This window comes from Eschrichtius robustus, chromosome 17, assembly GCF_028021215.1.
Source record: "Eschrichtius robustus isolate mEscRob2 chromosome 17, mEscRob2.pri, whole genome shotgun sequence".
Taxonomy (NCBI): domain Eukaryota; kingdom Metazoa; phylum Chordata; class Mammalia; order Artiodactyla; family Eschrichtiidae; genus Eschrichtius; species Eschrichtius robustus.
Window position 1 is genome coordinate 69682070 of NC_090840.1, and position 144179 is coordinate 69826248.

Sequence of the window (144179 nt, forward strand, 5' to 3'; positions counted from 1 at the left end):
ATTGAGAGTGTGGAGGCCTAACCACTGGACTGCCAGGGAAGTCCCCAAAAATGGTAGTTTTCATACTAGGGTTTCTGGGAACAAATTTAAAAGATGGTGTTGGTGAAACAGCAGGTCAAATGATTGTTAGAATATTTTTGTAAGGTTCAAATCTGATGAGCACTCAGAAAACTGTAGTCTTTATTGTCATTACCATTTATTCTTTTAGTTTCTCAAGAGAACCTGGTGTGCATTTTATTATTTTAATGGGAAAAGTGTATATGAAACAAATAAGAGTTTGTCTGGAATTCCATAGTTTATCATAAATAGCCTAGAATGTCTATTTCCAATTACATGGCCTTTAAGTCCCTGGTCTGTTTTCTGACATTAGTGTTCCACAACCCAGCCAAAATGATACTCACACACAATCGAAGGAACAAGAGGTATCCTGAGAGGTATATACTCCCTTTGGCTCACACAGGGAACAATCTAGGGATGGAGCACTTTACAGAGTGAAAGAATGAAGACTCTGCTTCTGGCCATGCTGGAGTAACTGCAAAGATACCCTATATCGTTGTCATCAGGGAAGTGCAAATTAAAACTACAACAATATACCACTCCATACCGACTGGAATAGCTAAAATTCAAAAAGGCAAGAATGTAGAGCAACTCACATATTGCTAATGGGAACATAAAATGTTACAGCCACTACATGGTTATTTTTTTTTTTCCTGTGCAACTAATAAGCAGAGGAGAAACACATTAAGACCATGCAAACATGCTGCTTCTTATAAAAATTTCTGCCTAGATTAAACATTCATTGACAATTCTTACCTGAAACAGTCTTTACTCTGATGATTGCAAAATGATAATCAACCCCTGTGGTCTCTATATATTTACCGTTGGGACTCAGCATTCCACTGTGAGAAAGAATTCCTTTCTTCCCCATCCATCCTTCTTTCTTTCTATTTATTTATCTATTTATTATCAGGATGAATACATAGGTTACTATTTTTTCAATATTCTGTCAATTATTTTGCACTCAGATGGTCCGAGATTTGGCCAGTAGGTATCCGTTCAAGTTGGCGCCTGTGTCCTTGGGATATACTCCATTATTTTTTTAATCACTTTCTTACCTTTTGACTATTTAAAACTTTTAGGAGTAAATCCAGCAGGAATGCATCTCTTCTGTTTATAAACTCCTTAATATCCAAATCCTCCTATATCTGTTTTTCATATCTGTTTTAGCCCTCTCTACTAGGTCAACAAAATCCCAAAGAGAGGAAAGATATTATTGCAACTCCATCCTCAGTACCTAGGGCATAATAGCCACTATATATGCCCAAACACACACACACACACACACACACACACACACACACACACACACACTTCGCTCCCTATTCCATTATAAACCTATAAAGTTAGTAATTACCTTTCACATTTATATATTTCTATTTCCCTGGTTCCCAGCACAGTGCTTTTCATATAGCAAGTGCCCAGTAAGCATCTGTTGAAAGAACTGGAAATATTACTCACACAGAGAGAAAAAAAAAAGCAGAGAGAGAGTAAAAACAAATCTCCAAGCAGAAATTCATAAATATGTCTGACAGTGGGCTGGGCAATGAGGTGTAGGGTGTGATGTGAAAAGACCAAAACTCAACATGTGGTGTTTCCAATCAGCTGTCCCTTTGTACTTTTGCATGTGGTAGTGACAGTGATTTCTGTGGCCATTGCCTAACTTTCCTGCGTGACTTGGCCTTGTTGCCTGAATATGTTGCCAAGAGCTAATTGCCTTTCATGCTGCTCTAATAGTAATGACAACCACCAAATACTGAGTGCATGTTACGTGCCAGGTGCTGAAGGGAGTGGTGACCCTCTTCCATCTATTCCCTGGACAGTAAAAGGAGCCAAGGCGCACACTATTACATGGCCCCAAATTATTAGCACTAAATCAAACTCTACAGATAGCCCTCTTCCTAGTCACCTTATATGGAGTCAAGTTGGCTTTTCTAGTTAAAAAGTTGCAGGCAGTGTGGTAACTTGCCAGACGCTGTTGGCTAATAATCAGTACATCTCCATCCTTCTTTGCTCTCTATTGTACCACGGGGGCTGAGAACCTGGAAAATACACACCCCTGATCCCCTTGCCAGGACAAGTTAGTTAGATTCAGATGATGGGAGAACCCCGTGTGAGATTTGAAAGGTGGAAAAGAAGAAAAAGCCATCCCCACCTGCTGACACTGTCAACACACACACATATCACACACCACATACCCTCACCCCCCACACACACCCCACACATACATCCACACGAGGACAAACACACCACACACAATGCACACGCATACATACACACAACAACAACACACAGACTCCACTCCTTAGGAACAAGGCTTTCATTGACTTGATACTTCCTTAAGGCCAGGCAGCAAAGTGGAGTCCTAATGATTACTGGATCAATTGCTTTATTTTACTATCAGTGCAAGTTTTCTAAATCAAACCATTATTCTGGCTGGGATACTTGGACCTACACAGAGTTATGTTTGATCCATGACATATTTTGAGCATAAACATGGTCACTATTTGAATTCTAAACATTTGTATAAACTTTGTACTTTCAAAGGAAAAAAATCACCAAGGGAATTTTCAACACAAATGTTAATGTCCGCTTTATTTTTGTTAAGGTTAGAGAATCACCAAAGTCCCAAATACTTGAGCAATAGGTAGATGAAGACGGAGAATAAGGACATTTTAGGTTGAGAGGCTATCCTGAATAAAAGCATGCAGAACAAGGGAAAGCAAAATAGAAAGAGTTTTCCAGAGGCAGAGAGGATAAGTGTGCATTCAATTTGGAGTTCTAGTCTTTTGACTTACAGCTCAATTGAATATCCCAGTACCGTAAGAAATAGAAAAGAGATTTTTTAATGGTTCCTTGAACTCGATAAACCTCACAGCTTATAAGGCCTGCAGTTAGGGTACCTAGCCATCCAGGTTTGACCAGGATGGAGGGGTTCCCAAGACACAGGATTTTCAGTACTGAAACCAGGTAAGTCCTAGCCAAAACAGGACAAGTTTGTCACCCTACCTGTACGCATGAAATAAAGACCCTGTAATGTCTTACAGGTTTTGTTTTACTTTAATAAAAAGACTAGAAGGAAATTCTTATATTCATCTAACCCTTTTCAGTTTGAGTGTTTTCATACATATTAGTTTAATTACCACCACAGCTCTTAGGTTAGTAATTCTCAACCTTGACTACATATTAGTGATTACTTGAGGAGCTTTTAAAAACCTAGGTGCCTGGGAATTATCCTGCACAAATTAAATCAGGCATCACATTTTGTGAAACTCCCTGCTGAGTCCAATGTGTAGCTGAGATTGAAAACCGCGGACTTTGATTTCATTCTAAAGAGTTCCATTTTATAGAAAAGGAACGTGGAGTTTTAGAGTGACTAAGGTCAACACCATTATTCTGTAACAGCATCGGAACATGAACCCTAATCTTCTATGGCGATGAAGGAGTTGCAGTACTTATTCAAATTCTCTCCCCTGCCAGACCTCTTAGTCTACCTCTAAGAGGTCAAAGGAAAATACAAATAATTGGAATAATAGTAGACTTAAGCAGTGTTGTTTTAGCAGCAGAATGTCTCCTTTGGGAGAGACTTTACTGGACACATAAACTGTACACTTGAGGTGAAAGGATGAGATTTCTACCTCCGTTTTGCTACCAAAGAGCACTTCAGGGAAAACAAGGAGTTACGGTGTGCTTAATGACTAGGTTTCTGGTTTTACTGTGCAAGGTCTGCAAGTTTAATTCCAGGCTGACTCTCCTACACAAGATTGGAGATTTTAGAAGGAGAGACAGCAAGCAGAAGTAGAATCAGAGCTTAGAGCAAGAGCAAAGATCGGTAACGGTCATGGAAGAGGATCAAATTGAGAAATATTGATTGTGGAATCTGATTCTGCTTCCCTGATGTCCCACAAAATCCTCAGTAAAACTTTTCTTTTTTAAAGAGTTGTGGAGTTAAATCAGGTTTGGGGGATGCAGCTATTTGGATAGGAAAATTGTCCCATCTGGGTTATATTATTAGGAATGCTGAACGGCTCTGTATTTATTTAGTAAATATTCATCAAGTATCTACCTTGTATTAGACCCCCGGCTAGTCTGTGGAGATAGAGAGATGAAGAAGTCATGCTCTCTGCCTTAGGAAGGTCATGAACAATTCAAAATTTGCTAGGTGTATCTTCACTTCTTAGTACAAATTTAGTGTCTGATCATTTCATGTGAAACGAAAGACTCTTAGGGACCTTGTCTCAGTTTCTGATAAACCAAATACTCGTACCTCAAAATGAAACATCTTAGGCAGTAGTCTTTCCCAGCCTTACTTCTATGTGCTTACGGTGAAGTATTTGAAAGAACTGTGACCTCAGCCAATCCATCCACTGAAGTATACATTGGCCTATTGAACTTAGGACATACATACTTAACTTGGGAAGCATGTAAGTTACATTCAGCAGGTGAGCAAAATTTAGATCCAAATGCCCTTGCAGGACAGCCATGGAAAGCTGTACAGTCTGTGTACTATTCAAATGCTGCATTGCAGCCAGTCCTCTGCTTGTGAAGCCTGGTGCCCTGGAACAGGACTGTATCTGCCAAAAGCCTGTTTTTGTTGTTGTTGTTGTTTTTCAATCCATCTAATTCACACCAAGGCTACATTTTTTCTAAGAAGTTCCTGGACTTGATATGTTACAGCAAAGATCATCTGAACATCTTCCCTGTAAACATGGAACAACACAGATAGGACACTAAGGAATATATTTGCACATATGTTAGAAAAAACCTGAACTCTAGAAACCATGTTACAGAATTTAAAGGTTATTTAAGAGTAACTCTGAGAAGAACCATTTTCTAAGACTCACAAACATCATTATCAAAAATGAAAATCCTTTTAAAAAAAAAAGATTTCTAACAGTATCTTTTAGCACAGTAACAACTGTCCAAACTATGAAAGCAAGAGCAAATTTAAGAGTTGTGGTCCTTGGGAACTTTCCAAAAGATACAAACCTATTGTTTTTGAAGATTAACTTGCAAACTTTAGGGGACACCTAGAAATGGAATCCTGAACTGGATGCACAGACTTCAGATTTGCTCAGTAGTCAATAAAGCAACCATCCACTTAGACACACTTTTTGACTCAGGAGTTTAGCCAAGATCCTGAACCACTATTATCACATATGTTTTAAAGTCTAACCATAGAGCAAGAAATGGTAGGATTTACCAACCTTAATGAGAATATACCTATGATGGAAAATGTCGTTACACAAAACCAGAACCTTACCAGAAATGACTGCATACAACTGTACATTGGCAGAAGAGTCTTTGGTGGTCAAATTTCATGTTCAAAAAATTCTTTGAGAGAGAGACGGAGACCATAAAGGAAGACGAATCTAGAGGGGGAATGCTTGAAAACCCTTTAAGCGGAAACATATTAAGTCAGAAAATTATTCCAGAAATTGAAAAGTGGAACATCCTCAGCAGGGTACCAAATTTAAAAAAAAAAAAGCATGAGGCAGTGCATCATAGCGGAAAGAGCTTGAGCTTCAAATCAGCTTTATTTTGCTGTGAGACAGAGTGAATTTCACTGGATCTGAATTTCCTCATCTATTAATGTGGGATGAGGTAAGTTATATGTCTCATTCTTTAACTTAGCTCTGGATGAATTTCTAATTGAAATTAGAAGCCATAATCCATCAAAATAATTAGAAGACAGTTGGCTCAGGTGCTAGAGGTGACAAAACAAATTGCAAACAGATAATGAGGGTGAGCAAATATTTACACACAGGTAGATAAAATCTATAGTTGTTCTGTATCTTGTTACCAGAGTCGATGTCCTAGAACACAGAGAAATTTCATAGTTCCAAGGACTTATAAACTTGAGACTAAGAAAAAAATCTATAGGAAACTATTGTTATAATATTCATTGTGGAAAACTATGCTTTGTCACTTAAAGACAGAAGTACTGTCAACAGGTTGACATATCAAATAAACCATGGTTAAGCCATTAACCATGAACTTACTAAGGTCTTATTATTTCAAACAGTATACAGATGATCTTAAAATTAGGAAAAGAGTTAAAGGCATTCTCTTGTAAAAATTTTTTACAAGTAAAATTAAGTGGCCCTAGTAAACAAGATTTAGAGCACAACACAAAGTCTCAATTTGCCACTAGATTTAGCACCATCATTGTAGGCTGTTATAAGGATTAAATAAGATAAAGTATGTGATACTAGGCATTTCGTTTTATGTTACTATAATGTTGACGCCTCAGATAAGATGTATTCTTATATTCCAATATTCCCTAAATCAGCAAATTTTCCTTTCTTTATATCCATCATTCTTTACTATGATGTGTTTAATGACCTAACTAAATTCATGGCTTTATAAAAGTAGTTTTGTTCATTACTACAGGTGCATTTCTTAGAGTCCAGCATGTAGTAGATGTTTTGCATACTTGGGTGGATGAATGAAATACTGAAGTAATTGGACTATAGAACAGAGAATTCATTTCCTCACTACAATAGGAGAGAAGCAGGGTTTGTAATTGGACCAATAAGTCAGGTCTGTACAATTCCACATCTCCTTGTCTGGAATGGGCTGGTCTTCAACTGCCTGACTTTTTTCTTAAGAATCAGTTCCTCAGGTTCTGCTTTCATATTTGAAGATCGGCCTTCTCTCTCTCTATATATATATACATACACACACATACACACACACACAGTCCAGGTCTATGTACTGCCCTGCTTCAGGTTGTGGTAGGAAAAAAAATTCTTGCTCATTCGGTAGCCTTTATAGAGTTTCCTTGGGACTATCTAAGCAGTTATAGCCATCCCTTCAAGAAGTGGATCTATCCCACTATACAGTACATCCATTCATTCATAATTTGCTACTCAAATAAATGTCTCATGGTTGGGTGAGAAAGATCTCGGGTACAATGTCTACCTTTTTCTTACTCTGTAGAAGCCTACACGTACTGAACTCACTCATGTGCTGAATCTGTTTGTTCATTCATTTAGTTATTCTCATTGCTTACTGAATACGTTCCATGCGTAAAACCCATGAAGGCAGGGAATGTTTTTTTTTTTTTAATCTAGTCTTGGATGTGGACAAAAAAGTAAATAGGCAGATACATGATTTAGGATTACAATAAATACTACAAAGAATATAGGGAACACTATGAGAGAATGATGCAAGCTAAGACCTTAAAAATTGAAAAGATGACCTTCATTCAAAGATCTAGGCTGAGATGAAGACATGGGGCAGTGTTCAGGCAGAAAAACAGCTTGGGCAAAGTTCCTGCATCAAGAAGAGGGCTATTTGAGGAACTGGTTGGAACTGAGTGGGCCGGGAAGGGATTAGTAAAAAATGATGTTAGAGAGATCATGTAAGGCTTTGTAGAAGAGGGTAAGGACTTTTTTAAAATTTTAAGTGTAATTGGAAACATTTAATGACTTTAACCAGGAGCACTTTGTAACCAGATTTTTAAAAATCACTCTGGTTGCTGCATGGAAAGTGAGTTGTTAGAATAAGAAAATAATTCTGTTACCGTATAGTAAGTTTGACTGAAAGTCAGTAGGAACAATGGGTTTAACATGTGTTCCCATCATTTACTAGAGAATTTTTAAGTCAGGCCTGAGTTCCAGATGGGAAAGGAACTGACAGAAACATAAACCCATGGGTAGCTCATGTCTATATCAATGTGTGTATTCAAAAACTGTTGAATAAATAAAGGAATTAGAGTTCCTCCTTGTTCCATGAGGCAAAAAGACTCCATTTCCTCTCCATGTTCAGAGAATTGCGGGGGTGTGGACTGCTGCCATATTCTTTTTTTGTATCCCAGAATGAGAATGGACAAGGATTTACAATAGTCACATGTGCCATTATTAAGAGAGATTATGTGTACTTTCCAGGGGAACAATGAGTAGTAACATTGGGTGCAACCAAATAACTTGTTCATTATAATCACCAGAGATGCAGACATGCACATCTCCGGATGGGTATATTTCGTCTCCAAATACTGCAGTTTTCCAGCACATCATAATGACTGTGTTTTCAACTGAGTTAGTTTAACAGTTATAGGAACCGTTACGCATACAACCATGCAAGTTCAGAGCTCCAAATTCAAGGTCCTGCAAACTAAAATATACTCAAGTCTTGAGCACTTCTTTAAAGTGTTTTAAAGTGATTTCATCTTCTGGGTCATAATTTTAGTGAGATTCTTGAGAATCTTCACCTTAGAATCTGCACTTATTTTCGTACTTAAGGAATTAAGGATTCTTTTGTGTTGTATTTTATTGTGATAAATGTACAAATACTGATTACCTAAGTGACACAAGGCAGTGTTTCAACATTAAACTCAACACATGCTTTCTTTCTTCTAGACTTAAATAACTCTTCAAATACTATCACAACTTTCAAAATCTCTCTGTAGTAGGCAAGTCATATATTTCAGATTTTATTAGAAGATTTGAGTTTGAGGTCAGCATAACCAAATTTACACGTATGGCCACGCCAAACAAAAAAACCTCTCTAAATTCTTGTAAATGCCTTGACAATTGATTCCAATGATGAGCTATGGCAAAGTATCATAAAATAGTGTTTCTTCTACAAACTTCCAAGTGTTATCAAGTGTTCAGAAATGACTGATAGACCACAAAAAAAAAAAAAGTACTCAAACAGATTTCAAACTCTTTCCAACAATTCCTGTGTGTAAAGCATGAAATCTAACAAAAAGAGACTAATATAAAAGTTAAAAATATCAGAACTTCATTAGACTGACCTCCTGATTTTCTTTCCTATTTTTTTAATTTTTATTTTTTGACTAATATACTAAGATTATATTTTTCTTCAGGGAAAATTTTACCTTTCCTCTGCTGATTGTATTTAATATAAGCATTCCATCAAACACAAAAAAAAATTTTAGTTGACGGCTATTAACAATATACCCTCTGGGTATATAGAGTCATTTAAATGTTTAGATTCATTCTGAGAATTGACTTGAGAATCCAAATTATTAAGAGAAATGTCTGAGAAGAAGCTCTGATTATTATTTGTTTTTTTTTTTTTAATTCCTTGTATCAGAGATGACAGGGGAAAAAAAGGGTAGAAAAGAAAGTGAAGGTGAGAAGAACAAGAAGGTGAAAGAAAAATTAGGAAGATATACTGAAACTCAGAGGTGAAAAAAGACAAAAGAAGAAGAAAGAGCAACGTTTTAAGGGGATGTAGCTCTCTGGGACTAGCCATAAATATTTTATTTAAAAAATAAATGGCTTTAATAACTATTATACTTAAGAATAAATAAAGCTTTAAAAAAAACTTGGAGGACAAAATTTAAAGTCAATGAAATTATCACAAGTGTTAAAGAACATACTTGCCAAGTTATTAGGTTTCAAATTGACTGACATTCTGAACATTGAGACTTTTTAGAGACAAAATTGAAAAGCCAACTTACTAATAATGCATTAGTAATAATCAATTTAGAGTAAGAACATCTCATATTAACATTCTTACAGCTACAGACCATCATAGGAATGGAGAGTAAGATCAATGCAAATTACTTCCAATTTAGGTGCACCTTGAAAAGACTTGTCACCAGAGGCAATTTTACTGTCTATCATTGATAGTTATTGTTGGCAAATGGTCAGTACTTCCTTCCCAAACAGCCTTAAACCTATATAACAGCTCTCTTGCTCAGAAAGATTAAATCAGTTGTTAGAATCAGGGTTCTATTTTGATTTTTGTAACTAAGTTACTCAAATTAACAAACGTTATTTAGTTTTTGAGGCACTCATCTGATGGATAATTATGAAAATGGGAACTCAGAAAGAAATTCAATATTGGAATGAGGAAAACATACTTTTGTAAAAATTTTGGAATGATCACAGTGTAATTACATTTGGGCTAGAATTTCTTGCCAAGCTTTATATTCAAGATAAACATAGCTGAAATTAGAAGCTAATTAGAAACTAGAAGGGCAGCCTGATATAGAAGATCCTAACCTGAAGGCCAGAGGCTGAGGGCTCAGTCCATGGCTTCTATAATGATTTGATATGTGGCCAGGGCAAATTTCCCATGGAAGCTTTGACACCACCCATAAAAAAGAGATCCAGGAGGAATACCTCTTAGGCTTGTTCAATGTTAGTCATAATCATATCAATCAAGGGCTGGTTCATTTTCTATCAGGTGTGCCATAAGTTTTTTTAAATGGATTTTATTTAGTAAAAATGAAATTTTCCCCTTTTTATAAGGTTTATTCCTCCTTTTGCAATATATTTGTTCTTACTCTAAGACAATCATCATTCCTTTGAGAGCAGAATGGCTTGATTAAAATTAGCCACAGGATTATTTTGATTTTTGACTTTGTCAAAGTTCTTCAGAGATTAACACATCATTTGTGCCATTGGACAATTTCTCTATATTCAAAGACAAGACCTGGAAATTGAAATTGTCAACCTCCTTTTTAAGCTTGTGGTACAGCTATTATTTTATGGGTGTGTTGGGCAAAAGGAGAAATCTCTTCTAACTCAAGGAAATACTTAAACTCTTTGAAATAAGGACTCCTCTGACCCATGTTAGAGACTTTCCTAGTATTTGGAAACAGAGGAAACACCCAGAACTTCAAAGTTTCTTCATTATCATTGTCTCTCACAAGAACTGTAGGAAAGCTGAACAAGGCATCCTAAAGCACTTGCCCATTCTTTGTTGGGAAGACACTAGCCAGAAATTAACTAAACCTTCATTGTGAAGATGGTTGTATAAGTATGGCAGCGTGGGATGCTTTGTAATTTTTTTCATTAGTTCATTTAGTCAGCAACCACTTTTTGAGCTTCTATCATGTGTCAAGCACTGGAATAGGACTTGGAAATACAATCATGGCCAATATAGAAAACTTCCTATTATAGATTACATACTCTCAGGGTAGAGAAATAAATAGGCAATTTTAATACTTGACTATGATAGAGGAAGTTCAAGAGCACAAGTAGGAATATCAAACTCAGTCCAAGGGTGGCAGCTGAGACATGTACAGTTGGTCCTCATTATCAATGGATTCTGTATTTGCAAAATTATCACTCAAATTTATTTGTAACTCCCATATAAATACTTTCAACTCTTCCTGGCTTATTCATAGACATTCACAGAGCAGCAAAAGTTTTCAGTGTCCAGACTCTCATGTTCCCAACAGAGATGGAAGAAGATGATGCTATGCCTCCTCGTTTCAGCTCAGAGATGAGCAGAAGGGGGAGACTGCAAAGGGCTGTGCAGGACAGTGCAAGATGCTCTGACACCAGCCAGTTAGACTGGGTGTGAATCCCAACTCTGGCACCTGTTAGTGGGGCGACCTCACACAAGTCACTTAACACTGCTGAACCTTATTTTCGCTTTTGTAAAATAATAATCCTGGTAGAAAATAGAATCTACCAGGACGAGCTGCTTTTAGGATTTAAGGTTATAATCTATGTGAGGTATGTATATGCATATGCGTGTGTATGTGTGTTTCCCCTAGGAAATAGTTCATTATTTGGTAATGCAGCGTTGCTGGGACTTCATAGAACATAACTACCATGAGAACAAGAATCAGTTTTTATATGACTAGGAGTTTAAAAGTCCAAGAAGGGATTAAAGTACATGCAGAGGGTTTCAAAGACCAGTGATAGCGGCTGCATTTGAAGAACTGAAAAGTTCAGAATGAAAAGTGAGCTTTGTGCCCAAGGAAGAATGTAGTGAAATATAAGGTCTAAAAATTAAACAAGACAAATCATGAAGCATTCTTAAGGTCCTGAAATGAAAAAGTCTGGAATTTATACTGATGGACATTGGGGACCTCAGCTGAACGACTTTAAATATGGGGGTGCTACAATCAGATGTAACCCAAGAAAATTGTGCCCAGGAACATATGCAGTCCTATCATTGATGCGTTTTGAGGTTTAATGCTGCAAGTGGCATCCTTTCAATATGGGGGGAGGAGCTTTTGTCTTAGAATTGGAAAGAGAACAATGAGTCTGCAGAGGACATAATGAAGATTATCAGAAAATGGAAAAATAGTCTTTCCTCTAGGAAATGATTGCGAGATCCAAATGATAAGGTGCAGAAAGTCCCACAGAGATGAAGGAGTCAGCTTCTGGAGAGGCAAGAAAATATTTTAGAAGAGTGAAAGAAAGGACAAATCTGAATAATACTCTATATATGTGAGCCAGGGCAGGAATGCAGCAGTATCTGACCCTTAATGGCCTCAATATATACAAATGGTTTGCTGAAAAATTGACCTGTAGATGAAGCCTATGTGGAAAGGCTCTTCACATCTTCATATACACCAAGCTCACAGAAAGGCATTCATAGGATCCAAGATTTGTGTGCATGTTAAGAAAAGGAAAAGGGGAAAGGAAAATGTTGCCAGTTTCAGAGACCAAAAAGAAAATTAATGTTGCTAATAACTTCTCAATGTTAATTAACCATATATAATGGGGCTCCATAGTAACTATTTTACTCCTTTTTTTAAAAAGTTTTTCCCAGGATTGGAAGAAAGGATGTCAACCTAGCTAGACCAGGTGAAGCAACTGGGGAAATCTGTTCAAAAAAAAACTGAAGCACACTTTATAGTCTTCCTATACAAAACTACAAGTGTCTTGAAGGTAAACACTAAGTATTGTCAATATATTCTAATTTTTACCTAAAAGTTATGCAACCTGAAGAATGTTGTTTGACTTCTGAGCCTGAGTTCCCTCAGTCTAAAATGGAAACACTACCTAAATCATAGGATGGTTGTGAAAATTAACTGAAATAATGGACTAAAATGATTATTAACATAGTTAGTGTTCAATAATCTTAGACATTATGCAACAGTGATGTTGATGATGTACCTTCAATAGTTGACATAATGCTTAATTCACAATGGAAGCACAGCATGTGCTTGATGGAAGGTTGGATAACTGATAATATAATATGTACTCAACTAGGAAGATCCTTAAATAGTGCATTAATATACACTTTGTGAGCATTTTTGAATGAATTAACTAGTCAGTGTTATCAAAATAGCTATCTGACTGGGTATAAATGTCAGACAAACTAGATGTTAGAGAAAACTTCTGGATTTGCTCATTCAAATAATTGGATGTTTGGAGATACATTCAGTCTTACAAGGCAGTAGTTTTCCTTGGGCTCTGGTCTGTAGAGTAAGACGACTGTTACACATTTTATTGTGGGTTTTTTTTTTTTAATTTTACTATTACTTCCTGTCATTATAATCTTTTTATGTGGCAGCATTTAATATTTTTCTAAACGGGAATTAGTTTGATTTCCCCCAAAGTCGCTAGTAAAAAGCAAAGGAAAATGAGCAAAGAATTGGGAAGGTTAAGGTGGTGATGGTGGTAACACTGAAGAGAGTGTGCTGGCAAAGACATAATAAAGAAAGGGAGGTGGCTATACTATCACAGGAACAGTCTTGGTTTTGGAACCAGACCCCTTAGGTGAAAAATCCTACTGTGCCACTTAGTATGCCTGTGATCCTGACCAATGTGGGTTGAACTCTTCCAGGCTGCCATTTTCTTATCCGGAGTGTGGAGTCAATAACATCATGCCTGTCTAACTACTAAGGTGTTTCTAAAGGTTTAAGGAAATAAAAATTATAAAAGTGCTTTGAAATGGAAAAATGTCATAGGAAAAGAGGGATTAATTATCGATACTGGCTGCCTTTTTTTTCTTATGAACCATAAAATAGAAGACAAAGCTTTGTTGATAGCAGTTTCCAAAAAGATGAGGCATGATTACTGAAAATATGACATTTGCAGAAACAACCTGTTGAGGAGACTTGCTATATAGAGGTTTTTTTAGAGATATAAGAGTGCAACAAGATAAACTCATATCATGTTAAAACTGCACACACATAAAACATATTTGATTGGTTACCCGAGCTGTGGAGGAATCATTTTAACAGTTAGGATTCACGGTTTCAAGAAAATACCACTTTTGCTACCTTTGGCTGGCAAAATATAGGATTTATTGGAGGATATAGATGGCCTTATAGAATTAATAGGATGGATGCTTATAAAGGGAAGTGCATGCTTTAAAATGGGCAGGAATACCACAAAAGCTTAAGCACTAGCTCTGCTAGAAAATGCCAGACTTTTCCGCTCCCTACCACCACCACAAGTAAGTCCTAACTATTCAATGAATCTTTGTCAATCTCTCCAGGTTCAAATCCCAGGTGAGTGAATCATAATGGACAAGCCAAGACAGCATGCCCTTTCTTTGCCAGAGTAAGTCTTAGACTGTCTGCCCTCAGGCATTTTTAGTAGTAGGTGGCACTGCGTTCTAGCAATACATTTCAAAATGGCAAATCTCCACAAAGTAGGAAGGGGAATTGGATTTGCATGCCCAAAATGTAACAACAAATGTCTAACGTATCCATAAAATATGAGGAGAGGGAACAAAATACTGAATTACTGATGAAAGCATTCCCTTAGGAGAACTGACAAACCAATAAACTATCTGTTGTCTCCAGAGTCATAAGTCCTAGGAAACCAGACTCTTTGGTCCAAAGATACATAGGTGGAAGTAAGCATATGCTTTATTTATCACCTACTATGTACAGGAAGACACGCCCTAAGACATTTTTACAGCTGTCGCCAATTCATTGACAAAAAGATAAGAAAAACTACCTTTACTTCATTCTTTCTTCCCTAACTCCCATACTTCCCATATTCCTACAACCAACCCCTCTGTCAGAAAATTTACATCTTAAACTACTGTATAATTTGAGCACTTTTAAATCAAGAACTAGATTCGTTAACATTTGTAAAAATGTCAAGCATATTATCTCTAAAATTTAGATCGACCTTCAAAGGAAACATCATGTCCCCCATTTTTTACGGATGGAATGAGATGTTAAGTAACTTGCCCAAGATCACATAACTAACAACTACTAGATATGAATTTCAAATCCAGATCTGCAGATATCCAAAGATATTTATAGTCAACAAATTACAATGCCTTCTCAATTTTTTTCCTTTACCTTCCAAGTAGATCTGAAGAAGCTGATCATTTCTTAGGGCCTGTTTTCTATAAGCTAGATAGGACTTCCATCCCTCAGAGTTCCAAAAAATTTCTAACATACTTATAACTGATTAACAAAGTTGTGAAGTGTTCTACCCCTCCCAGAACTCTCCTCTGCTTTCCCTTGTTTACACTGTTCTAGAGGTGAAGATTTCTTCATTCTTTCATCTGCTTCGCAAAGCAAGTTCCCCTCCAGTCACTATCAGAGGCCAGATTAGTCTTTGCCACTTTCTCCCCATCTCACTGCAGTGAGGAAGCGACCTGTTTCTCACCTGTCTGAGCAGGATAACATGTGTGAAATGGAGGTAATTATCAAAATATTCCATAGCAGAGATCTCCTGAATGAAAGAGTTATATAATTGTTGCCATTCATCTCTGAACTCTGCCGATGGAAACAAAGTCTAAGGCACTATGTTTCCCTCTAACAAGTGGATGCTATTCTGGTTTCTCGAAGATTAGGATTAGAAATAGCAGTTTAATTAAAGAGAAAGTATATAGATTGTACTTGTTTAAAAAGAAAATCACCAAAATGGAATTCCAGAAACTGTATTTCTGATATTTAACAGAATGGGCTTTATTCTTGACTATAAAACATATGCCATTTAACTCTATTTTCTTCTCTATTCTCCTCTCCTCTCTTTTCCTTCCCTTTCCTTAAATTTTGTCTTGCATCTTCTCTCCTTATCACAGCCTTTTCACTATTAACCAACTGGAGGCAAAGAAGTATAGAGTGCATCTGAGCATATCTCAGTGTTAAAAAGATCAATTTGGGAGACAGTACACAGTTGCACAAGAAAAAGCAAAGCCAAATATAGGAGAGATGCTATATGACATCAATTTAAAAAAAGAACTGGGTGTGGAATATCTAAGTAGCATAGACCATTAGTAAAATCCCATTTGTTCTCCTTAATTTCCTATAGAGTACTATTATTCCCTCTTAATAGATGAAGGAATCGAGTCCTGGGGAAAGGAAATGATTGGCTTGACCTTGTACCAGGTGAGTGATAAACTGAGTGGAGCAGACTGGGTGTGAATTGGAAATGGGGTCGGGGTGGCAGGGACAATGATGAACAGGTACGCAATGCCTGGTCTTAGGGCCAGAGCCACCCCTCAGCACCAACTGTTTCCCAGCAGGAATGAGGCTTCTAACTTTCCAAGAGATTCTGGAAATTGCATTTTTAGTGTGAAATAGTCTGATATGTATTCTCTGTCTGTGAGCCAATGCACCTGATCAGTGCAGGATATTTGCTTTCAACAAGTGAATTAGAGCAGATCCAAGCCATGACTCCAGTCTTCCAGTTCTTTATCTGGTGTGGTCTCCGTACACCACTCTCCCCGCCAAAGACTACACCACATGTGTATGTGTGATAGATGAGGATAGGGTAGCCAGATGGTACGAGAGATGGTGGAGGGGCCTAACGGGACAGCTCTACCAAAAAGCAGAGAGAGAACAAAAGAGGCACTTATTGAAAAAGACAGTTTTGACAGGACTGTCATCAGCAATAAGGTTAACGCCTAACATTTTCTCTCAGCAAGATTCCTTCAACTTGATTTATTTTGGAGAAAAAGTACATAAGAGAAAACTTTCTCCTTTCAGTTCATGTCAGTTGAAAGTTTATACCAAAAGGCATTTGTGGACAAAAATAGAACTAAAAAACCAGGTACCTGGGGCCTTTTATTACGGATGTATGGGGTCTTCATTTGTTCATTCCATACCCAATTACTGGGTATTTCCATGAGCCAGCCACTGAACCTGATGTAGGCAGGCCAAAGCTTCTTATATTTAGGAGGCTCACACTTTACAAGACAACAGATTTGGTTATAATACAATGAAAACTGCTATGAAAAATGTTTATGCTACGACCAAGCCTGGAAGTTCACCTCGACTTGAATAAACTTTGGACTGTAGGCCCCTGACCTCTCTTTACTTAGAGCATTTACTTTAGGAATCTTTTCATTGTAAATTCTTTCATGGCTCCTTTGAGATGCAAATCTTCTCCCAGCTTCTTGATAGTTGTGTGGCCCAGCAAAGTCTTTCTCAAGGACTTGGGAGCCATCCTTTTGAAATACAATCATTGAGAAAGATAGTGTCCCTATTTTCCAGTTTCTGTGAGAGGGTAGCAATGTAACTTTAGTTAGCAAAAATTAGGAAACACAGATAGCCTAATGACATTGACCAACTTCCCTGCTAACCTCCTCCAGAACTTTTTCACTAGCTCATCCAGTGCTTAAAAATCCTCCCACCTTTTGTTTCAGTGGAGTTGTGTGCAGTCTCACTCCCCTATTGCAATAGCCTTGAATAAAGTCTTCCTTGCAGATAAGGCAGTATAATTTTTTTTTTTTTTTGACATCTACCAGCTGGTCAGCTTAGAGGAGGGAGAGTTAAGTCATTGGTGCCTGGAGAGGAAGGATGCAAAGTTCACGTAAGAGGCTATTAAATGGAACTTTTGAAAGATGAACAGTGAACTGCGCTCATCAGCCAGAGTAGTATAAGATATTCCAAGCAGTAGGTCTCCCTACACCTTCACAGACGTGTGAGAGCAGCATGTTTGGAAAATGGCTTGAAATGACTGGTAGACTGTGAAAAAACTGAAGCTATTATTGTGAAAGTTTCTGTGGTTTTTACTTGTGCTCCACTTTACAATTCTGGCTTGAAGTTTTCATTTTAATTTAACAGTTATCCTAATAAAAAAACAAAAACAAACACTGAATCTGTGATGGAAGACAGTACCAGCTAGAACCCATGTAATCCAATAATTAAACTAATGTTTACTGAGTGCCTACCATATGCCAAGCAAACAGATACACGTGCCCTTGTTGTAGGAATGTTTGGGTTAAGAGCATGGGCTCTGTGGCCACGCAGCTTGGCTTCAAATCAGCACTCTGCACCAGCCATGTGACTGTGTGTGACCTTGGGCAAGTGACTTGGCCGCTCATGACTCAGTTTCCTCATCTGTAAAACAGTATCCTTGATTTTCTTAGTTGTTATAACAACTAAATGAGTTAAAACAGGAAAAACATTTATAACAATGCCTGTACATACTAGTCGTTTAATAAATGTTAGCTATTATATGACATTTATTTAAACCAAGCTTAAGTCTTATTTACGGCTAGCTAATGGTTATATTTCAAAAAGCATTATTACTAATGATACAGCCTTAGGAGAAATCATGACTTTTTGAAATCGCCTATCATACACCTCCTTTCCAAATATTCTCACTATAGGAGAGGGCGAGTTCCCTGCCAATGGATATCCCCAACTCTCTTGTCTCTTACCACAAACATGCACGGTATAAGATCTTGTGCTTAGCATAACAATTTCACCCCCAACTCTCCTCAGGGTTTTTCTCAGCTTCCACCAAATTGTCATCAGCAATTGCTGCTTGGCCCATCAGAGTTAATTAAGGAAAGACTTGTTTTAGCCTTCCTGTCTCCTTGTGATCTATGAAATGTGCTATAACTTCACCTTCTTTATTTCTTCCTCCATTCTACAGTGGAAGGAGGAGAGAAAATAGGAGAGAAAGAAGCCGAGGGAACAGGGGGAGTGGGGAGCAGGTGAAAGCAAGGCCAATTCTTGGATTAGCCTGGGAGCCAGGCTGCCTGAGTTAAAATCCAACTTCATAAGCCATGTGATCTTGGGCAAAGAATTTACTTCTCTGTTCCTTAGTTTTCTGATCTGTAAATTATAGATGAAACAAGTATCCATATCATGGAGTTGATGCAAAAAATTAAAAAAGTTACTGTATCGTATAAAGCACTTAGAACTGAACCTGACCCATGTCAGCTTTTTTCATGAATCTAATTAGAGTTCCCTAACAACATTTCTTCTCTTCCTCATGCTAAGCTTCCCTAACCCTCTCTGATGAATTCTTCACTTGAAATGAATATTCTGAGTGCTGGGCAATGAACTAAAAACTTTGATCCTCTTACAAACCATCACACAGACCAAAACGAGTGTTCCTTCGTATTCACTCTCTCCCACTAAACCTTAAATTCCTTATTAGTCCTTCTAATCCCACACCTGGCCAAAGGTTGGTGTCCAGTAAATGTGTGTTGGTTTAATTATATAAACTTCTATGAACACAGACTGCTTTCTAAACTTTTATTAGAAATTGCATTGCAAAGACATTTTAAAACATATCACACTCATTAAAAATATAGAGTACCAAAATGTATAACAAAGAAAAAATTCTTAGGATTTAAAATATTTTAACAGAAACTGTATACCTGATGACACTTGTATGTGAATTAAAAATGAAGAATAATACATACTACAAAAATATATAATAATAGTTATTAGTCTATAACATAGTACAGCAAGGGAGAGTTTATATACTGTTATCCCTCCTGTGTTTTGTCAGTTCCAGAATTTTTAGTTATGTTCAGATATTAAGGGAGGCTTTTATCCACCGAAGCTTTGTAAAGGAGAAGGATGAGTTTTGCTCCCCTGAGTCGAGTAGATGACGGACGCTGTTCTCAGAGCTGTTCTAATTCTTGTTGAGCCTGAGGCAAACTCGCAACACCAAAGCAAGATTGTCATGGAGATACACAGTCATCTCATATTAGAGCCACTGCCTTAGCTACGAATTGTCCTATCTAAAGAATGAAGAGCAGCATCTCTAGATAATCTTTTGAAATCAGCAGAAGGGCCAGAAATGTATGTGATTAATTAGAATCAGTTAAATAGTCTCAGTTTGCAGAGCTGAGTGAAAGAGTCACAAAATATAGTGCCTCCTATAGTGCCTTTTTTTTAAAAAAAATAAATTTATTTGTTTATTTGGTTTTGGCTGTGTTGGGTCTTCGTTGCTGTACACGGGCTTTCTCTAGTTGCAGCGAGCGGGGGCTACTCTTCATTGCGGTGCACGGGCTTCTCATTGCGGTGGCTTCTCTGTTGTGGAGCATGGGCTCTAGGCACGCAGGCTTCAGTAGTTGTGGCACATGGGCTCAGTAGCTGTGGCTCTCAGGCTCTAGAACTCAGGCTCAGTAGCTGTGGCACACGGGCTTAGCTGCTCCGCGGCATGTGGGATCTTCCCGGACCAGGGCTCAAACCTGTGTCCCCTGCATTGACAGGCGGATTCTTAACCACTGCACCACCAGGTAAGTCCCCCAATTAGAGTTTGAGGGAAGCAGGAACTCATACAGGGCCAGCCCCTGCTCCTCCCTGTCCCCCTAAGTCACCTATCTTCAAAATACATCCCCAATTCAGCCACTGTCCTCGGCTAGGTCCTCCATTGGCTTTCCACTGAGTTGGGACTTAGGGAAGAATGAGATAATGAGAACAGGAGAAGCTTCAAAATGCAACAATAAGTAGAGGACCAAGAAGATGTGCCTATGAAGAAGGTTTCAAAACAATGACATAGACATAGCACAATCAGCAACAGGGATGAGTCCAAAACATCTGGATGAAAAGTAAAAGTAATCACCTGAAAATTACTAAAGATAAAATTATATTTAAGGAGACACAAGTATTTTTCTGTGTGTGTGTGTGTGTGTAGTTTAAAGGCAGGAAAAATAGATATAATCAAAATCTACTGGACCACTGGATCATACAATTATCTTCTTTGAGATTCACGAGGACAGTAGGTACCACTTTTCACCAACTCTCCCCTATACAAATAATTTTTCCTAGAATAAAATTTTGAGATTCAACCTTGTATACCTATTATCAGCTTTTTGTTCATTTCCTTAAATAAAAGGACAGATAAAAAGTTAAAGTCATGTCATAATGATATAAAATGACCCTATACATTATTCTATTTCTTAATTTTATAGGAAAAAATAATGAGAATCTAGAAAACTTTAACCACCTCTAGGTCATAAAAGTCATTCATGGAAATAATCGAAGTCTCCTAAATTTTAATATCTTTTTAGACCACAACCAATGATTAATTTAAGTAATTTTTTCCACATACTTTTGAATTTCTAAGACAAGCCCTGCACTATCCCAGATATTGTGTCATCTATGAACAGACAAAACTCTTTCTTCATAGTTTACAGTTTCAAAACAATGAAATACACATAGCACAATCAGCAACAGGGATGAGTCCAAAACATCTGGATGAAAAGTAAAACTAAGTAATCACCTGAAAATTACTAAAGAAAGAAAAGTAAAAGGAAAACTAAGTAATCACCTGAAAATTGCTAAAGAAAACCAAGAAAAAGCTACATAATTCAAACTACATAAGTGCTATGTACTTAACACAGTTCTGAAACAGAATGTATATCTATTCAGATGGAATAGTCTGGGAAAGTTGCTATAGTTTAAGCTCTGATGTAAAAAATGAGAGCATAGGTGTATGACATTGTGCGGAAGAATACTCTAGGTAGAAGACAAAGCTTTGGAAAAAGTTCAAAGACAAAAAGAAACATTGCCTCATCTTGTTGGAAAACTAGTAAAAGGTACACGTGGCTAGAATCTACTGAGTTAGAGCTAGTCCATGCAGAGCCTCATGGGCCAAGATAAGGATTTTGGATTTTATTCTATGATCTTGGTGTCAAGTGATTTGAAACGTGGAGGTTGCATGGTCAAATTTACTAATGTAAAGGAACAGTCTGGCACTGTATGAAAAGTAGATTAAAGAGAGGCAAGAATGGAAGTAGGGATGTTTATTAAAAGGTTAGCAGAGATAAAAAAGACTTTAAAATAAAGAATGTTACAAGAGACAAGGAAGCACACTACATAATGATCCAGGGATCAATCCAAGAAGAAGATATAACAATTATAAATATATATGCCCCCAACATAGGAGCACCTCAATACATAAGGCAACTGCTAACAGCTACAAAAGAGGAAATCGACAGTAACACAGCAGTAGTGAGGGACTTTAACCCCCCCTTACACCAATGGACAGATCATCCAGACAGAAAATTAAGAAGGAGACAGAAGCCTTAAAGGACACAATAGACCAGATAGATTTAATTGATATTTATAGGACATTCCATCCAAAAACAGCCGATTACACTTTCTTCTCAAGTGCGCACGGAACATTCTCCAGGATAGATCACATCTTGGGTCACAAATCAAGGCTCAGTAAATTTAAGAAAATTGAAATCATATCAAGCATCTTTTCTGACCACAATGGTATGAGATTAGAAATGAATTACAGGGAAAAAAAATGTAAAAAACACAAACACATGGAGGCTAAACAATACGTTACTAAATAACCAAGAGATCACTGAAGAAATCAAAGAGGAAATCAAAGAATACATAGAGACAAATGACAATGAAAACACGACGATCCAAAACCTATGGGATGCAGCAAAAGCACTTCTAAGAGGGAAGTTTATAGCTATACAAGCCTACCTCAAGGAACAAGAAAAATCTCAAATAAACAATCTAACCTTACACCTAAAGGAAGTAGAGAAAGAAGAACAAACAAAACCCAAAGTTAGCAGAAGGAAAGAAATCATAAAGATCAGAGCAGAAATAAATGAAATAGAAACAAAGAAAACAATAGCAAAGGTCAATAAAACTAAAAGCTGGTTCTTTGAGAAGATAAACAAAATTGATAAACCATTAGCCAGACTCGTCAAGAAAAAGAGGGAGAGGACTCAAATCAATAAAATTAGAAATGAAAAAGGAGAAGTTACAAGAGACACCACAGAAATACAAAGCATCCTAAGAGACTATTACAAGCAACTCTATGCCAATAAAATGGATAACCTGGAATAAGTGGACAAATTCTTAGAAAGGTATAAACTTCCAAGACTAAATGAAGTGGAGAAATAGAAAATATGAACAGACCAATCACAAGTAATGAAATTGAAACTGTGATTAAAAATCTTCCAACAAACAAAAGTCCAGGACCAGATGGCTTCACAGGTGAATTCTATCAAACATTTGGAGAAGAGCTAACATCCAACCTTCTCAAACTCTTCCAAAAATTTGCAGAGGAGGGAACACTCCCAAACTCATTCTATGAGGCCACCATCACCCTGATACCAAAACCAGACAAAGATACTACAAAAAAAGAAAATTACAGACCAATATCACTGATGAATATAGATGCAAAATCCTCAACAAATTACTAGCAAACAGAATCCAACAACACATTAAAAGGATCATACACCATGATCAAGTGGGATTTATCCCAGGGATGCAAGGATTCTTCAATATATGCAAATCAATCAATGTGATACACCATATTAACAAATTCAAGAATAAAAACCATATAGTCATCTCCATAGAGGCAGAAAAAGCTTTTGACAAAATTCAACACCCATTTATGATAAAAACTCTCCAAAAAGTGGGCATAGAGGGATCCTACCTCAACGTAATAAAGGCCATATATGACAAACCCACAGCAAACATCATTCTCAATGGTGAAAAACTGAAAGCACTTCCTCTAAGATCAGGAACAAGACAAGGATGTCCACTCTCACCACTCTTATTCAACATAGTTTTGGAAGTCCTAGTCACGGCAATCAGAGAAGAAAAAGAAATAAAAGGAATACAAATTGGAAAAGAAGAAGTAAAACTGTCACTGTTTGCAGATGACATGATACTATACTTAGAGAATCCTAAAGATGCCACCAGAAAACTACTAAAGCTAATCAATGAATTTGGTAAAGTTGCAGGATACAAAGTTAATGCACAGAAATCTCTTGCATTCCTATATACTAATGATGAAAAATCTGAAAGAGAAATTAAGGAAACACTCCCATTGACCACTGCAACAAAAAGAATACCTAGGAATAAACCTACCTAGGGAGACAAAAGACCTGTGTGCAGAAAACAATAAGACACTGATGAAAGCAATTAAAGATGACACCAAAAAGATGGAGAGATATACCATGTTCTTGGATTGGAAGAATCAATATTGTGAAAATGATTATACTACCCAAAGCAATCTACAGATTCAATGCAATCCCTATCAAATTATCAATGGCATTATTTACAGAACTAGAACAAAAAATCTTAAAATCTGTATGGAGACACGAAAGACCCCAAATAGCCAAAGCAGTCTTGAGGGAAAAAAGCGGAGCTGGAGGAATCAGACTCCCTGACTTCAGACTATACTACAAAGCTACAGTAATCAAGACAATACGGTACTGGCACAAAAACAGACATATAGATCAATGGAACAAGATAGAAAGCCCAGAGATAAACGCACACACTTATGGTCAGCTAATCTATGACAAAGGAGGCAAGGATATACAATGGAGAAAAGACAGTCTCTTCAATAAGTGGTGCTGGGAAAACTGGACAGCTACATGTAAAAGAATGAAATTAGAACACTCCCTAACACCATACACAAAAATAAACTCAAAATGGATTCGAGACCTAAATGTAAGACCGGACAGTATAAAACTCTTAGAGGAAAACACAGGAAGAGCACTCTTTGACATAAATCACAGCAAGATCCTTTTTGACCCACCTCCTAGAGTAATGGAAATAAAAACAAAAATAAACAAATGGGACCTAATGAAACTTCAAAGCTTTTGCACAGCAAAGGAAACCATAAACAAGACGAAAAGACAACCTTCAGAATGGGAGAAAATATTTGCAAACGGATCAACGGACAAAGGATTGATCTCCAAAATATATAAACAGCTCATGCAGCTCAATATTAAAGAAACAAACAACCCAATCCAAAAATGGGCTGAAGACCTAAATAGACATTTCTCCAAAGAAAACATACAGATGGCCAAGAAGCACATGAAAAGCTGCTCAACATCACTAATTATTAGAGAAATGCAAATCAAAACTGCAATGAGGTATCACCTCATACCAGTTAGAATGGGCTTCATCAGAAAATCTACAAACAACAAATGCTGGAGAGGGTGTGGAGAAAAGGGAACCCTCTTGCACTGTTGGTGGGAATGTCAATTGATACAGCCACTATGGAGAACAGTATGGAGGTTCCTTAAAAAACTAAAAAGTAGAATTACCATATGATCCAGCAATCCCACTACTGGGCATATACCCAGAGAAAACCATAATTCAAAAAGACACATGCACCCCAATGTTCATTGCAGCACTATTTACAATAGCCAGGTCATGGAAGCAACCTAAATGCCCATCGACAGATGAATGGATACAGAAGTAGTGGTACATATATACAATGGAATATTACTCAGCCATAAAAAGGAATGAAATTGGGTCATTTGTTGAGAGGTGGATGGATCTAGAGACTGTCATACAGAGTGAAGTATGTCAGAAAGAGAAAAACAAATATCGTATATTAACGCATATATGTGGAACCTAGAAAAATGGTACAGATGAACCAGTTTGCAGGGCAAAAATTGAGACACAGATGTAGAGAACAAACATATGGACACCAAGGGGGGAAAGCGGCGGGGGGCTGGGGGTGTGATGAATTGGGCGATTGGTATTGCCATGTATACACGGATGTGTATAAAATTGATGACTAATAAGAACCTGCTGTATAAAAAAATAAATTAAATAAAATTCAAAAAAAAAAAATGGTTAACAGGAGTCTGGGTGAAAGAAGAAGTTAGCCTGAACTAGGGTGAGTGTAGTAGAGATAAAGGAAATTGGATAGATTCAAGAAAGTTTATGTAGGTGGAATCAAAGGACTTGATAAAATAAAGAACGGGAGTAAAAGAGGGAAGAGTCAAGAATGACTTCTAGTTTCTGTCTTGAGCTGATGAGTGTATGACTGAGTTGAAGATGGGGTAGTAAAAGATTTCAGAGGAAATCAAAAGTTCAGAGGAGTTAAGTTTGAGGTGCTTGCTGTTCACCCAAGAAGAAATGACAAACATACAACTGGATATATGAAGTGTACAAAACTCTGAAGAAAGGTCCAGACTGGAGACCGATTTTGAGATCTATGTTAATATATAAAGTCTTGCAATGGGTGGGATCATCTCATAAGAGTGTAAAGGTAACTGTTACAGAGAGGAGAGGAAACCTGCTTTTGAGCTTAGATGAATAGCAACAATAATTTTTTAACTTTTCAGATATATTGACTTCTTGATAATACAAAGAAGAAATGTTTCTCTAAGTATTCTAAGTCTCTTTTATAATTATTTCTGAACATAAAATAGCATTTGAGGAATTTTGTATCATATACTATACCAAGTGTTTTCCATGAATTTCTTTCTCACAGTAATGTTACCAATAATGTAATGCTATTACCTTGAACATACAGATAAAGAAGTTGACATGCAGAGAGATTAAGAAAAATTACTTATAATTGCTCAACTAATATGAAAGCAACTGGAATTAAATATACGAATTATATAATTCAAGAATTCCACTTCACCACTGAACTAAATCACTTCTATTTAACTAATTTTTCAAAGTAATTTTATATAACCCTTACAACTTCCTGGTAAAGTTGGAAATACTACAGACACAGATTTTAAAACTTTAAAGCTCACAAATGATATGTAATTTGCTAAGTGCATAGTATCAGCGCTGAAGAGAATATTTGCCACAGCGATACAGTTTATCCATACACAATTAGGCAAAGACTTTGGCAGTATTAGAAAATAAGTACTATAGATTGCAGGTACATCCAAGACAGTGTACCTTGGTTCATAATCCAAGGACAATGAATTATGATTAAATAAGTGAGGTTTCATCCTACCTCTTCGTTAGCAGAACATTCAAAGGCCTACTACCTATGTGTCTTAGTGATATAAACAAAGGTTCTTTTATAAACCTAAGTATTTACATATCTCCCTGGTTTACAAAGTACTACTATATTCATATGATTTGAACACAACTTCACTCTTTACTCTCAGCAATGGAAGCAATGAAGGAACAAAGAAAGGGAGGGAGGAAAAAAGGGAGGGATGGAAGGAAGGAAAAAGAAAGGCTTGTGTTTCCTTGATTAAAATCTTCATCCATATCCCTTCCTGGTAATAATAATCCAGCTTCACTTTTAATACAATACAATGTTTCTCAAGGCAACATGAAAAATAGGCATTGTTCAGTAATAAGAAACTCATCAAAAGGGTGGTTTTGTCTGTTGAAAGCCAAATAACCAGCTGATGAATGAATTCTTCAGATCCCCATTATTTACTTAGGCATTGTATAGATGGGTGATCTTATTCCTTTTGAAGTTTCAGCTTCAAACAGCATCATTTTTTTTTCAGTTTCTTAAGAAAATATATTTACCTTAATTTGTAAAAAACCAAGTGGATGAAATTTTGTAACACGCCTGGAAACAAGGGAAACAACAACAGATTGGGAAATCCCTGGTGTAGCTGCAGCCTGAATCACTCAGTTGTTTTTGCTGTTGGGAAGCCATGGCCTTCAGTGCCAGTGATGGATGAGTGATGGAGTCAGCCTGATTCTGTACAAAATCCATGCTTGAAGTGGCAGCCAAGGTCAAAAGACAAAGCTGGCTGGATCTCTGCACCTAGCGTACTGTTCCTGTTTTTTCAGGGGCTCTGGGGAGGCCCTTCAATGTGGGGGGCCAGGCTTATCAACCTATCCTTTTCCTACTCCCCCACTCAACACACATTGTTACCTCATTTCCATAATAAACTCATACTTTCTGATTACCACGTCAAGTATGCCACCCAGGTTCAGTGCCAGGGTAGAAAAAGTAATTTTGTTTGGCTGGGTTAATATGAACCTATTCAAAAAGTCCACAAAACAAATGCAGTCTGATTCTCCCCATTCTTTTTCTTCCCAGTCCTGTTTACCGAGAAGTATACTTTGGCTCAAATGTGTATTAACAAGGAAATCTATGTTTGTAGTGACCTGCTCTGAATGGGTCCCATTCTTACTGAAAGTCTTCTACTATAACAAAGGAAAAAATCCTGATAGGTTGGAGAGAGTAATTCATAGACGAAGATGTGCTGACAGCTCCGAATGAATAGCTTTCCTCCTCTAGGGCTCCAACTCCAACTTCTAGGCCCCCAGGCTCAGGGAACTTATTCACTCACTAGAATCCCAGAACGGCAGTCACATCCAACCAAATCCTGGAAGTGATTAGAGAAGAGACCTCTTCCCTGAAAAAGCAGCCTTTCAATTAGCTACACACAGGGTTTTCTGGGAGTTTTTTTGTTTTTTTTTTTTTAAACTAGGGAGTAGAGAAAGATGAAATTTCAGACTCTGGGTTTTAATAAGTCTCTGATTTTTCTATCTACAATGGCTTCCTGTATTCTGTGCATGATGAGCCAAATGGAGCTGCCATATTGGAATACTTATGAGCTATTCAAGAGCAGACCAAAGGCATGGAGCCTATAATGAACTGGGATCAGATATTACCAAGATGTTGTTTATCATGACAACAAAGCAGAGGGACAGAGGATACATATAAAATATTAAGGTCATTTCCCTGGATGGGGAGAAGTCAGCCCTGGATTCAAGTCCTATATACTGTTGATAAATCTGGTTACACATGACAGTGTGTTAAGATTATCCAAGCCTTAGCACAAGGAAGAAAAACTGAAGGCTCCTTACTGAGTCTAGGCTGCTGGATTTGCATTTATTTTATCATTTTATTTTTGTCTTACATGCTCTTTAAAACATAAATTTGAATGCTCTAATGTAGTAGTATCTTTCCTATCCTCCTCAGGCCCCACCACTTGCTTTTGGATTTCACCCATCCCACTACACATCCATTAAGTAAACTTTTACTGAACATCTACTATGTGTCTGGCACTATTCTAGGCACTGGGCTTTCAGCCATCAATCAAAAAATAGGCAAAATCTCTTCTCTCATGGAGCTCACATTCCAGCAGAGAGAGGTGGGAGGAGGAGAGAAAATAAGTAAAAAAGTAATGTATCTGACAATGAAAGTATTATGGCAGAAAAAGAACAGAATGAACACAGTAGACAAGTGTTGCAAAGAAAGATAGGGTTGTTGTGAGAAACTGACAGACACACACACCCAAACATACATTCACCCTTTCCATAACGAGCCTCAAATCCCTCTATCTACAATGCAAAAGAAAATACCCAAAGCAAATCATCTTCCTGCAAGTCACAGGAACTGAATTTTCATTTCTTACCAGTTTATTTACATAACAAATAATCCAACTAAAGTCCCCTACTTTCCAAGAACTTAGCATGAAAGACATATTTCCACTGGCAGAGAGATGGGAGGAATCAAGGCAAGAGCGAGTATCAGAATAATATACAGTTTTTGCTTTGTTTTTCATCCTTGGGCTTTAACTTAAAGACTTCTCTATTGAAATAACTTTCCTTGTGAAGTCAGATATAAAAATATCATGTTCCCACTTATTCCAACCTCTTATCTAAATGATGCCCATTTATAAAGGGAACCTACCTCAACATAATAAAGGCCATATATGACAAACCCACAGCAAACATCATACTCAATGGTGAAAAACTGAAAGCATTTCCTCTAAGATCAGGAACAAGATATGGATGTCCACCCTCACCACTCTTATTCAACATAGTTTTGGAAGTCCTAGCCACAGCAATCAGAGAAGAAAAAGAAATAAAAGGAATACAAATTGGAAAAGAAGTAAAACTGTCACTGTTTGCAGATGACATGATACTATACATAGGAAATCCTAAAGATGCCACCAGAAAACTACTAGAACTAATCAATGAATTTTGTAAGGCTGCAGGATACAAAATTAGTGCAAAGAAATCTCTGGCACTCCTATATACTAACAATGAAAAATCAGAAAGAAATTAAGGAAACAATCCCATTTAGCATTGCAACAAAAAGAATAAAATACCTAGGAATAAACCTACCTAAGGAGGTGAAAGGCTTGTACTCAGAAAACTATAAAACACTGATGAAAGAAATCAAAGATGACATAAACAGCTGGAGAAATATAACATGTTCTTGGATGAGAAGAATCGATATTGTGAAAATGACTATACTACCCAAAGCAATCTACACATTCAGTGCAATCCCTATCAAACTACCACTGACATTCTTCACAGAATTAAAACAAAAAATTTTACAATTCGTATGGAAACACAGAAGACCGTGAATAGCCAAAGCAATCTTAAGGAAAACGGAGCTGGAGGAATCAAGCTCCCTGACTTCAGACTACACTACAAAGCTACAGTAATCAAGACAGTATGGTACTGGCACAAAAACAGAAATATAGATCAATGGTACAGGATAGAAAGCCCAGAGATAAACCTACGCACATATGGTCACCTTATCTTTGATAAAGGAGGCAAGAACACACAATAGAGAAAGGAAAGCATCTTCATTCAATAAGTGGTGCTGGGAAAACTGGATAGCTACATGTGAAAGAATGAAATTAGAACACTACCTAACACCATACACAAAAATAAACTCCAAATGGATTAATGACCTAAATGTAAGACCAGACACTACAAAATCTTAGAACATAGGAAGAACACTTTTTGACATAAACCACAGCAAGATCTTTTTTGACCCACCTCCTAATGAAAATAAAAACAAAAATAAACAAATGGGAACTAATTAAACTTAAAAGCTTTTGAACAGCAAAGGAAACCATAAACAAGACGAAAAGACAACCCTCAGAATGTGAGAAAATATTTGCAAATGAAACAATGGAAAAAGGATTAATCTCCAAAATATGCAAACAGCTCATGGAGCTCAATATCAAAAAAATAACAACCCAATTAAAAAATGGGTAGAAGACCTAAATAGACATTTCATCAAAGAAGACATACAGATGGCCAAGAGGCACATGAAGAGATGCTCAAAATCACTAATCATTAGAGAAATGCAAATCAAAACTACAATGAGGTATCACCTCATGCCAGTCAGAATGGCCATCATCAAAAAATCTACAAACAATAAATGCTGGAGAGGGTGTGGAGAAAAGGGAACCCTCTTGCACTGTTGGTGGGAACATAAATTGAGACATCCACTATGGAGAACAGTATGGAGGTTCCTTATAAAACTAAAAATAGAACTACCATATGACCCAGCAATCCCACTACTCGGCATATACCCTGAGAAAACCATAATTCAAAAAGAGTCATGTACCACAATGTCCATTGCAGCTCTATTTACAATAGCCAGGACATGAAAGCAACTGAAGTGTCCATTGACAGATGAATGGATAAAGAAGATGTGGCACATATATACAATGGAATATTACTCAGCCATAAAAAAACAAAATTGAGTGATTTGTAGTGATGTGGATGGACCCAGAGTCTGTCATACAGAGTGAAGTAAGTCAGAAAGAGAAAAAACATACCATATGTTAACACATATATATGGAATCTAAAAAAAAAAAAAATTGGTTCTGAAGAACCTAGGGGCAGGACAGGAATAAAGACGCAGACGTAGAGAATGGACTTGAGGACACGGGAAGGGGGAAGGGTAAACTGGGACGAAGTGAGAGAGCAGCATGGACATATATACACTATCAAATATAAAATAGATAACTAGTGGGAAGCAGCCACATAGCACAGGTAGATCAGCTCGGTGCTTTGTGACCACCTAGAGGGGTGGGATAGGGACGGTGGGAGGGAGACGCAAGAGGGAGGAGGTATGGGGATATATCTCTACGTATAGCTGATTCACTTTGTTATAAAGCAGAAACTAACACACAATTGTAAAGCAATTATACTCTAATAAAGATGTTTTTAAAAAAAGTAACTTTATATTCTTTAACCCTGTCCCCGTTGGCATCCTTCTGTCAACACTATCACTTTCCTCATTTCCTAGTGCCTGGACCATAGCAGGTACTCAAATATTTGTTGAATGAATAGAGTGTAAGAGTTTTTAACATCCATACCGGGAAGTGATGCACATCCCTTCTACCCACACTCTATTGGTTAGAACTCAGTCAGAGGGTCACATTAACTGCCAGGGATGTTGAACAGTGTAGTCTAGTTGTATTCCCAGGAGAAAAAATAGATTTGGTGAAGAGCTACCTAGTCTTTGGCCACATTTATAACCCCCTAGTTTCACCTTCAAAAGTCTAACTGAATGTCATTTAACTCTATTTAACCATATCGTTCCGTCTAAAGAGGAGTCATATACATAAAAAATGCCACCTGAGAAATTGAAATTTCCTAAGCCATGTAAGGAAAATGATATGTGGGTCAACCAAACTGGGAAAACAAATCCTCTATTTCCTTGAAAGAAAACTGGTGAAAAATCAACTACGTCTTTGTAAGATGCTAGAAGAAACAAGTAGGTAAACGTAAGTAGCTCTGGACTGAAAATTAATCACAGAATGTAGCTTCAGAAGTTGAAAATAAAGAAATGGCATAAAAGCCGTTAACAACATGCTGTTGCCCTCAGAAGCAGCTACACAAGTATATATTTGTAAGTAAGATCCATATGTTTTGCAAAAACACTCAACAAATCTAGAAAGTAGCATGGACATTATGTAGCTCTCCTAGGCTCTCTCCTGTGTGTGGACCTGAGCAAGGACTGGCATATTTTAAGCATAGAAAATAAGGCAAAATAGGGAACCATCTCATAAAAATAGTCATTGTGAAAAATGCCAAATAAGTGGAAAAGTTAAACTGAGAGTCCAATGATGGGATCATAATGCAGCCTAATTTGACTCCTGTATCCACAGACTTTCTCAGTAGAAAGAAATGGTACAAAAGGCAAAGCATCATGCTTTCAGTGGGGTTTTAAGTTGTGAAATTATCCTGTGGTAAGGATCAGGCTAGAAAGCTCAAGGATGACAGATCATTAAGTAAGAAGGAGCAGAATGGTGTGCAGAGCCCTGGTCCAGGAGTCAAGAGACCCAGATTCTGGTCCCTGCTCCTACTTGCTGTATAATGTTGAGCATATTATACACTCTCTCCTTCCATGATTCCAAGAAAACTTTTCAACCTTTTCTGAGCCCTCTGAATCTTGAGATTACTACCTTAAATGAATAAATGAATCACTGTTGGTTTGTGTGAGGTCGCCGATGTAATCCTCTGTTTAAAAAAAAAAATGCTCTTGTTCAAATGTACTAATTTTTTTTGGCTTTTTTAACAGTTTATTTTTAAAGAATTTTATTCTAGTGGCTTATATTATTTTGTTTAGACTGAAAAATAATTCTAACCTATAAATTGAAAATAACCCTCATCACCCAAAAGAATTTTTTTTTAATTTTTATTGCAGTATAGTTGATTTACAGTGTTGTGTTAATTTCAGGTATACAGCAAAGTGAATCTGTTACACATGTACCTATATCCACTTTTTTTTTTTTTTAGATGTTCAGAACTTTTGAACAGAGCAAAGGGCAATGATCAGTTTAGGAATCTATATAACCTTAAGAAAATAATCTGGAAGAATTTTCTACTTATCCTAATAGGAAAAATAAAATAGGAAAAAATACAAGTCCAAATAAACACCACACACAAAAATATATTAAGTTTGATTCAGAAAGCTGCCTGACTATTGCATGAACTAGTTACATAGCCTAATCCCAGTGTCTTAACATTCTCATTTTCCTTATGCTTAAATTAGTGAAAAGGATCAAGGAAATGAATACAAGCATATCCAGATTAGCCAAGCATCAGAATCACCATGGTATTGGGAACACAATTCTATATAATAATGCTTTTGTGTTTGAAAATCACTGAGCTAAACGAAAGATTAAAAAGAAAGTCCATAGGAAGAAATACTGTTAATTTTCTTAAAGACAGAAAACTTTATCAATTATCAAAAGATATCCAGTAAGGGATAGGGGCTTCTAAATTGTTCCTTCTCTCCTGCAGCGTTTACCCTATTCTTTTCTTTAATAATTGGTCTCTTTAACGCAAATCATCTAATAGATGCGTTATTCAGTGAAGATTAAACAACTCTAGAAACTGTCTCTGTATCAGCTGTGTATATAGTATAATTGTATATGTATAATTGTGGAAGGGGCTCTTGGGAAAGCTAAAGTCAAATGGCGGAAGGCATAACTAACTATTTCATTTGAATTTTTCAGGACGCCTTTGAGGAAACAGACTAAGAGATGTTAAGTAAACAGCCCAAGCACCCACAACCACTAGGTGCAGATCCAGGCTTGGAATTCCAGGTGCCTCGGCCTATGCTTTGACCTTGACAACATTACAGTGGCTCCCATTTTCCAGCTCCTGAAAATTGGCCTGGTTTCAAAAAACAAACTCAGGTAAGGGGGCAGACACAGGTAATCCTGAGGACACCCCTGCTGGCATCTAGAATGGCATCAGCTGCAGGTAAAGTTGATGAATGCTCCTTGGGGAAGCAAAACACGATGATTCAAACGGAATGCTCAAATCCCTTTTGAAACTCCGAGGCAGAAGCTTACCAAAAAATTCCAGAAACTTTTCAGAACACCAGGGAATAGTGTGACTCTATCAAAATACCCTCAAGTCACCTGGTCGTTTATTTCAGGGATTTCTTGATTGCTAAGATAAATAAAAATCACTGCTTGCTAATAGGGTTTATAGAAATGAAGTGTCTCTTCTACTTCCAAAAAACAAGTTTGGGTTTAATGAAATGTAATTTTCTTAGTTAACTACTGAGAGAAAGCTATCTATTCTTGCTGAAGTGGTTAACTATGAGACTGCTGGGAAGTACAGACTCTTAAACACTACAGCACAAGATTGAAAATAACAGTACAACTCAGCATAAAAAAGTATTTGTCCTAATAGGCTTATCGTGGCTGTTCTGAGACATATCTGACAAAAGGAAAATAATTTTTGGTATTATATTTATAATTTTGTTCATAATGACTTTAAGCAAAGAGCCTCCGAGCTGGGAATATGCTGAAATGATAACAAAAAAAGAAAAAACTAGATAGAGGATAATTAATACCCCTGTGAAAATTCTTGTTCACTCCTCAAAGCCAGTTAAATGAAATAGACCAAACCTGAAATGTTGAGATTATTCTTTGTGATTTTGTTCGAGAGACAACACAGGTTACATACAATGCAAAAGCAGAGGAATTAGATGAGCAAGAATGAAATTCCCATAGAACGTCTTAGGATATGAATGAGGACTATTTTCTGCATCAATAATAGAAAGTCTTAGAATATGAACAATAAAGGATCTATGACATGGGAGAGTTTCACTCAAGCCTAGGTGTGTCAACACCTGGGTTCTGGGCCTGCTTTCTTTTCAAAATAGATGTGTCATTTTGGGCCCATCATTTAAACACTGTTCCTCAGTTTCCTCAGTTTTAAAGTTAAGAAAATACCTTCCTATGTTTTAGTTTCTTTGTTAGGACCAAATGTGGACTTAAAAGTACTTTGTAAATTGTAATGCAGGGTTAAATCTGTGTTCTCCTTGATCTGCACAAGTGATTAGAAAAAAGCAATTGCTATTAGTTTAAAAAAGTAATTAATTGCTATCAATTAAAAATCAGGATATTTCACATAAAATTTAGATGTTAGGCTTCTCTTGAAAAATCAAACGTTCTGGCAACGCTGGCCCATATTCCTCTATAACAGAGTTGTCTGGAAATGAGTACTATTCGCTCCCTTGGAACAAGATATTCCTCAGTTTCTTTAGGCCCTACAGTTCCCTGTTGTTTTACTCAGGGGCCTTTTCATACATCCATATGATGTTCTGAAACTCTGACCGCCCCAAAAAAGAAATCAAGAAAGATTAATATTAAAACTAATAGTCACTAGATATCAAGTGAGAATTGTTTAGCACCCAGTTGTGAGTTCATATTTTTTTTTTGAGTTCATATTTTATATTGATCACTTTACTAAGAAGGTTTATTGGCCTTGAATAAAACAACCTGCAACCCAAATCTCTCTGAATCAGTACCATTCCTCCTCCTTTCAAAACTACTGCTGCCATAGAATTATTCCGCATGACTTTGTCCAAATGTCCATAGCCACTATTTTATCTGGAATTCCATTGAGTGGATTAGATTTTAATTCTGAGATCATTAAGAAATTATACATGATCCATGTACCACTCCTTGTGCTATGAAAGAAGTAGAAGTGCCAGTAAAAAAAATGTGCTTTTTCCAGTGTAGTTATTCAGGACACCAAACAATATTAGGAGACGGACGACTTCGCCAATAAGCATTGCAACCACTTTCCTAAATTTAACTGCAATTGTCTTTAGGGATCAAATATCAAAGTCTGAAAAACATATAGTTGGAAAATTATCTTAGGTTCCTATTTAAGAATGCTTAAAGCAACCATTAAATTTCAATCTATAAAAACTTTTAGCTTTGGACTATTTTTAAAAACCACTAGACAGTGTTTGAGGCAATCGAATCCCCAAAGTACAACTTATTTTTTTTTTTAACTGCAAGTAATGTTTTGATCTTGGACACAGAAATTAATTCTTTTTCAGTGCCCAAGTCAAACCTTTTCGACTACTTCAATGGCCAGAGGATGTGAGATTGCTTAGAAACAGACAAGAAGATGCCAGCCACAGATGGATTTCCATTTGGAAGCATTTTAGATACAAAAGCAGAAATTAGCCATCCCCCTTCTTTTCCAGTGGGGAGGACCATGTCAGTTCCACGCCAATAAGAAGAGCTCTTAAGTCACAGGATGAAGAAGGAGATAGAAGACTTGGATGAAGGATGCCCTGGATGAGAAAGTTCCCAGTTTAGGCGGGCAGAGAGGCAAGAATTTCTAGGGAGACATTCATCTAGGACGTGCACGTCCTGTCTGACTACAGGTAAGATAGAGTGCTTCTGGTTGCCCTAGCTTTACCTATAACTATATATGGAACTAACCCATCTTGTGGGATTTCTTTCTTTGTTCTCTGTTGTTTTTAATGCTCGTTTGCAAATACTTGGTTCTCAGGCTTCCAAAGGTCCATCTTTCCATTTGTAGAGTCAGGCTATGGGACAACACAGATGATCTACCTTCTGTGGGAGCCATTCTTCCTCTGACACCACTTACTACCCAGGAAGCTATTGATGAGATGCAGCAGTGAGCAGCCCGGTCCTTTCCCACAACTGTACAGCAGGTTTCTGCTGATTCTTACTCTTTTACAATCTCAAATGATGAACACAAGGCCTCAACCACTTTTCTGTTCTCAATTTTAAAGTCTGTTTGGAAAGATCACTCCGCTTCAGACTCCCTTTACTCAGTCAAACAAGTCAGAAGAGACATTACTACAGACTCCATAATTTCTGCTGGCTTATTTTAGTTAGGTTGATTGTCTGCTAACAACTTTTGTGGCTGTGGGTTGGTTGCTTCATTAATTGGCATTAATAGCTTTTTTTGGCTATTTATAACCTGAAGGTTGTTTTCTCAAGAGAAAAATCCAGAAGAGAATATCAAACCTCTCTCAACACTAATGTGTACTCACCAAAGTGCAGAAAGCGGGTGGGGGTAAGAAGCTTTAGTCTTAGAAAACAAGCAGCTTCGGGTTCATTTGGTACAAAAACACACTAGTAGTTCTTAAAATGTGGGGATCACGGACACCCCTCAAGACACCAAGGAAAATCATAAGAAGCCCTCTTTCTACAATAATGCACAATATTGGTCATTTAAGAATTCTCTAAACCCACTCACAGTCTTAAAAGATTCACAGACCTCAAGTAAAAGCCCAGGGAGGAATGCAAATAAATATTCTTTTGTTTTCAATTCATGGTCTTGGTAGGAACATTAGTTATACAACCTAGTTAACAGATAGTTCATAAGAGAGATCTTTAACTACCCAGTGAAAGGCTGGAAATTCAATACAACTTGAATTCAAACACTGATATGCTGAAGTGATTACTGTTCCCAGTTTATGCATGAGAACACTGAGGTCTAACAACTGTAGCATTCCCAAGTTTACTAGCTAGTAAGTAATAAAGCTAGGGTTCTAACATAACAAGAATCTACGCTAGTGGATGGGCCCACTTATGTGACTTTCACCTGAAAATACACCAATACATACTCAATGCTGTCCATAAGCAGTAAGTTTTTCTTGATGTGGACCATTTTTAAAGTCTTTATTGAACTTGTTACAATATTGCTTCTGTTTTATATGTTGGTTTTTTGGCCACGAGTCATGTGGGGTCTTAGCTCCCCGACCAGGGATCGAACCTGCACTCCCTGCATTGAGAGGCGAAGTCTTAGCCACTGGACTGCCAGGGAAGTCCCTAAGCTTTTCTTTCTGTTTTTTAAGATCACTTAACCTACACATCACATTTCATATCTTGCTTGAAAGTCATGTGACATCAGAGGGAAGTAATAAGTTCTATAGAATGAGACTAGGGAGACTATTTTGTCTTCAATCAAGACATGAGCACCACTAACTTATTTTTTAAACTGCAGCCTAAATATATGATATAACAAAAAAAGCTTGGGTATCTGGATCCCTGAGTTCTTACTAAAATTCTGTTAGCCTGTAGACAAATAATTTGTCTGAGCCTCAGTTTCCTGATCTATTCATTGAAGGTGTGTAAGTAAGTGTTTTCTAAAATGCTATGGGCCTGTCATTCTGTTAGGGGAGACTTTGGAAGGCAACCCAGACTCCGGAGTTCTACTAAAATATCATTCCATGGAGTTGTCTCTGATCAGACAAGTCTGGGTAAAGTGCCTCACACATGTGTCCCTGAAGCCCATTAATTCTAACACAGCACTTACTATACTGTTTTGAAATCATGCACTTATCTACCTCATTAAATAGTAACTTCTCTGAAGACAAAGGCCTGAGTCTTTTTACCATCCAATGAAGAAGCAGAATATGTAGGATAAGATCATAGACTCCAATGCCAGACTGGTTTGCACCTCAGGTTTGTGTCCGTGGGAGAGTTACCCAACCACTCTGTACCTTGGATTCCTCACATATAAAGTGGAGACAAGAATGGCACATAACACATGGAATTATTGTGAGATTTATGTATGTAAGACACGTAAAGCATTTAGCAGGCTCCCTGGCATGTAATGAACATTCGATAAAGTATTAACACCAATGTCTAATATTTCCTGGCATGTAGTAGATGTCCAGATATTTGCTAAATAAGTGAAAGATGTATTGATAAATTATTTCCTCAGCATTCAAGATCTGAACCCTAAAGAGTCCAAATTAATGACAAACTGTGACTTAGGCAGTTTGTCTAATCCAAAATGAGGTACTCTTGAAAAAGGATACATGTATATGTATAACTAAATCACTGTTGTACACCGGAAACTAACAAAACACTGTTAATCAAATATATTCCAATATAAAATAAAAATTAAAAAAAAATAAAATGAGGTGCTTTTGTTATCTAGATTCAATGCTCTGTGCATTATATGAAGTTGTATTTAGGAGTGCTGTTGAATAGGAAGCTAATGTTCTTGTGGCTGGTTTCAAAACTCTGGTGAAACTTCAAACTTCACAGATTAGAGGTTGTACCAAAGAGGGACTTCCCTGGCGGTCCAATGGTTGAGACTCCGTGCTTCCACTGCAGTGAGCATGGGTTCAATCCCTGGCCAGGGAACTAAGATCCCCACATGCCATGGCCCAAAAAAAAAAAAAAAAAAAAAAAAAAAAGAGAGAAGTTGTAACAAAGAGAAGCATTCCCATTGCCAACCATCTACCTTGAAATATATTACATGAGCAAAGACCACAAAGGGATATGTTTACATGAGAGACTTTGAAGCTCTATGAAAAAAAAATTGCTATGCTGTGTGATTTTCACGCTAGAGCATGGGCTCAACTCTTCTTTCTAACTAGATACTGAGCCTTCATTTATAAAAGTTCCTATCTTGGTACTCCCCCCCATTATTCTTCATAGAAAGCTCCTCCATCCTGTTTCCACTTCTGTTCCTGTGTATGTGATAATATTGTTGTGGCTTTCCCAACCTAATGGTGCTAGCTCATTTGTAGCAAACTAATTTAGAATGCATTTGACTTGCAGATTATGTTTTGGTATACTGCATCCTCAGATAGACAGACATATACTCAAAATAACGCTTAGAAATGTGTGTTACAACATCATTAAGATGAATAGCTCCACATTTTAGCTTGTCCATGCTCAGAAAAATATAACCTTCACAGCAAGTTCTTACTAATTCTTTCATGAACAAAGATAGTCCTTTAGGAAGGAGCATTTTTTAAAAGGTATTACAGATATCTGAATCACTGTCTTCATAAGAAATAATTGCTAACTTTATTAGCTATGATTCATAAAGAAAATTCTGTTCCATGTACATTCAAACTATCTTTTTCAATAGCTGTCTGAGTAGAAAGAATAGACAAAACGCCACCCCAGCATTCCACATAGCATAGATTCTTGACTATTCATGCTCCCTAGAATTTCAGTCTGGAATTAGAAGAGATAAAGGAAAAAGATGATACAAAGATAAAGGAAAGAGGAGATAAAAGGAAAAGGATGTGGGGCTAAACAATTTGAGTGTATTGCCCTCTCTGGGCTTCAATTTTCCTCTGGGCTTCAATTTTAACTAGGGGACTACCAAATTACCATTATAATAATCCATAATCCTATAATCTCACCACTCTCTAATGACCATATCCTGGTTGTAAAATGATTTACCTTCTGTTACTCAGTAATTAGCAAACTACACTGACAAAGTGCACTGCATACATTTTAGCTTCGAAATATTTTGCTTCCAACGTGGCTTCTTAAAACAATGATGATGTTATAGCAGCTTAATTTGTCAGTAAGTTGACATTAAATTGTTTTCTCAGCTGTGTTAAGTGACAAGAATCAGTTCCACATGTTTATCACATAGACTATGATTTATGATTCCTGAAGTAAACTTGATGTTTGCTTCCACTGGAATACATTTATTTATTTTAATTCTGAGGCTATTTGGGGCAGGGGAAAGGAATGCATTACTCTCTTAAAAGTTTCCTTTAATGACTATAACAAAGTAGGAGTGAAATCTTCAACTATACTCTCATACTACTTCAAAATGTGTTATTTCCAGTTGTAGAAAATAAGGAAAATAGCATTGAACATATAACCCTACATATATACTCAGCTGACAAAACTGATGAAGCTGTTTAAAAAAAAAAAAAAAAGCTGTTTTAGAAACAGACTCAGACTCAGAGAACAAACTTATGGTTACCAGGGGGGAAGGGGGGGGAGGGGGGTAGGGATAGTTAGGGAGTTTGGGATTGACCAAAAAATAAATAAATAAATAAATGTGTGTGTGTGTGTGTGTGTGTGTGTGTGTGTGTATTTGTAAAGAAAAATAAAAAATAAAAAAATTTTAAATAAATTTTAAAAATAAAAAATAAACTGTTTTAACAATTGGTTCTGTACACTGTCACCAAGACAACACCAATACTGACAGCCAAAAGTACATTGTCTTTCTGTGTGAACATATTTTAGATAACTTTAATTGCAAAGGAAATTAGATCAGAGTCTGATTCTGTGAGAAAATGCAGAACTCTACCCAGCTTTCCCCCATGCAGTGGGATGTGGTCTGTTTTCATAGGCTGAATAATCCCTCAACTTCCCTTCAATAACTCACCATAATGTCCCCCAAGACTTACATTCATCCCAGAGTCATTGCCACCAGCAACTATGGCAATGTATGACTAGTTTGTTAAGAAGTGAAGCAAGAGGCCTGATGAAATCGCATGGCTAGCCTAAAAAGTAGAATATTCCCAGGCTCTATTAAGTAATATACCGTTTTCACTGGATTTTCAGAAGTTTCCCTGGAGCTAAGAGGGAGGACTGTATGATGTTTTCTGTAGAGAGATGTTTGACTCATTTGGCTACTATTGCATGTAGCAGTGGTGACCTAAATGGGAAGGAAATCCAAAAAAGAGGGGATATATGTATACCGTATAGCTGATTCACTTTGCAGTAGAATCAGCAGTAGAAACTAACACAACATTGTAAAGCAACTATACTCCAATAAAAATAAAATAAAAATAAAAGGATGGTAAAGTTTCTAAAACAAAAAGAATAGATAATAGGGAGCAGAGGAGTTTGTACTGTTAAAAAAGAAAACCTTACAATAACCTGTGGAAAATGGCAGGTTCAAACAGGTTTTTGTTTGGGAAGCAAACAGGGTAGAAAGTATTGTTCTTGAAAATAGTTTATACATGTAGCACTTTATAAAGATGTTTTGTCTCCTACAGCATAGTGCTAGTATTAACATAAGGAAATCAAAAGGTTGAAAAAAAGACGTTTTTAATCATTGGATTTGTTTCTAAATGTACAGCTGAAACCTATTTGAATCCGAGTTTCAGTTATTCTGATGTTAGAACAAAAGGCAGCAGCTCTCACCTCACATGTTGTGAACAAATAGTAGATTGTCAATAAATATTTGTCAAATGAAAGGTGAAAAACCAAACCTATTTATCCAAGTTACACCTAGATAATGCCTGTAAACCTCAGATTGCAGTCAAACCTTATACATGATGGAAAACAGAGGTGGGGCAGACAGCTGACTTTTGAAGTATCTCACAATCATTTACAGTCATCTATGGCATTTTACAAGTGATAACATAAAGACACACATTCAGTGTCATCTAGGTTGAGAAGTAGTCACCACATCCCATATGAAGATGAAGAAAAATAACAGTCGCTAGGAATTAATGACAACTTATCAATAAAGAACTGTAGATTGGCCTGAGAACCGAATAATAATTTTTATTAATGATTTACATTTGAGTGCTTACATTGAAGCAGATGTAGTGCCAAGCACTGTTTATACACTATATAATTTGATTCTCATAAATGTTCTGTAAGGTAGGTATTATTGTTCCCAGTTTATATATAAGGAAATTGAGTCTAAAACAAGTAATTTCCCTAAACTAAACTTACAAAACCTGTGGGTGGCTGAGCTGTGATATAAGCCAAGTCCAGTAGACAAAAAAAAAAAAAAAAAAAAAAGCCTATTTAAGTATTTTCCTGCAGTAGAGTAATTTGAGATAGACTTCGAAAGATAAATATATTTTAGACATTCAGAGATGGGAAGGAAGGAAAGACATGCCAGGCAGAGAGAATGGTTGTTACTTCTGCTCATGACTGTATGAGTGTAACCCAAAAGAATGGGAGACAGACCAGCAATAATCAGTGTTGAAAATCATAACCACATGTACCCATGTACATGATTATGAGCATCTGTTCAAAAAATAAAACTACACACATGAACTTTAGATAGATTCGGATAGACATCACAGTTTTTAACTGCAATTTGCTTTGCGTAACCAATTCTTGCCCTTGGTTCTCCAAGGCCAAGACTGAGAAACAATAACTTTAAGAGGGAGCAAACACTCTGACAAAGAGTAAGAAACGATAGGTAACACATTTGATTAGGAAGCACAAAAGGGGCTCCACTTGCCCAAAGAGACTTGAAAGAAAAAAAGATGTTCCCATGAGGCACAGCATAAAATTGACAGGATTTTACTCAAGATTAAAACATAGCTCAGAACCACAATAGCGACACAGAGGCACTTTGTTGAATCATCTGTCCCACTCTTAGGAAAAATAAGTCAAACCAGGTTTGGTACACCAAGAAGGAAATTCACAAATAACAGAGGAATCCAAACAGGCCACTTATGGCTAAGTCAGAGCTCATTGATCATATCCAGGATAATCATCACACGTACACAAATTTCAGTACCTCAAAAGGGTAAAGATTTTCACATGGCAATGGAGTGTTCTGGAATTAACTACTCATATCTTTAGAATTTAACTACTCATATCTCTAGAATTTCTCTGTCGTATAATTCTTTGAGTTGCATGAGAGTCATTTTCTTAGGTAATCTGGTCAATCCTTTTGACCAAAAATCAGATTATTCTTTTCCAAAAAAAGAGACAATTACCATGTCTTTCCAGAAATTCTTGCCCAACATCTCAGAGACTAACACAGATTAAAGTACAGTTATCTTCCAATCATCTACATAAATTACAGAATTCTGTCTGGGTCCCCTAAAATAGGAGCTTCCATCCCCTCAAAAAGTAATGGGATAATTCAAAAGGAGACATGTACCACAATGTTCAATGCAACACTATTTACAATAGCCAGGACATGGAAGCAACCTAAGTGTCCATCAGCAGATGAATGGATAAAGAAGATGTGTGTGGCACATATATACAATGGAATATTACTCAGCCATAAAAGGGAACAAAATTGAGTTATTTGTAATAAGGTGGATGGACCTAGAGTCTGTCATACAGAGTGAAGTAAATAAGAAAGAGAAAAACAAATACCGTATGCTAATGCACATATATGGAATCTAAAAAAACGGTACTGATGAACCTAGGGGAAGGGCAGGAATAAAGACACAGACGTAGAGAACGGACTTGAGGACACAGGGGGGAAAGGGAAGCTGGCATGAAGTGAGAGAATAGCATTGACATATAAACACTACCAAACGTAAAATGGACGGCTAGTGGGAAGCAGCCGCATAGCACAGGGAGATCAGCTCGGTGCTTTGTGACCACCTAGAGGGGTGGGATAGGGAGGGTGGGAGGGAGGCTCAAGAGGAGGGGATATGGGGATATGTGTATATGTATAGCTGATTCACTTTGTTGTACAACAGAAACTAACACAACATTGTAAAGCAGTTACACTCCAATAAAGATTTTTTTTTAAAAAATAATGGGAAATGCCCTTGTCCATCTATATACCTCACTCTCTCTTCTCCAAGGAAATAACATTGATGAGTCTGGCAGATAAATCTGAACATTTAGCTCAGCAGCATTTTCCCTCTAGCTGTTCACGGAATCTACCTGTTCACGGAACCAGTGCACTTTGGTTCTGGTCTTTTACCCCAGAAAGTAATAACCCATGGGTTAGGGCTCATCTTATAGAGCCTTTTCTTTCTGTGACTACTCTGCTGGAACTTCTGGACTAACGTAAGGTAGTAAATCTGTTTGTCTTCTCTGCAGAACCAAACTCCATTTGCTGGATTTACCCAATGTCTAGAATTGAGGAGGTAGCGATATTAGAAGGCCCTGTTGTCTTGATGCGTTTAGGGAACACACTGCAATTCAGCTATACCAAAATTACGAAGCTAATCATTTTTACTTTGATCTGTATGACTCCTGTATCTTTTTATTAATGTGTTCTAAACGCAGAGAGTGTAGTCAGAATAAGAATTATCACTCTCCCCCCTTCAAAAAAGAATTTATCCAACACAAAGATTCAAAGTTAAACCCTGGCAAATTCAAAAAGCAAGAAATAGGAAATAAATGTCCCTTAGATTTTTCCACTTATACTTGGATTCATATTTTGGCTCCACTTCTTAATACCTGTGATCTCAAGCAACAGACTGACTTCTCTAAAACTCCCTTGTCTCATTAAAAAAGAGAATAATAGTTCCTGCCTCAAAGATTGATTTAATTGCACTAAACACATTTAAGTGTGCTTAATTAATTAAAGGACATAATTGAGCTAAGCACAGTGGCTGGCACATATCAAGTACTGGACACCTACTATTAACAAAATGTGTTTGTTATCTGAACAAATAAAAACTCATCATTAGTCCTGCGATTGTCCCAATCCCCAAGGGTGCAAGAGATCAAGAACAGTCATTAGAAGAACATTGCAGGCAAACAAGTAAATTTTTAAACTGTCCTCAGTAACTTATCCACATACTATTAAAAGATGACTATATCCACAACAGAAAAAAAAAAAAAAAAACCATTTAGTTAGTGTGTTTATTATTTCATGAATGTCTCTGGGGCTCTGATACTATAAGGACCTCTTTTTTCCTTTCCATTAACTATAATGCATGGATTTTCTTAGTTTTCTCTTTAACATAAAGTTGTCTTTATACTTGTTAAGTTTTAAGGTTATTGTAGACCCATTGATCTAGGTCCAGCTGGATATTAAATTGAAGAGTTGATTAAATAAAACAGATGGAATTCATTCATTCATGCAACTGATTGAGTATAGTAGTGCCAGTTACTGTTTTAGGTGCTGAGGATAAAGCATTGAACAAGATAAACATGAAGGTAAACACACATGGTGTTTAATTCTAGACAAGGAAGATGAAAAATTAAGGAAAACATCAGGACAATGGGTTACCCTCGCAACAAGCATCTGGTTTGCAACTCAAAGAATTAGACTGAAAAAAAAAAAAAAAAAAAAAAGAATTAGACTATTAGACTGTACTCTCATTAACTAAAAGGAACTGTTAACTTCTGAGTGTTATAGAAATATTAAAGAGTAGGAAAACAGTTAACGCTCACTTTCATTGGCAAAATCAGACCTGTCCTCCAGAATCTGATTTTTTTTTTTTAATCAGGCAAGAACTCCATGAAGAAATATTAACACTATTACTACTAATAATAGTTTATGGATAGTAATAATAACAGTAGTTGGCACTTACTGAGGATTGGTATTCACCAGGCACTAAACAAAATCCTTACCTCTCCTATGGGATAAACATTATTGCCTTGTTTTAAGATTAGGAAACTGAGGCTCATCAAGTTAAGTAGTTTGCCAAACATCATGGGATGCCAAGATTCAAACCAAGACAACCCGATTCCAGAGCCCCCGCCTTCAACACTCACATAAGTCTCTTGTACTAAGAAGGGGGAAAAGAACAAGGTTTTCTGAATCCCAGACCTCCTCTACCCTCAGTATCCTGGGTGAAGCAGTACTAATACAGAGCCCAGATTCTGAGGGGATCCCAGGGACTATTTGCCATCTATGACACCTGCTTTTTCAAATCCATCCAAGGAGCATTTATTGAGCACCTATTAAATGCCAGAAAATGTGCTATCCCCAGTTCAATACAATGCATACTGCCTAATATCATTCCAACCCCTCAGACTCTGAAATTATGTTTTGTGAACTTAACAATGAGTTTCCACCAATTTCCATGTGTAGGCTTTATCGTCTTGCTGATGATAAAATGTTCTCAGTAGTTCCAGACCTCTCATCCTGACAATGTCCAAGTAAAGAAAGGCCATTTCTTCCTGTGGTTCCTCCTTCAAGAGCAAATAAACTTACATGTCCCAGCTAGCTTCCTCACAAGTCTCACTGCCTTGAATGAGATCACATGTCCATTTTAAATGAATACCTTTGTCTTAAGGAATGTCATGTGAGGATTGGTTTAAGCCTGGATTTATGAACCAATCATTAGAACAGGGAGATGAGATTATCCTGAAATTACTCAGACTCGCCTCCAAAGTTGTGAAAGGGTTAAGCTTCCCCTAAGGCATGAGTGCTGAAGGCAAAGCAGCATTTTATTATGGAAGATAAAGGAGAATAGATTCAGGGTAAGTAACAAAGTCCACCAAAGCCTGATGCTGTTAGAAACTGATTTGTAGCTCATGAAAACACCAGTTCAGTAATTACTGAACATCCGTTAAATCATTTCTAACTGGGGAAAAAGTAGGCATACATCTATTTTCTCGTCAAAAATGGCTGGGCCCCAGCCAAGTGGGTCTACCCTGAAAAGGTTTCAGACTTGATCAGGAAGACGGTTAGTTGGAGCTGCAAACAGAGGATGCCACCAGAGAGAGAGAGAAGAGCCCCCTGAGGCAAAACTAAAGACGATGAATCAGTGATCAAGGTCCAAAGAAATGAGACAAAATAAAATAATTTTTAAAAAAGAGGAGCAAAGAGATCACTCTCTGGCTGAAAGTCTTTGTTCATAGCTGTTCCCCACCTTCTCAGTTCTTATGCTACAACATAAGCACTGGAATCTTTGAGATGAAGGCTGTTCGTAATGTCTGTTCAGAGTTATGCATTGTTTGCATAATGACAGGAATGTTCCATTCATACTGTGTTCTTATGCAGAGGTTTCTTTTCTTTTTTTTCCAATTTTTTTTTTAATTGTGCTAAAATTCACATAACAGAAAATTTACCATCTTAAGCATTTTTAAGTGTAGAGTTCCGTGGTATTAAGTATATTCTTGTTGTTGTACAACCATCACCAACATCCATCTTCGGAACTCTTCTCGTCTTGTAAAACTGAAACTCTGTACCCATTAAACAATGTTTTCAACTCTTCAAAAAAAAAAGAGGAGCAAGCAGATATATCCAGAAGTGGAATGGCAGAGAAGAACACAACTGGGAGTGAAGGCAAAGTATCCAGAACGATACAGCCCCGAACAGGGTTGCCATGTTTTCATACAGCTTATTCCTTCTTGATCCTGGCTCTGGATATATGTGAAATTCAAGGTACATCAGACAGTTAAGCTGCGAGAAGCTCCTCCTAGCCCTCACCCGGTCCAAGACCCCACGTGGAGTATAGAGCGCCAGGCTTCCTTGGGTCCACCATGTCTGGCACTGACCGAGCCCTATAAACTCAGCTCAGAATAATGGAACTATTCGGGCTAGTGATATTATCCTTACACAAGCCCTAAAACTCCCTAAGGAGCAGCCCTTTAGCTAAGACACTGAAGGCTATTAAAATGTAAATATTGAAATGACCTCATGTGCTTACTAAACATCAGTAACACACTGCTCTGGGTATGAGATCATGTGGCAGTCATGGGAGTGAACTGCTCAGATCTCCTTTCAGGGGAGAGCCTGACGTGAGGACTGAAATGAGTGGACAGTGTCTGATCCACTGTCGTGTTCACACCGAGGGCATAATCCCCCTGGGCTGCCCCGGCCAGCGACTGAGCACAGCAGGGGCACTACAGCCAGGCCATTCCTGCCCAGTGTGGGACTCCTCTAGCAAGTGATCTTTGCTCCCTGACATACGGGCTGAGATTTTCTCAGAGCTGCCCCACAGTCTGAGACGCTTCCTACCCAGTCTCCCTTTCTTTCCTCTCCCTCTTCACAGGGGTCAGACCTGCCTCACGATCTGAGCCTCTCTCCAACTACTTCTGCTACTTCGCCCCATTATCCTTCACAGGTGTTTCTAGTTCTATCTTAGCGTGTGCTTCCTAGAGCATCAGAACTGACACGGATCATAAGAAATGTTAAGATCTATTATGCACTGTTAAAGCCCTTAACATCTATAGAAGAAAAGAAATCTTAAGAGTTTGAAGAAGCTTCACATCATCTAGCTCAACGTCCACAGCATTTCAGCATCTTTTATGCAGCACTAACAAAAATGTATGCAGATACTGCCTGAGCACTTCTGAAGATAGGAAGTTCCACATTCAGTGGAACAGTTCAGGCTACAGGCAACTTCGCTTCTCCCTACAGAAGCTACCTCCCCATTACTTCCCCCCATGCTTCTAGTTTTGCACCCTAGGACCACTCAGAATGAGCTTATATTACCTTCACATTGAAGGACACATACTTGCTTAACCAGCAGACCAAATACCCCTCATATTGGATATGGTTTCCAGAGTCATTATCACTATGCTTGCTCCTCTTTAGCACTCCAATTTCTCAATGCCTTTGAAAATGTATCACTCAGAGCTGCAAACAATCATTGTCTGTCTATTCTGCAAATCCACTGTTAAGCTGTAAGCACCACAAGGGCAGGTGTCAAATCTCTACTCTTTATCACACAGTTAACTCATGACAGAAACCCAATGTACATTTATGGAATGAAGCAAGGAAGAAATGAATGTCCTACCAGTGTCCCTAATTCTCATGAGACCAACATTCCATCCACCATTGAGGGATCTAGACTCCAGTCCTAATGGGAGGAGCTGAAAAATCTATTGAGCAGGTCCTCCTGATCAAGTCAAGGTGAACCCTCCAGATTCCTGCTGAAGGTAGACTATCTTCAGATGGATGGACTGTCCATCTCCTGGATGGTTGCAGGGTACAGTAATCTGAAATAACTCTTATCCTCTTAGTCAAAGAAAGAGTGAAAACAAGATACCAGGGAATATTGAGGGCAAGTGAGCCTAATCACTAGTAAATGTTTGGTAAATATCCTGAAGTCCAACCAGTTTGAGAATCCACGTTCCTCTGAATGTAGATTGAGTAGAACATGTAATTGGGGAGAACAGAATTTTGGTCTTTTTCTGGGTGTTAGTTTTAGGGAGATTTCATTTTTATTTCTATCTAATATAATAATTAGAGCATCATTCATCTTGCTCCCTGGGACATTTTTATACGGTTAAAACTGAATTATTGGGGCTTCCCTGGTGGCGCAGTGGTTGAGAGTCTGCCTGCCAATGCAGGGGACACGGGTTCAAGCCCTGGTCTGGGAAGATCCCACATGCCGCGGAGCAACTAGGCCCATGAGCCACAATTACTGAGCCTGCACGTCTGGAGTCTGTGCCCCGCAACAAGAGAGGCCATGACAGTGAAAGACCCACACACCACGATGAAGAGTGGTCCCCACTTGCCACAACTAGAGAAAGCCCTCGCACAGAAATGAAGACCCAACACAGCCAAAAATAAATAAATTAATTAATTAATTAAAACTAAAAAAAAAAAAAAACTGAATTATTTTAGGGTATTTTTATACTGTCTTTTTGCACTTGTACAAAAAGACAGTATTATATCTTCAAATTGTGTCAAGACAGAATTTGAAGTGGGAAATAGGGGATTTACTTTTTCTATAAGTGACAATGTACACTTGAAGCACACTTGAAGCTTATTTAATATTCTTTACAATGCATTTTAAAACCTTCTGGGTGCACAAGCTAAAATTCCCAATGGCCATGGAAGACCAGGGGCATATAGGGTGGGGGCCAAAGAGCCCCAGTGAAGATGAGACTCTACCACTGCAGTGATTCAGTGCAGGCCCTTCCCCCTGAAAGGTTAACCATATATTTAGCTCCTCAGCCCAAGTGGTTAAAAGCACAAATTGCTGGAGAATGTTGAAAAGAGGCAGCCTTTATTCCTTGTCTACACCTGTATCTACACCTGTGACACACCCTGGAGCTGACTTTCCCCAGTTCAGTAGAGAGAAAGACGAGGAGGTACCACATTATCATCCAGTCTAAGCCATGTTCTTCAACACAGTTACCGCAAGTCTTAACTTTGTAGAGTTCTGAGAACTGCCTGGCCATTAATAAAAAGAATACTTTGGCCACTATTTGCTTAAGTCCCTTCTGTGCATATTTTATTAGTTAGAACCCGGAGGGTGAGAACTACAGACAAGCCTGAATTGACTATCAGTGACAATATTCATTCGACATTTATTTTGGAAATAGAAAATTCAGAACAATGTTTCCCAGCTTGTGATCCACAGAACACTAGTTCCATAAGATATCAATGTGCGCTGCATTTTAAAATAAAATCTACAGCCAAATATGTTTCGGAAATAGAGTTAAAGTAGGCTGTTGTGGGTCTTTTCTGTGGCTTTTGGTAATCTAATGCGCACTCTGATTACCTACAGTAGATATGAAATTTCTCGTGATGCCCATAGTTATTTGACCATGGAACTTCTTTGTTTTAAGCAGACAATATTGGAGAGAGACCCTTCCACAGAACTCCACTTTGGGAAATTCTGATTTAGACTAACTCTACAGAGTGAGCACCATTTCTTCTTTCAAAAACATTCATTCAGAACCCACTACGCGAATGGCACTGGTTAGGCAACGGAAAAATAGAAATAAGATAGAGTCTCTGTCTTCTAAGAACTTACAGCATGGTGGTGAGATCAGACCCACAGAAGACTGGAAGCAGAAAATCAGTTAGGGGGTTGATGCATCAAATCCTGATGAGATAATAAGCAGAGGCGGCTACAGGAGAAGGAGGGGAGCGGCACAGAAGGAATTTAAGAACTGAAACACGTTGAGAGAATGTGTACTCTATGCAAGACAAACAATGTGTTAGATAAATGACATATTACAAGTTCAAAAAAGGAATCTCACCAGAGCATGAATTTCCTCCAGAGAGAATTCTCTCGGGTGACCCCAGGCTGAGCTGGTAGGATGAGGGGAAGGAATGAAGTCAGAACTATGATATTATGGGATAGTCATAGTTCCAGTGAACCCCAGCTAAGAGCTCATCAAAGCTCACAGATGAGCATACCTCCCACGGTTTAAGTATCAAATAGTAAATCTGCAAAACCACAAAGAGGAAACTCTGCTCCCAACTTGGAAGCTAGGCAGAAGGAACATTGATTGGGAGAGATTTTTCTTTAATTAAAGATGAAAGCATTTTGAACCAGGAATGAGCATATTTGAGGCTGTTCCCTGCTTAAAATGAATTCTATTCTCCATCTTGAAAGGTGATTTTTTTAAAAAGTCTCCTATGGAAGTAGCAGAAACTGTAGAAGGCATTCACGGAGAGAGGGTATTTCACCGAGACCCCTGAAGCTCTGAGAGTGTCACTCCCTGGGCACTTGCCCTGTGTGAGTGTGTGCAACAGCAAGTGTACATCAGTAGAAGAGTAGAAACGTGTGGCTGAACTTAGCTGAGGCAGAAAACTGGGAAGGACTGAACTTTAATCACAGATGAAGAGAAACACTCTCTACAATTAGTGTATCATCAGCTTCAAAAAAAAAAAAAAGTGTCCAGCCTGCGTGAATCTCATCATGGACAAGCAGGGGACAACGTCAGACACAGGGATTCAGACACAGGAACCACAGGGATGCACAGGAAGAGGACCCAGACCAGATCTAAGATCAGTGCTCCCAGCTGAGCCACTCAGCGAACGCCAAGTGCTCTCACAAGCCCCAGGAAATAGAGCGGCAGCACCATAGCTATCTTTCATTCGAGGGTTACAATAAGACACATGCACAGCCTTTTGAAAGTAGATCCGAGATTTTAGAGCATATGCACTTCAGACTGATCCAAACCAGATTTACCCAATTGATTACAACTGCCAAGGGCAATCATTCTAGCAAAATGGCTGTGTCTGTTCTGGAAGCACTTCAAATTTGTCCATCTCTCTTTTCCCCTAGTAAACGTTTTATGTGAAAGGCTCAAGGGTGTTTTCCTTTACTTTTCGGCAACAAACTCCATGTTTGGCAAATTAACTCTTGCAAATTTTCCAAACTGTTTCCTTACTAGGGTTTTGCAGGATAAATTTATCTTCCTTCCTCTTACTCCCTTGTTCTCATGGTTCTGACCCACATTCCTGACTCCTTTCCTCAACTCCTTTTGCAATAAGTTTGTGTATACCACAAATGATCACTCCTTTATATGTGGTCAATCAGATTGTTCTTATCCACTGCTCAAAACCTTCCAGTGGGACTTCCCTGGTGGTCCAGTGGGTAAGACTCCACGCTCCCAATGCAGGGGGCCCAGGTTGGATCCCTGGTTGGGGAACTAGATCCCGCATGCGTGCCACAACTAAGAGTTTGCATGCCACAACTAAGAGTTTGCGTGCCACAACTAAGAAGCCTGCGTGCCACAACTAAATATCCCGCTGGCTGCATCTAAGGCCTGGCACAGCCTAAATAAATAAATATAAATAAATGTTTAAAAAAATAAAGCAGCTTTAAAAGAAAAAAAAAAAGCAAAAACAAAACAAACAAAAAACCTTCCAGTGGCTTCCCTTCCCATGCTTGGAGGGGAAAAAAGGAAAAAAAAAAAAAGAAGTCCCTTAAAGAAAAGAAAAGAAAAGAAAGGTCTTCCCTGGCTACTCTATGTAAAATGATATCACACCCTAATCACATCCTTACCACTTGATATGATGTATATTTGTGTGTTTATTGTTTCTCTCCATCCAGAGATTATAACTGTTTGGATCACAGAGTCTGTACATAGTAGCTGCTTAATAAAATTTTGAGTTAATAAAATGAAAGATCTCTAATTCTTTTTTCTCTGTACACCGATGGTGCAGACTCACTTCTGCTACCCTCATAAGTCACACGCAAGGCAACCTATCTCCCCCATTCATCTACCCCCCACAGGAGGGCAAGCCAATGTAAATCCTGCCCCGGGCCTTGTCAAAATATAGGACAGGAAGTCTCCTGTCCTATATTTGTCTCCACAATTAGACTCTCTCTCCCCAGACATCAGAGAGCCACCTCGCTGGAAGGCCCCTTCTCCCAGGGACCCCCCCCCTTGCTTTGTCTATGCCTAAATAATAAACTTTTGAATTACTCACAGTCACTGGTCCTTGTGTGGTGTGTATTGATGTTCAATACCTGAACCCGAAACAGACAAAGGGGAGACCCCGCATCAGGCCAGTTTAAACCATATCAACTCTGCCACGCTCGCTGGGCCCTCCCAGTGAAGGAAACCAAAAGATTTCCCCCACTCATCGCCCTGATTCAGAACACCTCTCCTGAACCCATCCTCAATCTGGACTTGATCTTGCTTTCAAGCCTCTCAGCTGCTAACACTATTTCTCCTCCTCTTATTCTCCTTTTTGCCTCAGAAGTGTGAGTTTCACTCACTCCTCACAAGGAAGGAGTCAGTTTCGCTCTGGTTCCGCTGCTGTTGATCACAAGTGAGAGACATCATCTGGGCCTTCAGTCTGCCTAGCACCCCAGGGAACACATCTTTGCCCGAAGGGAACTCTCCTAGAAAAGGGACAAGTGGGAATCTAGGCTTCCGTTAAACAGAAAATATTTTCAGCCTTTAGTGTATGTTTAGTCATTCTCAGATAATCTTAATGTTTTAATATAGTCTTGAACTAAAGAACCCCTCTAGGTATTTCAGGGGTCACAAATTCAAATACCCATGGTTGCCAAGCAGATGTCATAGCCTGAGAAGTGGCTGGGGATAATGCAACAGAGATTGTTGAGACTGGGGCCAGTAGAGAGCACAGACCTTTCCTGGGGGCTTTCTAATTCAGGCATATTTAACATTGTTCTGTGCTGGCCAAACAAAACAGATCTTTGGGCTGGATTCAGTTCATAGGCTACTAGACTATAACCCCTGAGGTATGGTTAATGAAAGATACCTGAATCAGGTGGGATAAACCAACAACTTTGAGTAAGATAGTATTTCTCAATCTTGGCCACACATAATCATCTGGAGACTTAAAAAAAGAAAAAATAGTGAAACCTAGCAGGACCCTGTGGGGCTCCTGGGCACAGAAGCCTTTCTATGTCTCCCATTTCTTATTTGTAGGGAATAGACACCAGCCTCCATGACCTTCCCTGAGTTCCAAAGGGCAGATTCGAACAGTTGCTAATCAGGGAAGGGAGGGGATTCAGAGACAAGGGAGGAGCAGTCAAAAAACAATAGTGCAGCCTTGGGGCAGGGTCCCGGTTCCACCTGGAGGGATACACATAATATCTTTGAGCTCTTCTACAGAACTAAAACCCCCAACAAATGAAAGATGTTAGCATCCTTCATTCCAGAGAAGGTCACAGTTTGATAAACTCGAGAAGCTCATCAGGAGACTACCTGAGGCCAAATCAAAGAAACCACAGAAACTCATCAGGAGACCACCTGAAACCAGATTAAAAGGCTACAGGCCCTTCACACACCCTGATCCTTATCAGCAAGCCTGCCCTTGAACCCTATAAAACTCCTCCTCACCAAATTCCCCGGGTTGGGACACACAGTTTGAGGCATGAGCCCACTGTGTCCCCCTTTGCCTGGCAAATCAATAAAGCTATTCTTCTCTACTTCACCCAAAACTCTGTCTCTAAGATTCGATTTGGCACTGGTGCACAGAGGCCGAGTTTTCAGCATCAATACTGATGCTGGGATTCCAACCCTAGAGGTTCTGATACAATTGCCCAGGTGAGCCTGGACATCAGGCACTTTGAAATATCCTGAATGATTCATGTTTACCCAAGTAAGCATCACTCCTTTCAAGGGTCCCTTTAATGAAACTTACTAGGCTGCTTGTAGCATAAGTGAAGTCCACAAGTAAAGCCTTGCTCCCAAAGTAGTCAACATTTTAAAAATAAAGAGGAGCATAAACTTGGAAGAAAAGCCAGTTGATTGTAAGAGAAAGATAAATAGCAAATATTTAGAGAACAAAGGATTTCACAGGAATACAGCACATTAAATTCTTAATATTAACAGCCAATTTCTAACCAAAAGTTTCCCCAATGGCACCTTAGTAGAACAAAATGCTTCAAGCACATAATGTACCCCCCTCATTGCATGTCCAAAAGAACTGTTATTATTTCAAGAAGAAAAACTCATCTCCAAGGGTCTGTGCAATGTTTCTGGAATATCAACATTAAAAGAAACCATGTTTTCTTTAGAAGACTCATGGGCATACATACCAGAAGGTTCATTTCAATCCAAGCCCAAGGATTTACCCACAGATGTTGTAAGCATCAACCCCGCACTGCCTTGTGGTGGAAATGATGAAACCGAAATTCTTCAATAGCCAAAGGATAAGGAAATTGTGCTCCTCTAGTGGATTTGTGAGATGGGAGACAGGATAAAGTCAGTTTTTATGGGTTCACTTCTTCTTGTTTATCTATGAACCACATTCTTTGCAAAAAATCCATGATTTCTAACAATGTCTTCTATAAATACTCAAGACTTCACATTCTTGGAAGTTGCTACATTGGGATTCCTGGATCCCTTAACCATGGGTATTGCCGTGCCTTTTCAATCAAGCTAACCACATCCAGAAGCAGAGAGTTCAGTATACAAGCAGCTCCTCCTGAATGGTGCCCTGAAAAGAAATTGGTATCATTCCTTATAATGATGGGTATCACGACCTTGCCTGTATCCACTCAGTGCAAGGATCCCTAAAGGTCTTGTTTAGAATAACGTAAAACAAAGTGTCCCAAATATGCTCCATAAAATGTTCTCAAAATAAGGAATGTATGGGAAAATAAGTTTAGGAAAGGTGTGTAACATTTCTCCCTTTTGTAGATTCCCAAGGCTCATCAGAACAATGAAGGCTCTGAAAAAATCCAAAACAAGAATCCCAGAATTCCTTCTTGACTGGATTAAGCATTATATTCCATGTAATTAGTGTTTGGGGGAGTATGCTTCTGAAACATCTGTATTTCATGCAGACCATTAGGCTCAACATCAGGAAACCAAGAATCTCGTCCCATATTTGATGTGACTAGTTGTACGACCTTGACCAAACCACTGAAGTTCTTTTTTCATTTTGCAAAACCATAGGAGAAAGAACATTGGCTCAGAATTCTAGCCTGGACCTTGGAAATGTATCGATTTCAATAATTTATCTACCATTTCATGTTATTTCAGATCCACAATCCCTCATCCATAACTTAAAAATATAGAAAGGCTCTGAAAACCAAAAGGATTTTGTAACTGACTTAGTACCTAAACCTGGCCTAAGCTAATATAAGCCTGTTTATACATGTTTTCCCACTTAGCATGACTGCCCACCAGTTTGGCTGCATAACTATCCAGTTGATCATAGTGTGTACTTAAAATTTATTTAGGTAAAATAAATTTAGCCTCATAGCGCCTTTGTTAAAAATCTGAAAAATTCTGAATTCCAAAATGTATCTGTCCCTCAGGGTTTCAGATAAGAGTCTGTGGGTCTATATGAACACTTATCACACTTATCATGTACCAGGCATTATTCTAAAAGCTTTAAACATATGAACTCATCATTCCTCATAATAACCCTATGAGGCAGAAACTAGTGTTATTTCTATTTTCAGATGTGAAAATATGAAAAGGATAAATAACTTGCTCAGAGCAACATAGATAAGTGAAGGAGCCAAGATTCAAATCCAAGCATTTTTCCCCACAGTCCAGCTTTCTGACCACAATGCTAGTCTATAAGAATTTATGAGTCTCATTTAAACAACTTTTGATTTCATCTGTAAAATGTTATTAATAACAACTACCTTTCAGGGAAAACTTATGGCCAACTCTCAACGGCTTTTGTAAAGAAGAATCCATTTTGAATAATCAGGAACTTTCATATGATACTTTATTAACCATATCCAGGTCTGCAAGGGGCCATGCAGCTAACAGAAAGAAGGGGCTGCTTACTCATTTTAATCTAAAGCATTCCCACTCTCTTGTGCAATTTAGATACCCACATAAAAAAAAAAAAAAATAGGGCTTCCCTGGTGGCGCAGTGGTTAAGAATCTGCCTGCCAATGCAGGGACACAAGTTCGAGCCCTGGACCGGGAAGATCCCACATGCCGCGGAGCAACTAAGCCCGTGTGCCACAACTACTGAGCCTGCGCTCTAGAGCCCGCGTGCCTAGAGCCTGTGCTCTGCAACAAGAGAAGCCACCGCAATAAGCCCGTGCACCGCAATGAAGAGTAGCCCCCGCTCACCACAACCAGAGAAAGCCCACACACAGCAACGAAGATCCGACACAGCCAAAACTAAATAAATTTATTTAAAAAAAATAGTGCTATGCCCAAAGGCACATTACAGATTACCTAAAAGTACATTGCAATGTGTCACTTAAAATTTAAATGAAACGCTATAATCGCCAAAGCAGTTTAATATCAGGAACTGCGAAGTTTGGGAGCTGATGTATAATGAAGGCATTGAGGGTCCCTTTTCTCAGCAGCTGCTCTAGCAGGCACCCCATGATAAACACCTAAAAATCAGGCCCACAAACCACCTGCCCAAACTGGGGTAACAGCTGGACAAGCCACCAGGGAAGTGGAAAGGCAAGCTAAATAAGCTTGATTTATTTTTATATCTCCCCAGGGTTCTGTATATTTTATGGTTCAAGTATATTTTGCCTTCCAGGTGCATTTGGTTTCCATCTTTGAGTCTAATCTTTGAATCCACTCTAGCCTTACCTTCTTATTTCCATGCTACCTTTACTTTCAGTCTGTTTATCATTACCCTCCTGACCTCAGGCTGATTGTCTTCATTAAACCCAAGGATTTCCTCTTCCTGAAACAATGTCAGGTTACAGAGCAAGAATAATAAAAGACTGAATGGGACTGTAGTATCATAGCCAGGGCCCCAATATCAACCTTTTAAAAACAACCTGACTTCAGATACCTCGTCCCACTGGGAGATCCAATCATAGCAGCACTACCATCTACCAATTGGGGAGAACGGTACCTGTGCCAAGAAGTGTTTTCTCCAGGGATCTTGTTTCTTATTAAAAGAATTGGGCAGAGGGAATTAAGAAGAAAAAAAATGGTAAGTTAAATCAAATATGATATGTTATTTAAAAAAAAAGAAACAGCAAATCTACTGTGGTTAATCCCGCTACAGGCTCATTTAATGTGTTTGGAAGAAATTCAGAGCAAGTGAATATACTAGCACTTTCAACACATATTGACTTTAAAAAATAATTAACGCACAGCACATAATTTAGGAATGTTTCTTAAGAGGTCCAGTAATATTCATCTTACAAGGTGTAAGATGCATACTTACATAGCATGAGGAAATAATTGTAATTAGAATCACCTGCCATTAGAATTAAAATCTTATCTATATTTTAAATATAAAAACAAGCATGATTAAGTATCTGTGCCTTCCTAAAGGCAATGAAAATCTAGGCAGTATTTTAAATGATGTATATTTGGACTTTGGGGATAACATCCTCAACTATCCCATCAGTAAAAATCCTCAGAACACTCCTGGGAAATAGGTAAACAATATAGAATAGTTTCTACTCCCAAATTAAATCCTATCCCTATAATCATAACTCTTTCCTCTCCCACTTGCCCTAACCAAACAGCCATGGGAAGCCAGGTGATGGGCTTGGTGAGAGAAGGGAGGGGTGTCTGGAGGCAGTTCCAGCCATTACACCAGTAAATTAAATATGGGTGGGTTTGCCCAGGAACAAATCTCTTCTCCATTCTTTCACCCATTCCAACAAGTTAGGCCACCTACCACCTCTACACCCTCACCGTTTGCTGCCCATTTCTGTACCATTCCAGTTCTAATACTACGTGTATAAAAACAGATTAAAAATATAACCAATTTTTCTTCGTTGCCAAATAAGTATATGTTTAGCCTCAACTAGGATGGATTCTGCCCACCCTGTACAGTCCGTGTAACAAGCCACACTCTCCCAACCTATATGGCCCTGCACCACATGACCTAGCCACTGATGGTTCTGACTCTTGTCTGTGGAATTCCTGCAGGTTATGTCTGTTGGTCTGCTTTGTCGCTGCTCACTCAGTTTTCCTGATACAATAACCTCTGTCACTTCAGGCTGCCATAACAGCATACCATAACTTGTGTGGCTTTAGACAACAAATATTTATTTCTCACAGTTCTGGAGGCTGGGCAATCCAAGATCAAGGTACTAGCAGATTTGGTTCTTGGTGAGAACTCTCTCCTTGGCTTGTAGAGGGCCTCCTTCCTGCTGTATACGCACATGGTAGAGAGAGAGGGAGCATGCCAGCTAGCTCTCTCAGGTCTCTTATAATGGCACTAATCCCATCATGAGGGCTCCACTGTCATGACCTAATTACCTCCCAAAGGTCTCATCTCCAAATACTATCACAGTGGGGACTAGGATTTCAACATATGAACTTTGGGGGATGTAAATGATCAGTCCGTAACAGCCTCTTCCACTTTGGCCCTGCTTTGTCACCCCCTTCCCTCAATTACTGGGTAGGTAACCTGGTTTTGAAGTTTTTATGTTGACCTTAGCACCTCTTCACAAACCAGCTTCTAGTCTCTACACATGCAGGATGAGACACATCCTATCTCCACACCAGCCCAGCCTCCACATTACTCTCAGGCATGCTTTTCACCAGAGCTCTGTCCAAAGGAGAGAAATTGGGCATAATTATTGAATCTTTAAGCTGAGAGAGAGACACCTTGCAATGGACTGAACTTTCCAGTTCCCTGAAAGATGTTTGCTGTCAGAGTTCACTGATACCTAACCACTAATCTTTAGGCAGAAAGATTTTTTACCAGTTCATTTGCCCTCAATTCTATGATAGGAATTTGTCTTACCATTTACCTCCTCCTCTGCTTTCTTCCTGACTTCTAGCCTACACATTTAGATGGTTTAATTGCAACAGATAGTGAGTTAACTTAAATTTTACTCTAGAGTTTTAAAATGTGCACTTGTGGGACTTCATGTGAAAACTGAAATACAAACAATCTATAACCTTAAAGTTGATTAACAGCCTAACAGAGCCAGCTTGTCTGAATGGACAGGTTATTTTTAAATTTTTCGAAGTTCAGCTTAAAGACACCTGTGGTGTGAAATCTTTAACTTTCCCATTCTGAATTCTTTCTTCCTCTCTTTGTTTAAATCAAAGCGTCCAGAGAGTCAAATTCATTTGGATGGATAGATGATAAAATTAATAAGCTACTGGTAAAGGCAATATGTACCTCAGGTACCTATGTACAATTCCTTCTATCATAGGATAACATGCAAACATGAGCAGGGCATACCATAATGCACGGCTTTGCTTTGTCAGGATAACTACATAGCCTTTACTCCACTATCTATATTGTAAAATATGAGCTTCTGTAGTCAAAAGGTAGATACCTAACTCTGCTGGGGGTCAATCATAATTACCTGTCTCCCTACCACCACTCCCTCAATCATAGTTTATTGGTCAATGAATGGGCACCAATAACAGCTACAGTTCTTTCTTGGGATTTTCACTGGTGTTAAACTACCACCGTGGTGGTAGCTCCAAGATGAAAAACTTAAAACTCATGAAGCAGAGGAAATTAGTGAGAGAGAAAATACTGACACACAGAAAGCAGAGATGAGAGAGAGTTTCAATAGTGAAGTCTTCAGTTTCTATTGTTCCCAAAGCCCAGCTCTTCCCAAAGCCCTGTTCCTCCTACAGTCTGGTTGTTGAATGCTACTTTGATTCTATGAGCTTATACATTCTTCATTTTAGCCTATGTAAGTCTGCATTTGGTTTTGGCCAGTGTAAACTACATACAAGGTCTTCTCTGAGTGTATTGGTTAGATACTGCTGTGTAACAAACCTCTCCGAAATTTGTTGTTCATAAACTGGTAGGTTCTTCTGCTCTCAGGTGGGCATTCCAGGACTTGTTGAGGCAACTGCTTTTCAGTCCCAAAACTGATAAATAGGTGAAGCAATAATGGAAAGTTAAAGCTCAGTCTCAAAGGAAGACTAAAAGTGTGTGATCATCACACTCAGTTATCACATCTGAATGGATTAAGGCAATGGTGTGCTGAACTGGCTTATCCTAGCTCAATGGTTAAATGTTTAAAGATTTCTAAGATGGTTGTTAAATACAGCCATTATTTTAAAATTACATAAACTATGTCAAAACAGACATAATACTCAAAACTCACCACTTTCTAATTATTTTTATAATATTTTACTATTATCTACGCTCTTGAAGTTATTGCTATATCTCTGTTGTGTACATACTGTATAATCAGTGATTCCACCAGTCACATTGGTAGCTTGAAATGGGCCATGGTGGAAGTATTTGTACCCTGGAAATCAGCAAATGCTATGCTTTGGACTGAATGTTTATGTCTCCCCAAATCCATATGCTGAAACCCTAATCCCAATGTGATGGTATTTAGAGGTGAGGCCTTTAGGAGGTAATGAGGATGCAACCCTCACGAATTGGATTAGTGCCCTTATAAGAAGAGGCCAGACAGCTAACTCCTTCTCACACGTGAGAATACATAAGACAGCCATCTACAAACCAGGAAAGAGCATTCACCAAAAACCCGACCACGCTGCCACTCTGATCTTGGACTTTCTGCCTCCAGACCTATGAAAAATTATTATTTATTTATACCACCCAACTTAGGGTAATTTGTTATAGCATTCTGAACTAAGACATGCTACAAATCAGGGTATTTCCCCCAAAGAGCCAACTGTTAAAGTGTTTACCAACATACCAGCATTTAAACTGTTTCAGATTAAGAGAGTAGTACCTGATAGATCGTTTAAAGTAAACAAAATGTCTTAGGGAAAATAGACATCTCCACAATGTAGTGGAGAGAAAAAATAAAGCAATCCAAGAAATACGTCTGTAAGATAACTATAGTCTCTATTGGCACATGAAGCTGACTGAGGTTAAATAAGAAGCTCTGTTTCTGAGAGAACTTTGCATTTCCCAATTGTCTAAAAACAGATAATGGACTAAAAAAGCATTCAGCCCCTAAGAAGGCATATCTGCCAATGCCTTCTTCATCTGTGGCCAAAAACAATGGAAAAGAAAAAACTCCCAGAGTGTGGGTCTAAAGTTAACAGAGAACAGCCGAGTTGGAAGATTATCCCATCCCCAGGGTTAATCAAGGAACATTCCCCACCACCAAACCAGGAGCCCTTTGCAATGTCTGCCCAGTGGGATTTCAAAATTTCTTAGGAAGAATGACAATTGCATCTCTCTCATTCTTCCCCTCTATGAACAGAAGTGTTCATAGGTATAGTGTTCCTGTTCTACTCTTTACATTAATCATATGAGTCAGGTGATAGGGGGAGCAGAGCAAGTTGTCTTTTTAGTTCATAAGTCTCTGTGTCTAGAGAAACTACATTCAAAACCTGACACAGAAGTCACTGCACACCTTCCCCCAATGACGAAACCACCTTACATCACCCAGATAGCCTGCCTTTCAAGTGGCTGCAGGGAATGAATTGAACCTGTGATTCTTTTTAAAATGGAATGAGTATGTCCTGCATGTAGCAAAGAGAGAAAACAGATTATTTTGTGCCCAGAAGGGTAAACGGTAGTGGCCATTTTTGGTGTCTACCAAACATCCCCACTTCTTCCAGGCATTTGGTATGGTTGTACTTCTCCAAATCCCTGTAGATGGATGTGACCAGATGACATGCTTTGGCCAGAGAAATGTGAGCACCAGTGGTATGGGTAACCTTAAGAGCAGTGAACAATTATCACCTCTGTTTTTTCCCCTTCAGCCACAACGACCAGCAATGTTCCCAACAATGGCTATTTCATCAGTATGAATCCTGGAGAAAGGATGATGTGAGGGAAAGCTCCTAGCCAACCCAGAAGAACACGTAGCATGAGCAAGAAATAAACCTCGTGATTTCAAGCCACGGAGATTTGGGCATCATCTAGCCCACTCTGACTGGTACAACCACAATTCCACATTTTCTGGCATCGCATACCCACAAGTAGATGAAGCTGTGTTATGTTCGACTACTGAAACACATGCTAAAGGATTTCCTATCCACAGACCAAACAATGCAATTGAAGACAGGAAAAGTTGCCAAATTCCACAAAACAGTTTAAAGAAATTTCAAACCAAGGAAGTATTGCTGTGACCAAGTTATACTTCACTCAGAACTTCTATTATATTGCCAAGTATCAATTTGTCAAAACTTTACATTGACTTTGATCAGAAACTGCTAAACTTCTGGCTGGCAGCATGCAATTCAACTGAGGAGAAAACAATCAAATAGGAAAATGTCAACATCGAAACTGAAGAAAAAGTGTGAGCAGCGTGGCTAGTACAGAGGATGCTAACGGCAAAGCAAAACAATTATGACTTTTTAAATGATTCAAAGGATGCGGATGTGGAATGTGAAGACATTTTAAGAACACCTTAATGATAGCTTTATGGTTTCCTTATGTGTACAAAAAATTGATATATGATACAAATTCACATTTAAATGAGTCATAAAACGCTCTTTTAACAAGTACGAATCAAAATTCAAAGTGCTAGGGAGGCACTACATCACAGTTTAATCAGCGGCACTGTCTCTTCCTTCTTGGTGGTACACAAATAGTATGTCTTAAAAAATCAATAGTATCTTAAATGAACTTATTTACAAAACAGAAATAGACTCACCGACATTGAAAACAAACTATGGTTACCAAAGGGGAAAGCGGGGGAGAGGGATAAACTAGGAATTTGGGATTAACAGATACACACTACTACATGTAAAATATGTAAACAAGGGCCTACTTATAGCACAGGGAACTAAATTCAATATTTTGTAATAACCTATAGTGGAAACGAGTCTGAAAAAGAACAGATATACATACATGTGTAACTGAATCACTTTGCTGTACACCTGAAACATAGTAAATCAACTATACTTCAATTTTTTTAAAGGCATCATAAAAAAATCAATTGTATCTTATGATCAATAAAGTGAAGTATTAGAAAAGTAATGATAGTCACTAATAATAATCATAGGATGTGCTGGATGGTAAATTATACAATGTATATCCAAAGGAGCCATTTATTATAAGAGGGGAAAACAAAATCTTAATACATATTTCTATATGTAATATATATACATACACATACATATATAATAGAATTCATTTTAGGGGTTTTGCAAGTGAAGAATGGAGAGAAAAGCTCTTCTATAAAGATGCCCCCTTGGAAGTTCCAAAGGAATGACATATTGGATGGATAAACTTGGTATCTCAATTTTACCAACCACTAACTAGGAACAGGAATAGTGACTATAATTCTCCCCAGGAAAATTTTTAAGTATATGTGACGAAATACCTTTGAAAGAAAAGATGCTCTCTAACCCAAATCATCACTGTGTCATGGGAGGCAAAAAGCCCTTAGAGTCCTTCCAGAGTGTCCTGGGTGAACTGATACGTAGTATCCTAATTCTGACTTGGGAAGCAGCCCAAACTTTGGCAGTCTTACACACTGCACATTCAATCTGCTGTGTGAAGTATGAGCTGATATAGTCTTGTCTGGAAACGGAGGACAGCAATTAGTTTCCAAAGACAAATGCTTCGAGTCACACAGCCAGGGCAGAATTTCTCAATCACCACAAGTTCCTCTGATTCCCTTCTTCTCTGAGCTTTTACAAGTCCCCAAGCCTGGGTCTTGTCCTTTAGCACCTAACTGCGTACTCTCTTATGTTGGTTTCAAACCTGGACTTCTTTGCTGCTACTCTCCAATAATACTATAAGTACCTGTACTTGATTAAAATCATGGCTTTTAAAAACTTGGTAGTAATAGTAGTAAGAGCTAACATTTATGGAATGTTTACTTTGTGAAATTCACTAGCCTGTGTTTTACAACTGTTCTCTTTTGTAATTTCCATAATAGCCCAGTGACTTAGTCACACAGCTATTCAGAGACTCAAACGCAGGTCTCACTGCACTATACTGCCACTCATGCAGCTTCACTGGATGAATGTTAAATCTTGATATAAAAAAATAAACATTTCAATGCAGACAAATTAGTATAAATGCTGATAACTTTCCCTACCATACACTGCTTACCTAGACTGCCAGTCTGCACGCTGGCTACCTGATTCAAATACAATACAATAATGAGACTGTCTTTTAACTAAGAATGTCATAATGCCAGCAATTAAGACAATACATTTCAAATTGACTCAACCCTCATGACAGAACTAGAACTATAGCAAATACATAGTATTTAGGTATTGGACTGTACTATTCCATAAATTAAAGAATTTATAAGAAAAAGGCAAACATAGAGATTGATACAGAGATTAAGAAAACCCTGGGGAGCTGGGTGATGAAACAATTAAACCTGAACTTATAGGCACTAAGAGTTAAACACTTAAAGTGATCATGTGTGAGTGTGAAAGTCTGTGCACATATGTGTACCATACATTATGGTGGTTCAAGTGCAAACTTCCAATATCCTGCACAGCCTACTCTCACTCTTTGCATGGAATTTGTGAAAATCTTAGCTAGGTGAGGTCCTTGAGCCATCAGATCATCCAAGTTGCTTATTAAGATGCAGATTTCCAGGCTCCATCCAAAATCTCTGGTGCCATAGCTTGGATTCCCCCAAAGCAGACCCTGAGACCAGAATTGTAAGGAAAACTGAGGTAGAGATGGGAAGGAACCAACAGTAAACGTGTTAGTGAGTAGGTCACTGCTTTGGACAAGTGACTAAATTTAGATTTGGGGCTAAATATCTCTGTGGGTCGGGGAGATGGTGTAGAGCCATGGTTCTCAAACACTTTGCTCTCAGAACCACCCCCTTTATACTCTTAAAAATTATTGAGGACCTCGAAGAGTTTTTGTTTGAGTTATATCCACTATACATACCATGTTAGATGTTAAAACTATTTTCCTAAACAAGAATTCACAAGTATACATTCGCTTAGCTGTGATGGGAATAACATTATCACCTATAGGACACTCCACTGTACCCCTGTGAGAAAATCAGAGTGAAAGAGGCAAAAAAAAAAATCTTGGAGTTAGTTCAAAAATAGTTTTGATCTCAGAGACCTCCTAAAAGAATTTGGGGGTTGCCCAGAGGTCCCCTGAACACACTTTGAGAACCACTAGTCCAGAACATACCTCAAAGTTGTGGCTGTGGAGTAAAGAACTGGGGTGTTCATGTTCCAAGTTCCATTCATGATTGTTTGAGGGTGCACTAACTCCCTGGAACTTCCAGCCTGCCACTCAAGCAGGTTGAGTATAGTCCTACAGTCAGAGAGTTGTGGGTGTTTACAGTATGGAGTCTCTAGGATAAACAGAAACAGGAGCTGCCCAGGGAGCATGTGCCAGTGCAGTGACGGCATCTGCCACATCTGTGAACCGATATTTTAAATAAATTCCCTCTCTGATATCTAATGCATACTAAAGAACGAATGCACTAGGAGGCCCTAGGAGAATCATCTCTGACTCCACCCTATTAGTATTCCTTTGTTTTCATCTTTCTAGTCTACACTGCGATGGTTACACTTTGATATCCGAGCATTCAATATTACTTGTAGAGAACGATCTGTCTCTCAGACTGCAATTGCTCAAAGTTCATACTTTATTAACTATACAGTGGTTCTCAAATGTATTTTTATGAGACTTTGATTTCTGCCAATATGCTCTACAAAAATTCTAGCACCTGTCATGAATAATTCCAGAATTGGCTGCTGGATTAATTCACTACTAAAATTCAACCCTGTCTCTCCTGCTTCAATAACTAATAAGCCATGTTTGTGTCTCTGCTATGATGGGAAACAAATTTATAGCCTCTGGTATTTGGATAGAAATAATATCTTCCAGATTGGGCCCAAGAAGAAAATGATTCCTCATTATAAAGAAATATTGTTGTCAGCCTCTAATATACTACTGTTTGTCCCAGGGAAGGGAATTGAAGGTTTCTAAATTCTTCCAATCCAGTTCACAAAAGTAGTGAAGGAGACAAAATTCATGTCAGGCACTCTTTGTCCAGAAATCGGGTGAATATCCAGGTTCAAGGCACCTGGTGCTGGCAGACCCTGGGTACATAAGCGTGGAGCATGGTGCAGGAGGGTGAGGGGCAGGGCTGTGCTGGAGCCTACTGACACCAGCTCACAAAAGTTGAGTGTACCCGTTTCTTTCCAACTCTGCCATCAGCGATGTCTCATTGATAGCTTGAAACCAGCCACAGAATAAATATTGGGAACACTTACACTATCAAAATTGGCAAACACAAAAAACTCCCATTTTAGAGCGAGACAGTTGTTAAACATTTACCAACACACCACAGGTATGAAATTCCAGTAGGGCTAGGCTCTGCTGGTGTAAGCAGCTACCTCCTGCTTGCCCAGGTATCTTCTCCAAGCTTAGGTGCCCTCCCCTCTATCCAGGACAACCACAGCACTTCTGAGGTCTTGAGATATTAGAACTGTCTAATCACGAATCCCTCAGCAATACCTTCACATTTCTAATACCCTATTTCTACTGCCCAGTGGTTCCTAAATACACGGAGATGCATTCAGTGTCTCTTCTTGCAGTAGCACCAGTCCTTCTCTCAGCAACTCTACTCACTGTTAGGGCACAAAAAGCCTAATAGAAAACTAAATCATCACTATTTCTCATATCCTCATTCTGTTGGATGAAGGGGCATCCCTTCCCTCGAAGGCCTCCACTTGATTTGTCCTAGAATACAAAGAGCATCCAAAGAGTCCCCAGTTTACTCTCTCTGCATACAAGGTTGGGGAGAGAAGAGTCAAACCACTGTGTTGGTTCTGATAAAAGAACTCATCACTCTCACACCAGGTAAAGCTTCCTTCTTTGAAAATCCTATGACCCAAACCCTTAGAGTTGCTGATTTTTTTTAATTAAAGACTAGAACTCAGAGACCTGGCTATGAATTATCAGAATGGTTTTACATTATATCCTCTTTCAGGTTCTCCCATCTCTGAGATGCTGAGTCCTTTAAAGGTACCATTCTCAGACATGAGGGTGAAATCCAAAGTCATGGACAAAGGAGGTGAGCATACACAGAACATGGTAGAACTGGACTAACTCCATCTTCAAAATGAACTACAATTTTATATTCCACCGAGGATCGGTCCTTCTGGAGGAAAAACAGTTGTGGTCCAAAGATTGTTCTGCTACTCAGCTTTCTTTGGTTGTGTCTACTCTCAGAATGAAAGGCCAAAAGGTCCTGTGAAACGATTTTAATTTTTCCACCAAATCATGAATTATGACATGCTTGCATGGTTGTGTGATCACGAGTGGCCGGCCTCTGTGGAACTTGCTGTCAGCTATATTGACTATGGAAAGTAACTGTCTTGACCAAAAAATAGTGGCCAAAACAGTTTGGGGAATCTTTCCACTGTCCTGAATCATTGACACAGCCTCTGTCTCCCTCTATAGGCCATATCTCACATATCTAGATACTGATCAATAAATGGAAATTTGTACTAAACAAAGATGGCTAAGAATGTGGTGAAACTAGTGCCTGCCTTGGGAAACGACATGTCCCTGTAAATACAGACCATTACTAAGGGAGGAATGCAGTATCCATTTCATACTCAGCTGTGATTTGGAAAAAATAGCTTTTCCATTAACTGGCAGGATCAGAAAGATCAAAGAAAGCACTAAGTTTGACTCGGGAAGAAAAGAAAGGAGCAAAGTAACACATTCAGAAGAGAAGACAGACGCAGGTTAGGATGGCTAAGTATACGATTCATCCAACCTCACCACAAAGAAAAAGAAAAAAGAAAAGAAAGAAATCCATACTCTCTGGGCAAAAATGATGTCTCAATAAGATCCAAGTTCTCTGATTACTCTCCTGTTGGCTTGTTACATTAATAGATGAGCTGATTTTAGTCCACATCATAATAAAACAGTGCCGCCTGCCTCCTCTGCACCTAGGCTATCATAGTAGAAGCTGCAGCACATTACAGAGTCTTCTCCTGACAGCTGTAACCAGAAACTAAGTAAATACAGATCTGCAGATGGGTTTCACATGGTGTAATCTTACCTCACAGAGGGAAAAGTCTGCTAAGCTTTCCAACACCAGGTCTGAGTGTTACACCCACCAAGCGCTGAGACCCCAGGGCTGCTCCCTCTAATCAACCCAGACAGAACAAAAGGAACTAACACCTCAGAGGTCTGCCCTAAATGTATAGGCTTGTGAGTGTCTATGTGTTTAAGGCTGGATGTTAAAGAATTACGTGGTGGAGGGGGTGAAGGTTCACAGTTAAATGAATAGATTCTACCCATCAACCTTTTGTCTACACTGCACCATTCCAACATTTCAAATACCCTCTTGACACCACAAAAGATATTTCAAAAGGCAGTCAGCGATTCTTTCCTTTTGAATAATATTTAGGTAAACAAATTTCTCTCCAAAAGCAACAATGTGGGCGGTTCTTAGAGTTGACTGAAATTTTAGGGCAACAGCATCCCGCTGACAAGAATGTACCCCTTAAAAGCAAAGGGTAAGGGGTAATGTGGCATTTGAGAGTCCAGTCAGAACTTGGTTTGAATACCAGATCTGTGACTTATCAGCTGTGGACTTTGGTCAAGGTATATAACACTTCCGTGCTTTAATGCCTCATGTAGAAAATGGAAAATAACACCCACCCTTTGGTCTGCTAGATGAGGAATAAATAAGATAATGTACTGAATGCATCACACTGGCCTGAGAACATTTAATAAATAGCTATTGCCATATGCCATGCACTCAAGATCCAGAAATGAATAGGAAAAAGTCAGTGCTCTTGAGACTGAGAATATCATAATGATATATTTCATTGTAAGAGGTCAAATTAGAGCCTTAAGAATCAAGAGACAGTGTGATGATCAAGTGGGGTTTATCCCAGGAATGCAAGGATTCTTCAATATACAGAAATCAATGTGATAAACCATATTAACAAACTGGAGAAAAACCATATGATCATCTCAATACATGCAGAAAAAGCTTGACAAAATTCAACTCCCATTTATGATAAAAACCCTCCAGAAAGGAGGCATAGAGGGAACTTACCCCAACATAATAAAGGCCATATATGACAAACCCACAGCCAACATCGTTCCCAATGCTGAAAAACTGAAATCATTTCCACTAAGATCAGGAACAAGACAAGGTTGCCCACTCTCACCACTATTATTCAACATAGTTTTGGAAGTTCTAGCCACAGCAATCAAAGAAGAAAAAGAAATAAAAGGAATCCAAATCAGAAAAGAAGGAGGAAGCTGTCACTGTTTTCAGATGACATGATACTATACTTAGAGAATCCTAAAGCCTCTACCAGAAAACTACTAGAGCTAATCAATGAATTTGGTAAAGTAGCAGGATACAAAATTAATGCACAGAAATCTCTTGCATTCCTATACACTAATGATGAAAAATCTGAAAGAGAAATTAAGGAAACACTCCCATTTACCATTGCAACAAAAAGAATAAAATACCTAGGAATAAACCTACCTAAGGAGACAAAAGACCTGTATGCAGAAAACTATAAGACACTGATGAAAGAAATTAAAGATGATACAAACAGATGGACAGATATACCATGTTCTTGGATTGGAAGAATCAACATTGTGAAAATGACTATACTACCCAAAACAATTTACAGATTCAATGCCATCCTTATCAAACTACCAATGGCATTTTTCACAGAACTAGAACAAAAATTTCACAATTTGTATGGAAACACAAAAGACCCTGAATAGCCAAAGCAATCTTGAAAAAGAAAAATGGAGCTGGAGGAATCAGGCTCCCGGACTTCAGACTATACTACAAAGCTACAGGAATCAAGACAGTATGGTACTGGCACAAAAACAGAAATATAGATCAATGGAACAGGAGAGAAAGCCCAGAGATAAACCCATGCACATATGGTCACCTTATTTCTGAAAAAGGAGGCAAGAATATACAATGGAGAAAAAACAGCCTCTTCAATAAGTGGTGCTGGGAAAACTGGACAGCTACATGTAAAGGAATGAAATTAGAACACACCCTAATATTATACACAAAAATAAACTCAAAATGGATTAAAGACCTAAAATGTAAGGCCAGACACTATAAAACTCTTAGAGGAAAACATAGGCAGAACACTCTTTGACATAAATCACAGCGAGATCCTTTTTGACCCACCTCCTAGAGAAATAGAAAAACAAAAATAAACAAATGGCACCTAATGAAACTTAAAAGCTTTTGCACAGCCAAGGAAACCATAAACAAGACGAAAAGACAACCCTCAGAATGGGAGAAAATATTTGCAAATGAATCATCAGACAAAGGATTAATCTCCAAAATTTAGAAGCAGCTCATGCAGCTCAATATCAAAAAAACAAACAACCCAATCCAAAAATGGGCAGAAGACCTAAATAGACATTTCTCCAAAGAAGTTATACAGTTTACCAACAAACACATGAAAGGATGCTCAACATCACTAATCATTAGAGAAATGCAAATCAAAACTACGATGATGTATCACCTCACACTGGTCAGAATGGCCATCATCAAAAAATCTATAAACAATAAATGCTGGAGAGGGTGTGGAGAAAAGGGGACCCTCCTGCACTGTTGGTGGGAATGTAACTTGATACAGCCACTATGGAGAACAGTATGGAGGTTCCTTAAAAAACTAAAAATAGAACTACCATATGACCCAGCAATCCCACTACTGGGCATATACCCTGAGAAAACCATAATTCAAAAAGAGTCATGTACCACAATGTTCATTGCAGCTCTGTTTACAATAGCCAGGACATGGAAGCAACCTAAGTGTCCATCAACAGGTGAATGGATAAAGAAGATGTGGCACATATATACAATGGAATATTACTCAGCCATAAAAAGAAACGAAACTGAGTTATTTGTAGTGAGGTGGATGGACCTAGAGTCTGTCATACAGAGTGAAGTAAGTCAGAAAGAGAGAAACAAATACCATATGCTAACACATATGTATGGAATCTAAAAAAAAAAAAAAAAACTGGTTCTGAAGAACCTAGGGGCAGGAGAGGAATAAAGACACAGACATAGAGAATGGACTTGAGGACACAGGGAGGGGGAAGGGTAAGCTGGGACAAAGTGAGAGAGTGGCATAAACATATATACACTACCAAACGTAAAATAGATAGCTAGCGGGAAGCAGCCACATAGCACAGGGTGATCAGCTCGATGCTTTGTGACCACCTAGAGGGGTGGGATAGGGAGGGTGGGAGGGAGATGCAAGAGGGAGGAGATATGGGGATATATGTATATGTATAGCTGATTCACTTTGCTATAAAGGAGAAACTAACACACCATTGTAAAGCAATTATACTCCAATAAAGATGTTAAAAAAAAAACAAAGACAGTGTGGAAGAATTTTGTGAACATCTTTGGGGTATCTGCCCCACCTCCAGGACCCATCCCATTCACAGGAGTGGCCTGCTGCAGTCACATCTATTCCATAGAGTTCTTCCCTCCTGACTGTAGCTTAGTGAACTCACTCAGGGGAGGATACTTGACCCAGGCCGGGGTAAGGAATTTATGTCTCCCAGCAATTTAGAATCTCAACCAAGAGTGTTGAGCGAGTTTCCATGGGTGGCCTGGAGCAATAAGATGTTGACCTAGGAACTAGCACATGGAATGGAGAAGAGAAATATGGTCTTCAGAGGGAGAGAGTAACTCAGCAGACACAGAGAAAGAAGCAGAGAATAGAGGTGGAAAAAGTGGACTTTTCATTCCAGAGGCCTGTGTTCTGCTTTTAGGTTCCTTCAGACAATCCTGTACACAAAACACAATAAAAATGTTCCCTTTTCTTGTGGATGCCAGATTTTCCCTTTTCTTTACTACTCTCTTAAGGATAATATCAGGTGGCAGCATTAGCCTCTTGGCCAACAAAACGACTGATTAAAACAAAGGAGCTGGGAGACAATATAAAGGCCACAGGTTTCAACGCTTCTGGTCTTAATCAAACAGGTTGTTCATTAAAATGTCCTTCAGTAGAAATATTAGACTTTAATATGTATGCCCATGGCGCCCAAATCCAGGCCCAATTTCTCCCCCGAACCGTATACCTGTAAACCCAATTGCATACTAGAATTTAATCCTCATCGTCATAAGAATTCTTCATTGAACATCTACTGGGGAATGAAGCACTGCGTTAGGGATTTTATATATAATTGTTTTATGTAACCTTTGCAACAATCCTATGTTACTCTCATTTTGCATACTAGGAAACTAACGCTTAAAGAGTTAAATAGTTTAAATGACTGACCCAGAGATTTACCGAAAGTGGAAGAACCAAAGACTGTTGGATTCTACCCCAAAGCCTGAGCTCTTTTCTATTATGTCTCTAATAGCTCCTCAGGAATGACCCAGAGCTCTTCCCAATCAACAGACTGAAAATAAACTCACTGAACTGGAGGTGACATAGGATGGCCCGAGTTTGAATCCTAGTTTCGCTTCTCCATAGCTAGTCATTTAAAACTCTCTCAGGCTTAATTTCTTCATCAGCAAATTCAGGGCAAGAAGACCTTACCTACCTACCTACCTACCCACCCAAAATTGTGGGTAGGATGAAGTAAGACGGTATATGTGAAAGCACAGAATACTGAAGAATGCTACCAATAATGACACTACTCTTATCATTTAGCCTTTATGATTTCAGTATTTATAAAATTAAGATAAAAAACACCTGGTCCACATTCCTTTCAGAGTCTCAATGATGCTTAAATGAGATGTGAAAATATTTTATACATTCTGAAGGGCACTAGAAGTTTAAGGGATTAGCATATTGAGTTAACCTTGAATTCACTGCATAATTTTCTCAGACTGTTTCAGTACAGATATGGTCCATGACCTCCTAAAGTTTATAATTCTTAGAGAAGGCAGAGAAAGTTTAATAACAAGTATGAAGCTCTAAACATAAAGTGCAATTTCTTTCATGTAAATGTCCTAATCTGCTATTATTGACCTCAGACTTTACCTGAGGCCTTCTCTGAACCCTTTGTGCAGCCACTTCCTATGGTCTCAAACGGCTTCATACTTAGCCTTGTATGTAATTGCCAGACAAGCATTTGCTTACACACCAGCAATCCCCTCAACATCACACATTGATGGGTAGAAAGGTGTCCTGTAAAGCAACTAACAATTGGCTTTTCTTATTGTAATGTAAGTTCCTGCCAAAACATCCACTTCAAAGACATCCATCTCCAATAAACACAGTGCCAGCTACACAACTACATAAAAATCCAAGCTACCCCCTCCATGAAGTTCCCCTTTTTAGAAAGCCTTGGGTAACCTACGTAACTGACCTTTTTGAGTGACCCTGCTTGTCAAAATTTCCCGAGCTTTAATCCCTGCTCTGTTTTAATTTGCCAATAAAGAGCAAACCGAAGAACCCTGGATACCTAACCCGGGACCCCCCTTTACCACAAACTTCGAGACTTAAACAATATAAATACAATACAAATGCGTTAACTTACAGTTCTGAAGAAGAATCCATTTCTTTGTCTTTTCCAGCTTCTACGTGTCACCCACATTCCTTAACTCAGAGCCTCCTTTCTCCATCTTTAAAACCAGGAACGCTCCATCTCTCCGAGCACAACCGTGTGCTCACACCTCCTCTGACTCAGCGTTTTCTGCCTCCCTCTTCCCCCTTTTAAGAGTCTGGGATTACATTGAACACACCTGGGTAATCCAGGCTAATCCTGCTCTACTCAAATCAGCTGATTACAACCTTAATTATACCTGCAACTTTACTTACCCTTTGCCATGTAACTTAACATATTCCCAGGTTCCAGGGATAGGATTTGAGCATTTTTGAGGGCCCTTATTCTAAGTACCACCGTGCATTTAAGCAAAAACCTAAAGGAGGTAAGGAAGCAAACCTTGTGGAAATTTGGTAAGAAGAGCTTTCGACAGAGGGGAAAGTGAAAGCCAAGGCACTTATGTTTGTGTGTGTTCTCAAATACTCAAGACTGGAAGTCTTCATACAGTGTTAATGTTAGCTTTGAGTAAACCCAAAACACAGTAGGAAATGGATCTCCTCCAAAAAAGAAGGTATAATAAATAAGAAACGTAAAGCTTTGTTTTGTCTGGAGAGTTTAAACCATTTATTTCCACTACTGAGAAAGAACGGTAAACCTGAAGATAATTATTTGAAATTCACAGATACCAAAGCAACTGGCTGTTTTATCGTTTTGTTGTAAAATCTCACAGAATTGCAGAACATCATTGTTGGCAAAGATTTCAAGCAGAATATCGTAAGCACTTAGTCCATGACTACATAGTAGATGCTCAGTAATTATTTTCTGAATACCCTCAGATTAAGTATGACAATTCTAACACCATTAGCCCTTCACAACCACTTGTAGGTTTCAGTCCTCCCTCTTTTTCCAGCTATTTCATGGAAGCTACCATGTTCCTACGTGACCTCCTGCTTCTACCCACAGTTGATTTATCCCACCATAAGCATCTAGCCCAAGCTTGACTTTATCAGAGCTTTTTCCTAGGATTTTGAACTTGGGACCACAAAGCAGTCTTTGCCTGTTGGCAGAAGTTTTAAGGTGTACAATTTGGGAGCTTCCCTGAGAGAATATAAAGCTGGTACCCAGAGAGAAACAGACGAAAGTCAGTGAATCCTAGCTTGCATCATTAAGCACCTGAACCTAATTGTTTCTGAGGCTCTGATGAGGTCTCTGAACTTGCAAGTTATGTTTTTTAACATTTTCTTGGAATCCATGAGGCAATTAATTCCCCTTTATTGCACTTCTCTCACTAACAGCCTAGTTACTTGCAGTGTTAGTCTCATAGTGTGGAAACCCGAAAACCAGAGACAGTTAAATCTTTTATTCACAGGTGATACCCATAATTAGTGGGAGAGCCAGGACTCAAGAGAGGTTTTATTCCCCCACTCTGGGATCTCCCCATGATTAACGTAATCTGAATGAAGGACTCTACTCCAAACTATTTCCTATATCTATTCATTTATCTCATTTCCACTGCCACCTCCCTAGTCCAAGCAGCCATCATTCTCACCCAGACTACTGTTTCCTGTTGTACCAAGGATAAAACCAAAATGTTTTTACTTTCCATGCAATGCTCTATAATGCTTAATTTTCTGACCTCATCCAGTCCTCCTTCAACGTATTCCAGCCATGCAGGTCTACTCTTAGTTCCTAAAAGTTGAGTTGTTCGCTCCGAGATCCCTTATGTAGCTATGTCCTCCTTCTGGAATGTTCTTCCCTGGACTCTAGGTAACTAGTTGCTTCTCATCTTTCATCTCCCTGTCTTCTCATGAGGCTTTCCTTCAGTAGCTGTTAAAAGGCTCCTTCCCTTTGGTCACTACCTCAACACTTTTTATTTTTCATAACACTTTATGTATTGCACACAATTTAGAATTTGTGATTAAAATAGAATTTGCTTTCTAAAACAAAAAAAAATCTCCCAGTTGACTGTAAGCTCCATGAGGGCTGGGAATTTGTGTTCCTCACCACTGCATACCCAGGACTCAGCCAAAAACCTAGCATTCAACCCAACTCCTCACTTTCTCTCATATACTATACATCCAATCCATCAGCAAATCCTGTTGGCTCTACCTTAAAAATATATTTCAAATATGGCCACTTCTTTTAAGCTCAGCCACTACTCCTGTAACCCACGTCAACATAATCTCTCATTTGGACTAAAGTATTTGCCTCCTCGAAGGTCTCCCTGCTTCCGCTATTGGTATCCTAATGTTTATTTCCCCAAAGCAAAGGTTCTCCTAGAGATGCTCTTAAAACATAAATCATATGTCACTCCCCTCTTTAAAACCCTTTGGTGTCTTTCTATTACTAAAAAAAAAATTATCCAAAACTTGGAAATAACACAACAGGATGCTCTTTCAATATAAGGCATTGTTTGACAGATTTGCCTAGGAATTGTTTAATTACCAAGGAGAAGACACCTTAATTTGTCTTTGCTATTTACTTTTTGATTAGAGTCCAGATTCTGTGAAGTTCCATGTGAACTTGGAGATTTCTTGCTAATAGAAAAGAGAACCCTAAAGTTATAGTTGCATTGCCCTTTAGGATATTAACCAGTGTATACATATTAGCAAGTTTACTTCAGTGTGTCTTTGAATGTCGGTCTATATAAATCTCCATTCCTCCAATTTTCTTTTGAACCAGCTTCACCACCTTATTGGTTCCCTCATTAATTAATGAGTTTCATAAAATATTTGATACATGTTCATTTTACATTTGCAAAAGAGTCATCTTTCTAAGTTTTTGAAAATTAAACTTGACAGCTTTGGATGTCGCACCAGGATATCCAAGTGGAGTCACCTGTTGGAGCCAGTAAAACTGCAGTTGCCCAAAAAAGGCACCTGATAGGTATTTTAAGCCCAGACACATTTTTTGGTCCTGAAATGATTCCCAAAAAGTATTATGTCTTTGTCTGGGCTGCTAAAGCAAAATACCATAGACTAAATAAGTTCATTTGTACCATTCTTTTAGATTCCACATATAACCCATCTCATATGATTTACAGAATAGAAATAGAATTACAGATGTAGAAAACAATCTTATGTCTACCGGGGCGGGGTGGGGGGGGGGGGGAAGGGGGAAGGGATAAATTGGGAGATTGGGATTGACATACGCACACTACTATATATGAAATAGGTAATTAATAAGGACCTACTGTATAGCACAGGGAACTCTACTCAATGCTGTGTAATGACCTGTACGGGAAAAGAATCAAAAAAGAGTGGATATATGTATAACTGATTCATTTTGCTGTACACAGAAAGTATTAATAACACAACATTGTAAATCAACTATACTCCAATAAAAAAATTTTTTAAATACCATAGACTAGGTGACTTCTAAACAAACAGATATTTATTTCTTACAATTCTGGAGGCTGAGAAGTCAGAGATCACAGTGCCAGCAAATTCAGTGTCTGGTAAGAACAAGCTCTTTGGTTCATAGACGGCACGTTCTCACTGTGTCCTCATGTGGTGGAAGGAGTGAGGCATCTCTCTTGGGCCCCTTTCACTAATCTCATTCTTGAGGGCTCTACCCTCATGACCTAATCACCTCTCAAAAGCCCCATCTCCTTATACCATCACCTTGGGGGTTAGAATGTCAACATATGAATTTTGAGGAGACATAAACAGTATATAGCACACTAGAAATTTATCTTTGTTGATTTTTTAAAAATTTCTGTGACTGTTTTTGTTTCTGTTTCTAGTTCTTAGCCAGGTTTTGTTCTGGTTTCATGATGCCACACCTTTGTTCAAATGGATTATTTTGTCTTGCATAATATGCAAGACTGAACCGCTGGGCTACAAGCTTAATACAACTAATTATCAGAATAATAATAATATTATCTACACTTGTGGAATATCTGTCATGTGCCAGTGCAATTCTAAGTATTTTACATATATGAGTTCTTTAATCCTCATAACAAACTCCATGAAGTGTTATTACTATTTCCATTTGACAGATGAAAAGAATACATACATACATATACTTTAGTTTTGTTTTGTTTACAAGGCAATTATGACATACATTTTTTACTTCATCTTGAGAAAGGTTATATAAAATTGGAAGTGGAACAATTCTTATTCCCATTCTACAGATGGGGAGGTGGAGATTTAGATGTTAGATGGCTTATCCAAGAACCTAAGTTTTCTTCCTCCAAATCTAATATTTTTGCCTCCAAACTATAATCTCTCAGTATAAAAGAGCCAAAAATAAACAAAGACATCACAACAAAATTTTTTAATAAATACAAAAAATCTAGGTACTATACCCAGTACAGACATTATTTTATAATAAACTATCAAGTGCCAATTCCAAAGAAAAAACAAAACTGTCTCCTACTTTTATAACAAAAGCACAACATACATATTAAAACCAGAATATCAAAAAGAATCTATTTTACCTTGGACAGCCAAAGATGTTTTCTAAACTATTATATGTTTAAAATAGCAGCAGCAGTTTTTGGTAACCTCTGAAGTAAACCAAGAAAAATCACTGTCTTTTTAAAAATATTTTGACAGGCTACCACTATTGTTCCTAAGAACTTATGACTCCAACTTGAGAGAGCTCCAAAGGGGTTTCAATTAAACTAAGTATATCTTTGCAGGATTTAAAAATTAATGTTCACCAGACCTCTTGCCAACTCCCCAGGAAGAAGTAACATTAGGTCCAAAACTATGCTGAACATTAGATTCAAGTGATGTGTCAGTCTGAATGGAGTGAGTATAATAACCTAAGAAAATAGAATCTGAATTACCTTGGAAAAATCTATAGATCCACCAAGGAATTCTACTGTACATTGTCATCATAACTGAGATTTAGAGATTCCTGTAAGTGCAAAGCAAGATTTAAGATTTCAGAGTCCTGACACTAAAAGTGCTTATATTTATCAAGAGTTGGGTTGAAATTTACTAAAACTGGAGTGACCTCAAATGGTTACGAACCTATGAACCTATCTCCTACTCTCTTACAGAAAATACCAGAGAATGTTGAATGGCCATATATTTGGATGGTGATTGTTCTTTGATTTCTTCCACACTCTCAGATTATATCCTAAAATGCTTCTGCTATTTCTGGAATAATTTTTGCCTATAGCGATAAAAGTTCGTGTCCCAGTTCTTCCTCAAACTACAAGACAATCACTCTGCTTTCAGCCATCAAAAAAAAAAAAAAAAAGTATTAGCGATTGTGTGCCAGGCTTTTTCTTTTTCTGGATCCAAGATATTTGGAAGGACAATCTATTCCTACTGCCAATGTGCCCATTTGTATATTGTGAAGTAAATAGATGTGCTTACACACGTACAGTGACACATATAACAATTTGTGATAGAAGCTAATTCATATTCCTCATAGAGGTTTCCTCTTATCTTTTTACAAGGCAACCACTACCCTTCTCCTTAGAAAACACCTTTAGCTACACTTCTCTTTGATTGGTATTTATCAGACCTGTCTCCATTTTTACAGCTAAAAGTTCTAATCAGTGCCGTGATTGACCCAATGTGGGGTAGTGGGAAGTGTATGAAAGAAACCAAGGCATCACCAAGACCAATATCAAAAATTCTGTTTTTGACTGGGGGCAGGGAGAAACATGGAGATCCATTTACAGATTAGTTGTAATATGGCTTTACCTCCCAAGCTGTAAAGAATGAGACTTATGTTCGAACAACCCCAAGTTCAAATTCTGTTCTGCCTCTTACTAAGGTCTTTTAAAATTTCTTTATTCTCCTAAGGCTCCATTTCCTCATTTGTCAAACTGATATACTAATACTTGCTGCACTGTGTTGAAATCCCACATAATGAGATAATGCATTTAGGGAGCTTGGTGAAGCGCCTGGCACATAATAAATATTTAATAAATGGCAGCTGTAATTATGATTATTCATACTGATTACCATGGATTCAGTCATCCATTCGACAAGGATTAAGCTTATGCTATATATTTACTCAATTCTGAGACCAACAATTTTTCACATTTCAATATTTTTTAAATTGAAGTGACCTTACATTAAATATATACAGTGTATACATTTTTTTCCTTCTGCAAAGATGTCTATTAATTTGCTGATGTATCCTACAGTGACAATGTCCTGGGGCTAGCCACTGCACTAGAAAGTAGAGGGTAACAAAAATAAGTAAGAAAGCCCCTGTTGAGTAGGAACCTGCAGACCTGATGCCTGGCAGAGAGGCCATGTGGCTTCAATCCCTGAGCTGGCACTACCTGTCTCTGTATCTTATCCTAATTGTTCCAAAGATTTGGGGCACTATGGGCCACTCTGAGAATCTGACGAAAAAGCACATAACTGTGCTTTCTCTCCAGGACAAAAGTACACATTTATATTAGTTTTACATAGAATATTAAGAGTTCTGTAGACTCTCCAAAGATAATCTATGGTCTCCCCAAAAAAATCTATGAAACTTAGATGAGAACCCTGCTTACCTGCTTATGAACCATCTCCAGTTACTCTGCAGGTCACGTTTACGATTCTCTAATCCTGTGATTTTAAGCGTAAGTATGTCCTGAAGATGAAGAATGAAGTGCAGAGCTAAGAATCACCGGCTCGGAGAGTCTCTAACAACAGTTTAAGCTGGGCTGGTATCCAAAAGAATCAAATTTAAGGGGAAAAGAAAAGGTTTATATCAACCTTAGGAAAAACAACCTACACCTTGTTACTCTTCTCATTCATTTAGTGCAAGTTAACCAGCCACCGCATCAGTGTTTGATTTACTCTCCCATTAGGATGACCTATCTTTGCAGCCCCATTGCTCACTACTCCAAATCTAGACTTGTGGTTTGGCTGTGTCTCAAGACTGTAACCATAAATGTCAATGTAAACACACATTTTCTAGAAGGATGATAAAGTCAAAACAATCTATTCTCAGGAAACCAATGTGCAAATGTATCATCATAATATGATTTTTTCTACAATTTATAAAACTCTGGTCAAAGTGCTTGTCGAAAAAAAAATTCCTAGTGCGATGCTTTTGTGAGCCACAGGCTCTCTCTTCTTTAACAAAGGCAATGAATGAATCAGGCTGCACTCAAGAGCACCGAAAGTCTGTACTGCCTCAATTTAGATAAAGGCTTGGAGCATCCAAGGGGCTCCTTTAGGGATCTATAGTCTAAAAAGAGGAGACCCCAATTCAAAGGGCAAGGTCAGGGTGATGTCCAGGACCAGAGTCTTAGAGTGGGAAGCACTCATTTGTGACATGATGGTTGCAAGAGCAGAGAAATGAGCTAAGCCAGAAATCAAACATGGACTGCAAAGTCCAAATATTAAACATAATCAGGAATAGTGAAAATTCTATTAAAGACCAGAAGTAGAAACTGAAAGTAAGTATGGAGTCAAAATTTGGAACAAAAGAGGAGATTTAGTAGTTCTGAGCATAAATGGTCAGAGGAGAAAGGGTAAGAAGGGTGTTGAGGCCCTGACATGAAAAATGATCTCAGACACCATCTGGCTTTTGCACCTTGTTTTAATGACTAGCTGAAATGTGTTCTTTGTAAGGATGGACTTGGCTTAAGGACCTCCAAATGGGGTCATAAAGATATTTTTTCCCAGTACGTATAACAATTTCATTAAATAGCATGGTACTTTTAAAAACTATAAGAAACTCATCATGCATTGAATTCCAAACCAACATATTGAATTTGGACTGTCTTGGCAAAAGCCAACCAAACTGAATATTTCCACTCTATTCTTTTTTTTTTTAATTAATTAATTAATTAATTTATGGCTGTGTTGGGTCTTCATTTCTGTGCGAGGGCTTTCTCTAGTTGTGGCAAGCGGGGGCCACTCTTCATCGCGGTGCGCAGGCCTCTCACTATCGCGACCTCTCTTGTTGCGGAGCACAGGCTCCAGACGCGCAGGCTCAGCAGTTGTGGCTCACGGGCCCAGTTGCTCCGCGGCATGTGGGATCTTCCCAGACCAGGGCTCGAACCTGCATTGGCAGGCAGATTCTCAACCACTGCGCCACCAGGGAAGCCCCTCCATTCTATTCTTGACACCATGACCTATCTAGTGATTATGTGGCCACCAGTCCAGTGACTCACAAGGCCAAGGTTTAGTTCCTCCATTCATGATTCCTTCCTCCATAAAAAAAATATTTAAAATTACATTTTCTGACTGCATTGTTATAAAGACAAATATAACCCCAGTTGGATTATGTCCATTTTTTCTTCTGATTTCAAAAAAAGTTGACATATTTGTGAGCCTTGTGCGTAATGGTGGTGTTAAATTAATTAAACAAGGAGGCCATTAGACTGAAATGGTTCTAATGCCTTAGAAACCCTCAAAAGCAAACCAAAATCTAAGCCTGTAAATTCCTCAAGGTTAAGAAATCAAAATCTAAGGACAAACAATTGCAAACAGCCAACTAGGCTTTCCCAAAATAATGCAATTGCTTAAGATATAACCAATCAAATAAGCTTCTTGCTTTGCTTCCGCCTTTTTTCTACAAGTCTTTCCCATAGTTCCTGTCGGTGAAGGGCTCCTAACCACTTTGAGTTTGGCACTGAGCGATTCTAATTGATTATTGCTCAAATAAACTCAGAAATTTTAATATACCTCAGTTTATCTTTGAACAGTAGTAAACTGACCCTAGTTGTAAAGATTTTTCAGTTCTCCATGGAACCTAGTCCCTGAGGCTGAGGCTGACAACAGAGGCTCTAGGATCTAGATTCAAGGAGAAAGGATTTTTCAGATGTGACTCAATGATGAGTATAACCTACGCCTGCCAAAGAGGGTGCTGCAAGAAGTCCCACCCTAACAATTACAGTTTACAGTACTTAAAAATAACTAATGTAGAAGAAGTTATGGAGCACTGGAATATCGTCACGTTGCAACTCCTAATGAACTGAAGATAATGAGATTCAAAGGTACCTGATGTCCAGAAAAAAAGGAGAGAAAACCATGCATTGCGCACGTTTAGAAAGAACAATACCCCCTATGAAATATTTCTGTAAAAAACATAAAGAAATGAAACTTGATTCTGACCGAGCCTCTAGATCCAAATACCAGTTTATAGGAAGAACAGGGAACGTAGAAGCACGTTAAATTGCACCATGTGGATGTAATCAGCAAAAGTCAGCCTATAGGAAAGTCCACAGAAGAAATGACCCAGTTCCTTCAACAAATGAATTCTGAGAGATAGAGACACAGATGGATCAGGAACCTATAGTTTAAAAAAGACACAGAATATTTACTCTAATCAAGTACAGTATGTGAGCCTTATTTGGATACTAATTCAAACAAACTTTAAAATGTATGATATTTACATAAAAACCATAAATGTGAAAACTGAGGATATCTCATTTGAATTTAGATATAGGAACTTTAGGAATCAGTGCTATTTCTTCAGTATGCTAATGGCATTTTAGTTATAGTTTTTAAAAGACGGACTTATCTTTTAGAGATATTTACTGAAATATTGATGGATGGAGTGATATGACATCAGAGATTTGCTTCAGAATAATACAGTCATGGGGAAAGTGATTGGGGTAGAGGAGAACCAAGATTGGCCATAAGTTAATAATTGTTAAACCTGGATGGTAGGCACATAAGGATTCATTATGCTGTTTTGTCTACTTTTTATGTGGTTGAAATTTGCCATGATAAAAAGTTCACAGTGAAAATAAAAGGCAAGAAAAATTTGTTTAACAAAACACACAAACAAAAAAACAAAAAACCCTGACAATTTACAATACTTAAAAATAACTAAAGGGCATGTCCAGAAAGTAAGTGCACAGAAAATGCCTCAGTGCTTCTCAACCAGGGGTGGAATCACCCCGCTGGGGGGCTTTTAGATCTGTAGGAGGGGGGATCAGTTGTCATTAATAACCAGGAGAAACGTACTATTGGCATGCAGGGGGGTGCAAGCCAAGAACTCTAAATGTCCTACAGGTGTGGTGTACAGGAGAAAAAACTCTTTTTTCCCTTCTACCCTCTTAGGTTCAATGGCTGGGGCCCACAAATCAAGCTGAAAAAAGACAGGCTAATGAGAAAAAAGTTTAATTACCTGTGTATCGATATATACAAGAGTTCACAAAGAAACATGGGGCTCAAGGAGGCAGCCAGATGACTGAGGCTTTTTACCATCTTAGGCTAAAGAAAGGAAAAGGGGTTTGGGGTTTCTGGGAGCACGAAGCAAGTTGTGGAAAGATGAGGGGAGGAGATGTATGGTAAACAAGGGTTGTCTGATGGCTGAATAATATTCCATCGTATATATGAACCACATCTTCTTTATCCATTGGTCTGTCGATGGGCATTTAGGTTGCTTCCATGTCCTGGCTATTATAAATAATGCTGCAATGAACATTGGGGTACATGTATCTTCTTGAATTATGGTTTTCTCTGGGTATGTACCGAGTAGTGGGATTGCTGGGTCATATGGTAGTTCTATTTTTAGTTTTTTAAGGAACCTCCACACTGTTCTCCAAAGTGGCTGTACCAATGTACATTCCCGCCAACAGTGCAGGAGGGTTCCCTTTTCTCCACACCCTCTCCAGCACTTATTGTTTGTAGATTTTTTGATGACGGCCATTCTGACTGGTATGAGGTGATACCTCATTGTAGTTTTGATTTGCATTTCTCTAATGATTAGTGATGTTGAGCATCTTTTGTTGGCCACGCTATGTGGGTAAGAGTCTCTCAGGTGATGAGATGTCTTCAGGGCACAGCTCTCTTCCTAACGTGGAGATAACTTACAAATCGAAATTTTCTTTATGAATGTAAATTTTCTTTACAAAAGAGGAAATTTATACTCTATATTTAGGCAGTTAGGGGGAGATAAACAGCTTTTCCTACATCTGCTTATTCTCAATGGTCTTTAGCTCAAAACAATTCATATACCAAAGAGGTGGCATATTCTGGCACCCTTCATTGAACCATCCTAAGAAGTGAAAAATAGTCCAGCCCAAAATGCCAATATCACCTCTATGAAGAAATCAATCAGATTGATTTGAGAGTCAAGTTATAATAAAGAGAGGAAAAACAAGAGAAACTATTACCTGCCCTGGTGACTTATGAACAAACTAGAAAATAAATGCAAATGTTATGTTGAAAGGTGACATCATTAAAAGTGACAGGAATTGTTACTTAATTTCTCTGTGCCTGTTCTTCCATCTGTGAAATGGGAATAAGAGTAACTACTTCATAGTGCTGTTAAGATTTAATTAATATATTTAAAGCATTTTGAACGGTACCTGGCACATAGCAATCCCTAACTAAGAAGTTTTATTATATTATTTATAAGGAAAAAAATTAAACCATAAAAATTTTCTTTAGAAAAAAAGTAATTTTTATCTTTGCTTTTGAACAAAAGGCAACCAACACTGGTTTGAATACCCTTGACTCCATCATGAAAAGGTTTTCCTCATCACTATAGATGCTTATCTCCTCTCTAGCTCCCTAATCCACCCATCCAAGGAAATGTGTCGTGAAAGTCCTTCCCACCAGACCCCAGTACTTCTCCAAGCGGAGACTGCACAGCCCAAGGGGTCTGGGGAAGAACAAGCTGTCTCTGGCAAAACCTGTCTCCCAGAAGTCCTCAAACCTGCTCTGGCCCCAACTGTACTCTGAGGCCAGAACTACAGGAAATTAGCAGCAGCCCTTGCCAGCCTGCTAATTCTGAGTCCCAACCCCTCATTCTGTGCTGCTCCAAGAGTCTTCTGGGCCAACTCTGATGCCACAACATATGATCTTCAATTTTGTCCAGGATTCTTTGTGGGGACAGGGGGATGGCTCCCAAGAGGGGTTTAAAGGGAACTCAGCCCAGCCCATCAGCACCACAAGGGCCCGGATGTCTCCCACACTCTGGTCTGGTTCTTTAGCATCTCCTGGGACACTGCCTGTATCACTGGCATGCTGGCATGCCCACCGCCCTTGCTCATGAGGATTCATCCTTTGCAGCTTACATGACTCTTCAGCTTCATTTTACAAACCAAAGAAATTTGGCAGATTTTCAGAGCCCAGAGCTAGAGACAGTGTGGGGAGTCATATAAATAATTTATATGCGGATTATGTCCTGATCCACTGACCTGTTTAGGCAAAAACAAGACATATAAACAAAAGCCTAGTTTTAATTCCACGAGCCTAACTGCAGGTTAAAACAAGAAGTTCTAACAATTAGGAGGTTAGAGGGAACTGAGCCCAAGGTGGAGAATATTTTCTGAACTCTGCTGTAAGTTCTACTCCATAAGAAAAAAAAAAAATTCTCTGACCTGAGAAAAACATTTTCTTCTAATATGTATCAATGGGCTAAAATTATCAGAAGTCTAGGTATCAATTTGAATCATGGCTCTACTACTTATGCAAGTTTTTAGACATCAAGTATGACTCAATTTCAACTATGACTTGTTTCATAGGATTGCTATGAGGGTTAAATGTGATAATGTATTTAATAAGTGCCTGGCACATAGAAAATCCTCAATAAATGGTAGCTGCTATTGCTATCATTATTATTATTTACATTAGTATCATGATCATTAATGACTATATTACATTTCCCCTCAATCAAATAATTGACAGCTGGCTATTCACTAATTTAGCAAATACTTATTTATCACCTTCTATGTGCCAGGTTCTGTCCTAGGGACTGTATACATAGTGCGGACCGAGAAGGTCTCCCTGCTTATGACACTTATATTTTGGTGTGTGTATGTGTGTGTGAGTGTGTTATAATAAAAAATATATATTTGGTCTTTGTCCCTGGTGCCTGGCACAGAGTTTCTAAAACTCTTGGAATTTCCAGAGTGACAGAAGCATCTTCTCTTATTCATAATGAGCCCCTTTTGACCATACGTGAGTTTATGCTAAGGAGGTAACTCATGGAGGGGGGCCTGGATAGCTTCAGGATGGGGTCTGGTCACCAGAAAAAACAACCACATGATTAGAGGGTTAGAACTGTCACCCCCAACCCCCCAATCTCTGGGGAGGGGCAAGGGACTGGAAATTGAGTTCAATCAAGAAAGGCCAATAATACAATCAATTGTGCCTACATAATTAAGCTTTGATAAAAACTCTGGAACAATGAGGCCAAGGGAGCTTCCGTTTTGGTGAACACATCGAGATGCTGGCATGCCCTATGCATCTCTTCCATTTGGCTGTTCTTGAGTCGTATCCTTTAGAATAAGCTAGCAGTGGTGAGTAAAGCACATTCCTGAGTCCTATGAGTCGTTCTAGTGAATTATCAAACCTGAGGAGGGGGTCATGGGGACTCCAAAATTTGTAGTTGGCTGGGCAGAAGTGTGGGTAGCCCGGGCACCCCATTTGCAGCTGGCATCTGAAAAGGGAGCACTTTCATGGGACTGAGCCCTTAACTTGCGGGGTCTGCCCCTACTCCAGGTAGTTAATGTCAGAACTGAATTAAACTGTTGGACATCCAGGCATCAAAGAAATCAGAGAAGCGGTTGGTGTTTGGAGAAAACCATACAGTGTATTTTCATATTGGGGGATGGTGAGAAAAGACAATAAAATAGGAGATGGACGGATAGATGAGAGAGAGGAAAAAAAAGAGAGAGAGGGCTCCATCATTTCAGATAATGATAAATGCTGTGAAGAAAATGATAGGATGGTGTAGGGGAGAAAGAATAATTTCCCTTCTAACCTTTTGAGTTCTTAACGGAAACCCCTGAAATAAAAGACAGATATGTGTTCCTCATGTATGCCTGGGAGATCCCCAGGAAAAACAAGTACCTCCCAGAGGTGACTTAGAATTCAGACTTAAATACCATCTCAGTAGGGAAAGGGGAGGGAAGACGCCAGCCCCTTAGGGGAGAGTAAATGACTTTTAGGAAAGATGAACAGGAACTTAGAAGAATAGATGAGAGTTGTGACAGTTTGTGACAAAGTTTGCCTGCTGAAGAGTCTACTTGTAGCCTCCTCTCCTATATGATGAGTCAATCTTCCCTGGCTGACCACCCTCCTGGGGAGGAGATCTGTGACAACTGACTTCCTTTGGGGAGGAACCATCTTTAGGCAGATTCGAAGAGCACAGAGAAAGCCTCTCCCTGCATTTGCTGTTTTCCAAGTGCCTACAACGCAAAATAATCAACATAGTGTCCTATGTTGGGGTGGCATGTTCTGCTGTCCTCATGGTACAAACAAGAATCACAGAAGGGGCGGCCACATTCGGTGGGGTGGTTGGGGGAGGCCTCTCAGAAGAGAGAAACATCGTGCTAAGTGCAGCATGCAGGTGGCTCACTGAAACCCTATGCACAAAGTATCTTCTTCATTGTATAGAAGAATGTATTGAGAGAGAGGGAGATTACGTCATTTGTTGCGGCCACCCAGCTAAACAGCAGCAGAGCTAGGATTCCCACTTAGTTCTGTCTCATCCTCCCAACGTTCTTACCTATTTCAATCTGGTCCGAGCTGCCCAACAGAGCTTTCCAAGTGACAGAAATGTCCCATAGCCATGCCGTCCAATAGGCCATATGTGACTATTGAGTGCTTGAAATGTGGCCAGGGGGTCCAAGGAACTGAATTTTTTATTTTATGGATGGATGGATGGATGGATGGATACGTGGGTGGATGGATGGGTGTGTAGGTGGCTGGATAGAAGGATGGATGAGTGTGTAGATGGGTGAACTTTTTAAGTTATTGCTTATAAAGCACTTATTTTATGCTTGTAACTTACTCCATCTACTGAACAAACTATAAAGTAGATATAATTATCTCCATTTTACCACTAAAGTAACAAAGACGGCGAGTTATGTTAAATCTAAAGGACCCATATTTAGCAAAGTTTGGGTATGAAATTTGGATGGATGATGATAAACAAAATTTATGCTTTTAACCCACTGCATCCTGGTGCCATGAATTAATGAATTAATGAGAGAATGAATGGTGAACCAATCTATCAACTAATTTCTTATAGAATTCCACTGTTTCAAAAACTCTCCATGTGCTTTAGAATTCTGTTGAAGCTTTCAAAAACAAAAGCAAGGCTTAGATTCAGCTGAAACCACCTATATTCAACCAGTTCAAAAATGGGGGAAAAGCCATCACAAACCAGCCACTACTCCCCATTTTTCTAGGGGATGAGAATATGGATAGCATTCGTCTTTAGCTCCCCTTTTAAATGTGGGACAAACCTCAGATCTCATCAGTGGGGATCTGACAGTTACATCAGTAGAGGGTTAAAACATATATGAACTTCATCTAAACCTCATTTGGGCTCCTCCCTTACTTTGGAAAGCTTTATATTAAACTTTGTAACATAAGGAGAATATGCAATTTAAATTAAAGAATTGGGGGAGGTTTGGGTGTTTTCCAGTCTTGGTCAGCAAACCCCAAAGGCCTATAATTAGGTTTTCCCTCTGTTTCTTCTTAGTTTGATCATCAAAACCATGGATGAGAATAAAGCTTAATCAGATAGATTGCCTACTCTTCCTTCAAGATGTAAATCTATTATAGACACAAAATGTCTTAAGGGATATTTTCCAGATACCTCCCAAATCTGTTTAGTTGGCCTGCTTTTATTCTGGTCTGTCCCATCCTTATAACCAAGTACAATGACTCCAAGCACAAAAATATAAGATAACTCTAATGTTACACAGATCTCACCTTGAGGAAGTTGGCTCTGTGTTTTCCGATAGTGGTTTTTCTAGTAGTACATTTCTTATGTTTCTTAAATATAAGAGGTACAGACATAATTGACCAATTTCAGGTCTTTCTTCTATCTGATAGTGACACCAAAAAGTACAATTGGGGCAAGCAATGAAAGCTGTAGTTTGAAAAGTCACCTCAAAGACCTATAATTTCTCTGTTAATAATTTGTTGTGGGTTTTTTTTTAGGCTATACTCATATGGTACATACACATCTGACTTTCTCTAGAATGTGCAGGAGTCTGATTGGTCTAGTGGGAAATACACAGATGGGCAGTTGGTGTTTCTGGTTCTAGGCAACATTATTAAACTCAGATTACGTGTTTGCCTCATTTTCCTTATCTATGAAGTGGAGCTTTAGAGATGCTCAGATGAGAAGGAAATAATTCCCCTAAATCCTTCATGCACTGTGTGATTAACCATGGCTTATACTTTGATTATTCTCCCCATGGTTCCCCTGCCTCTCTACCACACTCTATCAAACCATACCACTGAACCAAACACAAAGTTATTCTGGAAATGGGAAAATCACCATGCTGGCATCAGAGCTCAGGAAGAAGAACTTAATCCATTGATTACAGACGCACCTGCCTCTATGTGACATATGCAACATATTAAAGAAATTTACCATGTAGTATTTGTCAGTACCTTTTATGGGTTTATGTTTTACATAAATTTATGAAATGTATTTTTATAAACTATACTATCATTTAAATGATCCTATGACAGCTACCCCTTCCTTGGATCCTAATACCTTTAAAAATTTAAAAGGCAAATAATGTTGTCAAAGAGTAATGTATTAAAGTCCCTCCCAGGCAAGACCCTGGCTTTCTGATTCAAAGGTTAGTGGCTTCAAATCCTTTATCAGACCATTATGTTCTGCAAATATTAACATCAGAGACCAAAATCAGGGGTCAGCAATGGCTTCATGCTATTTTTATCGAGACTCAGCATATAGAAGTTTTTAAATAACTATTTGGTGGACAAAAAAATACCTTCCTTCACATAGAAAGAACTCATCCAAATAGGTAGGATTAGGCTTGGCAGCAAATGGCAAGACAAAAGACAGTGGATTAAACAAAACATAAATGTATTTCCTTCTCACGTGAATGAAGGCTTATGAGGACCCTCCGTGATCATCAGGCCCTTCCGAGCGCCTTCTGTCTCATTGTTCAGCTATCAGCTACCTGGCTCTCTAAGATTTCTGCTCCAGTTCCAGCTATCACATCTGAATTTAAACCAGCAGGAAAAAGGAAAAGAATGGAGAAGGCACACCTCCTGCCTATAAGGGCATTTCATAAAGTTGCAAATCCACTCAAAGCTTCAAGTCAATGCTGGATATTTTCTGTTAGTTCCTCCACCATATCGACTTTTCCACACTGTTTTGTGCTTTGAAGGGTTTGCCTGAACAGATGCCATCAGGGGGCTCCCTTGCCCTCTGGCTTCTGCTGAGTGCAGCCAGTGGGAGGTACACTCAGGAGACGAGAAGGTGGAGGGGGGTAAGTTCGGGGTATCTATTTCCCCAGCTTGCTCCCAGCCAAGTTGCTAGGGGTTGGCTCTATCTCTCTATCTAGTGTGGGAGTGGGAGTGTCTAATAAGACCAACTAAAAGTCAACTTTTTATTATCACCATGCACAGACAGTTCTAAACAATGTCAGGGATAAACACTCCTCCTGCCAGGGATAGATCCCTCCCACCTTTTCCTCTCCCCACCAATAGCTACTGCCTCTCCCAAGGGTCACACAGCCCCTGTCAGTCATCCATCTCCACCCAGTGACTCTCTCCAAGTTTGTTAACCACTTCTTCCCCTTGCCCCTCAGACCTAGGGATGAAAACAGCTCTCTGCATATGCTCCTCTGGGTTTCTAAAACTCCTGCACACACCCTCTTTACATAGTCACTTTATTAAATTCTGGTCAATTATCCAGTCTGAGTGTGTCATGTATTTCTTGCTGGCACCCTGGCTGATCCCACCCAGCAGCAAGGGAGACTTTATTCTGAAGTAGTCAAGAGCCAAGATAAAATTTAGAAGTTATTTATTGGGAAAAAAAAGGATAAACTAGGTATTAGGAGAACAATAGTCTCTGTCATCCTCAATAAATTACTTTTCCTATTCGAACTTGGAAATCACAGATCTACCAAATGAAAATACTCTTATGATTGTTCCCAGGAAAAACTCTCATTCCTCTAACTGCTTCTGCTACTTCCCTCCAAGGAAAGTTTCAAGGAAACTAGTAGATGGGTACAACTGAACAGTATATCCAGATTGCCGCCCTAAAGCCAAGTAGAAGGAATTTGATTCAGTCTTAATATCTACTCAGAGGTTCCCTTAGTAAAGGTTGTATTCAGAACATGACCAACTGACCAATCAGAGTGACATCCTGCCCAGTTAGAACAGACACTGCCTGGTGTGCCATTCCAGTGCAGATCCACTGGATATCTTCCGGCCCCCTAGGAGAGCTGAAAAGATAGCATTTGATCTCATCCCTGAACCTACAGACTCTGAGTACCTTCTAATCCCCGTGTCTGTTTCCTGAAGTCAGGCCTGTCTACACCAGCCCATCCTTGGCTCCTGGGCTGGATCAGCCTCCCCACAGGAAAGCCAACTTGACAGCTCCTATTTCTTAGCCATGAACTCCAGCCAGCACTCACTTTTAGCTTGTCAGCATCCACTCGGCCACTTCCTTGTAGTACTGGTTTTATGAAGGGAAAGGCAATGTTTAGAGGCAAGAAAGTGGCCGAGGATGAACAATTAATTGAAGAACTTTCATTTCCCTCCCTACCCCCCAAATAAAGTACCTAGTAAATTTGGATTTCATTGTCTTATTATAAAACAGTCTGCCCTGGGAGAGCCTTGGAAAGGAGTCTCCACAAGGCAATGAGATGTGCTTTTCAAAGCCATGTGTCGTTGTTATGGCAATCAGCACACAGGCCCCTATTATGCTGGAAGGAGCCCTGCTTCAGGGCCCAGAGAGCAGGACTTCCTGTGAGTGGGCTGCTGGTTGTTTGGTTGTTGCTACAACAAGCCTCTGAAAGGACTTCCAGGGGGTGGGGGTCAATGTTTGAAATCCCCCCAAGTCTGAATGGAGGTCTCATTTCCTTCCCCCTTGTGGTTAACTGGAAATGCCAAGCTCTTCTAAAAGTGAGACAAAGCCTTGTGTAGGGAAATGTTGAGGGTGAGATTTGTTTTGGCTGATTGTTTTTAATCTCTGTGCCAGACACTTCACACACACACACACACACACACACACACACACACACACACACATCACTGCTAATCCTTACAAGATCCCAGTGAAGTAAGTGTGACTGTGTGACTGGTTCTCATTTACAGAAGAGGAAACTGAGGTCCAGAGATGTAAATAACTCTGTGGCCCCTCGAAGCTGGGAAGCAGAAGCACAGTGATGGGATCTCAGTTTGGCCTAATTCAAGGCCCCATCATACAGTCTCCGCCTGCAAGCACCTTTCTCAGAACTGTGTAGAAGGCCAGACGTGAGGCTCTATGGACACAAACTCTCAACTCTGACCTCCACAGGTTGAGGTGGGCACGCAGCCGACCAAGTTGGTGTCAGAGAGAGGAAGATGATGATATTATCATGATAGCATCATGGCAATGCAGGCCAGCTGCCTGTGCCAAGATGGGCAAGGAAATCATCAGCAGAGGATGGGGAAGTGGGGTAAGATGAGTTTAACAGTTATTTTTTGCTATATGACAATCCACTTCAAAACTTAGTGGGGTATGGAGAACAGCATGGAGGTTCCTTAAAAAACTAAAAATAAAGTTATCATATGATCCAGCAATCCCACTCCTGGGCATATATCCAGAAAAGGCAAAAGCTCTTATTTGAAAAGATACATGCACCCCAATGTTCATAGAAGCACTATTTACAATAGCAAAGACATGGAAACAACCTAAGTGTCCACTGATGAATGAATGGATAAAGAAGATGTTCCATCGTATCTCTCTCTCTCTCTCTCTCAGAGAGAGAGAGAGAGAGATACGATGGAACATTACTCAGCCATAAAAAAAAATTAAATAATACCATTTGCAGCAAGAAGGATGGACCTAGAGATTATCATACTAAGTGAAGTAAGTCAGAAAGGCAAAGACGAATACCATATGATAACACATATATGAAATCCAAAAAAATGAACTTATTTACAAAACAAAAACAGACTCACAGACATAGAAAACAAACTTATGGTTAGCAAAGAGGAAAGGGAGGGAGGGAAAAATTAGGAGCTTGGGATTAACAGATACACACTACTATACATAAAATAGATAAAAAATAAGGACCTACTGTATAGCACAGGGAATATATTCGGTATCTTGTAATAACCTATAGTGGAAAAGAATCTGAAAAGGGATATATATATATATATATATGTATAACTGAATCACTTTGCTTACACCAGAAACTAACACAACACTGTAAGTTAACTATACGTCAATAGAAAATATTAGTGCGGTAGAACAACCACAATTTATTGTATCTCATGGTCTGTACTTTGCCTTGCGGTTCTTCTGCTCCTCACAATGTCCTGCTGGCATCACTCATGTGGGTGCCTCCAGCTGCTGGCTGGGATGGTTTGGAAGTTCTCAGAGGCCTCTCTCAAGGGTCTGGGACTGGGTACTGGCTGTTGGCTGGGTTGCTTCAGTTCTTTTCCATGTGGTCACCATTACTGCATGGTGTTTTATCCTCCAGGGGCTCTCCACATGTCTTCTCTCTCCAAGAAGATAGCTTAGGCTTCCTGACAGCATGGTAGCTGATTCTGAGTAAAAGAAGGCTGAAGCTCCCAGGTCTCTTAAGGGCTAGTCTCAAAGCTGGCAATGTCACTTCTGCCACATTGCACTGGTTAAAGCAAATCCACCAGCCAGCCCAGATTCAAGGAGAAGGGAAACAGATTCCATTCCTAAGTGGAAGGAGCAACACGTGCACAGAGAGAAAGGAGGACCTATTGGCAGTCATCTTTAGAGAAAATCTACTACAGTGGATGTGGTCAAGATTCCCTTTCAGAAGACAAATGCCCTGAAGAGGCAATAGAGAGCAGGATTTCTCCGCAGCAGCATGGTGGACAGGCCCCATCTAGAATGCCAATTCTGATTGATCATGGCTGCCTGAAGTGCACATTGAAGAGGACGCTGAAGCAGCATCCGGGTCCAGCAGGAAGAAGTTCCTCAACTGGATCATCCATTCACTCATTCCTCCTTTGATGGGGACAAAACAGTACAAACACACACAAGCACTACATCCTTTCTCAAGGAGTTTACACTCTAGTGGAGGAGGACAATAAACAAACAAATATATAATCTTTGAGGTAGAAAGTAATACTAAGAAAGAAAATGAAGAGTGATAGGTGTATTACTCATGTGTTTTTATCTTCTGTATTTCTGATGCTTTGATAACTTGGGGCCTTGCTGACCTTGGAGAGACTGCCACACCAGGGCTGACCAATTCCTGGAGATAATAAAGGACTGGCCTGGGAACATGCCTTTCAGCTGCAAACCAACCAATCCTGAGCCCACACATGCCCTCACCTCCCTAGTTGGGGCTCTAGCGCTCAGGGCCAATATTCACCTGCCCTAATCACCCCGGGGCCAAGTACTAGACAAGTCACAACAGCTCCTATAGCCTACTGAAGTTATTCTAACTAACCAATCCTAAAGCTGCTTACCATGCCTCTCCCATTCCTTCCAAACAAACCAGAGTGAAGGCTCTTGCTCACGTGTTCTTGTTGCTCGCTCTGCCTTCTCAATAACCCTTGTGCTTTCCAGTGTGTTCCTGCATGGCCTGGTAGCCCCTCCCTCTCGGGAACTGCGAGTAACAAGCTGTCTTTTCAGTGGCAAGTGTCTGCTGATCTGTTGCTTCACTATACCAGAATAATAATAATAAAACTACATCGTATACCAAAACCAGACAAAGATGTCACAAAGAAAGAAAACTACAGGCCAATATCACTGATGAACATGGATGCAAAAATCCTCAACAAAATACTAGTAAACAGAATCCAACAGCACATTAAAAGGATCATACACCATGATCAGGTGGGGTTTATCCCAGGAATGCAAGGATTCTTCAATATACAGAAATCAATCAATGTGATACACCATACTAACAAATTGAAGGATAAAAACCATATGAGCATCTCAATAGATGCAGAAAAAGCTTTCAACAAAATTCAACACCCATTTATGACAAAAATCTTCCAGAAAGTAGGCATAGAGGGAACTTACCTCAACGTAATAAAGGCCATATATTACAAACCCACAGCCAATATTGTTCCCAATGCTGAAAAACTGAAACCATTTCCACTAAGATCAGGAACAAGACAAGGTTGCCCACTCTCACCACTATTATTCAACATAGTTTTGGAAGTTTTAGCCACAGCAATCAAAGAAGAAAAAGAAATAAAAGGAAACCAAATCAGAAAAGGAGAAGGAAAGTGTCACTGTTTTCAGATGACATGATACTATATATAGAGAATCCTAAAGATGCCACCAGAAAACTACTAGAGCTAATCAATGAATTTGGTAAAATAGCAGGATACAAAATTAATGCACAGAAATCTCTTGCATTCCTATACACTAATGATGAAAAATCTGAAAGAGAAATTAAGGAAACACTCCCATTTACCACTGAAACAAAAAAATAAAATACCTAGGAATAAACCTACCTAAGGAGACAAAAACCTGTATGCAGAAAACTATAAGACACTGATGAAACAAATTAAAGATGATACAAAGAGATGGACAGATATATCATGTTCCGGGATTGGAAGAATCAACATTGTGAAAATGACTATACTACCCAAAGCAATCTACAGATTCAGTGCCATCCCTATCAAACTACCACTGGCATTTTTCGCAGAACTAGAACAAAAAATTTCACAATTTATATGGAAACACAAAAGACCCCGAATAGCCAAAGCAATCTTGAGAAAGAAACATGGAGCTGGAGGAATCAGGCTCCCTGGCTTCAGACTATACCACAAAGCTACAGTAATCAAGACAGTATGGTACTGGCACAAAAACAGAAATATAGATTAATGGAACAGGATAGAAAGCCCAGAGATAAACCCACACACATATGGTCACCTTATCTTTGATAAAGGAGGCAAGAATATACAGTGGAGAAAAGACAGCCTCTTCAATAAGCGGTGCTGAGAAAACTGGACAGGTACATGTAAAAGTATGAAATTAGACCACTCCCTGACACCATACACAAAAATAAACTCAAAATGGATTAAAGACCTAAATGTAAGGCCAGACACTATCAAACTCTTAGAGGAAAACATAGGCAGAACACTCTACAACATAAATCATAGCAAGATCCTTTTTGACCCACCTCCTAGAGAAATGGAAATAAAAACAAAAATAAACAAATGGGGCCTAATGTAACTTAAAAGGTTTTGCACAGCAAAGGAAACCATAAACAAGACGAAAAGACAACCCTAAGAATGGGAGAAAATATTTGCAAATGAAGCAACTGACAAGGGATTAATGTCCAAATTTACAAGCATCTCATGCAGCTCAATATAAAAAAAACAAGCAACCCAATCCAAAAATGGGCAGAAGACCTAAATAGACATTTCTCCAAAGAAGATATACAGATCACCAACAAACAGATGAAAGGACACTCAACATCACTAATCATTAGAGAAATGCAAATCAAAACTACAATGAGGTATCATCTCACACCGGTCAGAATGGCCATCATCAAAAAATCTACAAACAATAAATGCTGAAGAGGGTGTGGAGAAAAGGGAACCCTCTTGCACTGCTGGTGGGAATGTAAATTGATACAGCCACTATGGAGAACAGTATGGAGGTTCCTTAAAAAACTAAAAATAGAACTACCATACGACCCAGCAATCCCACTACTCGGCATATACCCTGAGAAAACCATAATTCAAAAAGAATCATGTACCACAATGTTCATTGCAGCACTGTTTACAATAGCCAGGACATGGAAGCAACCTAAGGGTCCATCAAAAGATGAATGGATAAAGAAGCTGTGGCACATATATACAATGGAATATTACTCAGCCATAAAAAGAAACGAAACTGAGTTATTTATAGTGAGGTGGATGGACCTAGAGTCTGTCATACAGAGCGAAGTAAGTCAGAAAGAGAAAAACAAATACTGTAAGCTAACACATATATATGGAATCTAAAAAAAAGAAAAAAAAAAGTGGTTCTGAAGAACCTAGGGACAGGACAGGAATAAAGACACAGACGTAGAGAATGGACTTGAGGACACGGGGAGGGGGAAGCATAAGCTGGGACGAAGTGAGAGAGTGGCATGGACATATATACACTATTAAATGTAAAATAGATAGCTAGTGGGAAGCAGCCACATAGCACAGGGAGACCAGCTCAGTGCTTTGTGACCACCTAGTGGGATAGGATAGGGAGGGTGGGAGGGAGATGCAATAGGGAGGAGATATGGGGATATATTTATATGTATGGCTGATTCACTTTGTAATAAAGCAGAAACTAACACACCATTGTAGAGCAATTATACTCCAATAAATATGTTTAAAAAAATAAGTTTATTGCAAATGTCCCAAATAATTATGGAAAAACACTTTTATGATGACATTAAAAAAGAAAAAAAATTGAAAAAAAAAATAAAACTACATCGTAAAACAATAAAGACCCTTTCTAATAAGGTAACATATGAGCAGATGCATGAATGAAGGAAGGAAGTCAGTGATGGAGGTAAGGCAGAGAAGAACATTACAGAAGGAACGATCAACACAAAGGCCCTTGGAAGCGCATTCTCGGCTTATCCAAGGAACACCTTGGCTGCAGTGGAGTAAGCAAGAGGGAGAGTGCTAGGAATGAGATCTGTGAGGCAGCAGGGAGCACAGAATGTGACTCTGCCATGGGTAGGTAAAGGGTGTCCAAGGGACACTCTATGTGGGTGCCCTCCAATAGAAACGCAATGAGAAAACACAAATACAAGTCGCATATGTGATTGCAGTTTTCCAGTAGCCACATTCTTAAAAGTAGACAGGAACAGGCACAAATAATGTTAATAATATATTTTATTTAATCCAACATATCAAAAATGTTATTCCAACATGTAATCAATATAAAAATGATTTTTCATACCAAGTCTTCAAAATCCAGTATGCGTTTTATGCTTACTGCACATCTCAGTTCAGACTCACCATATTTCAGATCATCAACAGCCATTTGTGGGTGGTGGCTACCATATTGGACAGTGCAGTTCTATATCATCTAGGCCAGTATTTCCCAAACTGGTCTATCTCAGAAAACTGTTCTTGATATATTAATAAACACACTGGGAGAATAGACAATTTGTTCTGTAATTGCTATGGACAATATATGTTCCCCCTACCCCACCCAAAATTCATATGTTGAAACCTAATTCCTTAAAGTGATGGTATTTGGAGGTGGGGTCTTGGAGTGATTAGGTCATGAGGGTGGAGCCCTCATGAATGGGATTAGTGCCTTTATAAAGGAAGCACGTCTTCTACCAGGTGAGGGCACAGCAAAAAGACCATGAACCAGGAAGAGGACTCTCACCAGACACTGCATCTGCCGGCACCTTGATCTTGGACTTCCCAGCCTACAGATCTGTGAGAAATAAATTTCTGTCATTTATCAGCCACCCAGTCTATGGTATTCTGTGACAGCAGTTTGAACTAAAACAGTGTTCAAATAAGTAAAAGCAGAGACACACTAGTTCAACAAATTTTAAAATGTTTTCAGCTGAAAAAAGTAGCAAAATCGTGATTATGTTAATTTACACCATGAATCTCCTCACGAGGCATAAACTAAGAATTCAGGTAGTATATTTTAAGAGCTGTGCTTTAGAATCCCAGGAGTTTCCATTGAGAGACTCCTAAGGGACTCCTACCCTCCCTGGTTACAAGACAAGTAGCTCGGAATCCCCCCATTTCCAATTCATCTGTTCTGATATTGCTGATATTCATTTGTTTCCTTGATTACCACTTAATGTAATATCCCCATTGAAAAAAGGTTGCAAAGTTTTTTTAAAAATCCCTGGGTTCTCTAACTGTTTTCACACGTACCTCAGAGAATATAGTCATTCCTCATCAATTTAAGGAAGGCTGTGTTGTGTGCTGCAAGTGTGCTGTAGGAAAGAGCTTTGCAAGGGCACCAGGGGCCACAAGACAGCACCCTCTTCAGTGCGGATGGCCTCGTCGCAGCTATGGGCACAAGAGGGGCTGTGAGCACCTTCCTGGTTGAGCGTCCAGGGAAGGCTTTACTCTCACAGCAGATGGCTGCTCTGACCCAGGCTGTTCATTCATGAATGGCCAGCTCTTCACGCTCCCATCACGCAGGGATGCTCTGCTGTTGGAAGCAAACCTCAGACTCCAGGGGCAATGACAATAATTCCTGTTTGTATTTGCAAGTATAGCCCAGAGGTAGGTGTCCCCCCGACGGTGACATCTTCTTTCACCCATTGCAACCATTGAGTAAACTCAGCACTCTGCTTTGTCCCTAAAAGAAAACCCATTCCATGAGGCATGGGTGAGAAATGGATGTTTTACTAAAGATCTTGTTGGGGAGAGAGTTTAAAGCACAGTAATTCACTTCGAAGAAAGCCCTGTGAAGCACTTCTCTTTTCTCAGAATCTCCCCTACGACACCCTGCCACCATGTTATCACTCTCCCTCTGTCTCTGAGTCTCTCTGTGTCTCATCCTGTCTGTCTCTGTGGCTCTGTCTCTTTCTCTAACTCTGTTTATCTCGATTTCTGTCCCTTTGTCTCTCCCTATCTCTGTTCATCCCTCTGTCTTTCTCTGTGTAGCTCTATGTCTCTCTCCTTCCCCAGCTCCAGCTCTGGTCTCCCCCATAGACAACCTTCAGCCTCCTTCCCATCTCATGGTTTCTAAAATGTGCACTTTTCATAGGAAAAGCCATTTAGCCTTACCCAGGATTCTCCACACTCAACACTCTGTCACCAAGTATGGCCTTGTTCTCATGTAGGAGAAGAGGATCATGAGGTTTTCTTTTTCTTAATCTATCTCAAGTACCCCCTCCCAATCAAGACACACAAATCCATGGAATAATTACATCCCCCTATTCACTGCACATTAGACAGTGCCAGGATTGGAGTCCAGCTCGACCACTACTAGCTGTGACCTGAGTGATCCACTTAACCCATTTGAACTGTACCTTTTGTGTATCTAACATATGGATTATAACACCTATGCCAAAGAGTTCTTCCAGGGTTATATGTGAGGGTGCTTCCTTAATCTCAAAACAAAGGTACAAATGTAAAAGATGGCAATTACTACAGCTGCTGCCTCCAGGTGGTCAATGCAGCCCAAAGCATTAACCTCCTTACACAAACAGGCAAGCTGTCCAAGGAAGTATTAACCTCCTTTCACAAAGGCAAGCTGTGAAAATAAGTGAGAAGGAGAGGGAGACGGAGAAACCACGAAACTGGGGAAAGTGCTCAGGAGGGAAACATCTGGACACAGATGTCTCACCCACAACAGTGGTGTCTACACACTTTGATTGCTTACTGTATCAATCAGAGCTTCAACAGAAAACAGAGAGCACACTCTAAGTAATTTGAGGACAGTTTAATAGGACTATTTTCAAAATGAAGCCTGTGGAGGAACTATGTGAGAAGGAACAGTACCCCAAAGCTAATAACTGTGAGGGCTGGTACCACTCCTGGTCCTGAAGGGGCACAGGGGTAAAATCTGGTGGCAGAGGGGCCACGTAGAGAGAGTTACTAGGCAGTAGGTGTAACCTGCAATTGAGGGACACAGCCAACCCATGGAAACATCTCAGGGAGAGAGCAGGGGGAATAAATACCCTAAACTCACTTTCTTCCCTTCAATGTCCTGCCAGCCCAGAGATAAACCCATGCATCTATGGTCACCTAATCTATGACAAAGGAGGCACATGTAAAAGAATGAAATTAGAACACTCCTTAACACCACACACAAAAATAAACTCAAAATGAATTAAAGACCTAAATGTAAGGCCGGACACTATAAAACTCTTAGAGGAAAACATAGGCAGAACACTCTTTGACATAAACCACAGCAAGAACTTTTTTGACCCACCTCCTAGAGTAAGGAAAATAAAAACAAAAATAAACAAATGGGACCTAATAAAACTTAAAAGCTTTTGCACAGCAAAGGAAACCATAAATAAGACGAAAAGACAACCCTCGTAATGGGAGAAAATATTTGCAAACGAAGCAACTGAAAAAGGATTAATCTCCAAAATATACAAGCAGCTCATGCAGCTCAATATCAAAAAAACAAACAACCTAATTTAAAAATGAACAGAAGACCTAAATAGACATTTCTTCAAAGAAGACACACAGATGGCCAACAAACACATGAAAAGATGCTCAACATCACTAATTATTAGAGAAATACAAATCAAAACTACAATTAGATATCACCTCACACTGGTCAGAATGACCATTATCAAAAAATCTACAAACAATAAATGCTGGAGAGGGTGTGGAGAAAAGGGAATCCTCCTGCCCTGTTGGTGGAAATGTAAATTGATACAGCCACTGTGGAGAACAATATGGAGGTTCTTTAAAAAACTGAAAATAGAACTACCATATGACCCAGAAATCCCACTCCCAGGCACATACCCAGAGAAAACCATAATTCAAGAAGATTCACGTACCCCAATGTTCATTGCAGCATTATTTACAATAGCCAGGACATGGAAGCAACCTGAATGTCCATCAACAGAGGAATGGATAAAGAAGATGTGGTACATATATACAATGGAATATTACTCAGCCATAAAAAGGAATGAAATAGTGCAATTTGCAGGGACATCGATAGACCTAGAGACTGTCATACAGAGTGAAGTAAGTCAGAAAGAGAAAAACAAATATTGTATAATATCGCTCATATGTGGAATCTAGAAAAATGGTACAGATGAACTTATTTGCAAAGCAGAAACAGAGACACAGATGTAGAAAACAAATGTATGGATACCAAGGGGGGAAGGGAGGGGTGGGATGAACTGGGAGATTGGGACTGTCATATATACACTACTATGTATAAAACAGATAACTAATGAGAACCTACTGTATAGCACAGGGAGCTCTGCTCAATGCTCTGTGGTGACCTAAATGGGAAGGAAATCTAAAAAAGAGGGGATATATGTGTACGTATAACTGAGTCACTTTGCTGTACAGCAGAAACTAACACAACATTATAAAGCAACTATATTCCAATAAAAATAAATTTTAAAAATTAATTTAAAAAAAACATCCTGCCAGGGCTCCACATGGGCCAAACCCATTTAGAAATTGGAAGGCAAGGAAGATCTTGATATGGTTCATGCAGAACCACCTCCCAAGACAGACAGCAGGGTGGAGAAGTGTTCTTCCTTCTTAAAGGTGTCTCTAGAAGGAAACACAAAATACATCTAGCACAATTACTCCCATATTTAGATAGATCTTGGGCACACAGAGGAAGGTACTTGCTGTTTCACTGATTTTCATGAGCTCTGAAGAATGAAAATCTGGGGGCCATCCTGCCACCACAGAGGAAAAGTCTATCTGAGAATGACATCAAGCATAGGTAGGCAAAGCTGAACAATGGAGATAAAAAGAACTGTGATGATGCAATCTGAACCCCTGAATGCAGCCATACCCCAAGCTAGCCAAACCGGCAAGCAGCCAGAATGAAAGCTAGATTCATCAGTATTATGAGCTGATAGATTCCATTTTTCCTAAGCTAGTTCATATTGCCATCTATCCCTTGAAGCTAAAAGATTCCCAAGTAACACTTCTTATTGTAAGTGAAGAAACTGAGATGCCAAGAAATCAATTAACTTGAATTAAGTCCACATGTCACTAAATGGCAGCGCTGTAATTCTATTCCAATTTAGCTCCAAAGTCTGTGTGCTTTCCACTATACCCCACAATGCCCCAGAGTCTCTTGTTCTCCTGACCCCCGTTGTGGACACTGATTTTCACACATGCTGGTTTCCACTTGGACCACAGATGCCTTTAGATTATTCAGATCCCACTGGAGACCGGTTCCCATGGAACTCTTCCATCCTCTTTCACTTCTCTTTGCCATGCGCCTACATTATCTTAATCTCTAAAAGCTGGTTTTCACAATCTAAACAACTCAAAGCAGTAAGAGCTGTGACTGTGTAGGAAAGAGAGGAAAATAAATCTTGCTGATTTGGGATCCGGCTACAAGACAAATTTCCACAATAGCCCTTGGAGTAAATGACAAGTTCTATTCTCACCGATGGCGGAGTGCCATATTTTGACAATAGTTTCAACAGGAGTGGCCTGCTGGGAGGGCAGTGTTGGTGATGCTTCTTGAAAAAGGTTTTTCAAAGATGCAATGTGCTTTTTCCCCACTTACCGATTTGTTTGGGAAAGGGAGAAAATGTCAGAGGAAACATGAGATGACATTTGAAAACTTGAACAATGATAGCCATTGATGAAAGCATGAATGTAGTAAAAACAAAACAAAAGGAACACTTCTTTCTCCCTTGGTAGAAATTTCAGAACACATCCATATTCTTGGCCATGGAGTATACACTCTGTCTTGGTAACTAGATCCTTACCTTGTGGCCAAATCGGTCAGACAAGGAAAAGACACAGAGCAGAGCAAGGAGAAACCCCCCTGCCAGAGTTCCTCGCAATATACATTCACACACACACACACACACACACACACACAGAGACACACACACACACACACACACACAGAGGCACACGTACACACACCAAGGAACCTACCCAAATGCAGTGAGAAGCAGAGGGTGCATTGACTTTGGAGACAGAGAAAATTGCATACAAATCCTGGCTCTGCCACTTTATATTATGTGCACATTGGGAAAATTACATAACCTCCCCAAGCCTTGTCTATAACATGGGGACAATACCTACTGCTTCGGCTTGCTACAAAGATTCCATAAGATAACATCACTGGGGTCCCATAAATAGCAGTGATGGTTATTTACTCTTTCCTAGGAACAGCTCAGGTCAGGTCTCCCTGACAGGGCTTCAAGCATGGCATAATGATGAAGCTTTGGTTTCAGACGAATCTGGGTTCAAATCCTGGCTTAGTCAAGTCCTAACTCTGCGTCTTAGGACAATGCATTCATTAGCTTTTGCTGCATGAGAAATGACCAGAAAATCTCAGTGGCCTGCAACAGTAGCACTGATTTTGCCTGAAGGTCTGTGGGTCAGCCAAGCGCTGGCTACTCTAAACCGAGCTCAGACCAGGTGGCTTCTCTGAGTCTTGTTGCAGTTGCTCACACACCTGCAGGCTGGCCGAGAAAGCTTTCCTGAGGTGGCTTTGTTGTGTGACTCTCCTATTCTACTCTTGAATCAGAAAAGATATTTCCCAGCACCTGGGCATGTTTCCATGGTAATGGTAAAAGCACCAGAGGGCAAGCAAAAACACACGAGGCTTCCAAGGCCTACGCCTGGCACCGGCACACCATCACTTCTGCCATATTCTACTGGCCAAAGCCAGTTGCACAGCCAAATCCAAAATCAAGAGGCTTCAAAATACTCCTGTACCTTTAGTGGGAAGAAGTGCAAAGTCACATGACAAAGTGACAGGAAGGTGAAGAATTGGGGAGGGTGATGTAACCTATCTCTGTTGAATAATCTGTCTTGGTTCCTTAATCTGTAAAGTAGGAATAATTCTACCTACAAAATTGGTTCTTTTAGATATTAATGATGTATTTGTGTGCCCAGCACACTCCCTGGCCCATAAAGAGTACTTGATAAATGTTGGCTAATAGTGGGAGTCAATGCAGTGGTAGTGTGAGTGGAGAGGTACAATGTCCCAAAACTTTCTAGAGTGTTCTGGCCTGTTTTCTTCATTCATTCATTCATTTATTAACTATGTATACAATATTCATTAACTACCCACATAATCACAATGCAGGGAGTACAGGGAGTATGAAGGGAGAAGGGTTTGTTGGGGACCATACCAGGAAAGACAGGCATTCCTGTCTTAGTTTGCTGACCGTACAAAACTTCCTTAGTTTGCTGACTGTACGAAAGAGTGATTTCAATTAACATTTGCATAGCATTTTCACATCCAGGATCTAATTTGATCCTGAAAACTACCCTTTATTGTAGGTCTTGTTATCCCTGTTAAATGAAAGATGAAACTAAATCTGGCTGAATATCTCAGTGATGTTTGCCAGACAAGCAGCAGACAAGAGGTCACCACCTCATGAAGTCAAGACCGTATCTAGGTGCCACCAGGATTACTTTAGGATGGGACCATCACTCAGGGTCTCCTTCTCACTCAGAATTCATAGAGTCTAAACAGTTTATAGGAAACATCACAGTAATGCCATGTCACATCTGATGCTTGTTCCATTCATCCACTTATCTATCAAACAGTGAATGTCTGGCTTGAATGAGACAGACATTCACTGTTTTATAAATAAATAAGGATGAATGGGCATTATCCTGGAGAAAGAAATAGGAGATTAGAGAAGGACAGGGCATTTCAGATAGAAGCACAGCATAAGCAAAGACAAATGGTGAGAAACCTCAAAGTACCTGTGAGAAAGTGAGGAAGTTCAACGGAAGGCATCAGTTTCAAGGCTGGAATGGAGTAGATGATGCAGGAGAAGTAGTCTGACATTTTATCAGGGATGACCATGTATGTCATGTAAAGAGGTATGGATGTTAGATTATAAACAGTGAAGGGTCTTTGGAAGGGTTTAAAAAGGGGCCTGATGAAGATAAGTCTGAACTTTCTAAAGAGCCACATGCCAGCTGTGTGGGTAAGGGCTCTGAAGAGTGTCACATCTTTATAAGAAAAACAACCAGCAAACATCCTTCGACTTGGCTACTTTATAAAAATGAAGTAGATGGAAGGGCTGGTAGTGCTGGGGTTGAGCCCATCCTTAGAAACTTAACAGATGGGGGGAATGGTTATACAAGCACAAAAGAGGGACCTGGTAATCAGATCTGAACACAGCAACCTGAATGACTAAACTATGAGGAAACTAGGAGGGCATTTCCTCATCCCCCCTCATTACAGATGAGAAAATCATCGCCCACAAAATGTACAGACCTGCTGAAGGTCACCCAGGAGCCTCCTCAATCCCCGTCCTGTCCTTGTCTCACCCCCATCCAGACATCCCACCTCCTCTGAAGGAGACTACGCAGGGCAACTGAGTATTTACTAAGTGCAGGCACTTCAGAGGTCAGAGAACTGGAGATCTTTGGGAGATTTTGTCACTTAGCAACCCCTGTCTTTCTTGGCATGGCCCCCAACAAACCCTTCTCCCGTCATACTCCCTGCACTCTGGGCTCCCATGGAGGCCAAGGAGACATAGATACCAAGGGCATGCAGAGCCAGTAGCAGCTATCCTAAGAGAAGAATAGGTTCCACAGTCCAGTGGAACGTTTGTGAGTTAAAGCTAATCCCATAGGAGGAGGTCGCTGAGATAAGTGAAAGGAAAATGAATGGTTCTGAGGGAGCCAAATCCAAATTAGGACGTGTCAGAGACCAGAGGAAACCAGATGAGGAGTGGCCCAGCCTCAACTTCCAATCTGTCCAGTGGACACTCTTAATGGTCCAACCCTTATTATAGTAACTTTGTTCCCCAAACATCTTAAAAGGCCCCCCCAGCACCTACCTTTTGCCTCCTAATCTCAGTTCTTGCTGAGCTGGGGGGTCCTCAGGCTGACTCCTTGGCTCTCACTAAACAATCAATACATATGACCTTGAAGTTCAAGGTCTCTCAGACTGCTTCTCATCACTAAAGTAAAAGGCCAATTATATTGCCAGCCCACTCCTCACTTCCCACCTTCAATTTATTCACACAATTCTTCAATGTCCCCAGCAGAAACTGCACTTAAAATAGACCAAGGAGAGGCCCCTTTACTATAACAAAACGCAATTGTTACCATAAATCAGAAGAAAACAGAAAGGATAAATCTAAAGGAATACATCTGGGGTTAATCGTCTGTTGGCAAATAATCTTTTCTTGTTCCTCCCTAAGGTCTATTGGGGGGATGGGGTGGCAGGGAGTGGTGTATTAGAGGAAAAGGCTCTCTTTAGAGAAAGATTAACTGTGAAACAGGTAGTTCAAAATACAAAGGGCAGGAAGCGTGTCCTCTATTCCTGCTCTGAGTGGCCTCATACAACCTGTGTCAACTCTGTGGGCTTTGACACCTTTGATCTGGAAATAGAGGGAGTTGGACAAGGTGATTCTCCAGCTCCAAGAGTCTATGATTTTAACCTAACACCAGATTGAGGAAGATTAGAAATCAAAGCTCATGAACCACAGGGGAACTCGAACAGACTCTCGAGGCTTAATTTAGTCCCTTTATTGTCTCTTTGTTTAGTTTCTGGTTTTTCTTTCTTATGGGCTATCTTCCCTATAGCTTTGAAAAAAAAATTTTAATAAAAAAGTAAAAATGCTCCCAGAGGGAGGTCTGTGGATTTGTGGAAAAATGGGACAAGAAAGAGCTGTCATAGGGTATCAGGGACAGAGAATCTAAGAAAACACATGCTCCTGGCCCACTTCCAAGTAAGGCGTGCAGGGCAATTACAGACCTTCTCAGAGGAGCCCAGGCTTCAGAACCACCCACAAAACAGTCCCAGGACTGCACTGGCCTGTCTCCTGTTGTGAGCTGGCTTGGCTTCCACGGCCAAGTTGAAGGCCCATGTGGTCTGCATGGCACTGACGTGCAGAGCCAGGCTGTCATTCAGATTCTAAGAGGTTTCTTTGCACATGAAGCTCTGGGAGCTACTGCACAACAAACACAAAATAAATATTTCTGCTGGGAGCTTCCATAGAGATCAAATTTTCTGCAGCTAATTTTGAAATACACCTAAAAATCTTTTTTGTTTTCCAGTGAAGATACCTTAATAGGCTCCTCAAATCGGTTAGACATGTGGCTTTAGAGAATTTTGACACTCTGGGGTTTGCCACAAAAACCAAGTAACTGTATATTACCTAAAAGCTGCAAAGATTGTTCTTACAGGAAGGGAGATCTTATTTGCAGTGTAATTTATATATTCTGTGTTAAGCATTTGAAATTCACAGCTGTCCTCTAAGGAAGCGCTTTTTTTAAACTAATAGACTTGACCTGTTTTTTAGCAGTTTTGAGCTTACAAAAAAATTGAGCACAGGGTCCAGAGTTTCCATCTGCCTCCCCCCATCCCCTACCCTCATTCCCCCTATCTTGGTACAAATGTACCCTTAGTGTGGTACATTTGTTACAATTGATGAACCAATATTAATACATTATTCTTAACTGAAATTCATAGATTTCATTAGAGCTCACTCTTTGGGTTATACATTCTATGAGTTTTGACAATAACGTAAAATGACATGCATCCACCATTACAGTCTCATACAGAATAGTTTCACTTCCCTAAAAATCCCCTGTACTCCTCCTATTCATCTCTCCCTCCCTCCCCCGTGAATCTCTGGCAACCAGTGATCTTTTTACATCTTAAGGAAGCAATTTCATCCACTTTCAAAGATGAGGAACCCAGGCCTTAAAGAGTTTAAGAAATTAACTTACCAAGGTCAGTGGGAGGGCTACTAGGTTCCACCTGATGCCAGGGTCAGGCTTCCCACTGTGCATTTATCCAACCAACTGCCACTTCCTGAACACCCTCTAGGTGCAGGCACAGTGCAGGTGCCGGGAACATAAGGATGAATAAAACAGCACAGCTCCTAATCCTATGGAGTTCATAGTAATGGGAAGCAGGCATTAAACAAACTAGCACACAAATGAATATAAATAGTGACCAATGGTTGAAGGACCATAAGATCCTAAGGTATAATAAGAATACTCTACAGGGAGACCTAGTTTACATTGCGAGGAGGTGGCTGAAGTGGTGGGTCTCAGGGAAGACCTCGCTGAAGAAGAATAAGAAGCAATTCTTCCAAGGCAAAGGGAGTGAGAAAACAGTTTTCACAAAGACCATGAGTTGGAACAGAAATTGTCTCTTTCAGGAAAACATCCCTCTCCCATACAAAGTGGTCTAAAGTCAGTTTTCTAAATTTATAACTCGTCAAGAGCACTTTTGAATAGGAGATTTCATGTGATCCAGAAAGTTCCATGTGAACATCCTCATTCCCCAACACTAGGAGAGGGGTTAACCACTAATATTCACGAAGTGTCTTACAACAAGTTTGATAGGTTTGAATTTTATCTTTACCCTCACTTTCTAGAAGAAGAACAAACAGAGGTCTGGAGAGAAGCAAATGTCCCAAGGTCATGAAGCAGTGACTGTCTCCATACCATGCCACCTCTGCAGTGAAAAAGCCACCTCCTAAATGTCCACTCCTGCCTCAAGGAATCAGTGAGAAGCCCGGTGCCTGGCACAAAGTGGTCATCAAATCAATATTTGAAGAACAAACGAATGAATGAATGAATGCCATTGATAACCAGTCAAAGACTGTCAAGGAGGCAGCTTGAAAGGGCAGTGGTCTTGGACTCAGACACCCTGACTGTCTATCCCTCCTCCAACAAATGACCTCGTTTGCCTCTCTGGCCTCAGTATCCCCAGCTGCTCATCGGTAAGTATATTCTTTAAAATTGAAAAGATAACCAATATTTTTAAATTAAACATAGTAATATAACTATCAGACTCTGAAAAGACAAGGGAAGAGGGGAGGGAAGGAGGCTTATCTGGATTCTTACATCTGTGGATTCATGATTCATTCGATCTAGCACTGCAGGCACCCATGACAGTCTCCGTCACTATCCTTTTCCTCACCTGTGGCAGACATCACTAATTAGTCATGACACACTTTCTCAAAGAGCCCACAGGAAGCCTCTCAGCCCAGCGCTCCAGGCAGCTTCTAGGACACACCATCAATGACCCTCAGGACGAAACCTGTTTGTGAGCCCTACACCAAAAAGACACCTGCTTGATTAAGAGCAGCTTCCAGGGAAAATTGGAGATTAAGACTTAAATCTCATGGAGCTTTAACAACTCTGAAATTCTCCAACTGGACACGGCCTCAGTCCTAGGTTTTCACTGACTTTGCAGCGCTTTCTGTTTTCAGTGAGGTAGGAAATTAATCAGATAAGGCACCAAACATCCCTCTAGCCCAGAGTTGCTAGTGATACAGTAAAAGATCATTTGATCCTTTCCCTAGGACTATTCCCCTCCTCCCTTCCCCTGTCAACCACTACCTCAGAGTTAGTGTGCAACATTTCCTTCCATGTTTTATATTTTGTTGTGTCTATCGCCGTCCACAATTTGTACATTTAAATATATATATATAATTTTTTATATATCATAATATGTTTCCCTGTACACATGTGCAAGGATTTCTCTAAGGTATGTGCCCAGAAGTGAAGCAACTGGATCATAGGCTATACATAGTTTCAACCAAAGTAGAATTTACCTAATTTTTCTGCTTGTAATTATTTCTTTCTAAATCCATCTCCTCTTCTAGACTGTAAGTTCCTGGAGTTCCTGGAATGTGGTAGGCACCCGATTGCTATTTGATGAATGAAATAATTTAATTTAAATTTCAGACAGCCAAGTACAAAGGAGTAATTGGGGCTGATTTTAACTCTACCCTTAATCCCTCCTTTGCCCAAGCGACCTTCAGTATAAATAGTGTTGTGGGCTGAATTGTGTTCCTCCAAAGTTCATAGGTCGAAGCATTAACCCCTAGCTCAGAATGTGACTATATTTGGAGATAAGGATTAAAAGAGGTGATTAAATTAAAATGAGGCCGTTAGGGTGGGCCCTCACTCAATCTGACTGGTGTTTTTATAAGAAAAGGAAATTTGGACACAAAAAGAGACACAAGGGATGTGCACACACAGAGGAAAGAGCCTGTGAGGACATGGCAAGGAGGTAGCCGTCTGTAAGCCAAGAAGAGAGGCCTCAGGAGAAACCAACCCTGTCAACACCTTGATCTTGGACTTCCAGGCTCCAGAACTGTGAGAAATAAATGTCTGTTGCTTAAGCCATCTGGTCTTTGGTATTTTATTATGGCAGCCCCAGCAAACAAGGTCGAGTGCTACCTCTACAACCAAAGCCTCCAAATTGCCATGCCCAAGCCCTCTTCTGTATTAATATTGAAGTCTCCATTGAACTCAGAGACTCAAATTTCTAGCTTAATAGTCTTTCCATTACACCACTGAGTTTCAAGCTATTCCATAGAATTTCAAGTTACACACAGTGGGGACACACCCTGAGTAAAATGTTGGTAAGTTGCAGATTTTAGGCTCCCTCACCACTACCGTCAGAATAGCTTCATAAATTGGGCTTCCTCCCTAAATTGTCTGAATCAAGGACTTCATGCATTCAAAAAATAAATTGGGAAGAGCACTAAAGATGTCATAAAAGTGATTTTTGTTTTCAAAAATTTTCCAAGAAAGAGATTCAAGTTCAGAGGTAGGTCATGAAAATGCTCAATAAGACAATTTTATTCATAACAACCAGAAAAATTGTAAACAACCCAAATGTTCATCAAAGGGGGGATGAATAACAAAGTATAGTTTAGCATTATGATTGAATATACTCAGCAATTAAAATGAACACTCTATTGATACACACCAAAACGTGGACACATCTCAAAAACAGCATGCTGAGAGCAAAAAGCCAAGAGGAAGAGTACATTCTGTCTGATTCCATTTATAGGAAGGTCTATAAAAGCCAAAACAAATCTATAGTGACAGTGGATCAGAGGTTTCTGTGACAGGAGGGGAACAACTTGAAATGGGGCATGGCATTGGGGAATATGAAGGAGATGGAAATGTTCTCTATCTTTTCTGTAGGAATGGTTACACAGGTGTACATATTTGTCAAAACTCATCAGATGTTAGACTTCCAATGGGGTCATTCTAATTATATAAATATACCTCAAAATTTGACTTTATAAAAAGACAAAAATGGTCAAAAACTAGTATGTCATTTGATCCTGGTTTCTCCACTCCTCCACTCTTAAAAATATGTGTATTTTTCATGTGACTTTGCATGCCTCAGCAACTGCAGAAGCAGAAACTACTCATTTTGTATATATTTGGGCATAGATTATGGGCACATTTGCTTAGATTTGTATAGATTATGGGCATATTTTTCCATCTTGCTGCCCAAACAGATTGTTTCCTTCCATGCCTTGCTGATATCTCTGTCCAGCTTCTTTTTACGAGTTTCCAGAGCTATACCTTTCACTTCTGCCTCAGCCTTCCTTTTTTGTTGTTTATTTGGGTTTTTGTTTTGTTTTGTTTTGTAGCCCCAGAAGCACAGAATTATGTTAACTGTAATCTTTGCTTTAAGGCACACTATCATCATTGGTTCGTGTACAATACTCTTTCATTCTATTTTATTTGTAAACAATATCATGAATACCCTGATCTCACTGCCCAATCTAAGAACTAGAGCATTACCTCTAATTTACATCTTCCCATGGGTTCTCCCTACATCCTTCCCTTTGCCTCCTCCTGAGATTGTATTCATTGCATTTATCGTTCTTTTGCTTTTTTTTTTTTTTTAGTTTTTCACATGCAAATTGTATAGTTTTTCTTATGTTTGACATTTCTAAAAAAGGTATCAGACTGTACTCCATTTCTTAGGATAAAATGTTAGTGTGACATAGTGTTCGTCCACTTTCACAGATGTATAATAATCCATTGTGTACACATGCACAATATTTGGACAATCTTTTGTCTTGGGCATTTAGGATGTGCCCAGAATTTTGCTATTATAAACAGTTCAGCTTTGAACATTCTTGTGTGTGACCTCTGGTGTACATGGACATGGACTTCTCTTGGGCGTATATACCCAGGAATAAGATATTGGGTCATAGGGAATAAGAATGTCCAACTTCACAAGTTAATGCCAAACTGCTTCTCAATATTCTAAGGCTATTGGAGGAGAAAAAATCAATTAAGTGGAGAGAGAATGATAAATTTTTAGAGAGTTGATTATACTCTTACTTTCTTTAGTATTTTATATATATATATATATATATATACACACACACACACACACACACATATATATGGTCATTTGTTAATGTTAGAAGATAAATAATATGCCATGTCCTACTTGGCTTCTTCATAAAATCACAGTTGGAATATTTGTGAACAATAAGAGAAATATTTCCCCCTATATTTCCAGAAAATCAGAAGCCGTCATCATTGACCTCTTCTAACAAGTTTTAGAAATAAGAACATTGACCTCTTTTAAGAAGTTTTAGAAATAAGAACAATAGTAATGACAAGTTGAACATTTTTATGACCTATGTATGCATTTATTGTTTGTCATTTAGTTCTCATAACAATCTTATTAAGTAGTTCCCATTACTATTCCCATTTTACAGAAAAGTAAATTGGGATTTAGACAGGGGGATCCTAGTGAGTAGTTAACCTAGCACTCAAACCCACCATCTCTTTTTCCATTGCACACCTGGCCTTCCAGAGTCTTGCATAAATTTTTGTGACCTGACTTTCCCACAGAACACTTCAGGCAGTTTCTCTCTCATAGTTTCATCTGGGACTGTGTCATGGTGAGATCCTGCTGTTGGTTTACTCTCCGTCATGCTGTGCTTTGTCTACATCTTGCTATTCAACATAACTACCACCCATCAGCCACAGAATGCCCCTTGGACCCATGTCTCCTCCTCTTGTGGCAATTCCTTCCAGATTTAAGTCACACACACACACTCACTCACACACTCACATTCACACACACGTATTTCAACCACTTTGCCTCCTTCCCACTGAAGACACTACAGAGTCTTTACAGTTCTTTCTTGGCTAGATGTTGTGAAAGGGATGCTGAACTGATTGGGAGCAGAATAAATGTGTTCTTCATCTGCAATTAACTGCACATTTTGGACAAATCATGTAACCTCTTTGAGGCTAAATTCTTGTTGTTGTGAAGATCAAATGAAATGACGCACATGACAGTACTTCAGGAAATATAAAGTGCTAAATAAAGCCAAGTTACTGCTATTGCTGTCAGCCCCCTTTCTTAGACCAATGCTATTTAAACCCTGAATTAAATGGGTCTCACATTGACATTCACAAAGCTTACTCAGACAGTGCAGTATAGTAAAGTGAGGGTGAGCTTGGAATAAACCACCATTGAGTTTGCAGCTGGCTCTTCAGCTTACAAGATATGTGACCTTAAGCCTTAACAACCTTACCTGAAAAATGAGAATAATACTATCTACCTCAAAGAGTGGTGAGGATTAAATTGTATGTCTTACATAAAGCATCTCTGGCAGGCAGAATTCTAAAGTCATCCCCGAGATTCTTGCCCCCTGGTATACATGTTCTGTATATTCCTCTATATTGAGTATGGGTAGGACATGTAAATATGATAAGATTTTACTCCTGTGATTAGGTTATTAATAAATTGAGTCTGAGTTAGTCGAAATGAAGATTATCCTGGGTGAGCCTGACCTAATCAGATGAGTCATTGACTGAGGTATTGGGCCCTTCCTTAAGAAAGAGATTCCAAGTGAGAGAGAGAGAGAGAAAAAGAAACCCTCCTGTTGGCCCTGAAGAAGCTAATGATATGTTGGGGAACAGGTCACATGGCTAGGACCTGAGGGTGACCTCTAGGAGCCAAGGGAGTCTCCAGACAACAGCCAGCAAGAAGATGAGGATCCCACAGCCAGAAAGAATTGAATTCTGCCATCAGTACAATGAACTTGAAAACATTTTCGTCCCTAGTCAAGCCTCTGGATGAGAATGCAGCCCAGCCAACACCTTGATCCCAGACTTGTGAGAACCTGAACAGAGAACCCAGTTGAGCTGACCCAGTTGGTCTGACACACTCAGACCCTGACCTACAGAACTGTGAGATAATAAATGGGTGTTGATTAGAGTCACTAAGTTTGTGGTCATTTGTTATGCAGCCATAGAAAATCTATACAGTATCTAGCACACTGCCAAGCACACAATATGAGCTCAGTAAAAATAACAAATCTAAGTGCTCTCAGAAATATATTTAGTGTATCCAAAAATAAATATGCTCTCTCCTGCCTCCTGATCTTCATGCATGCTCTTTTCTATACCTAGTGTTACTTTCTTCTCTCCCTCTACCCATTTTTCACTCAGCCAAATCCTATTCGTCCATAGGATCATACCCCTGAAAAAAGTGAAGAGACTAAACCACAGATTTTTAATGACTACTCTGGAATTACCTACCCAGTTAACAGTAGAACTGAGACCATAACCCTAGTTTCCTGATAGCACTAAATCCCTTTGCCCCTCATTTGCCCCTGAGGATCCCTGGTTTCTCTTATCCACCATCTTGAGTTTCCTCCCCAGTTCACTTTTCTCAATAACGCCCTTAAAACAGACATCCTTATCCCAACAACTGAGAGAAATAAAAGTCCAGAGGAAGCTCCTCCCTCCATACAGTATTAGCATCTACCAGTGAACCAAAGTTTCTCCCTTCAAAACTGGTGGTTTGGTATTGAGGTTATGAACAAATATCATTCATTCTATGACTCAGGGCACGCGCCCACAGGAGTTATTTATCAGCAAAACAACTCTTTGGCCAGGAAGCTGACTTTAGTGAATTTATGTGAATAAAAACTAAATAGCATAATCAGTTGCCCCATTAGAAATTCACTCCTAGTTATCCTTATCACAAGCAAAAATAATTGTAAGGGTGTTTAGTCCAGACAGGTGGTCCTCGAATATGGTTTATAAACCAATAATGGGTAAGCCAAGTCACTGTATATTGTACTACAGCAAACTGGTAATTGAAAAACTTTTTGTGAGGGAATTCAGGGCTCTTGACCAGATACTCAAGGCTCTCTCGAAATTCCCTCCCAAACTGGATGAAGAATGTGTTCAGGAAAGAGCAACCAGGAAGTGATACAATACCATGGTTGAGGGAAGGAGGGATGCTTACCCAGTAAGAGGGCCAACCAAGACTGCCATGGTTGTTATTTCCCAGCATATTTATCAAACAATTTATTTTGTGCCTACTATGTTCCAAAGACTGAGCTAAACCCTGGGGCTGGAGATGTGTATTAGATATTTCCCTTGCTCTCAAGAACTTGAATTCTGGTAGGAAGCAGAGAAGTATTATAAATAACCATTGCAATGTGGGTATTCAGTTCTATATTGAATGGATTTTTGATGGTGAATAGTGACACAGAGGGAGGAGTGTCACTTTGAAGAGTTATCTTGCTTTTCATGATGCCAACAGAAAAGAAACTTCAGGGAAACAGATTCTAACTGAAAATAAAAAGGACTTTTCTCATTGTCAGAGCTGTCTAAAAAGAGGATGAACAAAAGCAAATGAGTTCCTCATCCACAAAAATACTCAAGCTAACACTGAAAATCTGTGAATAGAAGACAGTGTAACAAACTGCTTGAGTATATGTCCTAGAACAGAGTTTTTCAACCTTGGAACTATTGACGTTTTATCCATATTGTAGTGGGAGCTGCCCTGTGCAAACCCCATCCACTGAGTGTCTCAGTGTGACAACCAAAACTATCTCCAGACACTGAAAAATATCTCCTGGAGGGGAGAGGGACGCCCCTCCTGGTTTAGAACTCCCATGATAGAGGAAATCAGAACTGAATTTGAACCCTGGCTCTAACATCGTCTAGCTGTGTAATCTTGGGCACGTTACTAAACTCATTAACAGACTCACAGACTCAGAGAACAAACGTATGGTTACCCAGGGGGAAGGGTGGAGGGGAGGGATAGTTAGGGAGTTTGGGATTGATAAAAAAAAATTGTGTATCACTATATTGTAGAGAAATACAGTAGATTAGCCGCTGTAGACCAGCAGCATCACCACAGATCTTCAGGCATCCCTTTGCAGGAGCTGTGCTATTTTCACTAACCTTGGCATTATGTTGCAGTCTTTAGTATTTATACATAAAAGCAACTGTGTTAACTCTGGAAGTTCGTTTTGTTATCGCAGAGAGCTTATCGCCCTCCATTATTCCTCATTTCATTTACAGTGAAATCAAAACCCATTCATTGGCAAGGCTATTGCAAGACTCTGGCCCTGCCCCCCTCTCCCAGCCCCTTTCCTGCCGAGTTCCCATGTGGACCTTCTGCTTGTTCCTTGAACTCGCCAAGCCCAGTACTCTCTGCAGTGCCCTTGCACGTGGGGTTCTCTCTGAGAACCCCAGAGAAAGTCACTAACTGAGCTCGTGAATGTAACTTGTATAATATTGTACATCAACTATGCATCAATAAAAAAGAAAGGAAAAAAATAAACTCATTAAGCCTCAATTTTCTCTTCAATAAATTGGAAATACTGTGAGCTTCACTTCATAGCTTCAAGAGAGGATTTAGGAGATACTGAAGTTAAGTGCTCAATAAAGTGTAGCTACAGTAATGGTTGATGTTGTCAAGTGGACAGAAGCTGAAGGTGGCTGAGTAGACAGGCAAATTTTAAGGTTTCTTTCAACCTGAGATTCCCTAATACTAAGTGAAAATCATTGCCTAATTTTTTATACAGATTAATATTTTTCTTAAATAAGACTTGACTGGAGAAGAGGTAGAATATCTCATTACAAGCAGACATAAGAAGAATTCCTTTTTCATTAACATTTGAGTAATGAATGGGCATTTGCTGAACTTAACTTGAAAACCCAAATGCGCCATATTGTAGAGCAGAGTTTCTTAACTCCCATTCATTCTTCCTAACCCCATCGGTGTTGACAATCCAAGTGCTGGGAGAAAAGAATGGTGGGAACTGTGCTTCAGTTCCTGCACTGTATAATCAGGTTCTTGTGAGGATTAAATTAGTTCATGTATAATAAATGCTTAGACATTATTATAGAATATAGTGTGCATTAGGAACACAATAGTGATTAACCTTGCCAGAGAAAGTCACTAGCTGAGCTCATGAATATACCTAGAAATTCAACAAGAAAACAAGAGAGAAAGTACATGTTTAACACAGGAGTCTGGTGAAACATGGAGGTATAAACTTGGGCAGGGGTTATATCCTGAAGTTCCTAATATCCTTTGCTAATGAGTTTAATTTAACTAAAGGTTAAAAAGAGTTTGTTTGGGTGAGTATGTGTGTATAGGAGTAGGTGAAGGAATGAGTGCACTGGAGCCATGAATTGGATGAGGAGATGTTGTCTTTCTTGACTCTAAGCAAGGTGATGAGATTACAGATCTGGAGAATGGATAGTAGGTGGGGTACATTGGATCACTACTCCCAATTCTTATTCCCTCCATGTATTAGAATTAAACATGAGTGTTTTTTGCCTCAAGACAATAGAGTGGAAAGATATTTTTCCATCCAGTTAATGTTGGGTTTGGCCCCATGACTTGCTTTAGTCAATGAAATGTAGGCAGAAGTGACAGTATGCCAGTTCCAAGCCAAGGCCTTCAGAGGAATCACACACCCTCCTGGCTTCTTGTGATCCATCATGAGAAGAGTCAGAATGAAAAGACATGAAGCAGACCTGGACTTGACAAGAGCTTGGAGTCTAGTCTGGCCCACCAAACGCAGTCTAAATCTGCTGAACCACAGTCATCCTGTAGATCTGTGAGCATGAAAATAAATGACTGTCATTTAAATCACTGAGATTTTGAGATTGCCACAAAACCTGATGAATGTATCAGAGATTTTGCAATAGCCATTGATTCATTCAGTTAATATATATTGAGCTTGTCCTGTATGCCAGGCACTGCTCTAATAACTGGAGCTACATCAAAGGACAAAACAGACAAAAATGCATCTTACATTCAAATGGTTGCAGTTGGCCAGGTGAGAAATGCTTAGGATCAACACTGAGGCTGTGAACTTGGGAATAAGGATTGATTATTTTTACTTGACTATAGAGATTTCAACCCAGGTTTAACAATTCATGAGAAAATATGTCCAGTAACCACCCCACAAAGTTTCATCCAAAGAAAATTGAATTTAGGAGGGCGAAGTGACTAATGAGGGGTCACTTAGCAGACGTACTGGGGATGTCATTATAAGTATAAAATAAAGCCCTCACTCTGCCTCAGAATTACCTGGGATGTTTTAAATTACTACAGTCCAGGCCATATCCCATAAATTCTGATTTGATTGGTAGAGAATCAGACATCAATTCTGTTTTGTTTCATTTTGCTTTAATTTTTCAGGTGATTCTAATGAGCCAGCAGATTTGAAAACCACTGTATTAGGTCTCCCTGTGTTGCAGACAGACTGCACTAGCCAACCAGACATCAAATGCAGCAGATGTAGTCGTGTCTATAAATAATGACTTCACTTCTAAACCGTGGAAAGATTGAACTCAGAGATCTTTAAGTTCCCAGGTCGGAGCATCTATACGGTCTATGAACTATTCCAGCAACAGACACAAAAGGAGTTGACATTTGCTTTCACTATGACAACTTTAAAAACTCCAGCCTAGGATTTCTGTCACTGATCAAGCAGTTAAACTTTCAAATTCAGTAAATTTGAATTATTCATGATATGAATTGATATGAATGATATGTTGTCACTTCAGGCTAAACACATCTAAAGCTATGTCCTTAAAAGCAAACTGTTTCAACATGAAAGACTCAGAAACCTTTTAGTTAGGTCAAAATTTCAACAAATGTTATTAAAGTTATTTTATTGGCCTTGTTCCGCACCCCCCCAAAAAAGTTTGGAGGGTAGGCTCCTTGGAAAGCAATCAAGACAGTTTCTGCCATGTGCCAGGAAATAAGCAATCTAATTCTAGTTCTCATGGTCAGGAACAATTTTTTTCTAGTTGTGATTTGTCAGCAGCTCCAGGGATCAATGACGCTCTGGTGAAATGGGCCAACTCAGAGGAGTGGGTGGTTTTTTACATGTCATTTCTTCCTTTCTATCAAGTAACTTAGGTAGTAATGGAGTAGAGCTCATGGGAAAGTCTTTTATATATTATAAAAGAAAAATCCTTCCGTCTATGTCTTACAACCATAGTTAAATATATGTCAGCCTAATAAATAAGAACTAGTCCATAAACTGGGTAGTGGCACATCCATAAAAAATGCTGGGCCAGTGTGAGCTCATTGGCTCAGACCCGGGAAAAACTTCTTCGTGTTTGAATACTACTTGGGGAGTTTGTTTAATTACACCTGTCTTTTGTCTAGTTCCCAGAACGGACAGGACATGGTCACAAAAATAAAAATGAGCATCACCAACACACACTTTAATTCTCTGCTGTCTTTGTCTAGTTTTGACATCTGTATATATTCCAGGAGAGCTCTGGTCATTGCTGTACAAGAATGACACAACATGGATGGAGAAGGTCCAAAAAAAATTAAATTAATGACCAAAAGATTTGGCAAGCTGCCATATGAAGACACAGAGTCCAAAAAAAAAAAAAGCTCACAGGCTGAAGAGGGATATGGTTGAAATCTATTAAACCATTACAGATGTGGACAAAATAACTAGATTTTGTTCAACAAATCCCAAATAACTGTACTAAAATATACCCTCCTTAAATCCTTAAGGAAGAAATTTCTAGTAAACTGTAGAGTGATTTCTGATACACAAAGCAATAACCAGTGAAATTGGGTTTTTATTTCTTCCACTTCACAAAGAACAAACCTAAAGCTAAGATTTTAAATGACTCACACAAGGTTGCACAACTAGTGTACATGAATATTAAACATTAATAATAATAATAACTTTCTTTAGGTTTGCACCATGTGCTGGCTACTGCGCTTAGCAGTTTCATGCATTATCTTGTCCTTTTAATCCTTGCAACAACTCTTTGAATTAGGTATTGCTATTATCTGCTTTATACAGTGACTTTTAAGTAACCATGTAAATGTCTCAAAATTACACAGTCAGTATGTAATGGAAGGAATTTTGTAAACCAGGCCATCTGATTCCAATATTCACACTGATCAGATCAACTAACTGCAAAACCCCTAAGCCATTCTACTTCAGCGTATACATATGCATGTCTGAATCCCCAAAAAAGAATTGATGATAGAAACACAAATTTATAAGTGGCAACACTGAGATTAAAATTCAAGTCTTCTGAATCCAAATCTGGTTGTTTCCTCTAAGCCAGTTACTTTATTTAGGACAAATAAAGGAGAGTTTTTATACTGCAGGCAGTAAAAATCACAAGACTTGTTAACTCTAAAGAAATAGTTCAGGCTAAAATATCAAGTCATTTCAGGAAGAGTTGAAACCTATTCATGTTTGACATAGGTTATCAAGAAAAGTTGGAACACTGGAACATCTCTGTGACCTATGACAGTAACATGAAACTAGCTATGCCTTCCCACATCTTATCCATTTCAGAGTCCAAACACACAGAGTTCCAGCACAAAGAGTGGACCTTTGTTCCCAGGGGAACAAAAAGTCAGAAGTGCACAAAGCAAAATGGGGATATGGGTCAATATAGTTGGCTCAGCCTCTCGTTGGGATCTGGTTTCCATATCATGTCTGGAAATATCAAAGCCCAAGATCTATGAAAATTACACAGTCTTCCATTTACTTTAGCTGTAAGACTTCCTTGAGAAGGAACCAAGAAGTCCTAGAGCCCAGTGTCCCTCAGAGGGACTAAGTTTTCTCAAGGTATATGCCTGAGCTTACACTCTAGTCTTGGACAGGGGATCTTCCAACTTCATCCCTTTATCTCTGTTGACAGATTAACTCAGGGCCACTCTCCATCTCTCCGTCTTCCCATACTTCTTTCTGTTCTTGCTTTCTTAGTAATTTTGATGGCTGACTCTGATTTCTCTTTTCTTATATCCAAAAAGACTGAAGAATTCCAAAGGGCTTATGAACCCAGAAAAAGCCAATAAATACAACAGCTTGAGCAAAACAAGTTTCTTTCATCTGTGGCTCTTGAATTCAAGGCTTATATTTGGCACAGTTTTGTGGGATCTATTTACCATCTGAAAACATCCATTGTTTTTAAAGCAAAATATTGCCATTAACAAAAATATGGAAGAGTATCATTGAAGCCATTTATTAATTCAACAAAAATCTAGGGAACACATTATATGTCATGCACTGAACAAGGAATTATGGAAATACAAAGATGAGCAAGATATGACCCCTGCCCTCATGAAAAATTCTGCCTTGAAGAGGAAACAAGGCTCTTTAGTGCACTAGTCACTATAATGTGGAATAGAAAGTGTCAACAGGAAAGGCATTCATATTACCACGTTGGTGTTTTGTTGATTAAATGAGATAATGTATGCAAAATTAAGTGTGATGAGAAGTCAAAGAAGAGCCTGCACTCCAAGATACAAGGTCCATATAACTCCAGTGGCAGGGGGAGAGTGGATGGCAAGGAGGAGATTTCAAGGAGCCACCTGGGACATAATCTTCCAAAATGCATCCAAGATGAAACTATTTTTAAGAAACCATAATTTCCTAAAAATTGTCATTTTTCCTGTCCTCACTTCTCTCCTAACTCTGCTACAATCAGTCTGAAAGGCCCTGCTGTTTTCTAGAAACCTGGCCTGCAACACAGTTAAGAATTCAATGGGAGATGCCTGGGCACTCAGGAGATTTAAGAGGGGAAAACATCATCTATTTAAGAAGGTAAGGTATGCGGTCTTCATGAAAGTGTGTTGCTTGGAGGCCCAGAATTCGAAACACCACCACCACTTGTAGTTTGCAGTTCATGGAAGAGGAAGGCAGGATGTGCAACAAAACCCAAGCTCCAATAAGCTCTACCCCATCACCCAAGAGTTGGAGCATCTCAGGATAGGTGTTCACCAAACATCCTTCCATCCAGTGTGTGCTTTTCTCAGCTCAAGTCCTGATACCCAAAGATCTCAGAGGCCTGGAGACAGCCTGGAACCGGGTTGTCAGCTGGAGTTCAATGATACCTGGACAAACTACATCAGGCCAAGCGGAGGAAACATGTGAATGTGGTGCCCGTTCCCCTCCCTGCCTCCTCCCTGCTTTTCTATCTACAAAATCTGGTTTTCAGTATTCAGACCTGAACCATTTGGTTTTAGTTGTTCCTCTTCCATATCATTTCAACAGTTCTGCCCTAGAATTCCAAGAAGGAAATTCTGGAAGTAGGAACAAGCCTTTCAACTGAGCTTCATTATCTACCAAACACTCTTCACATGCATTTCACTTCTGCTTTGGTCCTTACAACACTCCTGTAGGGTCAATTTTATTCATCCCATTTTATAGATGAAGACTTGAGGCTCCAAGAGAATACTGGACTTACCCAAGCGGACACTACAGTGGGTGATATGGCACTCGAATCCCCTAACTCCAAATTTCACATCCCTTTCCTATATCCCAGGGCCTCTCTACTGAGACCAGCAGCATTCCAGTAGGTTAGAAAAGCAAATTGAGCAAGAAGGAAGTCAACTCCTCAAGGTGAAATAAGTCAAGATGCTAAGAACTAAATACTCCTTAATGTCATATCAGTTAGAGGAGACAGCAGAAGAGAGGAATAAAGGAAGATTTTGGGGACAATAAGCTTCAAAGATTTTCAAAGGAGATGTAGCTGGTTCTAACTTATTTCTCCCCTCTCTCTCCTATTCCAAAGACTTTGATTTCTCCTCGGAAATATTCACAAAGGAAGCACTCTTAGCCAAGGAAATCACTGCTAACTGGCTGTGTAGTTCCATGCTCTCTAACAGTGGTAATCATAAAGTTGTTCTTTATAAAAGAAGATAGCCCCCTGGATGTGTCATGATAAAAGCCACTGGCTGGAGGAGGCTCTTATCAAGAATCAAGGGTCTGCTGTGGTCCGGGCGCTGTTACAGACATTCACGAGTTGGCTGGTGTGCCCAGGAGCACAGATGGCTTGGCGATGTCCTGTCAGTAGCCTCTCACCCTAACCATGAGATGGCTTGGCTTAGGTGTATTGCTGAAGCATGGCAGGTCAGCATGACAGCAAGCAAGCATTTCAGACCTCAGCCTCACCTGAACTTTGCCCACCAGGTCACCTCACCAGCTGCGGACACCCTCCCACTTGCAACTTCTTCAGGGGAGAATCTTAAATCCATGGGCAATGCATTGACCCAGAAACCCAGAGATCCAATCTCATCCTGAGAAAAAGACAAACCCAAATTGAGGGGCGTTCTACAAAATGCTTGACCAGCATTCTTCAAAACTGACATGGTCATAGAAAATAAGGAAAGACTGAGAAACTGTCACAGACCAGAGGAGGCTAAAGGGACATGATGACTAAATGTAATGTGGCATCCCAGATGAAATCCCAGGAAAGAGAAAAAGACATTGGTGGAAAAGCTGGTAAAATCTGAATAAAATCCGGAGTTTAGTTTATAGTAATGTACCAGTGTTAATTCCTTAGTTTGGACAAATGCACCATGGTAATATAAGATATTAACAATAGGGAAAACTGGGAGAAGTATGTGAAAACTCTCTGGACCATCTTTGCTACTTTTCTGTAAATCTAAAAGTATTCCAGAATTAGAAGTTTATTTAAACAGACAATTTTAAAAGGCAATGCAAACATTTATTCAACATCTCCTAAACACTAAGTCACCATGCTAGGCACCAAGATAAAACAGGGAACAGAACAAGCTTTGTCTCTGGTGGTCTAGGGCAGAATTTAGTGGGAAACAACTACAACCTAAACAAACCCAAGTACCCTGGTCCTCTAGATAAGACTGTCCTTTAATATGGAAGTAAAATTACTCAAGCCCATCCCCTACTGGCTGCAAGAAATTCAGTCCCTTCACAAGTATTTCTGAAAATTCTTTGGAGGAAAGGGCACACACTCCAAAGACACAGAGCTATGAAAAGATGAAGTTTGGGTCATTCTCCAAGATAGGCCTCTGGATCAGCCTAGGCCTGATATTAACCCTTCACTCACAATGTTATTAACACAGAATCTTCTCTATCTTTTCTGTACTTGAGTTCTCAATCCATGAGAAATAGAATCATAGAGTGTACAGATGGGGAACTAAAATATCATCATTATCAACACCATAACATTGGAAAGAATGGCTTATAACCATGGGTGAGTGAGCTCAAAGCACCAAATCTCAGAATTAGAGAGACTTAGCCAGCTGTAGTCACTGACTGAGACAGGACATGCCATGCCCATGCTGAAGAGAGAGCAGCCCGGGTGCCCCCTAGGGCGAGTCTACACACAAGATGAGGAGGAGGTACCAATGCCCTGCATGCCTTCCTTTGTACCAGCACAGGTAGGTGGTTAGCAGGTCAGGATAACGCACAAGAATGACAAAGATATGGGAGATACATCTCTACCTAAAACAATGAAAAGTAGGAAGGGCTGAGGTAGGTAAAATATTTCTTGCACGTGTACTCATGATTCCACACAGCTTTATTGAACACCCACTGTTTCCCAGATCCTGGCCCAGATGTTGGAAATACAACAAGCAGGATGGACAAAGTTCTTGCCCTTGTCAAACTTGCACGCTCACTGGAGAAACAAACAGACAAGTAGACAACTTGAAGATTACTATGCTTTGTGTAGCGACCATTTCCAGGAAAGGGATAGGGAGAGACAGGGGCTAACTTTTAGATCAGGTGCTCAGAGAAAGCCTCACTGAGGAGATGATGGGGTCCAGCCATGAACACACACACCTGGCAGAAAAGCCTTCCAGGCAGAAGGAAGAGTCGGTGTAGAGGTTGAGGCAGGAGTGTTGGGAACAGCCAGGAGGCCAGTGTATCAGGAGCTCAGTGGGCAATGGGGAGAAAGGGAGAAAGAAGTCAGAGAGGTGGCTGCAGGCCAGATCACGTACAGTAGACAGTGGCTGAGTCTTTCTGAACTTCCCAGAGCACACGACTTTCACCTCTGCTCTCTGCACCCTGCAGGCAAAGAGAGAGGGGAGGCAACTGGACACACAAGCATCAATAATCAAAATACAGACAACCTGGATATTCAGTTATGTCAGTCATAAGTTTGAAGAAAATTGGTACATATTATTTTAAAATATCATTCCAGTGGAACTTAAGATGTGGAATTCTTGCTGTTTGGATATGTGATGTAATTCAGAATTGAAAAGAAAACTGATGTCTCCCTGTAGTCAAGAGGGAATCTGATATTACAAGTTATGAAAAGCCATCCCTTAAGTCTAAACTAAATTCTTCCTGCCATCATTTAGGAGCATTTCTTCTTGTTATGTCTTGAGAGTAGGTAATAAGCCAATGGATTGTTGCAAAATACCCTCTGCCCTCTGAGGAACTGTGTTTCCAAAGGAAAATTCTGCTGGGTCACATGAAACAAAAGAACAGAGCAGCCCATTCCCAATATACACCCCCAGAGGCCCCCAAAGACACACACATGTGCACACATGCACACACACACACACACACAGAGGCAAGAATACACCAAAAGTAACAATGATGAATGCCAGACTGTCAGGCTGGGTGCTCAGTGCCTCCCATAAAGCTGGTCTTTAGTGCCTGGCACAGCAATCCACAAAGCGGAGGCTCTTAGGTCCCAGGCCCTGAACCTTTACCTCCTCCCACATCCTTACACCCACACTGCTTCTCTGGCAGCACCAACCCTGCTCCAGTTCAACAACCAAGTTGCTCAAGGGCACCTGATCTTCACAAACATTATGAGGAAACAAATCTCCGGATGCACAGTCTACCCATGAGCTAAATCACAGGTGTCCTGTTGGACATTATCCTGGTTATAGGTTTAAAGCATTCCAGTGTCTTTCCCAAGTCACCACCAATTTTCACTGGTCCTCTAATAATTAAAAATTCTCTTCTAAACCCAACACTTGAAGGTATTATCTTTTCTTATGCGTCTTCTCCCTTTTCACAATCACATGCGCTGGTTAATCTTCACTTGTGGCTCCAGATCCATTCTCTACCGTTTTCTGTCCTACTGAGCCCTAAGAGAACAACATTCTTCAGAGAGTTGTATCACCCAGGCTCCCCCATCTTCTGGCTTTCCACTGGGTTTGGTTAAACCAGCAGAAGAAGAGAGAGATCACATGTTTCTTCCCTGTTTTCATCTTGCCTCAACACTGCAGCTCTGATGAAGCATCCCCTCCTTCGTGTTCTCCTTAGCTTTGTTAAGACTATGTCCTTGTTGGTTTGCAACCTCGTGAGCTTCCCAGGTGAAATCTGAAATCAGCCCCCAAACACAGAGTGAAGGCAGCTTCAGAAGAAAAAGGCAGACCACCCAGATTGGCAGGTGGCAGGTTTAATAAGCAAGGGAGGGACTTCCCTGGTGGTGCAGTGGTTAAGAATCTGCCTGCCAATGCAGAGGACACGGGTTTGACCCCTGGTCTGGGAAGATCTCACATGTCATGGAGAAACTAAGCCCCTGAGCCACAACTACTGAAGCCCGCGCACCTAGAGCCCGTGCTCCACAACAAGACAAGCCACCGCAATGAGAAGCCCGCGCACCATGACAAAGAGTAGCCCCTGCTCGTCGCAACTAGAGAAAAGCCCGCACGCAGCAACAAACACCCAATGCAGCCAAAAATAAATAAATAAATTTATTTTAAAAAATAATAACAATAAGCAAGGGAACTTATATATGAGGCTTGTCGTATATAAGATGAATAGATCTCAGCACCCGCCTGCAGAATCTTAAAAGTTTATACAGAGGCCTGAACAGGGTTCAGTCATGTATACAATCCAGATGGCCTCAACATATTGCTCTCTCAAAGCTGTGTTCTTGGGGCAACTTCTAGCTCAGGGAAGCCAGTGGAATACACATTTGCCTCTGATTTTAGAGGTCCAGCTCACAGGTCAACCGGTGAGCTGGTCATGTCCTCTCAATGACCTCCTCCAACAATCTTCCTTTTGTCTATCAGCCCTAATGGTGGTAACAGTTTCCCCTTGTTGCTAGTCTCTGGGTGTAAGAACATCCTTTGTTGATTTCCTTAACCCTGACCACACCGCTATAGGTAATTTCTTTATTAGACTCTCTTCAGGTAAGCTATCTCGATAGAATTCTTTCCTCCAGAACCCTGCTAATACACCAAACCTAGTCTATTTTCAGCTCCTTCAGTCTCTGGATAAGTGTTTACTTTTCCCTTTGGGCGAAAGTCTAATTTCATTTGCCTCACTTCTAAACAGTTCTCATCAAACACGCAAATGCTAAGTCCAATGTTCTTGAGGTTCTGCCCACATTATTTCTTTCCCTTAGTTTGACACTCAGCTTCATCCTGAGTTTCTCTGAAAGTATTCATACATCTAATCAAGTAATATTTATTGAGGATTTAAGGATATCAAACACTGTAAATGCAACCATGAATAAGACACAGTCCCTGCTTTCAAGTAGCTTGTTATACAGTGAAGAAAAAAGTGAATAAACCCAAAAAAATCAATATTAATGAGGAAGGGAAGAAAGGAAGAACAATATGACTCAGTATGAGGAACAGCTCATTTAATCTCGGGGAGCGTAGAGAGGTGATGTCCAACGTGAGATGTAAAGAATAAGAGAGTATGAAGCAGGAGAAAGGTAGAGTGAGGTGGGAGAGAGCATGGACAAATGCTCAGAATGCGGCACAGAAAACTGAGCATTCGTCAGAGCTGGAGCAAAGATTGTGCAAGAGAGAACAGGAAGAGATGAAACTGGGAAGAGAAGATGAGGCAGATTATCCAGGCCTTGCAAGCCTTTTTAAGGAGTTTGGACTTTACCCAAAGATCAATGTGGAATTGCTGAAGAGTGTTAAGCTGAGAAACACCATAATCAGAAACGTGTCCAGGAAATTCCAAGACAGCTATCAAATCGACAATGGATCGAAGGGAAAAAGACTACTCAAGGCATACAGTACTGGCAGCATGACCTAGACAGTGTCAGTGAAGACTCGAAGAGCTGGGTAGAATTATTAAAATGTTTAGATGTTAGGATTAATAGGACTTGGTGATTATTGGGATGCAGAAGAAGTGGGAGGTGGAGAAAAGGATAGTCACCCCCAAATCTGTGGTTTAAGCAAGAGTATGCTGGTACCTTTCACAAAGATAGAAAACACAGCAGGAGGAGAAGGTCAGGGGTAAATATTCCTTAACAGTGCAACTGAGTTTGAGGTTCTGGTTGGATTTCCAGTGGGAACGTGTCTGTAAGCGGATGAGTGTGCAGGTCCTGTGCTGAGTACCATCATCTGGACTGAGTCATCGTTGTAGTTGGGTGTTATGGGAAACTCCTCACTCTCCTAATGCTTTTCTTTGCTTTAAATATATTTCCACTGGTTATCCTTAGCCTTTACCTAATTTAGGGTCCTCATTACTTTCCAGACACATGGTTTTCTTTTAAAACATCCCAACTTTTTTTTCCAGAATGTCTACAAGCTTAATTTCTTTATAATACCAATTATTGGCGTAACCAACTTGCTTCAGGAAACTAGGAGTCCTTCTCTTCTCACCTACTCCCAACTTCCACCTTCGGGCTGGCATGGAGCTCCTGTCTTCCAAGCCCCAAGAAGCAGCCATTTCCCCACATACCTGTAATTCAAGTTCAGTCCTTGATTCTAGCCAAGGTGGTGATTCCCAAGTCCCTTTTAACTTTTGAGTAAGGGGTATTCTCAATAAGCTGTGACCATGTGAGTAAAACATAAACATTCCCACATGGAGGCGATATCAATCATTCATTCAGGAAGTCAAGAGCTTCTGCTCCAAGAGTAAAGCATTAAGAAAAAAAGCAGCGTCTCCTGCTAAGAGCAGGTGTACCTAAGATTCCAAATACCCCCTCCCCGCTTCCCACTGAGCTCAGCCCCTAGAGGCTCAGCATAAATCTAAATCAACCTTTCCTACTGCAAAGCCAAATCTCTGCCAAGAGTTAACACACTTACTCACTGGCCAAAGCTAAATCTTCAGCTCTGCTTTTCTCATCAGCTACAACCTGCACCTGTGGCTGAACCCTTGCTCTCTCCCCAGTGAAGGAACCAGTGAAGGAACACACAGGACTCCTTTGGAGCTAGACATCAGTGCTCTCCTCATTAGCCAATACCTCTTATTCACTTCACTTCAATTCAACATACATTTATTGAGCAACTCTTATGTTCCAGGCTCTGTGAACAGCCCTTTACACACAAATTTTAAAAAATATATATGTTAAGTTACCATCTCTGCACTTGAAGAGATTATATTTGGAGGGGGATAAAGGTGTGTAATAAATAACTGTAGTGTATTATGATAAATATCAATAGTATCTCTTAAATGCCAGAGGGAATACAGGTGAGGAAGCAATAAATCCCCCCTGGGTTGATGGGAGGTGAGGTAGAGACAGTTGGGGAGAGGCAAAGGAAGCAGAAAATTAATGCACTGAAGCTAGGGTGATATATAAAGGGCTTAATTTGCCATGGGGAGGAATATGAATTTCAGTCTGTAAGCATCAGGGAGCCCTTAACATAGGTATTCTCAGTTTGGAGACCTAGGACTGATGGAACAGTGCCACTCAAAGTATGGGCCATGGACCACATCCACAGATGGCAGTCCACTGAGATGAGCACCAGAATTAAGAATGAGCCTTTACAAACTTGACATTGATGTGACATCCAAGATGTGATCAGTGGACTTATATCAGGGTATTGATCAGTTCAGGTGTGGTCACCCCTGTGGGGGGCTGGGGACTAGCTGGGAACTAGTATTGATTTGTGACAGATTAAAATTTTGAAAAACAAATAAAATTTGTCCTTCACCATAGATAATTCAAGAAGCACAGTTCCAGAGGGTTCTCAGTTAGACTTTAAAGTGTTCTTGGTATTGTATGTAAAATTGTGTGAGGCTTTTTGTTTTTTGTGTGTGTATTTTTTGCTTCTTTTTAAGGAGAGAACCCATAGCTTTTATCAGATTCTCACATAAATCCCTCACCAAGAGGTTAAGAGCAACTGAGTTAGAGATCATTAAGAACTGGACCTTCAGACAGAGAAAGACAAATATCATATGATGTTGCTTATATGTGGAATCTAAAAAAAGAATACAAATGAACTTATCTACAAAACAGAAATAGAGTTACAGATGTAGAAAACAAACTTATGATTACCAGAGGGTAAGGGAGGAGGGATAAATTGGGAGATTGGTATTGACATATACACACTACTATATATAAAATAGATAACTAATAAGGACCTACTGTATAGGTCAGAGTGCGAGGGACATGACCTGTGTCAAGCCCCAGCTTGAGTAGCATGGCCAATCTGGTACGCATGGGGGATGGGAGAGGAGACACAGTGACTGAGCATCACGTGGACTCCAGGGAAGCTCCTACAGGAAAGTAGAAAGCTGTCATCGGAAGAGAGAATCCTACATATGAAAAACAATAGCTTTCCACTGAACCTGTTCTGCCACTGATAAAATAACTAACTTCAAAGAATTTTTCAATCCACAAAGCTTTGTATGAATCTAAGTATTGAGCCACATTCGGTATTTCCTTTTAGAAGAATCTAGGCATAGTATTTTTGGTGTGGAGAGAGCAAGGAGGGAAGCTAAAGAAGCAGCTGAGACATATTTTTTTCCATGGGTGGAAGGTTGCAATGCTTTATTACACATCAAGAAAATCTGTAAAAAGCTGGATTGGGCTCCAATCCACCCAACTATAAAACTGTCAACAGTATAGTATCATTTATAGTTATTTTTGAAGCATTGTTTATAATTGCCTATAAAGGCTGCCCAGTTTCTTCTTATACTACCAATTCCAAGGTTTTATCGTTTATCATTAATACTTGGGGTTTCTTTGTGATGCATAACAAGTGCCATAGTGGATTAGAGGAAAATCTAGTTCATATTCAAAAGCTTGCAAAGGAGGCAAGAGTCTATATTGGGTGTTTTGGTTCCCTTTCCACATAACATGTGCTTGTCACTCTCTGGCTTAAGTTGCTCTGTAAGGGGTGAGACTCCCAGAGAGAGACACGCACTATTGAGAATATCATAAAATAAACTTCTTACCTCTCTTCTCATTCTGGGCAATAGGGTTTGAAATATTTGAACAAATATCACTTATTTCTATCTGGCTCAGGTAACTTCCTGAGAAGAGAGACCTTATTTCTCTTGCTTTCTGTTCTATCCTCATTTTCTTTTATGGTCCCGGAAACATAAAATGCACATCTTAAATATGTGAATGAAAGAACAAATGAACAATCTAGGAGTTCTATTCTTTTTCACACAAGTATTAGGCAACAATTAAAATCATTCTATGAAATTAACTAAATCCAATTCATCAAGAATAACTATAAAATAAATACATATAGCATACCATATATACTAGATGATTCATCTACAGCTATAGTATGACTACCTATAAGATACTCGTAAACTGCCTAAAGTGCTACTGAAAGCTTAACTGGTAATAATGAAAGCAGTGTCTCATTTGGCTATGCATGTCCCTTAACTTCCAACCCATTCCCTTATTCCCCACTGGTCTGGGTGCCATACTAGTCCTCACAGGCCAATTGGAACCGGTCACCCACCAGCTTGGCTCAGATCTGATTGCTCTGTGCGTTAATAAGACTTCTCAGATTATAATTTGGTTACTATTTGAGTTCAGTCTTCTTCCTTCTTTATCATGTTACCTTTTCTATAAAAATAAATAACATGCTCTTCAGAGAAAATTCATAATCAAATGCAAGGATATAAAGGTAGAAAAAGCATCGTTCATTTTTTCTTTTGTTCATTCAAATAATTCTGAGCACTGTTCTAAGTGCTAGGGATATAGCAGGAAATAAGATAGACAAATTCTCTATCCATGTGGGGCTTACATCCAAGGGGGTGAACAGGGGCAATAAACTTGTAAACAAACCCAGGTGTAATACACCAAGGTGGTGATAAGGGCTAGGAAGACAAATACTGCAAATTCAGGGCTTGGGCCAATTTAATAAGGGGTCCTTGGAAGAAGACCCTTCTAATCAGGTGACATGTAGGGAGAAAACTAAAGGAAATCAGAGTGTGAGCTAAGCTAACTTCCAGGGAAAATCATTCCAGCAGTGGAAACAGCAGAGACGAAGGACCAGAGGCAGGAGTGTTTCTGACTTGCTTAAGGACTATGCAGGAGGGCGAAGGGGCTGGTAGTTAGGAATAGAGTGCTTTGAGACCATTGTGGGGAAGTTGGGAGCCCTAGGCCATTGAAAAGATTTTGGATTTGTCTGTGAGAGAGCTAGAAAGCCATGGGCAGACAGAGAGTCACAGGATGGTCTCATACTATCTTTCAAATAATCACTTTGGAAGCTCTGAAAATAAGATATTGTAGCTGGTAAGGGCAGAAAAAGGGCCTCCAGTTTGCAAGATGTTGGAATAATCCAGGTGAAAAACAATGACGGCTTGGGTCAAGGGGCAGCGGTGACAGATTAAACCAGCTCCTGCACATAAAGCACTTGGCACAGTGTCTGGGACAAAGGAAACCCTTGATATCCAGCAGCTGCTATTATTACTATTGTTATCCTCTTATCTTCCCACTTGCCAAGAACTGGAGATTCAAATCCCGCATGTGGATCATTGGCTCTTTGGGGACCAGAATGAACCTACTGTTTCCTCTACCTCTTGTGGCTTTTAGATATGACTGGTTGATTAGAAAACTTTGCCTGATAATGTCCTATTATTTATCACATTGTTGGAACGAATGTGGTTGTAGTGTTTCTAACACGAATTAGGCATGTAGTCCCTGAGGAGATGCACGTTTTCTTCTAGGCTGTGTGTCCCCGTGTATGAGTGCATAGGTGCTCTCACGCAGCCGAGGACCGTGCCACAAACACCCTGAAACCAGCTTCCTTTCGCCCTTGCCTTGGCTGGTGTTGCCGGCAGCATCCCCTACTTCTCGGTTCCCTTCTCACCCGTGGAATTCCATGGAGTTTCACTCTTCTGCTCTCTTGTCATCCCTTTGCCAGACACTAACTCAGACCTGCACAGCAGGAGAAACCATCCAACCCCCTTTCCCATTTTTCCTCGATTTCTTAGCTGCCCAATAGGACAGGAATGTTGCACTATCCATCTGCTGCTGAATTCTAACCAACATTTAAGAAAGGGGAAAAAACACCAGCCTTACACAAGCTCTTCCAGAAAATACAAGAGGAGAGAACACTCCTAAACTCATTTCATAAGCCAGCATAACCCTGCTACCCATATGTGAAAAGAATTTAGAACAAACCCCAATAAAATATATGGAATCTAAAAAAAACGGTACTGATGGACCTAGGGGCAGGGCAGGAATAAAGATGCAGACGTAGAGAATGGACTTGAGGACACGGGGAGGGGGAAGGGGAAGCTGGGACGAAGTGAGAGAGTGGCATGGACGTATATACACTACCAAATGTAAAACAGATAGCTAGTGGGAAGCAGCCGCATAGCACAGGGAGATCAGCTCGGTGCTTTGTGACCACGTAGAGGGGTGGGATAGGGAGGGTGGGAGGGAGACACAAGAGGGAGGGGATATGGGGATATATGTATACATTTAACTGATTCACTTTGTTGTACAGCAGAAATTAACACAACACTGTAAAGCAATTATACTCCAATAAAGATGTGGGAAAAAAAAAAACCACAATAAATACAAATATCCCTCACAAACTGGCCATAAACATGTAGGTGGCAGTTATTATCTCCATTTTACAGGTGACGAAAATAAGGCTTAAAGAAGTTAAGAAACTTCTCCTGAGGCAGCAGGTCTAGAATAGAAACCTAGGTCTTTCAGGCTCCCGAACACCTGCTCTTAACCAATGTGTTACAGGGGTTTCTACTATGATGCTTATTGAATGGGCTTGAATGGAAGAAGTGAACTGCTGATAAGGATGAGGAAGGCATTCTTTTTTTTTTTTAACGTCTTTATTGGAGTATAATTGCTTTACAATGGTGTGTTAGTTTCTGCTTTATAACAAAGTGAATCAGTTATACATATACATATGTTCCCATATCTCTTCCCTCTTGCATCTCCCTCCCTCCCACCTTCCCTATCCCACCCCTCTAGGTGGTCACAAAGCACCAAGCTGATCTCCCTGTGCTATGCGGCTGCTTCCCACTAGCTATCGGTTTTACATTTGGTAGTGTATATATGTCCATGCCACTCTCTCACTTTGTCCCAGCTTACCCTTCCCCCTCTCCGTGTCCTCAAGTCCATTCTCTAGTAGGTCTGCATCTTTATTCCCATTCTTGCCCCTAGGTTCTTCATGACCATTTTTTTTTTTAGATTCCATATATATGCATTAGCGTATGGTATCTGTTTCTCTCTCTCTGACTTGCTTCACCCTGTACGCCAGGCTCTAGGAAGGCATTCTTGGGCCAAGCACTGACAGCCTCCTCTACCTGAGCACAGCAGCGCCTCCCTCACCCCCACGCCCGCTCCCATGGCTACTCTAAGCTCCTCTGCCTGGCCAGGCAGGACCCGCTCACCGCGGAGAGAGACAGACTCTGGTTTTTAAGAACTGCAGTGTCAGCTCAGTTAAAACTGCCAACATCACAATTGTTTAAGAGTTTCAATCCCCTGGAGACACATACATTCCAGAAAGGCCCAGCTTGAACCCATATAAAGATGGAGGTGATTTGACGCATGGTCAGTGCGTGTCTCGTTCATTAATGAAACAGCCTTGCAAGCAATTAAATCTCCCATGCTAAGGTAGGAGCCCCTGGATTCTCATCCCCAGGGCCTCCTTCCCTGCCTGGTCTCCCGCCCCAAGTGCCCTCTTCAGCCATCTCCCTTGACCCTTGGAGGGAAAAGAGAGAGGGATGGAGACCCAGGTTTCTGGAGGTGCATTTCCACAGAAGTGCCTTTCTGTCCAAGTGTCCGCTCCCTGGTTGTCTGTCCCTCCACAGACCTGTGCCCAGGTCCTCCTCTGTTCTACCCAAGTCTGGACAGCTCCTGCCCAGAGCAGCTACCTTCAAAACCCACAGAACGTCCTAGATAGAACGTGGCAGGAATGGCACCAAATTAATAAAACCCAGCTCCCAAAGCCAGCCTCATCTATCCACCCACAGGCAGAGAGATGAGGGCACTTCTTTTGCATCAAGACCAGAAATTATCTCTAGAAGAAGAGCCACTCTGAAATCTAAAACCGGTAGGAAATACCAAAATAGCACTGAATCCTCACAGAATTCTACCAGATGCCGGGACAAATTTTCCATTCATTTATATATTCCCCTTATAAAGCTTTGCTAAGGACCCCATGCTAGAGCTTTCTCCTAGCCCATAGCCCATCTTTGTATGAATTCCTAGAGTGCACCCCTTCCTCCAAATAGATGCAGCCCATTTCAAGGGCTTGGCCAGTGGAGTGGGGACTGACTCCAGAGAACCTAAGGGTCTCATTGTCCATCCCCCCCATTCTCCCCACCCCAGGCAATCATAAGCAGCTGCTCTGAACACCAGCCACATCACAATCTAAAGCATTTGAGTCTAAAGCACCTCATCAAAGAACAATTCAAAGCAGAATCTGATATACCCATATGAGTGGTTCAGAGAGAAAGTACTAAGGAAGTCCAGAGAAGAGAATATTTTTAGGTGGGAACTTAATAATTAGGTTAAATGGAAGAAATAGGACCTGAACTTGATATGGTAACCAGCCCCCAAGATGGCCAACAATGACTCCTACCTCCTGGTTTTTATGCCCATTGTAGCCCCCTCCCACCTTGAATAGGGCTGACTTGGATAGGCAATAGGACACAGAGGAAATGATGAAGTGTGACTTTCAAGCCTAGGTCATAAAGGACATTGAGGGTTCTGTACTCTGGTCTCTCTCAGATCATTCACTCTGGGGAAAGCCAACTACCTTGTCATGAGGACACTCAAACAGCTCTCTGGTGAGGCCACATGACAATAACATGTGAAGGAGTCATCTCAGAAGGGAATTCTTTGGCCCTAGTCAAGCCTTCAAATGACTGCAGCCCCTGCTGCATCTTGACTACTTGAGAGACTCTGAGCCAGAACAACACAGCTAAGCCACTCCCAAATTCCCGACCCAAAGAAACCATGAGATAATAAATATTTGTTGTTTAAGCTACTACACTTTAGGGTAATTTGTTACACAGCATTGGGTAACTAATACACTAGCCCTTGAAGAAGTAGGAAATTTTCAATGCTCAGAAGTAGTAATAGGGAGAATCCTTCCAGATTGGAAGATTGGCAAGACAAAGGAGAGACAAAGTCACAAGACCCATCTGTTGGAGTAGAAACTTGCCTCCTCCCACAAAGGATCAAAAGAAGTTCTATATTTGAAGGCCTCTTTTTAGAGTGAGAACTCACTTGAGGGAGTAGAAATTTCTTTTCCAGTTTGGTCAATAGCTGAAGCATCTTCCAGGCCCTCCCCAAGGAAAGTTTGGTTGCGGCATTTCTGCAGAGCATACCCAGGATTCTCCCACCTCTAAGTTCACAACAGCCACTTGAATAGAGATGATAATTTCAAAGGAAACTCAAGTGTAGACAAAATAATATACTGTATACTATGAAGATTATGTAGCCCTGGGTAATAAGATGAATCGAGGAATAGGAAGGAACAGGAAAGCAGAGGAGGACATTCACCATTTATCTCCACAAATCTTTTTTTTTTTAATTTTATTGGGGTATAGTTGATTTACAATGTTGTGTTAGTTTCAGGTGTACAGCAAAGTGAATCAGTTATGCATCTACATATATCCACTCTTTTTTAGGTTATTTTCCCATATAGACCATTAGAGTATTGAGTAGAGTTCCCTGTGCTATACAGTAGGTCCTTATTAGTTATCTATACAAATCTTTATTATTTAATTTTTTCAACAAATGGGTAAAAGAAGTAAATACTCTCAATTCTACTCTATTCAGCAGATATGGTATTTTTTTAAGTTGTTCTAGGAATCCAAAGCCAAGAGTGATGGGCAAGTTGGACTCTAAGAGTGCCTGCCTCTCCCCCTTTGTATTTAAGAGACGAGACCTGTGCAACTTATTCTGGGTGAGAAAGAAAGAAATCCCTCTTGTCTTAGCTTAGAGAATCTCTAACCAGTGCCCATGCTAATGGAAGCACAAAAGGGGGGATTCTGTCCTCCAGAAATTTGCCAGTGGGTGGGAAGGGGGAAGAGGCGTTGGCTTCTTACAGACTTAAAATGATAATGTTTATTAGTTGACTGTCACAGGAAGCCAGGTTTAGTTAAATCACACATCATGGCTTAGTCATCCTTGTATAGCTGGTAGGCAGCTAAGAGGGAGGAAAAAAAAGGCTACATAGTCCAGCAGTGCAAGCCCAAAACTTTGCTGAGTCAACACAGGTCAAAATAACTGACACCTACTCTGTAGAAGTACATACTAGCCATGCTATCCTTGTTCTTCTCCATCCCAATTTTGTAAAGACAGAAAAATCACATTAAGGCACCTATCACCCCTCAACCTTCCTCTATGTCTGAAAAAGCCTTAAAAGCCAGCAGAGAAGGACCCAATTGCCCTGAGGGATGATGTGACCCCATGAAGAATTACACATGGAGGAAATAGTAACATCAGATATTTCACTACTCTTGAAGGATCCCAGTATATAAGGCAGTTATAAATAGCTCTCAGTGATTGACATGTGTTCTTCACAGAATGGTTTATTAATATTAATTAACTAGTGGCAGATTATATGATTGTCACAATACCCACTTCTTCCCCACTGGGCCTATCCCTGTCAGAGGATTATACCCACCCCAGTGGCATCTTCCGTGCAGACAGAACTTATTTGGGCCAATGAAATATGAGTGAAAGTGATGTGACATGTGCCACTTCTGAACAGAATCTTCTGGTTCTCCTGCCCTCTCTTCCTTCTGCCAAGATACCAGCAATAGCTCTGATAGGAACTGCTCTTTAGTCTGGGTCTCCGAGTGAAACGCCAAATCCAGATCAACAATGGAAATACAAGACAAGCCAAAAATAAAATGGTGACTATGAGTCACTGAAATTTTTAGGTAATTTGTTCCTGCAGCACAACGTAGCCTAAACTGCCTGAGTTATAATCATAGGCCAGGCTGATTCCTGCCTTAGCACACTAAGAAAGGAATAAAGAGAGACCGAACACCTTACCTGAGCCAAATATAATTTTACAATTAAGTGTATGGCTCCTTCTTCAATCATGAAGCACAGAATAAACATCAAGGGCTTGTGGATTACTTAGCAAATGGTACAGCATTTCCTAAACCTCAGACATTCTTTTTACCTTAATAATTGTTGCATATCTGTGAACCAACTGTACTACTCTTTAATTTTTTAATTTGCTCATGATTGTATTCTAAGTACATCAATTTCAAAGAAAACTTTGTAGCACTACAAGAATTGAAAAACTACTATCATTTATCTTAGAGTTGGGGAAAAAAGACCTAACTATTAAAAAGAATTCAAGTGTGTATCATTTTGACTATTTACATAACATTGATGGCAAATCCTGTACACTTTGGGAAACACTGTTGCAGTGGGTGGGCACCAGGGCTGAGTCCTGGGTTCTAGTCTAGGCTGTCACACAGTAGGTAACCTTGGACAACTCCCTCTGGACCTCATTTTCTTGACCATAAAAAGAATTTATACTCTAAGGCCCTGTCCAACTATAACATTACAACATCTACTGTTCTGAGCTGCCCGTCCTACTCCTCCTCTCCACTACTGTGTCTCAGAACAATTCGTATGTGTGAAATCACTAATAACCCTAATAGGATAAAGAAAATTTAGCTGATTTTTTTAACAGGAGGGCTCTTATTTATGCTGTGAATACATTTCTCTCCTCCCAAAGAAATCATCTCAAAATAAGAAAGCTCAAACAAGGACACATCTTATTTCATCTCCCTTTATGTTTTTGCCGACAACTTTTTACTGTTAGTTGGAATTCTCTCATGTTTCCGAAATGAAATCCCTTATCCTCCCCATGGGGTGACTTTATCTCCTACTGTCGCTTAGGAGAAAGGAGAAAGGAAATCATAATTCCACTTAACAGGCAGATGCTGGCTATTAGTCAGCAAGAAATACCACAATTGGTAATGCAAAGCAAAGGAAATGCTGTCCATTTGAGGCATGATTCTCCTTCTACTAGTTCCAAACCTTTAAATCCTTTGCCCAAGTTCAGCAGATTCTGCTCTTCAAAAATGAACGTATGTAAAACAGGCTTGCATTAAAATTACAGATTTTAGACTCTTGCATATCATCTGGTTCAACCAACTTATTATACAGCTGAAGAAATTAAGATCCCAGGAGATGCAGCCAAGAAGCAGCAGAGCAGGGAGGAGATTCAGGCTCCCTGCTCACAGGCAAGGTGATGGTGTATATTAGAAACACAAGCTCTGCCACATTTTGTTTGGTGGACATTATTCAAGTTAATTATTTCTCTTGGCCTCAGGTTTTTCATCTGTAAAATGGGAACCACAATATCTACCTTTCAGGGTTATTCTAAGAATCTAGTGAGATACACCGGTGAGTCTCAAATTTGACGGTTCAAATGAATCAGATTCTAGAACTAGACAGGTGAAGAAAGAGAACAGGATGTGTGAACAACCCAAGAAGGTAAAAAAGCTCAGCCAGTTCAGCAATGGAAAGAAACCAAAAGGTGGAAAGAGCAAAGTGAGTAAAGACCAAGGCTGATGACGTGACACGGGAAGAGATCAAAACACTTAGTCTGGTCCATGCCAGGGGTAAGTTTTTAAGTAATATAGTGATGGAAAACCCAAATTTAGGATTCAAACGCATCTATGTTTGACTCACAAAGATAGGGTTTATCCCGGATCTCTACTGAATTTTAACCAAGGTTAAGATGCAAATGGATAAAGCTCCTTCAAGAAAATGGAGAGTTGACTACAGGAGCTCCAACTGAATTCTGATTTCAAAGCACAAGGTTGTAGTTCATCAGAAGATTTTTAGCAATATGGAACAACAGAAATGGGAAGGGATTTTTTTTCCTGCCCTACTGACCATTGGTTCACTGCCTTAGAATATCAGAATTGCCTGAGAAATGTTTTTAAAAATGTTTAATCCTGAAGCCCATCCTTTGAGGAAGGCTCAGGCACTAGTAGTTTTTAAAGCTCTCTCAGTTGTTTCTAATAGCAACAAGGTGAGAATCCGTCTTCCAGGGCATTGGTTTTCAACCCTAGAACATCAGAATCATGGAGCTGTTTAAAAACACACACGCCCAGGGCCCCCTTTCCAGGTGAATCTCATTAGGGAAACTGGGGAAGAACCTCCGCACTTCTGTATGTTTCAAGTGGAACCCAGGTGAGACTTCTAGTTCTAGAAGGAACAATCAAAGAAAACTGAAAACCACTTTTCTGAGCTGAATGAAGGCCCAGGTTGAAGAGACTCATCACTGGCCAGGCAAAAAGTTAATAAAAAGAAAAGAAAAATCTAAATCCTGGAAATTTTTTCAAATTATAAGACTGAAGAAAATCCTACAAGCATCAAAGCAGGGGAGGGAAATAAAGAAATCTACAAAGAATAAAAATTGAGGCTAATCTCACAAACACCAAGCAATATTGGGCATCCCAAAATATCACTAGATAACCTGTTATCCAGCAAAGCCAAATTCATTAGAACTTACTACAGTAGAGAACAACTTCTCGACAGAGTTTTAAGTGTCTCTGAAGACTGAAGTCAGAAATGAGATAAAATATTTACAGGGCTTTGGAGTCAGAGCTTAAACAGTGGTTTAAGGTGGGTCTTTCACAGCAGAGAAATTGATTAGGATTGGGCAAAGCTCATGATGTAATAGTTTAGGGATGGTGGACACTGCACACAACAAATTTATGTTTGATAAGTAAATTGTTTGCCCTGGTGAGCCGGCTGTTGTCTCATAAACTGATCTGTAGGAATTTCCAGAAGCCAACAGTAAAGTTATTTGTAGACTTGTGTTTCCCAGGCAAAAGTTCCCTGGAACAACCAATGAAGTCATGTTGACGTAAGTAGCTACACATCTCTGTCAGAGTACCTGGCATAGAGTAACAAATATGTAGAAGAAAGAAAAAAGATAAAAATAAAGAGTGATCCAAATTTTTTTTTTAATTTTTATTTTATACTGGAGTATAGGTGATTAACAATGTTGTGTTAGTTTCAGGTGTATCAACTTAGCTTGTATCAACTTAGCTACTGCTTCAAAAATGATGCATAACAAAGCACCATAAAATGCATTGCCTTAATACAATATTCATTATTAAGCTCACAGAGGTGTGGGCTGAATTGGGTTCAGCTGATCTCAGCTGGACTCACTCATATACACACTTATCTATAAGCCAGGCTGGGGGCTCCCCTCTAGGCTGAGTTTGTTGGGGCAGCCCCTCTCCACAGCTGTCTCCTCCTCAAGGACCAGTGGCCAACCAAGGCAAATGGCCTTCTCGTAGCAATGACAGAATAAAATGACAATGACAGAAAAGAAAAGCAAACTGGGGAACTGCAAGCCCTCCTGAGAACAAGGCTCAGAACAGGAACACAGGCATTTCTCTCTCATACAAAGCAAGTCACATGGCTGAGCCCAGATTCAAGAGGTGAGGAAATAATCTCTGCCTTTTAAATGAGAGGAAATGCAAAGACAAAGAGGAAAGTGGCAAAGGAGTAGTTACAGGAGGAGTGAAACATGGGGGCCATTAATGCCCTAGAGCATAGTGTTTAATAAATATTCATTGAATAAATAAATAATCAATCCATTGTGTGGTTTGCAGTCTTGGTTTTAAAATTTGGATCTTTCTTTTAGATACATGTATATGTATAACTGAGTCACTTTGCTGTACACCTGAAACTAACACAGCATTGTTAATCGCCTATACTCCAATATAAAATAAAAATTTTTTTAA